At 40.6% G+C, this 144179-nt stretch overlaps 1 protein-coding gene and 1 non-coding gene across 3 annotated transcripts; one reads left to right on the forward strand and one right to left on the reverse strand.

The window, feature by feature from the left end:
* Nucleotides 1-2496: 2496 nt before the first annotated feature.
* On the reverse strand, nucleotides 2497-74205 carry CTTNBP2NL (CTTNBP2 N-terminal like). 2 transcript variants are annotated; one of them, XM_036767778.1, is made up of 5 exons: nucleotides 74089-74205; nucleotides 46795-46902; nucleotides 17056-17286; nucleotides 9260-9367; nucleotides 2497-6537 (listed from the first exon to the last, which is right to left on the reverse strand). In XM_036767778.1, exons 2-5 carry the CDS (start codon nucleotides 46891-46893, stop codon nucleotides 5053-5055), a joined length of 1923 nt encoding a protein of 640 aa, XP_036623673.1. In that variant the 5' UTR covers nucleotides 46894-46902; nucleotides 74089-74205; the 3' UTR covers nucleotides 2497-5052. The 2 variants fall into 2 exon arrangements, with proteins under 2 accessions (XP_036623673.1, XP_036623674.1); XM_036767779.1 differs by having other exon boundaries at nucleotides 74029-74195.
* A 32968-nt stretch (nucleotides 74206-107173) lies between these two features.
* On the forward strand, nucleotides 107174-107278 carry LOC118858913. The gene has a single exon (XR_005011028.1). It is a non-coding gene; the product is annotated as a U6 spliceosomal RNA (small nuclear RNA).
* Nucleotides 107279-144179: the final 36901 nt, after the last annotated feature.

The raw sequence follows: 144179 nt of genomic DNA on the forward strand, positions 1-144179 counted from the left end.
AGGGAAAGGAAAAGGGCTGGGCAGAATGAGCAAGGTGACTTTAACACTCCCCCCCCCCCCACAACAGTACATCATTGGGGAGTGTCCTAGTATTATTTCCAAACTTTTTGGTACCTGTGGATAACTGGGAGTGAGGTGTGTAGGATCACAGGATCCTGGTGAGGAGGGTCTTGTTCTACACAACGGTCTGAGGACGAGTTTCTTAGATGTTTGCCTCTTGGATGCTTTTAGATTGTTCCCGGGTAATTTTTCGGTGTATTAAGAACAGAAGTATGCCTGCTCCAAGAATTTCCAAAGGCCTTACACTGGCTGGTTCATTGTCATTTCTAGAGATCATCAGGCCAAAAAACGGGCTATGTCCTTGCTGGGAATTTTGTAGAGTTACCTTGTGGGTAACGGTTGTTCAGCCTGCCCTCTGAGGGTCCTTCCACTTTGGATTCTGTGATTTAGCTGTGCACCCCTGGGCCACTTCAAAATAGGGTTCTGTTGATGGAACTCTTTAGTTACAGTTGGTCCAGTTCCACAGGAGCACAAAAAAGCATTCTAGACTATAAATCCACAACAGTGAAACGGTGTAGATGCCCTCAGAGAAGAGGGATGAGGGATGGTTTAAAAAGAAAGATCAGAGCCCATCTCCTCAGGGAAATCTTTTCTGCCCACTCTTTCTGCTTCCTCTAAACCTCTATGTTACTGTGTACCACTCACTGGTCATTGATCATGTACTGCCTTGTGACATTTTTAATACTGTGTGGAGCATTTAGACTTTATATCACTTTAGGTCCTTAGCTAATTGAGGAATGGGACTATTTTTACTCTTCCTAATATTTCTCAGTGTCTAGGAAATAGATTTGATTACTAGGAGTAGGGGATTAAAAAAAAATCTAGTGTTATAGACCTACACTAAAACTCTGGTGCCTCATTATGGCATAGAGATGGTCCTGGGTTCCTGAAGCCTACGTCTCCTGACTGTAAGTCCAGGCGGATCCACCTGAGTTGGAGAGGCTTTGGGTATGAGTTTGATGCCTATGGGCTAGCCTATGGGTCAGAGAGGCTGTTCAATATATATAGCTGGCCACTAGGGAATAATTTTTTTTTATGGCCATCACAATTCATGAAATAACCTAAAGCTTGGGATGTGCCCTCGTGGTAAAAGTACCCACACTGATCAAATGATAGATCCTTCAAGCATCGGAGAAGCATATGACAGGTTTTCCCAACAATGCTTTCCAAGGGCAGGTGTGCTAGTGCTACTACACCTTGACTTCAAATGATGGCTGTCTGGATTTGAAGGAGACAGTAAGTTATTGAGCGAGAGAAGGTTAAAATTTTAAGTCCATAACTTAGGAAGAATTCAATGGTCCAGGATCTATGACTTCATGAGAATTCCTTGCATTAATGAAGGTTGTAAACAGTTTGTGACTTGGTAGACAACTCTTGCTTGCCTGAAGCTCTGAGACGTTGGATTATTTGCCCCGGTCACAAAGCAGGTATCAAAGCATGGAGTTGAACGTGGGCCTTCCAGACTGCAAGTCTAATACCCTACCATGCCATATTGCTTTTATACATATGTTCATTTTTTTAAAAAAGCTCTATGCATGAATTGCTGATGAGAACAGGTGGATAATACTCTTACAAGTTCTGCTTGTTAGTTTTATGGCAATTAAATTAAAAATTGCTCCCATGGAACAATGTTCATTATCCACCACTGACTCATCTTTATGAAAACAGGATCATGTTTACAAGCCAGGGTTTCAAAAGACACTTGAAGTTCTGTTTAACTTGAAAGGATTAAGTATTCCAGGCACTCTTTACAAAAGTACATTTGGGGAGGGGGGGAAAGGGGGAAGAGACATGGGAACTAGGAAGGCTGGAGTCATGAGGAACGCAAACCCACTGCTGCTGCCATATGAAACTGTGTCTCCATAGAGTTATCCTCTGGGTGAACTGGCTCAAAGGCTCTGGAAGGCGTGGAGACATAAATGTCTGCTTTCCTGTAGGTCAAAGGCGCTCTTCATCGGATCCTAGACCTGGAAGGAAGCTTTGAGGTCATCTGACTCATGCCCCTCATTTGTCTGAGGAGAAGCCAGAAAGGCCAGACCACAAGATGCAGCAGGACCAAAAAGCCACTGGACTTCTTGGGGAACCTGGCTTCGAGGCCGGGGTTCTGTGGAATACCCAGTGGTGTGGCCTGGACTTTGGGGCTGCTTCCTTATCTGCGAAATGAGGATTTTTAAAGGCCTCTTTCAAGTCTGGCTGTCGATGAAGCATCTCATGGCCATCTTGACTCTTCCTGGCATTAAAGTACTTTGTAGTTCTCTTATAACGTGAGTGTGCCCATGTGTGCACACACCCCGGTTAAAGTTCTTTTTTAAAGCTAGAAATGAGTGCTCTCTCTAAAGTTCTTCGCTTTCCCTCCCTCCCCTCCCCTCTACCCTAAAAAAATACACCTTGTTGCACAACGTTTTTCATTTAGTACAAGATAAGTTTTCTTGGCAATATGATTTAACATGTTTTAATGTTGTCTCTGCTATAAAAAAAATGAAGAATTCCCCATGAAACATTTGGCTTTACATGTGTTAATGGACAATTAATGCTACTGTTAAGTGTCTGGACTTCATAACCAGTGACAAAGCTTTGCAACAACTTGATTATATTTACCAACATGTGAATCATACTTTTTTTTTAAACTTATCAACACACAATCTACAGCAAAACTTAAATACTATACCTATAAAACCTAACTGGATTAGTTGGATCCATTGCAATATTTGTGCTTATTTGTCTCAGAAGATAGGCTACTTGCAAAAATACACATTTTCTTTTGCATTTCCCCACCCCATATTACACTGTAGAAGAAATACATTATTCAGTGCATTTCCTAAGAAATAAACTTCATTATAGTATATATCTCTCTATATATCTATGCCATAAAGAAAGAGCACAATGCAACTTTTAAGATTACCATTTAAAGAGAGGTAATGTATTAAGAGCTGCAGACCCCCTCTCTAGTTGAGAAAGTTTAGCCATTTATCATAGACTTTGTTAATTTGTGCCCAGTATGAGGATGAAATTCAGCGCACAGTAGTAGCTTTGGACAATCTGAGACCCCCTCCCCCCAATTTATCATAGAGTAGCTATCCTGGGGCACTAGTTAGTAGCATTGCTGTTTTTCTCCTGGTGGCACATGGACCACCACTAGATCAAAACATGAGCCCTGTGAATTTATGTACCAATTAAGAAAAAGCTAACTGATTTACAGAGAGATTTCTATTCAGTGGTTTGCTTTCCCCATGAACTGATGCCAGATAAAGAGGGAACAGATTTAAAATTGCTGGGAGGAACTGAAAGTTACACATCTGAAAGATTTTCACAAGTGCTGTTAAATACTAAAATGGTGCCCCCAGGGAGGCATGCTAGGACTCCCATTCTCTGCAGCCATTTATGAAAAACAAAACATTCATCTGTCTGGGCTAAGTTAAGAGCAGTCCTGACCTCAATAAGAAGATTGATCCTACACTTTTTGGAGGATTAGACCGCCATGACAAGTTTATGCAAAGTTAAGAAATCATCTGCCTTCACCCTCCCTTGAAATGTCTATATCATATATCTGTATCTCCAATATGCCATCTGGGAAATGGGAAAGAAATCCTACTGAGAGATGAGTTGCTAAAATGAGAAAAGCCAGATTACCTTATCCTTCTTTCAGGAACATTCCTCAGGATGATAAGGGATTTGGATTCAGTTCTGAAATTCAAAGAGCGAGGGAGCAACTCTACCCACTGCCCTGCAGAGACCATTCCTCCCAGTGCCTAAATGGGGCCCAGCAGCACAATTGAGAGCAAGCTGGCTACTTTGGTAGGTAATCTTAATGTGCATTTCTACTTTTTCTTTATGCAATACTGGAAACTCCGAGAATATAATCACACTAAAATTTATATTCTATATGCATGTGGTAGGTGTGTGTATGTTAACATGTACATGGATGTGTATCTATACTGATATATGATATGTGTCTATCTAGGCAAATGTTAATTTGGTTCCCAAGTAACAGTCACCATATATTGGCAGGCTGGGATAGCACATGTGACCATTAGGTATAACCTGTGTAATTTGGATTTAAAACATTACAAAATGAGTAACTCTTAAGTTATTGCTTTTTGATTACATAGTAAATAAGATCCCATCATTCTGTCACAAGACATTTATGCAGAATGGTTAACAATTTTCCTTTTCAAGTAATAATAAGATTTTGGACTCAGCAGTTCTACACACGACAGTAGATGCTCAAAAAACTTTTGGGGGGGGATGGAGAGGGGAAGGGATTTGACCTTTAGCAATTTCATTTCATCCAAAAATTGATGCGGGGAGTTACTTAAAAGTCACCAAAAACTGAGCATCTCGACCACTTACTGCTCAGGAGGGTGTGGCAGGGGCTTGTTAAAGCTCTCTCAGCTTGTGTTCATCCTTACCTGGAAAAGGTTTCTGTTTTACTAATGCAGCCTTGTTTCAGAACAGTTTGTATTAAGAATACTCTAAAAGGCTTAAAAGCAGTGTTGATCTGGAACATTCTGGAGTCCTGGAAGGTCTCATTTTCTGTCGGGACATGACCCCTTTTCATGTATTTTGCCACAGAGCCACAGTCATATGGCAGGCAATCTTATTTCAGGCACTTTTTATACATGTTCATCTGGAATAAAAATCTGCATGAATCATTTCTGCATAATGGAAAGTGAATGTTTCCCATCCCAGAATAGAGAACAAGTTGCCACCTGGTCTGAAAAAAGCTCTTCTCCATCACGACATGATGGTGATTGTTCAGCCTGGAGACATCTTGGAGGTGCCTTTTCCAGCTTCAGTACAAAGATTTGAGACATAAAACCCAAACTACCCAGTTTCTACTTTAAAAAAATACAAAAAAGTGAAAATACACTAAAATGTATCAAAGAAAATTTCCACCACTATCAAAATAAATAACACAATTTGACCCAATGGTCTGTCTTTAAGCTCTTGGACAAAATGCAATGGAATGTCAAATGTAGAGTCTCCTAGAGACTAGCTGCTGGTAGGCAGGAGTATCTCGATATCTTTGCCATTGGCTACAACAGCATTGGCAGAGCAGCTACTGGAAAGATCATCCGTGGTGCCTAAAGAGGTGGCCTGTGAAGGGGTTCTGGTTAGTGGAGTGGTAGGGGATGGCGCTGGGGTAAGGCCAGGCTTTTTGGGAGGGATGGGTGGAGGGTTCCCTCTTTCAGCTCTGGGGATGGTAGGTGATTTGATGCCAGGAGACAGGGGGCTCAGAGGGCTGGAGCCTTTCCCTGGAGTGGGTGAATGGCTGGTGTCACTTCTTGGGCTGGTGGTATTGGCCAGATTGCGATAGTCTGTGCCAAAGGGAGAGCTGTTGGGAGAAACGGGCTTAATGGGCCCTTGTTGGCTGGTGAACCTGGAGAGCACTTGAGTGACTGTGTTTCGGGCCAGCTGCTTGGCAGCAGAGTTGTCCACAAGGGTGGGTGACAGATCTCTAGAGGGTGGGCTCTGCAGGCCACTGGTCTGTTGGTCCTGATCAGCTTGGGCCTGGAATTTGTGTCGAGCTGCATGAAACCGTTGGTTGATACCCACTTGGTAGGATGACTGGTAGCCGGGGCTGTTGGCTGCTGACCCCACTAAGCGTTTACTTAGGACTGGTGAAGAACAAGGGGAGGAGGTCAAAGAGGAGGCAGCAGTGCTATTTGGAGACAGAGAGCTCCCTGTGGAGGGGAGGTGAGTGGCTAGGGGAGTGGGAGGCTCTGTCCCTACAGGAGACCCACCATTCTCTATCATATTATCTTGGGTGGACCCAGCAGATTTCTCCCTTGGTGGCATCAGACTTTCTGTCCCACTGCTTGGTAACAAATCCCTGTTGGTTTGCATTTCCATGTCACAATGGCCATTGGTTTTTGCATATGATGAGTGTGTGGATGGGGAAGGTCCCGGTGACCCAACAGCTGTTACTTTGCTTGTGCTACTCCCATGGGTTCTTTCTGCTTGAAGGTTCTCAGTTTGGCAAAACACGGACACCAGCCAAGGGGAGTCGGTGGTGGTGCCTCTGGACATGGTCCCAGGCGTCCTTGTGTGCTCACCAGCACTGCTGCTTGGCTGAGCAGCCTCCAGGTCCCTCACGGTCTTCCTCAAACTCTCCATTTCCTCCTTGAGAGTCTTGGTGCGGCTTTCCTCCCGCTTCAGCTTAGCCCTCAGCTGCTCCCTCTCGATGTCAAACTCTGACAGCTGCTTCTCCACCTGGGCCTCCGTCTGCAGGCCCCGCTTCCGCTCTGCAGCCAGCTCTTCCTCCAGCTTGCTCACGCGGCTCTTCTCTTTCTCCAGTCTCAGGCTCAGCTCCCCGGCTTTTTGGCCCTCCTCTGCGGCCTTGCTGGTGGCTTTCTTGCACTCCATCACCAGCATGGAAGAAAGCTGTTTGTGGCGGGACCTCTCTTCCTCCAACTGGCTAGAGAGCTTCTTTTGCTCCTTTTCAAATTTTTTCACTTGAGACTTTTCAAATTCCAGCTGGAAAAAATACCACCACACATCTTAATTAGAACAGGAAATGAAAGCATATTGACAACTCTCTTTGTAATTGGGGGATGAGATGATCAATTCAGTATTCTGATGCAGAGTTACCACAGAGTACGACTTTTCAAAATAACTAAAATACATCTAATAGGAAATAGAAATTGAATGTAATTAAATTTTTTTTCTAATGATTCAGAGGGCACTTCTAGATCTTGCACTGAGGGTCAGCATTATAAGCATTAATTATCACTGTACTATAAATACCTGGTTAATAAAGATTTCTGGTCACCTTGATCAATCCAGGGTGTCCTCAAAGTCTTAGTGCAGTTTTAAGACTTAATACTCTGAAGACTTTAGGGCCACCCTGAAGAATAGTGAAGGCACAGGATCGTATAAGTTAAAACTGGATGGTACCTTGGAGAGCAGTCATCTAGCCTAAGCATATCATTTTAGGGATATGAAGAAATGGCAGGCCAGAAAGGTGAACTAGGTTGGCCAAGGTCATATGGGTCGTCACAGTACATTGCAGAGTGGATTCAATCTAAGTCTTCTGACTCCAATCCCCCCTGAAAGGCCAGATAATCAGTTTATATGATAATAATTACTCAATTTACATTGCTCTTCAAAGCTTAGAAATCATTTCTCTCCCACCACTTAATAGTATTTTATGTAATGATAGTTTTTTCAACATTCATTTTTATAAGATTTTGAGTTACAAACTTTTTCTCCTTCCCTTCTCCATTTCTAAGATGGCAAACAATCTGATATAGGTTATACATGTATGATCATATTAAACATATTTTCACATTAGTCATGCAGTAAAAGAAGAATCAGAACAAAAGGGAAAAACTGCAGGAACAAACAAAAAAAGAGAAAACAGTATGCTTCAATCTGCATTCAGACTCCATAATTCTTTCTCTGGATGTGGATAGCATTTTCCATCATGAATCCCTTGGAATTGTCTTAGATCCTTGTATTGCTGAGAAGAGCCAAGTCTATTATAGCTGATCATTGCAAAGTGTTGCTGTTACTGCGTAAATATTCTCTTGGTTCTGCTCACTTCACTCAGCATCAGTTCATGTAAGTCCTTCCAGGTTTTTCTGAAATCATACTGCTCATTATTTCTTATGGAACAACAGTATTCCATTACATTCACATACTACAACTTGTTTAGCCATTCCTCAACTGATGGGCATCCCCTCAATTTCCAGTTCTTTGCCACCACAAAAAGAACTGCTATAAATATTTTTGAATGTGTGATATGGGTCCTTTCCCCCTTTTTTGTGATCTCTTTGGGATACGGTATTACTGGATCAAAGGGTATGCACAGTTTTATGGCCCTTTGGGCATAGTTCCAAATTGCTCTCCAGAATGGCTGGATCAGTTCACAACTCCACCAACAATGCATTAGTATTCCAATTTTCCCCACATCTTCTACAAATTTGTAATTTTCCTTGTTTGTCATGTTAGCCAATCTAATAGGTGTGAGGTGATACCTCAGAGTTGTTTTATGTTTCTCTAATTAATAATGATTTAGAGCATTTTTTCATGAGTATAGATAGCTTTAATTTCTACATTTGAAAACTGCCTGGTCATATCCTTTGAACATTTATCATTGGGGGAATGACTTGTATTCTTATAAATTTGACTCAGTTCTCTATATATACTTTACAAATGAGGCCTTTAGCAGAAACACTAGCTGTAAAATTAACTTCCCAGCTTTCTGCTTTCCTTCTAATTTTGGTCGCATTGATTTTGTTTGTGCAAAACCTTTTTAATTTAACATAATCAAAATTATCCATCTTGCATTTCACAATGTTCTCTATTTTTTTTTTTGGTCATAAACTCTTCCCTTCTCCATAGATCTGACAGATAAACTATTCCTTGCTTTCCTAATTTGCTTATGGTTTCACCCTTTATGTCTAAATCATGTACCCATTTTGACCTTATCTTAGTATAGGGTGTGAGATGCTGGTCTATGCCTACTTTCTGCCATACTATTTTCCTGTTTTCCCAGCAATTTTTGTCAAATAGTGAGTTCTTATCCCAGAAGCTGGGGTCTTTGGGTTAAAAAGTGGTTTCTTCACATCAACCTGTGAGGTATCTGGTGAAAGTATTATTATCCCTTACAGATGAGGAAACTGAGGGTCAGAGAGGTTAGGTGATTTGCTCAAAGTCAGGCAGTTAGCAAGTGTTAAAGCTTAGACTCAAAATCAGTTCTTGTGACTCTATAACAAGGATACCAATAGAAGGGGAACAAATGATTTAAGAGATAGTAATAGATGTATCAGGTCTTAACCATGAACAAACAGAAAATGCCTTTGACTTTAATTGCATAGTAGCAGAATTGTATAGTGCAAAGATCTCTGGATTTAGATTCAGAGGACATGGGTTCTAATCCTGCTACTTAGTACCTGTGTGACCTCAAGCAAGTCACTTATCCTCTATAAACTTCAATTTCCCCAACAGTTTAAAAAGAAAAAAAAGGTTGGACTAGATGATTTTAAGGTCCCTTCCAAATCTAACATTAACAAAATTATTTTTAATACAATTGTGACTATATCCTAACAAAGTATACTAAAAAGTGTGTGTGTGTGTGTGTGTGTGTGTGTGTGTGTGTGTGTGTGTGAGAGAGAGAGAGAGAGAGAGAGAGAGAAATCAAAGGATGAAGATGAAGCTAAGTACCCAACTTGACATTCCAATAGTCCCGACACACCTGCTGAGTGAGCCGTTCTCGCTCCTTCTCCAACATGTATGTGACATCATCTCCTTCAGCAGTGTCTTGTGCATGTCTCTGTCTTTCTTCCTCAAGGTCTAGGATCACCTTCCAAGTACAAAAAAAATCACAACTAAGTCATCTCTAAATAACAAAATGCATCATAGTTTCTTATAATTCAAACAAGTATTAGTGGTCATATAAGAATAAAGGCTACATGTCACATAATATTAGAGTTAAAAGAAACCAGAGACCATCTAACTCAACCCACATCTGACCAATAAACCCCCTTTACTGCATATCTAACAAATGATCTTCCAACATTTGCTTGAAAACCTCCAGTGAGAAAGAACCTATTGCCTCCTAAGATAGTCCATTCCACTTTCAGGTAGCTGGTTTTCAGGAAGCGTTGTTTAATTTTTTTGAGAGGTGTGTGTGGGTGTGTGTGTGCTCGTGTGTTGTTTTCTACATTAAGCCTAAATCTATTTTGTAACGTTGACTATTTGCTCCTAGTTCTGGCTGCCTCTGGAGTAAAACAGAATATAATCCCTTTTCCATAAGATAACTTTGCAAATATTTGAAGACAGCTATCACGTCCTCCACGATCTTTTCCTTTTTCAAGTGAAACATTAAGTTTGTCCATAATTTTCTTAAAATGTGGTGACTGGGACAAAAGATAATACTTTAGATGTGGGCCGACCAGAGCAGAATTAAGTGGAGCTCTCACTTCCTTGGTATGGGTAAGAAGTCTTAATGTATTATGAGCATCTGTGGCTGCCATATCAGACTGCTGTTCACACTGAGCTTGTAGTCCACTAAAACCCACAGATCTTTTTCAGGTTAATTGCTGTTTAGCCATGTCTTTCTCAACTTATACTTGTGAAGTTAATTTTTTGAGCCCATGTGTAATGCTTTAGATTTATCACTACTAAATTTCATCTTATTAGATCCAGTTCAATTTTCTAGCCAATCAGAAAAATTTTTTTTTCCAGTATTCTATCATCTAGTAGGATAGCAATTCCTGCCAACTTTGTTTCATCTGAAAAGTGGAAAAGCATGCTATTTATGTTCCTTCGTTCCTCTTGGGGCTCTTCTCCTGAATTCCAGACTTCTTTCTCTACCCATCCCCACAACGGAAGATCTCGGCACCCTGGTAGCTTCTTTCTCTGATTGGTCAGTTGTTCCTAGAACCTCCATTTTAAGGAAGCACCAGGCCAACCATGTTTATTCCTTCATTCTGGCTCTCTGGACTTCCTTCTTCAACATGCACTCACACAGCACCTTGTCCTCCACACCTTTTCAGCTTTCTTTTATGTAATGTTTTCACTCATTAGAATATAACCTCCTTGTGGGCAGGGTCTATCTTTCCTGTTGCTTGTATTTATATTCCCAGCACTTAACATAGTTGATGGCACATAATAAGTGCAATATAAATGCTTGTTGATTGACTATGTTTTTATTGAAGTCACAGATAAAAATATTAAACATCACAGGACCAAGCCTAAATTCCTTTCTAGCTCAACAAACATTTATTAAGTACCAATTATATGCAAGGCACTGTACTATGCATTGGGGATACAAGACAAAAATGACAGGGCTTACCCTCAAGTACCTTAAGTTTCACTATAGATTTCCTTCCAAGTTGACACTGAACCATTATGACTACTCTTTGGGTCCAGATTTCAGCCAGCCAGTTCTGAAATCCAACTAACTATATACCATTGTCTAGCATACAAGAACAGGAAGACAGACTTTGTCAAATTCTTTGCTAAAATCCTGGCAAACTCTATCTACAATACTCCTTTGATCTAGGAATGTGGGAACACTGTCAAAAAAGGAAATGATGTTAGTCTGGCTGGTATGAACTACCTTTGACAAAACGGCACTGACCTTTGTGCTCACTTCCTTTTTAGAGCACCCCTTTCAAAAAAAAAAAAACCTAGAATTTTGCCAGATACTGAAGCCATGTCTACTGCCCTTTAGTTTGCAGCCTCTATTCCATTCCTTCTTCTGAAAAGGGAGGCATCTGCCCTTCTCCAGTCCTGTGTACATTCTTGGTTCCATGATTTTTCAAATACCATTGACTGTGGCTCAAGAATAACATCTGGCAGTTCTAAAGACACTTGAGATGAGAGTTAACTTGAGCCTGTGACTTGAACTTAGGTGTTCTTTTACTATCTCCCTACTTACCATGGTTATCAACTCCCCATTAGCTATTTATGTTTTATCCTTTCCAGTCAAAAATTAATCTCCTTGACTGAAAAAAAGGAAGTAAAATATGTGTTCAGCAGTTCTACCTTCTTGCTGTCATGTTTTCCTTGTTTAATCCAGTGGCCCTATCATTCTTGCTTTGATCTTCCTTTTTTTCCCCATTATAACTAAAAACCTCTTTTTATTGTCCTTTGATGTAGATATATTTTAAAATCCAAGTGGGTTGAGGAATTCCCTGTGTATCCACATTGGTCTCCTTAGATAACTTCCCCTTTTCTCCAATGGAAATGTTTACCTTTGCATAAACAGAATTTCACTCTTGAAGCCTTTTTGTCTTTCCTCTGATGACTTTCACTGTAGAATTTTTGTCCACAGTATCCTAACTTTCCTTCATCTGAACCCTTTGATGTTGATCGTTTCTCAATCCACAATGCATGTCAAACTCAACATGCTTAACTTTCCTATTTTATTCCATAAAACATTCTGAAGTGCAGTGGTTACATCCTTTCAAGAGTGCCTACCTCAAAACCCAAGTCAATCTAGTACCAAAAATGGCAGAGTGGACTAGGGTGACTAAAATAGGTGACTTCCTTACCTAAGTACCCTGCTTAATTATAGATTTGAAAGGGAACCTAGATTTCAGTCACTCCAATGCTCTCATTTTACACATAAGAAGAAAGGCTAAACTTGTCTAAGGTCACACAGAAAATAGGTAGCAGAACTGTGATTCAAAACCAGATCCCCCGACTCTTGGTCCAGTGCTCAATTCACACCGCGCATGCCATTTCTCAAAAACAACATAACTGACATAGACATATAAGAAAGGAGAAGGAGGCATAAATGAACATACTGCCTCAAAATCCAGGACCACTCCCAACATATAATATAATCTGAATGCTACAAAATGATGATCAAGCTCGCTCCCAAGAGAGACAAGAAAAGATAGCTGTCTCTGCTTTTTTTTTTTTTGCATAGGTTAGTAGTAGAAGCAATTGGTAAGTGTTCCATATGGCTCTATCCCACATAGACAAGACCAGTTTTCCCCTAAAAGGTAATGAAACCATCTTTGAGATTTGACTGGCCCACAGGATTAAGACTCAAAGCACTAAAAGAGCTTCCTGATAGCTTAAATACAAAAGCTCAGCTTGGAAGAGTCAGGAACTCCTCCCTCTGGCTTGACAACAGAGAGCCAGGGAAGGTATGCTGAACTAAGTCAATGCTGTTCTTGCTCAATAGCTTTTCTATGCTATGGTTAAATAAACCTTCTTTTCTTAAATATTTTATTTGTTTTAATCAGTCAAGATCTACTTTCTCACCCTCCCACCCCAGCCTTCTAGTTGAGAACACAGGAAAAACAAAATTCATTATAAACATGTATTGTCAATCAAAACAGATTTCCACATTGGCCATGTCCAAAAATAGTTGTCTCCTTTTGCATTTTGATTCCTTCATCTCTCTACCAGGTGGTAGGGAGCATGTTTCATCATCAGTCCTCTGGAATTGGTCATTATGCTGATAAGAATCCAGCACAATAATATTCCATCACATTTATGTACCATAACTTGTTCATCTCTTCTCTAATTTATGGACACTCCTTCAGATTCCCATTCTTTGTCACTTCAAAATGAGCCATAAGTATTTTCATATATTGCTGGAATTTGTTGTGCTAGGAATTAATCATTCCCTTAATCTACCCTCTTTCTGATTCTCCCTCCTCTTCTCCTCCTATTTTTCTGTTGAGTAAACTGTATTTGGTGTGTACGTATTCTTCCTTCTTCTGACAAGTTCAGATGAGTGAAGTTCAATTCTACTCTCTTCTCCTTTTTTCTATAGATGTCTTACTCATGCATCCTGATAATGTGAGATAATTTTCTTTAATCTTCCTTTCTCTTTCCACCTAGTGTATTACTCTTCCTCTCTCTTTCCATTCTTTTCTTAAGATCATCAAGACATAATAGAATTACTCCCTGGCCTTGTCTAATTGCATTCCTTCTATGAACCATGATGACGACAGTGTTCAAAGGGGGACACGTTATCATCTTCCCATATTTGAATGTGAACAGCTTATCTTTGTTTAGCCCTTTATCATTCTTCATTCATGTTTACTTTTTTAATGTTTTTCGTCACTCCTGTTTTTGAACTTCAAAATTTCTTCTATTTTTTTTCAGCCTCTTGACTTTGGTTTAGCATTTCCTGTTGCCTCATGAAGTCTTTAACTTCTATTTGGACAATTCTAATTTTGAGGAAATTTGTTCCTTGGGCAACATTTTATACCTTTTGTGCCAACCTGTTAATTCCCTTTCCAATTCTTTCTTCTATAGTTCTCATCTCTCTTTGATTTTGTTCCTCAAGTGCTCTCATTTCATTTGTAAAAATATTTTTTGGCTCTTTTAAAAAACCTTTTGCTTTATCTCTTCTAGGAATTCTAATTGAGCTTGAGCACAAGCTTTCTCAGAAGTTTTCTCTGAGACTTTGTAGATGTTTTGGAGTCATCCTCTTCTGTGTTTGTATCTTGAGAGTCCCTGACAACATAATAGCTCATTATAGTGAGGTTCTTTTTTTGTTTGCCCATTCTTCCAGTCTACTTCCTGACTTTGGACTTGATCTTAGGGCTAGGCTCTGCTATACTTCTGTAAGGAAGGCCTGGGCTAATCCTATTGCTACTTTTTGGGGTAGTGAGTGTTGTGTCATTCCAGGATCTCAGGGAGAGGCTAGAGAACCTGCGAGCTTTCAATGCTCCCAAGAGCAGTCTGATGGCTGCCCCCCTGATCTGAACTTTGCAAGTTCCTGACCTGACTTGGGTTTGAGTCTGTGTAAGAGCAGATTGCTGCTGGACTCTGTCTCTATCAGCCACCTGGAAAGCTCTGTTTGTTCCAAGGGGGTAGGCTCCCATTTGCTCTGGGATTCCTGCCTTGGTTATTCCTCTGAAGGCTGGCTAGTTTCTGGAAGTGAGACCCTGCCCTGAGCTTGGGGTCTGAGCCATGCTGCTGCTTCTGCTGACTTCTGAACTTTCTTCTTTTGTACTTACCCACTTTCTCTTGTACTTATCCCTCTCTGGGGGATGCCATTTCCCTGCACAGGTCCCCTTTTCATTCCTCCCTGGATCTGTGATATGGAACTGGGTAGTAGTAGCTGCCAGTTGGCCCCTAACCCTGTTGCAGTGCCCTAATATGGGTCTGGGACCTCCTTTTGCCCTGATGTACAGCCTCTCCCTGGGTACTGCAGTATTCAACTCACCTAACCTGACTCTTCCTTAGTGCTGGCAGACTTCCTTTCTAGATCAGACAAAGGACTTTTCTGGATTTCCCTATCAGGTTTTCATCTGGTAAATTTTTTTAATCTGTCCAGAGGAGTTAGTTTGTAGAGAGGAACTCACTACACTGCTTTACAACACTCTACCAACTTTATTGGCTTTGCCCCCAACCTCTTTTTCTTAATGGGTAGAAGGTCCCCAGGTATCTAATTTCATTTTAATCCCAAATCTGAAAGAGCAGCATTGAGTCAGGCCTAGGGCCTACTACAGTGGGGTTTGGAAAATTGTATAGAATGTCAGACTTTTAAATATCAGTTTTGCTTAATTTTTTTTCTTCCTCTTAAAAAAAATCTTAATTATAAGGGATGGCTTCTCTGAGAGAGAATGGAGGGGAGGGATATAATCGGGAATTGATATAAAAACAAAAGACGTCAATAAAAATTTAGTTTTAAAAATGAGTATCATAGGCTTCAACATAGTCATAGAGGAGAATGAAAGTTTAAGGAGACATCTTGATTTTACTGTATGATGTTCTGGACAGAGAGGGGTCCTCTACATGGCATGAAATATCCAGTACAGGAACACAGTCAATGTTTCTGATGCCTAAGTCTTGGCATGCCATCTGTTTTCACATTTTGTACTACCCATCCTGTTTTCTTGACACTTTTCTTTACTAACAGTTTTCCTGATTGGAGAATAAAAATTCCTTGAGTGTGGCTCCAAGGAGGGCTTAGAGACTAACACAGCTGCTTTGGAGGCTATACTATGACAAGTACAGTTGACAGAGCTCAAGTTCTTCCACTTAATAGAGCCCAATACATGCCTTGAGATTTCAAGTGTCCTTTAAAAACCAGATTTAACACACTGCATGTCTTACACTGAAATACGATATTATGGAATTTGATGTTGATTCCCCTTCCCCCTCCGTGTGCATGCGCACGTGAGCGTGCACACACCCACACACACACCCACACACACACCCACACACACACACCCACACCCACACACACACACACGCAGCAGCAGCAAATCTTTCTGGGGCTATTTCCTTGATTATAGGTGCCAGTCTCTGGAGCTACTCATTTTCCTTGGTTGCCAAATGAAGATGATACCATTTATGATGCCTTCCTCTCAGGGGGGTGAATAAAAACATTTGGAAAAGTATAAAGCACCACACAAATTCAGCCCCAAACAAGTCACCCCCAGAGCCACCTGCCAAAGTGCAGCCTTTATGTTTTGAGGTGTTTTTTAACTGGACCTTGCACCTGGATTCAAGTGAGAAGGATGAAGACCAGCCTAGGTAAGAAGATGTGTGGCTGCTAAGGGGTTTAATTCAGGGACTGTCATAGTGACCCTGAGATTCCTGGGCTTTGAGTCACTAAAGTGGTTTTTCCAGGTCCAATGGGCTCCCATTGAATGCCCTGATGCCTCCCTCTGTGCTGGCCCAAAGCCAGAATGATACTGAGGAAATGCTGACTCCTGCCAGTACCTCATACGGGCCAACTCTGAGCAGCCAATGACAACAGACGGGGAGTCAACCCACAGGCACCAGGATTCCAATGGGATGAGGTAAGGGAAGCACAGGTCTGCTTTCATGGCTAGCAGTCTATACTACTTGGGAGAAAAAGTAATTTCTAACAGGCTGAATGGAATTGCCTTAAGGTAACCATTACTAGGCACTATTTATGGTCTTGTAAGCAGGAAAAGGCAATGAAATTCAAAATAGGGAATAAATGCAAATAATCTATGAAGGAGTGTGTGTGTGCACGTGTATGTTTATATTTAGGTGACTATACACATGGACTTTATTGGCCACAACTTTCCCCAAATATCTGCTAACCATACATAGTTATCATTTAAGTAAGCAAACAGAGAACACTCCGTCCAGTCCCAGTGTGCTGCCAAAGTTCAGACTGAATCAAGGGCTGGGCAAACAGCATTCTAGAGTGGTGTCACAAGAAGGAATGAATTTCACATTTGGAATAAGAGAATCCTCACCACCACCAACTATGGTTCATGGACAGATTTTAGGAGGTCCATGAATTTGGATGAGAAAAAAATTACACCTTAATTTATACTAATCTCTAACCGAAATTTAAGATTTCCTTCAAATATGAAGGTAAGGCAACAAATGTTATTCTAAGAAGGGCTCTATGGTCTTCACCAAACTGCCAAAGGGTCTATGACACAAAGGAAGTTAAGGATCCTGCTCTAGGTAAACCGAAAGTCTTCTAGCCACTTCTGAATCAAGCTGCCACAAAGCAGCACAGGGCAGCACTGAATGGGTCCCAGCCTGGATTTCGACACCACCAGCTAACCCGAGTGGACCTACCTTGCGGTGCCGACTTTCTGCGGCAGCCAGCTGGGACAGCATGCGTTCTTGCATGTTTCTGCACTGCTTCATCACCGCCTTAAGAACAGACAGGGGGTGGGGGCTGACAGGTTGCTTATCTCCATGATTTTCCTCCTTGAGTGTTTCAAAATCTCTCTGTAGGGCCATTAAAGGATCACTGATGTTATATTTTCCATAGCGCTCTTCAATGAAAGTGTCTCTATGTTGGGCCTGAGAGAAAAACAGAAACACACGCAGACACACAAAATCATCAAATGCTCGCTTAACATCATACAGCAATAATAAACCAGCGTAAGATGGAAGTTAGATAGCTTGGAAGTATATGAAATAGTAGGCCCTATGGACGTGTTTATTAAGAATCACATCAGGACTGGACATGGGACCGAATCCAGCCTTGGCCCCTTCCTCCCCATTAGGCTCTGACCATAACTCCTCTCCTCCCTGAGCCTCAGTCTCCCCATCTGTAAAATGGAGATAGCACACAAGCAGCCTGGAGGCTGTGAGGAAAGTGCTTTGTAAACTGTGGAAAGCTATAAAAATAGGAGCCATTATTCATGAATATAATGGTGCAAAGAACACTAGATTTGGAGTTGGAGATTCTGGATTCAAATCCCAGCTCTCTCCTATTTCCTGCTTGTGGCCTGGGCAAGTCATCGGATGTCTCTGAGCCTTAGTTTCTTCATCTGCAAAATAAGGAGAGAAGATTCCTCTCGATGGCCTCTCTTGTGACGCATGGGTCCTGTTCTGCCTTACAGTGCCTTGTGTCCTTGCACCTAGTGCCTGGCGCATAGTAGGAATGCAGTAAGTGCTTGTTGAATTGAAGTCTCATTTTTATTAGGGACACTGGCTTTACGCTTCTCATTCTATCATCTCTGCTCTGCAGGAGGACTGTCAGAGCACTTTTCTTCATACATATGTATAGATCCACATATTTTTAAAGGAACTGAATTCACACTGATGAAATACACTAAGAGCTAAGAAAAAGAACAGTTGTTTCCAAATTATAATACCGTCACGTGATAAAAAGCAACACTGATTTCTTAGGGTTCTTTATGGAAACACAAAAATCATAGCAATAAGCCTTGCTGTAGAAGGGGGACATCAATGTTGAATTGTAAAAATTCTCATCATTTATCCATTTCTCTTTTTTAGCAGAACTTACCATATCTTGTATGTGAGGGAAATTCACAACTAAATAGCTATGGAGATGAGATTTTTTAATGAAAACCAATCCCTCCCTTCCTTGCTCCTCCCACCCTGAAAATAAAACAAACATGACATTTATTTCTTTCAATGGTCCACAATCACTTTTGTAGCCCTACATACTTGAAGAGCAAGTGCATTTATATATTAGTTCTAAATAGATGGTGACCGGAATGTTGCCTACAATTTTTCTTGCACCTAAAGACAGTCAGGTCTTTTACATGAAGATACTTTTTGACAATTATAAAGCATACTATGACTAAGCTGAACTCATGTACTGGCCCTGCTTTCCCCAAAGAGCAACTTGTATACAGAACCTCTAAGAGCTGGAAGAGGCCTCCCTGAGGGTCTACAGCTAGATCAACCCATGACTGAACAAGAATCCTCTCTGATAACATCCCTAGCAAGTGGTCATCCAGACTCAGCTTTCAGGCCTTCAATGAAATGGAGACATGGAACCCACCCCCTCCTAAGGGATCCTATCCTGTTTTTGGAAGGTGCTAATTATTAGGAAGTTTTTCTTTACATCAAGCTTAAATCTATTTATCTGCCACCTTGAGCCACTGCCACTAGTTCTGCCCTGTGAAACCAAACAGAGCATTCTTCCACAGGAGAGGGCTTTGAATACTGAAGATAACTGTCACATCCACTCTAAAGTCTTCTCCATGCTAAATAGCCTTAGTTCCTTCAACTGATCCTTCTATGACAAGTTTTCCAGTCCTCCCATCATCTTGGAAACCCTGTTCTAGATAAATTTCTGCTGGCCTATATACTTCCTCAAATGTGATGCCTGTAAACTGCACACTGTACTCCAGGATGACTTGACCTGAGCATAAAGAGGAATTATTACCTCCCTCATTGGAAACTACATTTCTCTTAATACACTCTAGGACAGCATTTCTTTTGGCTGCCACACTGTTGACTTGTAATGAGTTTGCTATAGTACAGTAAAAATCAATCAGAAGGTTAAGAGTCACGGTGAAAAGTTTGAGGTGTTGTTTCTAAATGGCCCGACCAAATTTTGGTCTCAGGAATAATTTAGTCCCCTCCCACAATTTGTGATGCCAGTCATCTAATCTTTAGAGTAAATAGAACTTGGGAATTCTGACTTCCATATCTGGCTTTGCTTTGACTCTGTTATTAGAAATCTCTGGATAATATGATTATCTTCCTCATGTACTTTCTTCTACCAGAGATTTGGAGAATGGAATGTTAATGATCATCTTTTAAAATTTTAATTTGACTGGGTATATTCTTAGAGAGAGAGAGAAGGGATCTTGGTGCTGCAAAGTGCAAGAGAGGATACCTCTTTTCCAGCTCCAAATTACATAGCAAGCTCCACCAATGATCTACAGTCAAGAGGCGAGAGGGAGAATTGACAAAGAAACAAACACACATGCATGGCGTGGGGGCAGGAAGAGACAGACAGATACACATACGCACCTGCACCCTCCTGAATTAGCTCCCAAGGGTAATGGTTTTCTCCCTATAGAAAAGCATGGCTCTAAATAACATGAGAACTTGATCAGAGCAGCTCTTAACTCATCTATAGCTTGCTTACTGGTCAACTGGCTTCTTATTTTTCACCAACGTCATCTCAGCTCTTTTGAAAAGGGATACAAAAAAAATACTAGATCAGTGACCCACAAATGGGCAGATGTAAGCTTGCAAGCCCATAAACTGCTCAAGGTGACTGAGTGTCTCCTGAGGCAGAAGCAAGGCCACCTTTTCACTTGTGTCACGTTTTCTGACTCATAGGGAGTTTTCCTTGAAAGCAGTGGTACTGAAAGCAATCTTAATTCTAAGAATCATATTCACTTTGATTCTTTGATGAGTCAAAGATTTAAGGTTGAAAGGCCATTATGATGACCTAGTTTAATGGCTTCATCTTACAGATGAAGAAACTAAGGTCCTGTGCATGGTAGGTAGGATGGGGATTTAAATCCAGTCCTTGACGCTAAAGCAAACCAACACCCTTTCCATTTTGCTGTGCAAGCATGTTTTCCCCAAGTGCAGATCACTTCTTGCCCATGTCTCTTCATCTTGTAGAACTTCTCTCCATGTCTTCTCCATGTCTTCCTGCAAAGCAGGTTATCATTTGCTCTCAGAACCTCAGAGGGGGTTAGTGAGAATTAAAGGTCACCTCCATGGCCATGAGGAGGTACTGTAGATAGGAAAGAAATTATACAAAAAGAAGACCCTAACCAACTCATTTTCCCAACCTGAGAAAAAGTTACTCCTGTTCTCTTTTTTGGGATATCACACTAGGGCGAACTGGCATGGATGTGCCAATTTGCTAGGAAATCCTGGATTTTCTTCAGAACAAAATATATCCCACAGGATATCTGATGCTGGATCCACAGAGAAGCTGTCTCTTAGCTTTGAGTGTATCTACTTTCTAATCTTAAATGATACAACTTCCTTAAAAACCAAGACTGTGATTAGCTTGCATAATTTAATAAGCATCATAGAATTACCAGTAATATATGAAGAGAAGCTTCTCTGGCAAGGTCTCAGTTGTTAGATTGTCTGTTTTCTCTTAAAGTACTTGCACAGTAATTAGATAAATCACTTGCACAGTAATTACAAGTTACATGAAATTGGTGGCTTTGCATATAAATGAAAAAGAACCTATGGGAAAAAATCTAAAAAATACTTGTAGGATTTTTATCTGTGGGGTTTTATCCCATAAAGAACTCAATCATTTTGAGTACACCCTCAAATGTGTTCAAGACAAGAAAGGTGAAGTCAAAACACCAGATTGGACAATAATATGAGAGTTGGGGTTTTTTTTGGACAATTTGTATGTCAGACAGATCATTTATAGAGCAAAAATAAGTCAAGCCAGTTGTAAATGATCAGTTTAACAGCAGCACATCATCATAGTCTTGATAAGGAAGTATACTATAGTAGGAAGAGCTCTGATTATGATTCAGAAGTCCTGGCTCTATCACTTACCGGTTTTTGATTCTGGACAAGTGACGTCATAGCTCTGACCTTCAATATTCTCATTTGTTTAAAAAAATGATTAGACTATCTAATTCTCTAGGGTTCTTTCTTTTTAGCTCTCATCTTCTGTAAAATGGGGATAATAACAACACTTACCTATGGTTGCTGTGAAGATCAAATTAGACAATAAATTTCAGGTATGCTGCCAAGCTAAAAAGTGTTCTAGAAATGTTAGCTAATATTATTCTGTGACATGCTACCCACCACCATCACCACTATCCTCTCAGGTCCAATTTAAGAGAAAGATCAAGAGCTTATAATCAAGACTTCAGACTCCAAGTTTTAATAATTTAATCACACTTTTAGCTTTTTCATCAATAGGAAGTATTTTCAATAGCCTTGGATTTTTCCCCCGCTATTTTTGTAATGAAGTTAAACTAATCTCTTGCTAAGTTATACTTTTCACCTCAATGCTGACTTACAATATAGCTGAACAGGAAATACACAACCTGCCAGAAAAACGTGATAACCCTCAATTTCAAACAACAGAAAAATAAGCGGCTGGTTAGAGAGTTTCAATGAGAATGGGTATTACTATGGCAGACAACACACACTAATCTCCTATTACTCATTTCTGTTACTGTTAGAAGTTGAATGAAACATACTACTGATGAAAGCTTTAACAAGAGTCATTACACAGCCTACCCAATGATATAAGTTCTGTATCTGGAATGCCAATTTTTTTTAGCAGTTTCAAGATTGCATTTACTAACTGTAGAAGGAAGTCTGAAGGACAGTTGTTCCATATAATATCATACAAAGAGTATGTATTCCAATCCTAAAGCAAGAAACCAACCACTTTATCTTTGAAGTAAACAGCAAAAGTTATGTGTGATTTCAAATTCAAAGAGGTCCAGCCAACTTTTTCTACTGGGGAAACATATTCAATTAAAGATGGTAGGTCATGCAAGTTTCATTTTTAGGAAATCAGGCTATGTGCTTAGGGTGGAGCTTTGCCACTTATGAAATGCTTCTAAGGTGAATCACCTATGAAAATATCACACCAACAAAATAAATACTGTGAGCCCTTTTTAAACTTGAGTGCCTTTATTCCAGTGCCCAAAAAACAATTGTACGTTACCCAAGGTTATTTTTGTTTTGTTACCACAGGCTATTAAATCCACAGATAATTCATTCGTTGTTAAGAAATTCACTCTCTGGTGTCTCTGATAAACCATAAATAGCTATTTCAAAGAATGAACAAAGCAATTACTCTGAATAAAGATGGCAATAACATCATGAAAATAGCATTTGTTCTGGAAAGCCTTTTATCTCCAAAACATAGTAAGTATTCATGCTCAACAATGATGATGGCCAACCTTCACTGTGCCTTTCCCCTCACACCCATGAAACTGAACTTTCAGAAAAGGTGCAAGGACAGAATGAAGTTGAAAAGTAGAAAGATTTTTAATAGGACTATTAAAAGTATGTCTAAGAAATCTTAAGTATTTTAGTGGATCTGCGACCATTTTAGTGTGGGTACTCCTTCTATAACCTCTCTATGCTGATCCTGTGGGATTCCTGGCCATGCTTTTCCTGAAACAGCTTTATAGAGTAACCACCAACACAACAGGGGCCCTCCTACATTCTTTTTAATATCTTAGGATCATGGATATGGCATGTGGGTTGCCTGTCTGCTCTCTCTTCGTTGCTACATGACTGGTTCAGCTCCTTTTCTGATCAGATATGTTCTTGACAACTCTGTTTGGAAAACTCTACTTACCGACAGAGGCATGCCACTCACAGAGTTGACTGGGGGCATTGAGAGGTCATGAGTTGTCCAGTGTCAATCAGCCAGTAGGTTTCAGAAGTTGGACTTGAACCTGGCTCTTCCTGACTCTGAGGCCAGTTCTCTGCCAACCAGGCCAGTTTGCCACTTCTTGATGTTTTGTATGCCACTTTTTCTAAATCAATACCCTATGTATAGTAGATGGTCTTTTTGCCTTGAGTATATATGTGTACTTGGTATATATAGCATACAGTGAAGATGTGAGTTAATCTATCATATGACCATATTGTTTTCTAACAATGTTTATTAAACATTACATTCTTTTCCTCCTTTTCTTTTCCATGGATTCTTGGATTTAATAGATTCTCAAAAAAATCTGTGTACTGTTAAATCTATTTCTGAATTCTCTATTCTGTTCCAATTCTATGTATTTTGATATAACTCATCTGAAATACAATATGCAACATACAAAATAGAATATTTACATAAATATACAATATACAAGTATAATGCACACTATATAAAAGCTATATGTTTTCTGTATGGATCTCTACTTTTTTATACAGCACCTGATGGTTCTGATGAAAACAGCTTTGTAATAGTACCAAAGGATCATAGATTTAGAGCTGGAAGGGGCCTTAGGAGACCATCTAGTTCTTCATCATTTTATAGGTGAAGAAACTGGGACCAAGAGAGGTCAAAGTTCTTGTCCAAAGTCATATATTTAAATGTAAAATTAAAATGATAAATGTCCTTTACAATTTTCAGTTCTTTAAAAATCTACTCCAAGATATTCTTGTTCTTATGATTTCCATATAGATTTCATTATGATTTTGTTCAATTTTATAAAGAAAACCATTGGCATTTTGGTTGGCACTACATTTAATCTTTAGATTGGCTGTCAAATATTTAATGTTTCTTCTGTTATTATAAGTAGTTTTTATTCTTTACCAGCTGAGTATAAGATCATAAGTGATTTTTTATGGGTGGCTCTTATAACTCATTTAGCTCAAGTAATTACAGTCTCGAATAATTTTCTATGTTGAATCTTCTGGATTTTCTGTGTAAACAACCATGCTATCTACAAAGAACGGTAATTTGACCTCTTTATTTACAATGTCAATTCCTCTCATTTTTTTCCTTCTCTTATCACAATTGTTAGCATTTCTAACACTGTGGCAAATAGACACAGGACGTGTATCTGTTTCTAAATGAACTTGCTTCTATTAATTTTCTATTCCATATAATATTAGCTCTTAGCTCTAGGTCGATGCCATTTATCAAGTTGAGGAAAAAATTCTAGTAATTTGGATCTCATCAACAGCTTCTGAGTCTACTGAATACAATCAGGTGGTTTTTGATGCTTATATTGATGATATATTGTATTAATTATTTTCCTAATAATGAATCATCCTTATCACTCAGGTTTAAGTTCCACTTGATCATGAGTAATTTTTTTTTAGTGTGCAGCTGTATGCAGCATGTATTTTGTGCAATATTTTTATTTCTACATTCATTATGAAATGCCCCTTTTTGGCATAGAGAAACATATTTCTTTAATGTTAGTAATAACCTGTGTAACTACATGAATCATTTATTCACACGGCTATAGACTCAGAGCTAGAATGGATTGTAGAAGTCATCTAGTCCAATTCTCTAATTTTATAGATGAGGAAACTGAGGCCCAAGGAAGCTGAGTAAGTGGTCCAAAGTCACACAACCAGGAAGTAGTGGAGCTAGAATTTGAACCCAAGGTCCTGACTTAAGATGGAGTCATTTTTTGTTTGGAAAAATTCCCTTGTGAAGTCATCAAGCCTAGAAATGTTTTGTCAATAATTTGCTTTATTTCTTACTCTGAAATTGGCTTATTTCCTGTTGAGTCAGGTTTGGTATTTTGTATTTTTATGACTATTTCACTTGCTATTTAAATTATTAATAAAGAACTGTATACAGTAAACTGTGATGATGTGCTTAATTTTAAAAAATCCTGTGATCTTTTTCTTTGATGATTTTGATAAGGATTTTCTCTCTTTTGATTACTTGTTAATGGTTTGTCCACTTTAGGTTTTTACCCCTCAATTTTCTATTATACTTATTTTTGTTCTAGTCCTTGATGTTTCTTCTTTTCTACTTTCCTTTTGGACTCTGACTTTATTCCTTTTTTGTATCTTTGGCTGTAGATCTGACTGTTAGTTTTCTCTTACATAGGCACTTAACCACCCTAAGTTTGCTTCTGAGAATTTGTTTGACTGCACTTCATAGATTTTGATAGTTATGTTTTATCGTTTCTTCTTTATTTAATGGTTTACTTAGTTTGTTAAGTATATATTCATATTTTATTGCTTATTTCGAATTGTAGTACACTGTTGTCCAAGCAAATGGTATTTTAAATGTGGGGTGCTACGATCCTCTACTATTATTGCATTTATTTCTTCTAGTAATGTGATTTGCTTTTTTTTTTAAAACTTCTTTTTATATATTTTTGTAAATTTAAACGTCATGCTGTTTGGTCCACATGCATTTAAAATTGTTATGTATTTCCCCTATACTAAGGTTCTTTTCATTCTATGCCTCATTGTGACATAAAATGGCTCTGGATTTCTAAAGGCTACCCCAAAGGGGTCAGGGGCTGGTAGATCCTACCAAGTTAGAAAAGCTTAGTCTGTGTGTTGATTATCTAAGGACTGGCTTCATCACCAAAGGTGGCTGGATGCTGGGTTATGATATTTTACATGCACAATAAACTTAGAAAGATTGTGATCAACAAAGACAGAAGGCTATCAGGGGTATCAGTGGAGGGCATACCCCAAACAAGAAGATTACATATTCCTGAAGTAATGAAGATATGTTATTTATTTTTCTTTTCATTATAACAAGAATAATACTTTGTATCTCTTTTAATGTTTTATCTTAAATTCATCTTTATGTGAAATATTTAGTGTTAGTTCTACTTTTCTTGACCTTGAAGTTACACAATCGATTTTAGAATACCTTCACCAAGTGGAAGTAAGAGGTAAGGAGAAGACAGAGGGAGAGAGAGAAGAGGGCCCAGGCTAGAACTCTGAGGGACATCTATGGTTAGAGAGCACGATCTGGAGGAGGATCCAGCAAAGGACACTTAGTAGCAGGTAGGAGGAAAACCTGGGGAGAGTCATATCCTGAAAACTGACAGAGGAGAGAGTATCAAGGAGGAGAGAATGATCAAAAGTCTCAAAGGCTGCAGAGAGGTCAAGGAGAATGAGGACTGAGAAAAGACCACTGAATTTGGCAGCTAAGAGATCACTGGTAACTCTGGAGAGAGCAGATGCAGTGGAAGGAAAAAGCCACATGGTCAGATTGTAAGAGGTTTAAAAAAAAGTAAGAGGAGAGAAAGTAGAGATACCTATTGTCTACAGCTTTTTTTTTTTCAGATTAGGTACAAAGGGCAGGGGAGAAAATGGGAGGGGAGACCTGGGCATATTTGTAGGCAGTAGGAAGTGAGCTAGTAGAGATGGAGAGATTGAAAATAAGTGAAAAAATGGGGACGACAGAGGAGCAATCTGTTGGAGGAAGCAGGTTGGAATGGGATAAATTGAACTAATTGGGGGAGGTTAGCCTCGGTAAGGAGAAAGGCCACTTCATCATGTGAAATGGGTGAAGAAGGAGATAGTGGCAGAAGATACCTGAGTGATAGGAGATGAGGAAGAGGAGAGAGGGAGTTCATGGTGAATGGTCATATTTTTTTCTATCAAATATAATTTGAGGTTCTCAGCTGAGAGGGTAGGAAAAGGGGGAGCCATGGGAGGCATGAAAAGGTTTGGAAGAGCCGCTGTGGACAATGGGATAGTACATTGGTAAGAGAGGTACATTAGGACTGTCTAGCAGCAGTGAGGGCCCAGTTGAGGTTATATAAGAAAAATTTGTAGTGAACCCAGAACGACTGCGTGATTTTTCTTTACCTTTGTTCAACAGCAGGTGAATAGGAGTGATGGTGATGAATGGTGGGAGTGATCCAAGGTTGAGGCTTGGCTGGGCATATTCAGCAATATGATAAGAGGTTGAGAGATTCAAGAGAGGACAGTGTAGAGTTGAATTAGTTTATCAAAGAGACAGGATGGAGAGAGGAGGAGAGAGTGGCTAATAAAGGGGAGATGGCCTGGGAGAGAACTGAGGTGTCAAAGGATGGGAGGTCTCAGTGAGGATGAAGAGTAGGATTACATAAGGGAAGGCAGAGGGAGAGGTGGAGAGCCAATAGACTATGCTTGAATTCTTGAATATGGAGGTGCCACATTTTCAGGTGATAGCATGATCAAAAAGTATGCATCTTTGTGTGTGGCTGAGGTTGGGTAGAGAAGTAGCTCATGGGAGGTAAGTTGAAGAACTGAGTGGTTAGAGTATTTGAGGGAGAATCAATATGTACATTGAAGTCCCCTAGTACGAGGGCAGGAATTAAGGAGGAGAGAAAAATTGTAAGCCAGGTATTGAACTTATTGAGGAAGGAAGGGGAGTGTTCCAGGGATCTGTAGACAATAGCAAATCAGAGTTTTGACTGGGTGGTAGCTATGAATAGCATGAAACTCAAAGGAAGAAAGGTTCCTGAATGATGGAGGAAGGGGAAGGACCTAGAAGTGGCAATGGGGAGCAAGGAGCATTCCAACTCACCCACCTCAACCAGGTGAGCTGAGGAGAATGAGTGAAGGTACAGCCATACTGGAAGGGTAGCCAGGGAGGCTGTGTTATCAGGGGGAAGTCAAGTTTCTACTAGTAAGTTAGCAGATGCTAATGAAGACGAATGAAAGTTTGTTGCCTAGAGAGCTAACATTCCAGGGAGTAGTGAAAGGGCTAATGGAGTCAGGTTGAAACTTTTCGGTGGCATGGTTGAGGGAGAAGGGAATGAGGAATCAGGTGGTAGGGGGTATGGAATAGGGTTTAGATGATGACCTACAAAATACAAGCTTAAAGAATGCTTATGCTGGCTGGAATAGTCTGTACCATTCATTTAGTAATTGGTAATATACTGCCTTGTGATATTTCTTTTACTGCGTTTTATATTACTTAACTTTCTGATCTCAATATAGATCTTGTCTAGATTGCAAATTCCCTGAGGAGGATCCCCTCGTAGTCTACTAAGTATCTATCCTCTCCAATGAGCCGCTTACGATTTTGTATACAGTAGGTACTCTGATCTCATTTCCCTCAGACTCTTCCCAAGCTCTCATACCAAGACAGCACACTCCACATCTGAAGTGGTAATTATCAATAACAGTCTGCTTTAATGCTGGGAATTTACCATTCACTCAGCAAATGTATCTGGGACAGTTCTACTTTACACACTTAATTAAAGAGAGCCTAAAGGTAAAGTATGCTTCAAAGACACCCTTTAGGGTCAGTCTACAACAGCAGATGTTATCTAAGCCATTGTTTACTTAAGGACAAAAGCATAATAGGTTTGAATAACATACTTAAATCCCAATGATAACAGTCTTCTGAACAGGGTTACAGAGTTTATGCTAAATGAGTGCTATATGGTACTTTTGAATGGGTGAATTCAACGCAAATTTCTTCTTGTGACTGCTAGCTAAAGATCTGAAACAACCAATATGGCTGCTGAAGGTACCGCTAGATGGCAGCACTCCAGATCTGAAATCGGAAAGACTTGAGTTCAAAGCCTACTTCTGATACTTTGTAACTTTGTAACCTTGGACAAGTCACTAAACTTCTCTCAGTGGGTATTTGTACAATGGGGATAACAACGGCGCCTCCCTCCCAGGGCTGTGGTGATCGAATGAGATAACAGATATAATAAAAAGCTTCGGAAACCTTAAAGTTCTATCCATATAAGTGCTAGTTATTATTATCGTTATTATTATTAAACATTGATTGGTTCGTGGATCCAGCAAGAACACCTGAGGGAATGAAAAGGTGAACACATGTGTGTGTGCTCTCGATAGGTCAGAATCCTAGGACTCGCAGCTAGGACACATCTTAAAGGTCACTTAGGTGAATTTTCTCATTCCATGAAGTTCTTCTACTCTTCTTTCCAGGGAGGTCTTATCTACCACACCTAAATATAACCAAAGGCAGAATTCGCTTCCTTTCAAGGACAAGTTAGGATTCCTAAGTGTGATTCTTTCTGGCACAATGACACCCCTATTTTTTGTCCTCTCACAAAATATCCTTGAAAGTAACTAGAAGTCAGTGGGGATCTACAATTTTATTATTCAATAAATATTTACTTAGCATACAATTCTTTAGCAACACTCATAAAACAAAGTAAGTTTGATATACAAGCAGACCCTTTGAGAGAAGGTGGGTGATCAGCACTAACACTGTTTCCCCCTACCAAGTATCTATCCTCTCCAATAAGTAGTTTAGTATATTGTATACAGTAGGTATTCTTTGTGAATGACTGTTAATTAAACTCTTTTCCCTCAGGCTCTTCCCAAGCTAACGTAAGTGACTAATGTCTTATAGAGAAACAGAGTTGGTCTAAAGTCAAATACCCCATATATTTAGGAAACTATCACCCACAATGTTTGACAAGCAAAATAAACCATGTAGAGTTCTGTAAAAAGGAGTATCTTAGGTACATATGATTTATAGGTGCACAGTATTTAATATTATTCTTACAGCAAGGAATGAGAAAATAGCCTATGGTTATATAACCATTTTCTAAACCATGCTATCAAAGTTTAGGGCAAAACTAAACACAACTTACTTGACCAGAAATGTCAAAGCCGAGTTCCTTACATATATAAGGAAAAGGAAGGAAAAGGCCAACCCTGGAAGTGGGTGGGTTGTAGTGGATAAATAAGATTATCAGCAGTTTAATGAATCACAGGAAACACCACAAAGTTGATTGTAGGTACAGATACAAGTGGGAAAAACAACCAAATAACTCAAACAAGCAAGTTCTGCATTAAACAATATAATTTGAACAGTTCTAGTATTTGGAATAATTTTTGAAAAGTCTCTTCATTAGAGATACTCAGAAGCCAATCTCTTTGAAGAGGCATCAGAGAATCTCAGAGTTGGGAGGTACCCCAGAATCATGTAGTCCGACCTGTACCAAAACAAGAATCTTCTCTATGTTGTACCCAACAAATAGTCATGCAGACTTTGCTTGGAAACCTATAGTTGGGTAAGACCGGTACTTCCTTAAGCATTCCATTCAACTTTTGGATAGTTAAAGACTAAATCCCTATATTCAATCAACTCAACAAATATAAAATCCTTTACAACATGGCTATGTCTCCTCCCTTTCCAGTCTTCTCTCCCCACATGCTCTGAGATCCAGTGACATTGGCCTCCTTGATGTTTCTTACACAAGACACTCTATCTCTGGACTCTAAGCATTTATACTAACTGTCCCCCATGACTGGAATTCTCTCCCTCCTCATGTCTGCCTCCTGGCTTCTTTCAATTCCTAGTGAAAATCTTACCTTCTACAAGAAGTCTTTCCTGATTCTCCTTAATACTAGTGGCTTCCCTCTGTTGATTATCTCCACTTTATCCTGTATAATATTGTTTGTACATAGTTGTTTGGATGGTGTCATCCCCATTTGACTGTGAACTCCTTGAGAGTGGGGACTGTTGCTTGCCTTTCTTAGAACAATGCCAGTCACATAGTAGGCACTTAATAAATGCTGACTATTGACTAGGTTCTCATAGCCTCTCCAACAACAATCATTTCTATCTTTTGTCATCATTACGAATTTGCGGGATTCGAGGTGAAACATCAGAATTGTTTCAATTTGCATTTTTTCACTAACTCTGTGGAACAATCTTTCACATAGCTGTTAATAGTTTGTAATTCTTGAGAACTTTTTATTCATATCCTCTGGCTGCTTATCCATGGGAAATAGCTCTTGGTCTTATATATCTGTTAATCCTTTAAGAATCTTGGATATCAGATGCTTATCAGAGATATGATACAAATTTTTATTCCCTCCAATGAATTTCCCTTCCTACCCTCAGCTGCATCGATTTTGTTTATGCAAAAACTTTTCAATTTAATGTAATCAAAACTATTTATTTTGTCTTTTGTTATGTCTATAGCATTTGGAGATCTCCCCCTAGCCATAGCTATAAAGGACACCTGATCTCCTAACCTTCCAGGTTGCATATCCACTTTGAGCTTATTGCAGTACAAGCTCTTGCTCAAAACCAAATTCCTGCCAAATTGCTCTCATTTTCCCAGCAGTTCTTGTAAAATAGAGAGTTGTTTCCCAAGATATTCCTCAGGTTTATCAAGCACTGGTTTATTGAGTTGGATTGTTTCTGATTCTTGCTTCTCTGGTCTGTTCCACGGATCTACTTTCCCATTGATTTTTTTTCTGCTTTGATATAATTTGTTTTCACAACTTTCACTTGTATATATATCTTACCAATTTCCCCTATCCAAGGAGCCATCAATCCCTTGTAGCAAAAAATAAAAAAAGAAAGAGAAAATAAAAGCAGTTCTGTGAAGCTAACTAAGCCATCAACTGGGACTGATACAGTATGCAATATTCCACACCCATAGTTCCCACTTGTGTAATGAAGGAAGGGAAGTTCGTTTTCTCTTCCTCGGAGCTAATCTTGGCCATTAGATAATAGCATTATTTTTATTACATTGGTTCAGCCCAAAAATAAGCAAAAAGATGTTATTCCAGCTATCTCAGCACTTTAAACTTGGTCAAGCTGAACTGTAACCATTAACTGTAATCACAATAATAGTGATAATAACACCAACTACTGGCATTTCTATAGTGATTTAAAGTTTACAAGGCACTTAACATTCATTATTTAATTCAATGATTGCATTAGATGGTCTCTGAATTCCTTTCCAGCTGTAGGTCTCTGATGCCATGAGGTAGTTACTATAGGTATTCTCATCTCTTCGACGAGCAAACAGATTCAGAGGTGAAGGACTGATATAATTCAAGAGCTGGAAAGTGTTGGAGGCAAGAACTCTGGTTTTCCTGACTCTGAGCCCAGCACTCTAGCCATTCTGCTAGGTTGACTTTTGGTCTAAATAATCCCTAACTTAGATTTTCCTCAACTTCATAGCAAAAAGAGAACCAATTTGCTTGTGAATATAGGCGGGACTTCAGATGAGGATAAAGAGGAAGGGTTAGGGGTGGAAGAAAAGAGGAAGTGGGAAAGTCTACTACTTTCCTACTTCCAAGAAGGAGTTGCAACACAAATAGGGAAGTGTAGTTTTAGCAGGGACAAGAATGGGAACACGAGGATAAAGAATCTCTAAAAAGATGATTCTTGTCCAGACATTTGTGTCATTATGCAAAAGTCTGAAGGTATGGTATGTAGCTCCCTATTGGACATCTTCAATAATTCATGTAGGAGTTAAAATTACTTATAGCTGGGATAAAAGAGGCTGCCAGAGGGGAAGGGATCAGGAACTGGCAGGGAAATTTCTGCAAGGAAAAGAGCCAGTAGTTATCTTTCTGGGAAGCATCCAAGGGGGAAAAAAGTTAAAGATTGAAGATTCTGTGAAAGCCAAAAATCAGTGTATAGAGAAGGGAAAAACGTTTAAATATAAAAAATTAGAGAGATGATATGTAAAATTGAGACAGGTGCCAAAAGAAGCCCTTAGCTAAAGTCTTGAAAGGAATACTTTAATTTAAACCCACGGTTTGAAATCCAGATAGATCAAGAGAAACAAAATAATAAGGCAATTTTCCCAAGTGATTTGGTAATCAGGGGGATGACCACATCTCAACTTGATAGAAAGAGACACCGAGGTAAGGAAGTAAAAGGTCATCATTTGCAAGGCAAACAAGTATGGTCTTTGATTTTGGGGACAAATGCAGATACAGAGTGAACAAAGCCACATATCTCAGCTCTTTGGAATCAGCACACAGCAAATGTTGAAACGAAGACAAAAGAGCAATTTCCTGCCTGAAGAACAAATTGTTCTTCCTGGGGCTTGGTAAAAAGTATCATCACTGATTCTGAATGATCAACAATAAAAGAAATAAAGCTACCAAATATGTCAGGGGAAACAGTGCTGAATTTGGAAGCAGAGGACCCCAAAGTTTGAAATCTCTGCTCTCCTCTGCATGACTGGTGTGACCCTCTGCAAGTCACTGAACCTATCGGGGTCTCAATTTTCACATTTATAAAAATGAGGGGGCTGGACCAGATGACCTCTAAGGTTCTTTATAGCTGTAAATCTATAGTCTCCATCTATTTGCATATGTCAATGACATTAATAAGCTAAACCACATTAAAGTACTAGACACCAGGAAAACTAAAAAAGGGAGGAAAAGAGCAATTAAACTACGAGGTTGCAAATCTTTATGAAGATTTTCAAGTTATACCATCACCAATCTAGGAAAGACACCGATAGCCAGAGCTATCAATGGAGCAACAGAAGAGGATTACCAGGATGGTGAAAGGACTAGAAACCAAGTAATATATTAAATGCGATAAATTTGTCACAGTTACTATCCACAAAAATTCAGAATTCTGGTGTAAATAAATCAGGAGGGAAATCTGAAGATGCATACTAATTTGTGCTAATAGCTTTTGCCCTTTAATCAGCAACTGCTATTAAGCTACTAAGTGTCTAGGAGAGACAAGCAGATGTAGTGCATAGAAGTCTCCTACTTCTGACTCCTACTACTGACTGTGCAACTACGGGCAAATTACTTAGCTTCTCAGTATCCCAGGCACCTTTCTAAGACTTTAAGTTACAGACGAGTTGCTGGTCTGCATTGTTGGAGGAGTTCCTAAGACTTATGAAATCATGGGTAGAAAGCAAGAAAGGAAAAAAAAAGAAAAGAAAAGCCATGTTTTATTTCAGTAATGAGAAAACTAGGAACAGAATCATTGAATCCTAGCATTGGGAAAAAAAAAAACATCTAGTTTAACTCCTGCCTGGAATTTGTTTCTTTTAAAATATTTTGACAAATGTATTTTAATATAAATTACATTCCTATGTATATAAATTATAATCTATATATTTCATTTCTGCATTTAAAAATATTCTTCTGAAAGAAGGGGTATAGAGACTTCACTAGGCTGCTAAAGTGGTCCAAGACCCCTCAAAAGTTTAAGAACTTCTGGATCGCAATATCTCCAATTGAGGGTCATCCACACCTTCGATGTCAGGATAGTCATTAACTATCTCATGGGTCAGTACAATCCACTGTTGGTGAAGTCTAATTCTTAGGAAGCTCTTTCCCACAATGCACTAAAATATGCTTCCCTATAGCTTTTACACATTGGTCTCAGTTTTCTCCTGTGGAACAATGGAAAACAAGTGAAATTTATCTCCTATAAAATAACTCTTCAAATATTTGAAGACATTTATCATCTCTCACCAGGCCCTCTTTTCTACAGGCTAACCATCCCCCATTCTTTTAACCAACACTTAGATAATAGCTTGTTTCTAGTCCCTTTATCATCCTGGGAGTCTTCTTCTGTTGCTCCATTGATAGCTCTATCAGTTTCTTTAAATGTGTACCCAGAGTGGAATACAAAATTCCAAGTATGGTCTGACAAACACAGAATAGTGTGAGATGATCAACTCCCTTGTTTTAAACACGTTTGTTGTTGTTGTTCAGTCCTCTCTGTCTCTTCATGACCCTATTTGTTGTTTTCTTGGCAGAGATACTAGAATGGTTTGCCATTTCCCTCTCCAGCTCATTTTACAGATGGGGAAACTGAGGCAAACAAGATTAAGTGATTTGCCTATGGTCGAATAGTTGCTAAGTGTCTGAGGCCAGATTTGAACTCAGGTCGATGAATCTGCCTGACACTCTATCCACTGTGTCACCTAGCTGCCCTATACTTCTATTAATGTGTGGTCTAATATCACAATAACCTTTTGGGCAGTGACAGCATACTCTTGACTCATACTGAGTTTTGAGTTAACTATAACTATTCCCTTCACTCCCCTCTCAAGTCTGATTCACATGAAGCACTGTCTAACCACATCTTCCCCATTCTATACTCAATTAAGTTTTAAAAAACAAAAATGCAGGCCTTCCTTAATATTTATACTTTTTAAAGTTCATTACTAGGAGATGAGGCAGAAAGGTACATTTAAGTAAGGTGAAGGAAATTATGGAAAGGGAAACAGTTTAGGCAATGGGAGAAATGTTTAGAAGGGCTGTCTACCTTTGTGTGGTAATAAAAACTTCTTTATTTTCTCTTTAGTAGTTGTTCAAGCATATAGTCTCACTGGCCTGCTTTGTTCAAGTGATGACTGAGAGTCTGTTTTGAAAGAGAATAATTTAGCTTTTCTGTATGGAAATTTCTGTTTGGAAGTTGTGAGACGGTTAGCTATTGGGGTAGGGAAGAATCAAAGATAAGCAGACAAAGTGCCTCTCTGCTGGGGAAAAGCTCGTGTTTTCCCCTGGGATTGCTAAGTAAGGCCTTTTCTATGCCGAACATTTCCCACACATGAAATCTCTGGCTTACTCTTCTAAATGCCCCCTTTCACTAAAGAGTTTAGGCAATAACACAAGGCATTTCCTCCTGTCCTCCACACCATCCTCAACAACTGGCTTTACTGAAATGCTCTGGAAAGTTTTACTGGCTCAGATTTTAGAAGCAACCCCAGACTGACTTTATAGTTCTTTTCGTTATGGGGTGGGGGAGAGAGGGAGTTGGAGGTAATCTCTGATTAAGCCCAAATCACAAGACTAAAACATGTCACAAGAGGAAATGAAAAGTAGAGGGAATAAGCCATTTCCCTTTTTAAACTATTTTAGTTTCCAACTGAATAAATGAAACCAAACTCCCTACCAGCATGATCCACACTTAAGTTTCTCTTCAATTTTTGGAGAACTGTATGTTCCCTAGCTATCATTCTGCAAATTAAACTTCTCTTTTCTTTCCCAACAGACATTGGAAAAACAGAACTGACAGGCAGATATCAGTTAAATGAAGGATTTGCTTACTCTCTTGACACCTTGACTCTTGTATCCCCTCCCCACCCCCTTCCCTACTGTAGCAGTTTGTGATATGAATAAAGGAAGAGTGACAAAAGGTTGGAAGGAAATCAGCTGACAGATACATCATCTAACTGATTATTTTTAGGAAATTGCTGACATACATGGGGTCCACTGCTTTTCTACATTAAAAAAGAAGTTTAATCCCTGAATAAATAAAATCAACAAGCATTTATTAAACATTTACTATGTGCCAGGCACTGTGCTAAGCTCTTGGGGATACGGAGAAAGACAAAAACCAGTCTTTGTTACTAAGGAGCACACAGCACATATGCAAAATTCTTCTGCTATAAAGTATGGGTATTAAACCTGGCCTGTCTGGGGGTACGTTGGCAGCCTGTCTTCATCCAGGAGCAAGTAAATTGCTTAAATGTAAGTAAAAACATATTAGGAAATCCCTTACTTATTAAGCAACTGATTTACAAGTGACTTGTATATCTGAGAGTCGTGGCTTCCTCCTCTGATATCCTCTGCCTCCTTTCCCCCAAAGTCCTTCCATTTTCCAGGGTTGCTGGTGCCTTCAAAGAATCCAGACTGTACAACAGACTTGACTTCTTGGCACTTTGAAGTACCTTCACTCCTCACCAGTTTCCCCCAACCTCAAAGGCCTTAACTCCCCCGGAAGCTGCCCACCGACCTCCCCAAAAGCTCATTCTCATGCACCACAGTGGAAGTTCTTGTTACCAGGGTACCCTTACCCTAAGAAGCCAGGCCCGTCTGAAGGAAAGAAAAAATGTTCTTGCCATTGCTAGTTGGCGCTCAGAATGCATTTTTCCTATAGACAATATTATAAATGGTAGTTAGGTTCTACAGTTATTGGTTAAATAGCCCCATTTGAGTTGCTCTGAGAACTTAACCTTTATATGGCTGTTTGTATGGGAAGATATGAGTTCCAAACAACCAACTTACAACTCTACGGCCTTCTTGCAACTCTACCCAATATTAAAATTGTTTTGTTATAATGTAATTTGGTTATAATGATTACCCTGCTGGAAATCATATCCCTAGCCTGCAGGATCTGGAGAAATCAAGCTGAGACCCTGTGTCTACAGTAACACTTACAACTGGAAAAAAGTGTTGAGTTTGGAGTTAGAGGATGCTGGTTCAAATTCTGAAGCTGTTACTTACTACCTGTGTGGCCTTGGGGAAGCTACTTGTACCACTCAGGGCCTGAGCTTTTCATCTGTAAATGAGGGGGTTGTTCTAGATGAACTCTCAGGTCCCTTCCAGCTCTAATTTTAAGATCTTTTTCTTCCAAACCCCTTGATCATATGATGTGTTATTTTGTCTGCTAGTTCAGGTAAATCTGAGTAAAATTTCCAGGACAGAAGTTAGTTGTCTGAGAAGGAAATGATACTTTCAACTTGATATCAGAACAACTACACCATGAAGAACTCAGCTATATGTCAGATTAGCGTTACTTTCCTTCCCATGATAAAAATACCACATAATTGGGCCTGAAAAACCATTGCTGTACATGGTTATTTCTTTGACAGGATTTTCTATAATGAGATCAATATAACTCTGTTACTGTAGGCCATACTCTGGCAAGTGGAAATAGGTCTGTTATACAGAAAATGTTCATTATAATGGGATTTTGTCAGTATCTTATACAAGCTATTATAGACTACAGCCACTCTCTTTCTCTTCAATAAAAGGTTGCTGAGGGAAGAACAAGTTCAAGGAAAAAAATATACCATAAAGCATTTTCTGGAAATCTTCATGGTACTAAATATGACCCTTTCCAGTCTCCCCCCCACACACAGCCCTACCATCACCAACATACTAGGTAGGGGCAGTCTTAAAAATTTAGCCTTCCTATCTGGTGTTTTCAGAGGCAAATAAATTTCAGTTTTAGATTTTTAAAGAAAATATTAGTTTAACATTTTGGATTCTAACATTTTGGATTCTATGTTCTTGTTTTTGGAAGTGAGAATGGTGAATAGTTTAAGAACAGTGATATGTCAGCCTCTATAGGGTAAAAATAGCTTTAGTTTATTTTGAAGACTTTTAGTCAAATCATCTTTCAAAGTATCACATAAAGACCAAACATTCAATTTAGTTAAATTGTATAAACACTACTAAACATTGCTTGTGCTTGACAGGGAACAAGAGCAGCAAGGTGCACAAGAGGCACAGTCTGAAAAGGTGTCTTGTCTCCCATGGTTTTTGTGATTCTGCAACAATTTTACGTCTAGAGGGGCTCTGAATAGAATTTTGGTGTAAAGTTAGAAAGAAGACAGATGTCTTCTACAAATATATAACAATTCACTGAAATGACACTTTAAGGTTTAGAAAGCATTTTCCTTGCCGCTCTGTGAGGATTGTGGTACACAGAGGACCTTCGTCATTTTCAGGAAAGCAAGCGTCAGAGAGGTGAAGACTTACATGGCTACTAAAGTGTCAGGTCGGGTCTCCTGAATGCCAAGGATTCAGCATCCTTTCCACAACACAACCTTACCATGGCCTCCTTGTATTGAAGATGCTCAGACTAAGATGCTGAAAAATAGTATTTTCTAAGCAGGGAGTCAGTATATTTTGAACAATACCAACTAATTATTAAGGGTCATAAGAGAATCATCATTAAGAGTTCTGGCTTGGATGGAATCTTAGAGGTCATCCTAGCCCATGTTCTACTCAATGTAAAAATTCTTCTTACAGTCTCTCTGATGGGAGGATTCTGCCACAAGCTCACTGTGAGACTCTGGACAATGATGAAAATAACAGCTATTTAGGCTGCTACTTGAAGTTCTACAAAGTGTTTCTGTTACAGTGTACCTGTGAGATATGATCATAAAGTCCTGTTGTCTACACTTATCAGATGAGGAAACAGACTCAGGTGACTTACAGTCACACAATTTCACATTATAGTCTCAGTCAATAGACATGCAATTCTTTGTTTTTGTCTTATATGCACTTATCAAGATGAACCCATGCAGCATCCAATAAAATGTCAGTTCCTCAGGGGAAGGGGACACTCACTGTTGTCTTTGTAGCCTTGACAGAACACCCAGCACGTAGTAGGTATTTAGTAAATGCTTGTCCAGTAAATGAATAAGTGATGGAGCTGGGTCTTGGGCTCAAGCCTTTGGCTCATGTCCTGTATTCTTTTTCCTGTACCCAATTCCTTTCCTACTAATGTCTCTAAGACTCAAGCTTCTCATCTGGAAAAATGGTGGGTTGGAATAGATGAGCAGCGAGGCCTTTCCTTTTATTGTGAACATTCTGTGATTCCAGGTATATTTATTTTTTTAAAAAATCAACTTAAATGGTTTCATTTTTTCAGTATAAAAACCAACCCTTTACATTATTCATCATGGATAGATCACTTTTCTTACTTAGAGATGTAACAGTATTTTAACAAAAGGTACATAAACATATGATGCTTGCCTTTTTTTCTGATGGAAACTATACATCATTAAAATGGAATGGGGACATTAAAGGTGCTGAAATGATCTTAAAGGCAAAACAGGATCTGTATAAGTTTTTTTTTACACTTTCATGTTTATAACAAAATATTTTAGCAAACTTAACAGAAAAATACTTTTAGATGACTACAGTTATTAATATCTACTTGTTTAGTAAGATAAACTCAAATGACTGGAATTAAGGAATATGAGGAATATAAAAAATAATGAATAACAATAAGGAAATTGAAAAAATACATTATTAGTTGAAAGTCTTTCTGACTAAGACCCAAATGCCGGCTTCAGTTGTAGTCATGAATTTTCTGCTTCTCAAATACTTTCCAACTTTGCAACTAAGCAACTTTGTGAATTTTTTCTTCAAGCAAACATAACAACCTTCATAAGGGGTCTGCTTGCCTGCCAACACGAAAGCCAAATAGACCATGTGGCATAGAGAGTCACTCTTCTAGGAACAAGCAGCAAGTTGCAGCTGGAAGACCTACTACATTGTATCAGCTGCTCTTGGAAAAGCCAGTTGGGAAAGGAAAGGGGTTCAAGTTCTCTTCTAGGCAACGCAAGGCCAGGAAAAAAAATTCTAGTGAAAAAGCTTTCTCACTGTCCTCAGAATTTCCTGTTTTTTAAGAAGAGAAATCTATTGTAACATCTGTTTCATGGCCACAGACTGCACCCTTAACCCTAAGCCAGCTGTCACACACACACACACACACACAAAATTAATGTACACACACACACACACACACACACACACACACACACACACACACGAGCATGGTCCTCAGGCATAGATCCTGGTGGTGTCACACACACAACATGTCTCTCTCTCTCTCTCTCTCTCTCTCTCTCTCTCTCTCTATATATATATATATATATATATCCATATTTATGGGCTTTTGGTTACAAAGAGGGCTGGAGAGGGAGTGTGGATGGGTGAACTCAAATCCACCACTACTGTAAGATAATGCCAAGTACAAGTCCTATGAATGAACAACAGTGTATTATGTTGCTTTCTGTAACTGTTTTTAAAAAGTTATTTGTAATCAAAGTTTTATAGATCCCAAAACTTCTGCTGGATGATGTCTAGATCACCTTTCAGGTTTAAAGTTGTATGAGGACATTTCTACCATTGTACATCTACTTGGAAGTTTGATGTGTGAAGGAACTCTACAATGAATCCTTCATTAAGTATATACGTGTGTGTGTGTGTGTGTGTGTGTGTGTGTGTGTGTGTGTGTGTACATAAATTTTTTTTGGTCCACACCTATGATTTCATCCATGAGTGGAACTTTTGGGCATGGAAACTCCTCCTTCTATTGCAGATCAGCAACTCATCTGTACCTTTAGAGTCTGACAGAGTTACCTGGGAGGTTGACTTGCCCAAGATCACACAGCTAGTATGTGTCAGAGGTAGCACCAGAACTCAGGTTTCTTGATTCCAAGGCTGGTTCTTAATCTGCTATACCACAAAGGTTCTTAAAGGAAAATTCTCACCACAAAATTCATTATTTTTGAAATAAATCTAGATTTGAATGTACCAACTTTCCTTAGAGAGGGCAGGAATGACAAATGCACCCTTCAGTAAAAGCTTGGGAGTATAGTGAAATGTTTCTGACCTCACCAGCAGTTGCCTAGCTGTTCAAAAATTCTTTGATAACAAAGCAGGGACCTATATTGCTTCATGGAGTAGGCATTTTGGATAGAGGAGTGACACCGCCAGATCTACCCCTGAGGACCATGCTCATGAATATAAAGGAGTGTCTCTCAGGTTCTGCTATTCCAGTGGCTGTATTTGTAGAGTTCCTGAGTGAATATTTCTGAAATCATTCCTGAATTTTTTTTGAGGTATCTTGGAAAGAACATTAGGTTTAGGGCAGGAGACCTGGGTTCACATCCTGGCCACTTATTTCATGTGTGACCTTGGTTGAGGCATTTACTTTTTTATGTTTTAGTTCCCTTATCTGTAAAATGGGGAAAATATTACTTGTACTACCTTTAAAGTACTTTGCAAGCTGTAAGGTGAAAGGTCAGCCATCATCATTATTTAGAAAAGTATAGAAGAATGACTCAAGAACTACCTCAAAGATAACTTTCTTGCTGTCAGATACAGAAGAGTATGTAGTTAGTCTCTTTTGCACTACCTCAAAAATCTGAACTAAAGTTATTTTAGACTCTATAATTACATAAACACAATGGTATATCATTTTGATACTGATTTCCTGAACTTAATTTTGAAACTCTTAAACATATTCACACTCACTCATTTTAACACGTTTGTCTAAAACCTTAACTTTTTTCTAACTAACATCAACATGTACCTATCCTCTCTTTTAAAAGCTTTGTAATGGCCAGCAAAAACAACTAAGTTTTGAGTTAAAGGACAATGCCTGTATTACAGATATTCACTGTTTATGTTAATTAACATCATTTCAGAGGCTGTAACACTTTTCTGTGTGTTGTTAGAGAAACTATTCAAAACGATTCTTCTTAAACAAATTGGTAACTGGTATAGAGGCCACCTTGTATATTCCAAAAGTGGTTCTTCATCACAATTAAGGAGTGCAGAAAACAACACACAACTAAAGCAGGTAAAAAGAAAATACTCGATGTGATTTTTGTAAACTGTCAAATCCACTTGCTTCTCTTGACTTCAAAATAATGCTGACTTCTTGGAAATTTTTTCATCTATCTGTGAATTATGTATCACAGATTATGGTAGAAAATGACTTATTGAATTTAGCAGGATTTAATGCAGCAGGCTAGGGCATCTTTTTTTTTTGAGTTGTCTCCTGCTCTATTTCTGTAACAGTTCAGATTTCTTGTGGTGGGAGTTCCTGTAGCGGGAGATGTTACACATAAATGAACAGGACCTAAAAAAATGTGAACTCTTGCAAAATGGAATAATACTGCTTTACAAGAAAAATCCCAGACAGTTCAGTTATGGATAGAAAACCCATAGCCAATGGAACAGTTAAGACTTTAACATTGAGAAAACCTGAATACTACAGAATTTTCAAGTTTCATGAAAAGAAAGCTGCCAAAGCAGTGATAACTGAAACAGAAAAGTAAGGACATTTTTGTTATATTTCAAAGAGAAAAAGAACATAGTTGTAGGGGTTAGGGAAGGAGGGTGGATTAGATCTGGCACTGCCCAGGAAGCTGGAGAAATGAATGAAGCCATTTTACAAATGGAACTTTGTAGTGAGGGTTCTGCTTGCACGCTGTGGTAACTTCGTAGACTGCCTCTGGTAAATTCAAGCCTTCCCAGTGTGGCTCATTATTCATCTAGAATCAACAGAACAGTCTGGTCTCTAACACTGGTTTTGTTCAGAGCTGGAAGACAAACTGGGGAACAGATTCCACATTTGGAAAAATCAGGTTGAAAGTAAGGAGGAAAAAATAAATCCCAAGGTCTCCTCCTGAAAGAAAAAGTACTCGTAGATACACAGGAAGAAGAAAGATTTTTAGCAAGCAATCTTCATATATGAATTAAAAAGATTGTCAAGAAAGGAAAAAAAAGAGTAAAGAACCCAAAGATTCTGAGAAATTCAACAAATACATTGGTAGAAATGAACTGAGGAATAAATATGGCAAAAAATTAAGTCAGATCTCATTTCAACTCAAAGAATCTGGCATGGCAGTTGTCTTTCTGCTGAGACTGAAACTTTGAATCCAGTTGTTCTCTGTTTTGTCTAATAATAGTGTTTCAAGATGTGCCCCTTCTGGTATAGCTATTCATTTCGCCCCTAGTGAATGCAGTTTAAGCCTGGGAAGATAAAGCTATCACCTGCAGGCAGCATGCGCAGACTAAAGATACCACTTGTGTGCACTACTGAATGGGGTCTTGGAGCAAAATGTTCCCTTAATTATAGCTAGGGCTTCTCCAGTTCTTTCAGAAGTTGCCTACAATAAATAAAATGGGATTCATGTACTGCACCCCGCTGCGCCCCGCCCCCTGCTCCAAATCTTTTCGAAAAATATTTGTAATAAGCAACTGAGCTTATTGACGTCGGAACCAGAAGATAAGGTATAGCACAACCTGGAAGAACAGGCTGGAAAACCTAACACTTCGTAAAGCCTTGAAGTATTATGGCAGCCATTGAAAGTGGACAAAAAATACACCCTTATTTGCCATGGCTTTTTAGGTTAAGTTATATATTTGTTAAGTGATGCAAAAGGAGAGATTCTATAGGGATAGTTTTAATAGAAGCAAACACATTCTTTATGCTGCCTAAGGGAAGGCAGGCCACAACTTACAGAGATCGCCATGGAAAAGTTCATTTGCAGTTTAGTTGTTTGAAATAAGATTTCAGTTTTGCAACAGAAATAATGTTACAAATAGTGGTTAGGTTGCAGGCTAGGCTGCACAAACCTGCTTCTTAACATGTAATGTACATGAACTTAACCCACTTTCTATAACAATGTGTTTTATGGGAAAACAGGTAAATATGCCCCAGTTTAGAGTTGGGTTGGGGGAAGAGGGGTGGGAGAGAAGGAGCAGGAACCTCTGCTGTAGCGCTCAGAACCCCGCCAAGCTCCAAGCCACCAGTGCTGGCTCATGGGATTGAACAGCAGCACCAGTAGGGGGTGAATTTGAGAGATGGGACTTGGGAGATAAAATCCTAGCCCCCTCCATGTCATTGCTGATCCCACCACTAAACATGTTCCCATGGAAGAAAAACAGGAGAGTTGGAGGGGGTGGGGACGGGATGGGGGACAGGGAGGGCAGCAGAGAAAGGGTGGCAGTAGGATGGAAGTAGTTAGTGATCCTGGGTGAGCAGGCTCAGAGGGAAGCAGAACACTACAGGTGTGTCCCAAGCTGCCTTTCTAAATAAAGCTTTGGCCAGGTAGCAGTGAATCAGAGACACTGAGTGCAGAGTGCTTTGTGAGGCACCTTGTGTGGAGAGAGGGCAGGGAAAGGGAGGAGAGAAGGATAGGACAGAAAGAGAAGAGTAAGCTGAAAGCTTGCCTTTGGGCCATGTGGGCTGGAAGGGTCCTACTCTCTAAAAGAGTTCATTTTACAAAAGAAGAAACTCAGCCCAGAGGCGGGGGAGGGCTCGCCTCAAGTTAAACAGCCCAGGAGTGTGGACCTGGAGCAACAAGTAGGCAGAGCACAGAATTGGAAATCAGTTCTCTGGACTCAGTGCTACAGTCAACAGCGAGCGTCTTGGGAGGGTTAGGGCATGTAACTGGCAGGTCGCTGGGTGATGTAGTGGAGAGAGCTCCAGGCCTGGAGTCAGGAACACCTGAGCTCAAATCAGGTCTTGGACTCTTAACTACTGGCATGACCTTGGGCAAGTCACTTAACCTCTTTGCTTCAGTTTCCTCATCTGTAAAATGAAGGTGATAACAGCACCTCCTTCCCAGGGTTGTTGTGAAGATCCATGAGATAAAACTTGTAAGGCGCTTACCGTGCTAGGTGGTCCATAGTAAGCACTATGTAAATGTCAGCTATTATGTTATTAAAAATAATGGCATGGATCAAATGAAAACTCATCAGTATAATTCACAGTGAAGTTATGGGAAGCCTGATCGAAGGTGGAGGGAGGCAGAGAAAGAAGAGAAACAGGACAGCTTTCTAAAATTGATGCATTACTCTAACAAAAGCGCCACCAAGTAAGACACTGCTGCATGAAGTTATACAGAAATGAAATGAAGATGAATTTCTGTAAAGACACAATTGTCCAAAAAAATGTGAAAATAAAGAGAGAGCAATATTTTGCAATAATTAGGAATACTGAAAAGCATCTAATTGCACTGAAATTACTCAAAGGATCACTATTAAGCTTTTAGACTTGCAATAATAACTGCCCATAGGCATTTCCACCTAGTCTCAAAAGCCATAAATTAACAACTCACTCCAAATATATCAGAATACAGAAGTATAGAAGTGATTTTACTTTTATCAGGCTTGTAATTTTAAAGTAATCCAGGAAAGTATTATATGACCATGGCTAAACTGCGACCCTTAATCCTAAAAAGTAACTAGTATGGGATGGGGCTGAAGAGGAAGGTGAAGGAGAGGAAACACTACTGTTTTGGGAATGGTCTCACATTGAATGGTCAGTGTTTCCTACTCAGGCAAGAGAGAGGGAATGATTCGTATTGCTATAAAGAATCTTTGAAAGGACAGTGAGAAGTGAATGTATGTGAAAGACTAATAGAGATGTACCTTTCACTTAATAAGAATAATTTTGGCTACATTGAAATTAACTGTGGCATTGCGACAAGCTGGTTTTCATATAGCTTTTAATGATAACTTAAAGATCTAAGTCATTACAAATTTCACATAATTTAGAACTGGAAGGGAATGCTAAGATTTTGAGTCAGAGGACCCGAATTCAAATGCCCACTTATATAAATGTGACCCTGGGCAAGTCATGTGACCTCACCTCCAGTTTTCTCTTCTTTCAGCTGAGGGCACTAGCCCAGACGATCCCTTCTGGGCCTAAGTCAGTGACACTCTGCATGAGATGAAAGCCAAGGGAGGGGAATCTGGAATCCAAGCTCTGCAGGACCTTGGACTATAAATCCAGCTCATTCTCCTGTGTTTCTACTATATGACGCTACCAAAGAGCAGCCATGGGGTTCAGACCCAGGTCCTAGGACTCCACAGCCAGTGTTTCTACTACTTAAGACAAACTACCAGGGAGGCAGCTGGTGGTACAATGGATAAAGGGCTGGGCCTAGAACTAGGAAGACCTGGCACCTAGCAGCTGTGTGTCCTTAGACAACTCACTTAACCTCTGTCTGCACCAGATTCCTCAAGTGTAAAATGGGAGTAAAAGCAGTTACCTCCCAGGGTTGTTGTGAGGATCAAATGAGATATTTATAAAGCATTTAGCGCACTGCCCAGCACATAGTAGGTGCTAAATAAAGCTTCTTCCCTCCTCCTCTTCCCCTGTAAAGGCCACTGGGAGGGCTGGGCAGAACACAAAGTGGAGGGTTTCTGTCTTTGGCATCCCCATCTTATCTTCCTTTTTAACTTTTCCTTGGTTGATTGCTTTTCCCTTTACCCACCTGCCCTTGGGTAATCATCTTATTCACTTAGTCCTTCTACTTACTATTATTAAAACATGGGCTCAGAAAATATCTAAAAACTCATTGACAGGACTAATTACAGACTGAAATATTGTCTCCTCCCAGGTACAGAGGGCTTTTTAGTAGGGATCAAAGCTTTAAATAAAGGAATAAAGCTCTAGTGTAGAATTTCAGAAATAAGGCATTGAATAAGCTAAGAAATGGGTGGGGGTTCTTGCAGTCACATCCCAGTGATGGTTATGTGTCCCACTTTCCCTGTCACTAACACCATCAGGGGCTCTAAAGCATACAGATATTTGTGTTAAATAGATTACTACCACTCAACCAGGCAGGAAGAAAGAATCACACCTCCCCTTCAGTGCTCAAATCATACCTTTAAAGCTTCAATGACGAGATCCCTTGCTTCCAGTTCACCTTCTAGAATGCTGAAGAGGGTCAGGAGCTCAGGCTTGCTGAGTTTTTCCAGATTCATCCTGAATGACTAAAATAAAGACAACTATTAGGGCAATCAACAGCATGGTTAAAAAAAACTAAAAGAACAATAATGATGATATAAAATGTTTTAAGGGGGAAATAGTACATTTAGTTTGGAAATAGCAATGAATAGTTTCTGGTTTTAATCAAAAACTATACAGTAATAGAGAAGAAAACGTACTTTCTTTAAGAATCCAAAACTGCTTACAATGACAATTCAAAAAAATTTTCCTCCCTAAAATGTATACACATACATATCTTAGAGGATCTGGGTAGATGCTAAGGGGAAAATCTCTTTCTAGGTTTTTTTAAGCTCTAGATAATGGCCTATTAATTTTAAGCAGTGTCTGGATATGATGAAACTCTAGTGATGGAAACCAGGTGGTAGATGTTAAGTGGAGCCAAATACCCTAACAAAAACACAAAGGACAAATATTTCTTTTCAAACAATCAATCAAAAAGCAGTTTTTAAACTCTTACTATGTGCCAGGCATTGTACTAAGTGTTAGGTAAACAAACAAAACCCCAAAACAAAACAAAAAGATCCCTGCCGTTAAGAAGTCTACATTTTAATGGAGCTAAGCTATACATAAATAGGTACATGAAAGACACATAACAGTAGATAGAAGGCAACCTTAGAGAGCAAGGTAAAGGCCTCCTGCAGAAAGTGGTACTTGTGCTGAACCTTGAAGAAAGTCAGGATTCTAAGAGGAAGAGGTGAGGAAGGAGAGCATTCTAAGCATGGGGTAAAGCACATACAAATACAGATGGGAGATGGAGTGCTATGTGCAAGGAACAGCAGGTAGCTCTGTAAGGTTAGATCATATGGTGCCTAGAGGGCAACAGAATATAAGATGGAAAGGAAGGAAAAGTTCAGATTGTGAAGAATTTTAAATGCCAAACAGAGGCTTTACATTTGGTCCTGGGAGTAAACGGAGCCCCAGAAGTATACTGAGTAGGGAAGTCAGACCTACACTTTGGCGAAAGCATTTTGGCAGCTGTGTGGACTACTGTTTGGAATTGGAAGAGATTTAGGAAAGACAATCAATTGTGAAGCCACTGCAATAAATCCAGATAAGGAGCCATGAGGACCTGAATTGGGGCAGTGTCTGTGAATAAAGAGAAAGGGATGAAGATGTTAAGGAAAAAATGACAAGATGTGGTAGATGACTGGGCTAGAAGGGGTGAGTGAGGAGTTGAGATGATACTGAGGTTGTGAGACCGGGTGACAGGGGTTTGGGCAAAAGACGATGAGCTCAGTTTTGTCTATTCAGAGTTTGAGATGCCTATGAGACATGTCCAATAAGTGATCAATAAGACATCATAAAATAAGTGATTCAGGACTGAAGCTGAGGGGAGAGACTAGAGCTGGATAGGTAGATCTAGGAAACCTCTGCATAGAAACTGAGCCGTTGGGAGCTGATGAGATCGTTAAATGAGAGACTGTAAATAGAAATGAGAAGAGGACCCAGGACAGAGCCTGGGGGACAGCCAAAGGTAGTGGCCGTGATACAGATCAATATCCAGCAAAGGAGACTAAGAAAGAACATTCAGATAGGTTGGATGATAATGAAGAGAGGACATTGCAATAGAAACTCAAAGGAAAGAGTATCCAGGAGAAGGTCAATGGATTCAGAGAGGTCAAGAAGGATAAGGATTGAGAAAGGGCCTTTAGATTTGGCAATTAAGACTATTACTTTGGAGAGAGCAGTTTCAGTTGAATATGGTGGTCAGAACTCAGATTTCAGAGGGTTTAGAACCGAGTGAGAGGAGAGGAAATGAAGGCAATGAGCATAGACAGCTTTTTCAGGGAGGTTAGCTAAGAAGAACAGGAGAGATGGAGGACAATTGCTAGGAGGGATGGTAGGCTCAAGTGAGGGTTTTTAAGAATGGGGTATATTTGTAGGCAGCAGTGAAAGATGCAGGAGATGGGGAGAGACATTTATTAGAGGGTGGTGATGATAAAGGGAGAAAACAGGGATATGATCAAGGATACATGTAGAAGGAGTGGCCTTGGCAAGGAGAAGGGCCACCTACTTTATCCACTTTTTCAAACTGTCTACTTGGGGCAGCTGCCAAGTATTATATTATAAAATTGGACAGAGCAACAAAGACCTAATCATAGGCATAAATAGATACAACAATGCTTATGCTTTCAAGTGACTTTCTATGACCAATCCTATTTACTTGATTTAACCAGTTCACTATACCTTTTGAAATGTGCTGAGTGCATCTTGTATGGTAGACATTTGATACTTTCTACAATACTGATTTCCCACAAACTATATACAGACTACAATACATTCTGTCAAAGGCCTTCTTTAGGTCAGATAGTTTATTTTAGGAGGTAGAAGTGTAAACTCTGTCTTTTTCCTCCTTCACTCTCCTTTTTCAATTCTTAATTGGCTTTCCCAGAATAGTTTGCTTTAAACTGTAACACAATCTTACTTGTTCACATATCCTCTGGTAATCCAAAAACAGCTGCATCTTGATGTGCTTTTAAGGGGTTCACAAAAGATTCATGGGCTCCTTAATATGAGTCTTGACATTAGGTTGAGGAGAATATGAATGAATAAAGCATCAGTTCTATGTAGAATTTGCAAGAAATGCAGAACCTTATGCTATGAGACTATACTAGCAAATACAGTACATCATGAGAAGTTTTACTATAGATGCAGGCTCCAACAAATTGGGAGCAATGGAGCTGGAAATCAAAAGGTCTGGATCAAGTACTCGCTTGGCTGCAATTAGTCATGTGGTCTTAAGACAAGTCACTGAAGCCTCTCTGAGTTTCTTATTTATAAACTGGGAATTTTAAAAATGATTTCCACTTAATAGATGATGACACTGAGATTCAGATGGGTGGTCAAATGACTATCCTCAGTTACACAGCTAGTGTGTGGTAGAGCTGGGGTGGGGGTCCAGGACATAATGGGGACTCTTAAGGAAATCATAACAAAACTGAGGAAGATGAGATCTATGATCCTAGGAATGACCTTCCATTGATTCTTGTGTGGATAAAAACCACATACGGAAAGGACTGGAAGCAATCCACATTGAATACAATAAAACACTGAACCAGATCTGGAGCCACCATTATCTAACTTTTACATCTATGGATAGGTCTTATTTTACCAACAATATCATAAACTCTAAGAGGGAAGAGGCTGGGTCTTATACTGCAGATTGGATTTATGGAACAATCACTACATGCCCACCAATTGGCTATATAAGTACTAAGACAGCAGGAATATATCTGGTAATCAAAGATTTCGACATGGACTGACCATTATCAAATGACAGTGGACTTAGGAGAAAAATCTATGTTTGAACCTGTGATTATGGCAATCAAATCAGCGTCTCCGGGTTTAATTTTTTAATCTGTAAAATGAAGATAATAATACCCACCACAGTACTTAGTTCCAAGGGTTGTTGTGAGGAAAGTGCATTGTAAAATGTTAAAGCAGCATATAATGTAAGTTATTATTCTATCTTCTATAAACACCTTTACCTGGAAGGTGGCAGTCAGTGGACTAGGAGTTGGGGAATCTGGGTACCATGGGCTCTGTTACTAACCTGAGCATGTTGCACAGTCCCTTAGTACCTCATTTTCTTTATCTTTAAAATTAGGGGGGTAGTGATGAACTCCAAGATCTCTTCCAGCTCTAAAATCTATTGTTCAATTACATATGAATGAAATAATAATTTGCCAGAGTCCAGAATTTATAAAAAACTAATTCAGATCATAAAAATATCAAAGCTGTTTAATTTTTATTTTTACAAAAGGAAGAAGTACGTTTCTTACAATCTCCAGGGTCACTTAGTCATAAACCAGTGCTGCCTTAAGCCAGAAAGAATAATAATATTTGTAGAAGAACAAGGACAGCAATAGTCTTACTTGTTATCTATGTAACATGGAGATCCCTTATGCATACAAGTTTCAACATCTGGAACACTCTGCTATAACTTAAAGTGAGATCATTTGGTCTTAGTATGTGTATGAAGAAAATATAATAGAAATATGACATAGGAGGCATCACAAAAATTCTGTATTGGAAAGACCCTCGGAGGCCAATGCATACTTTCATAAGAATTCCCTCTATAACACAGCTGCCAAGTGGTCCCTCAGTCTTTGCTGGAAGCCCTCCAAAGAGGAGGTACACACTACCTACCTCTCTGCCTTCTCTATTCTACCACTGAACGATTTTAACTGGTTAAGAAATAGACTTCTTAAAGGAACACAGTGTAAACTCAAGAATCAGCAGACTTGTATTGCATTTTTTGTAGTTCCTCTCCCTTTATACAAAATGAAACTGTAAGAATTTAATCTCAAAAGAATGGGTTTTATACCTTTACAGAATACCATGCATTTGACTCTAATATGAATATATTGTAGCTCTACATTAAAATTTATGTCCTGCTTAAATATAAATGAAAAATGGTAAAGATATAAAATAGAACTTTCAGGACAGCCATGATATGCTTGGCTTGGTACTGGACCCAATAACTGGCAAAGCCTTACAGCTTAAAATGAAAAAAAAAACCCAAAAACAAAAGCTCCTAAAGGGGAAATGTAAGCTCATGTGGTTTTTGTTCAAATTCAAGGGAAAATAGGTTATTTTTTTTAAAGGCTGCCAGCATGGTTATAAGAATGTTCAACACTTCAAATAATTTTACTGTCCACAAAACTATACCAAACAAAATTTGGCAATCTGATAAATGTCAGATTTCATTATTTCTAATTCATTTGGAAAACCATAGTTTTGATACTGACAAGAAATAAGAAATCAGCCAGACCTCTAAGCAGAAATAGAATAAGGATAAATAGGATGCTTTCATGCCAGCTCTCATCCTATTTCTCCTCTACCCTTTGTGACTAAACTCCATGAAAAATCCATCTACATTAGGTTTTTCTACTTAATTCCAGTGCCTTCTTTCTGTTAATTATTTTCTGTTCATCATATATATATAAATATATATATATATAAAATACATGTACATATATAGGATCCTATGCATATATGTCATCTTATATACATGCATACATACATAAACACACCCACACACACACCCACACACACATTTGTTGTCTCCTCCATTAGATTATTAGCTCCTTAAGGGCAGGGACTGTCTTTTTTTTGTATCCCCAGCACACAGAGTCTAGTGCACAGTAGGTGCTTAATAAATACTTGATGATTGAGTGAAATACCTGAAAGATTATTTTCCTTTTTACAGGTATAGTCAGGTAGCAATTATTTTTAAAACCATTCTGAGTTTAAGATAACCACTGCCATTTAAAAAATATTTTAAAATTTAAATAAAAATGAACCAGGACAGATATTATACCTTGAATTAAGACAAATGTACTTTCGTTTAATGACCATGACTTTGTGTGATGTGCCCAGGAAGCAAAATACCATAGCTACAAAGGAAGTTTGAGACTGCCAAATTAGTGTATGGAAAATTCTTATAAAAAAAAAAACCAAAAAACATCCCCTCAAAAAAACCCACTCTGAACTTCTCAGTTCTGACTGATGATAATGAGTCACTAACTATCCCCCAGTTATTTATTTATAACTGTGAAGTGCTGAATTCTATACTTGTTTTTTCTTCTGTTTACATAACAAAGTATACTAAAATGAAAATGTATCTTAAATTTAAAAAAAAATTCTTTAATCCTAACAGCCTACAAACTGGAATTTTAACTTCACGTATGAACTTAAAAATCAACCTAAAATAATATACATTTGAAGGCATACATCTAATAAGCTAAAAAGAATGCCAAAAGGAAAAAGAAAACATAGCTGCCATCAAAATGTTTGACTTAGCTAAGGATCAGTCACCTCTCTTAGTTGGTTGTAGTTTTATGTGTGAATATGTAACCTCCTAGCAGGAAGGGGCTAGTCTTTTCGTATCCCCAACGTCTGGTATGTGGTTAAGACAGTGAGTGACAGAAAAGGAAGTGAATATCCCAGTCTGCTATTCAGAGTAGTTTTTAAGAGTTCAGAAATTACATTGGTAGGATCCTCCATCCTGAGATGCTCCAACAGAAGGTGACTCAAGGGAGATGGAAGGCTCTCCAAATGAGAATGCAAGGAGAAAAGTTCCAGTTATCTAAAAAGAATGAAATGTTTGAACAACTAGAAGAGGTAGCTACTGACAAATTCAGATTTTAAAAAGCCTAGTAGAAGAGCTATGAGAGGACAGATGAAAACAAGAGTACTAAGATCTGGTAGGAAAGGCTAAAATTTTGTGTGAAGAAATCCCGATGTGAGAAGTACCTCCACTGACAAAGACTGCAAACCATCTATAGCTTAGTAGGGAAGTCCTAAGGAGTTGCCTGAGGTACATAGCATCTAAGTGACTTGCCCAGGGACATGAGGCCTGTAAGCTTCAAAGGTAGGATTTGAACTTGGCCTCAAGGAATAAGAGAACAGAAAAAGGCTTCAGAGAAGGCAGTGATTAATGAAAGAAAATCACATGGCCATTTTGCCATTTTCCAGCCACAGATATATGAATGACTGAGAATCAGAAGTTTTAGGTCATATAATATGGAAGGAAAAGGTGTTCTAGGAAGTGGGGGATGAAGGACACAAGTAGACTGTGAAAGAGAACAAAAAAGATAAGAGCCTCTCTCTCTGACTAAGGATGAGGCTCCTTTGGTAGCTACCGTTGTCTGCCTTTTTAGTGTTCATCAAGGATTAGGAGAGGTATGTTTTCCATATCTTTGTTTTGAATATTTGGTAAAAACTGAGGCATTATCTCCCTTCTTGTGGGGTGGATGAAGTGACAATAACAGATTAAAGAGACAAGTAGGAGACTTCTGGTTAAGATGGCTAACTAAATAGCTCTTATACCCTTGTTCCAGAAACCTAAAAAAAGATATCAGATGTAATGACGAAGAAATTCAATAAGCAACTTCGGTAAGTGACTTATTGCACCCTAGAACTACACAAAAAGTTAGATGGGAGCCCATGAGACAGGACCTTCCAGAATAGCCAGGGACTCTGCTCAGATAAACAAGGTGGAAGCCTCCTAATGTGGAGACCTGTAGCCCGCTCTGTTATCCAGAGGCAAAATGAATGGAAGGCTCCACTCTGGAAGAAAGACAATGAGAGAAATAATTATTTTTTTCTTATATTAATAACCAATTATTGAATTAGGACTAAGGTTTTTCCTCCTTCTATTTTCTCATTCAGAAATCAACCCCCACAGGCTATTCAGACAGCCTTTGCAGTACAGGGCTGATAAAGAGATGAAATCTTGGGTGAAAGTTACCCAACAGGAAAACCTTAGATCTGACCAAAAGGTAAAGAAATTCTAGTCTAGGTGAACTGGTGAATTCCTGTCCATTTTGTTTTAGTCAGACAAGCCTGAGTGGATGTAGATTCCCTGTTTTGTCTAGGGGGTGGCATAAGTATAGATAAAGTCTCTTCATCCTGAGTGATCAAAATCACCTCCCCCAGACCCTCATCAGAGTAAGTCCACCTCTCATTATAATATTCACCCTCTCATTACTTGTTAGCCAGTCAGAGTTGATTTCTACCCTCAAGAACACCCACTATATTCCAACGTCATAGGAGCACTGAGTGGTTCCATGAGGGATTGTTGGTTTAGAAGAGCCAGTCAAATGATCCTTTTATTATCCACTAGCCATAATTAATAAAATGATTGTTAATTACCCAGAAATTACTTCTCTTTAACCTTCAGCAATGCCTGCATTCCTTGCAGGATCCTTGCAGTGATCACACCAGGACACCCCAAGCACATGGTCACTGAGGTCCCTAGCATTCTGATGATACAGTTCTAACATTCTAATGGGGGAGTAGAAACAAGGGTCTTTTCAGAACCTTTATGTCTTCAAAGGGCATGAAGGGAGATAAATAAGAAAAACAGAGGGTCTGGGAGGGGGATTGGTTCTGTTGATATGATGTAATGAGGGGAAATAAAAGGGAGTTTAAAAGGAATATACTTGTGTAGAATGTTAGAAAAAGGGAGTTGCAACTTGCTTACTTTTTCTCCTGAGAAGAAGAGTATACACATATGGAAGGAGGAATGTGGGGGAGGTGAACTTCAGGTTCAACTTCAGGTGAACTTCATTCTTCTATTTGAACCAGACGAAAGAAGGCTGAACACAGATAGTAAGGGTGAGGTGTAGAAATACACCAAATTCAACAGGGAAAAAGACATGAAAGATGTTGGTTAAGAAGGAGTATATTTCTGGAGAGAAAATAGTAATAAGTAAAAGAAACTCCCGGATCCTGAAGAGACATTTAAGGGAGAAAAGAAAAGACATGGAAATTTAGAGTGTTCCATTAACCAGGTAATGGCTGAACAAATTGTGTTATGTGCATGTAATGAAATACTACTGTGCTTTAAGAATATGAAAGAGATTATGTCAGAGAATCTTGATGCAAAGTGAGATGCACAAAACTAGGAAAACAATTAATACAATAATGATATCGTTGTAAAGAAAACCAACTTGGAAAGACTAACCTATGATCAAAACAATCGAGGATCAACCACGCCCCCAGAGGACATAGGGTGAAGCGTGTTACTTATTTACTAACAGAGAGCCGAGAGGGTCAAAGTGTAGAGTGGAGATACACATTCTGGGATACAGCCACAGTGTGAATTTGTTTTGCTTGACTATGATTATTTGTTATAAGGGGCTCCGCTCACCTGCTTGTTTTTAATTGTTTGGGAGGGTGGGGAAGACTGATACTAATGGGGATGTCCATTCCCCAGAAAAAGAAGAAAAGAGAGGAGGGCCACTGAAACATTTCTAAAAGTTCACAAATACATTGAAGAGAAGAGGAGGAAGTTCAGAAGGAAGCACAAAGGATGGTTTTGAAAACAACAAGTTGAATTTATCATATACTTTTAAGAAAATCTGAGAGGTATATAAAAAGAGATTCATGGTTTCATAGACAATCCCTCTTTTTGTATTCTACTTTGTATATAGAAATGCTCATTTTTTTGAAGTTCAGAATAAAAAAAATTAAATTAAAAAACAAAAAAGAGATAGTATGAGGTGCTTAAGTCATATTTTTCTTTTTCGCATCAAGAAGAAAGGTTTTCAAACTTGGAAGCATATAAAAAATGAACAGAGGCTTAAAACCCAAGATAGAGAACACCTAACTGAAACATGTTCATTCAACAGCTCTGGATGAACTACATTCCTAGGAAACTGACAGAACTGACACATATGATTGCTGAGCCACAGTCAGTGACCTTAGAAAGACTCTGGACAAGTCATTTGATCCCTCAGTCTTAGTTTTCCTATCTGTATAATAGGGATAGAAACATTTACCTTACAGAGTTGTGAGGATTAAATGAGTGAACAGATGTGAAGTTCTATGCAAATTTTTAAGCACTATATAAATGCAACAGGAGAGAGGTAAATCTTGTCTGCATTTTCAAGAAGGAAAATAAAGTATATTTTTAGCACATACACTAGTGTTCTGGATTTCATTTTCTAATCAAATTATTTAAAAGGATAGCTTTAGAGCACTTAGAAAAGATGAGGATGATAACTGTCAGCCACTGTGAGTTCATTAATAACAAGTCATGCCTCTCAATTTCTCTCTCTTTTTTAAACTTTCTTTCTTTCTTTTCCTTTTTCCTTTCCTTTTCTTTTTTTTTTTTGGAGGGGGGAGCACAAGGCTATTACATCAGGGGAATGCTGCAGAGTCAGCAGTTCTGGATTTCAGCATGATATATGACAAAGTCTGACACAAGGTGGGCTCTTTATGGGATAGTATAGTTAGATGTGTTTGGAAAGAGTTGAAAAGCTAGCCTCAGAGAATGGTGGTAAATCAATTGATGTCAATTGCAAAGACCTCTGTCCTTGGTCCTGCTCTAATCAACATTTTTATCAATGACTTGGATGGAAGCACAGAGCAAATTTGCAGATGTCACAGAACTGGGAGTAGAAGCTAATATTTTGAATGGCAGAATTGTGGTCCAAAAAGATAATAAACCACAACAATAGACTGAACCTAAGAAGGCAAAATTTAATGGGAATAAATGTAAAGTCACAGGACTAAAAAAAAAATGGTGGTCACATGGCTAGTCCATGTGAAAAGGATCTTGGGGATTTGGAAGACAGAATCTCAAGAGTATGGCAGCCTAGAAAGCTAATGTGATCTTGGATGGCTTTTAGAGAAGAACAGCATCCAGGAAGAGAGAGGACAGTGCTCTTATGTTCTTCCCTGGATATATCACATATGGAATATTGCATTCCATTTGACTAACATTTATTAAGTATTTACTATGTGCAAGGTGCTAGGGACAAAAAGAAAACAATATTTACCCACAAAGAACTTATAGACTATGGGGGTGGGATGGGGTAGAGTGGAGATAAAATGTGAAAAACAGTAAAGAAAATTGAGAAACTTGAGGGAGGGGAAAGAATCAGGAAAGGTTTCAAAGAGGAGGTGGCATCTAAGTTGATACTTGAAAGAAGACAAGGAAAAATGGTCTAAACCACTAATTAATTTCTCTAATTAGGAGAAATGCAAATTAAAATAACTCTGAGGTTTCATTTTATACCTTGGCAAAATTGAAAAGAAAAAAAAAAGAAACCAACAAATGCTGGAGGAGCTTTGGGAAAACAGATACTTTAATGAACTTGTCCTGCCATTCTGGAAACCAATCTGGAACAATTCTCAAAAAGCTATTAAACTGTGCAAACTTGATCCAGCAATATCCCTATTATGTCTATACCCCAAAGAGACCAAAGCAAGAGGAAAAGGATGTGTGTGTGTGTGTATGTAGCAGCTCTTTTTGTGGTGATAAAGAACTAGAAATCAAAGTGGAGACAGGGTGCACTCAACTGGAGAATGGCTGAGTAAGTTATGGTAAATGAATGTGATAGAATACTATTATGCTGTAAGAAAAGATGAAGGGTATGATTTCAGAGAAATCTGGGAAAGCACATCAACAGAAACAGAAGAACAATTTATATAATCTCAATCACATGATAAAGACAAACAACTTTGAATTACTTAGGAATGCTCATCAACATAAGGACCAACCATTGGGTTTCATGGTGACACATGCCACCCCCACCTCCTGATAGAGAGGTGATGGACTCTATGTAGATTAAAACTTTTTTTTGGACACAGACAAGGTGGGAATTTGTTTTGCTTGGGTACATATGTTTGTAACAGAGTTTTTGTTTTTCTTGTTTTCTCAATGGAGGGAAGCAAGGGAGAAGAGAGTTTAGGAGACAAGGCTTTTCATTTGCAAATAAATAAGTATAATTTAATGGTAATAATAAAAAAGAAACCAAGGATCTGGAAAAGCAAGATAAGGAGAAAATATACTTTAAACATGAGGAATATCTTCTGTGAATATATAAGGGCAAGGGGGTAGAATATCAAATTCAAGAACAGTTATCAGTCTAGTTTGGCTGTAATATAGTTTTGAAGGAGAATAGTAAGAAGTAAGAATAAATTATTGGGGGTCTTAGATTCTAGGCTAAGCAGTTTAAATTTTATTCTCTCTAAGCCAGAGGGAGTTCCTGAGAGTTGTTGAGCAGGGGCGTGATATGGTCAGGCCTGCGCTGTAGGAAGATTATTTTGGCTACTGGTCAGTCACAATTTCAAATGAAATAGTATTTGTAGAGTACTTAGTACAGTGCCTGGTGCATCTTAAGCACTTAATAAATGCTTGTCCCCTTCTCCTCCCTCCCTCCCCTTTGTGCAGAAGAGAGACCAGAGAAAGGAGAGACTGATTAGAAGACTGTCAGAGTAGTCTAGGTGAAAGATGCTGATGGTCTGAATGGAGCCAGAGGCCATGTGAGTGCAGGCAAGGGGATGGATATGAGAGGTGTTAGGAAGAAATGATCAACATTGATAAATGTTAGCTATAGTGTTAGCAGTGATATGTAACGGAAAAGCTAAAATGATGTTAAGCTTATTTAGTAGTAGCAAATTCTCCAAAGTGAAGGAGGCATAATAAGCTTGTATTCCTCTCTAGCTAGACAACATTTGAAATATCACGTCCAGCCAGTTCACTGAAAAACTGGAAGATGTCCAAAGGACAGCAACCAGGATAGTGAAGGGCCTCAAAACCGCATGAGGACTGGTTGAAAGAACTGGGTATTTTTAGCCTGCAGAAAAGAAGACTGGGGGAAGGAGGTACATGATCACTGTATTCAAATATCTGGGAGGATGTGATAGGAGTGAAAGATTGAGACTTGTTCTGGTTGCGTCTAAAGAACAAAATTAAAATCTGAGAGTAGGAGAAAATAATATAGACTTTGGCTCAACATAAGGAGATATGTACTAACCATTAGAACTATCTAAAAATGGTATGGTTTAACTTAGGGCAGTGACTTTACCTGTCACTAATGTCTTTAAGTAGAAACCGGATGACCACCTGTTTAGGGTGCTACAGAAGGGGTTCATGATTTGCCCTATATGTCTACCTATACCCTTTGTAGCTGTAAGGCTCTATGATCCTCCGAAGAGCCCAGTCTATAATTCTAACCATCTCACGAACTTGTTGCCTGAAAACACTGCCCTAGTCTATGGTATGCATGTAACAGAGCTGTAGCTATATTCAGCTTCTTATATTCCCATGAAAATAAAGCTACCTACATAATCTTTTTAAAAAGTAACTATATTTCAATACCTTGGGATGTTATATCCATTTAAGGGCTAAGTATGAACTTCAGTTTGAGTTCTCCACAAGCAGTTTCTAAAAATGAGCTTTAATAGCATGCCATTCTTTCTACTTACAGGCGTACCTCCCACCAAGTCAGGGCCAACAGCTAGAGACAGACTGTAGAAGTATCTTCTAAAGTATGTCTCAAGCTGGGGGTTGTGAGTCTTTCATACTAGGAGGAATAACACCATGGTTCTCCTAGAACTACCATAGCTGCTTTGGTTGTGAACAATTCTGCTGTGGTCATTTATCTCTTCCATCCTGTTTTCTTTCTTATTCATCCATTCAACAAACATTGATTAAAACACCTCCAGGGTTGTCAAGCCAAGTGTTGGGGGGCGGGGGCAGGAAGGAGCTATAAATTTTAACAAAGATTAAGTCCAATTCAAGAAATACTTTTCAAGCGGCTTACTCATGCAAGGTAGTATGAGCAAGGCACTATGTTAGGCCCTAGGGATACAAGTACAAAAAGGAAACAGTCCTGGCCCTCAGAGATCTTTCAGAAGGGAGGGGGAGGAGACAGTATATGTACATAAGTAAATAGAAAGTGCACCCAGGTCAATACCAATACAAAGCCATTTAGAGAGGAACAAAGTGCTAATAACTGGAGGGGACAGGGAGTAAGGGGTTGTGTGGAGTGTCAGGTCAGGAAAGGCCTCCTGAAGGAGATAGCACCTGAGCTGTGTCTATGAAGTAGAGGGAGGAAAGGAATGCATTTCAGACATGGACCACTTACATAAAGGTACAGAGATCAGAGGTGGAATGTCATGTATGGGGGCATTTAACCAGAACAGAGTGTGTGAAGATTTGTAATGAGAAGACAGCAAAGGTGGATGGAGGCAGAGTATTTTGTATTTTATCCTAGAGGCAACAGAGAGTCAATGTAGACTGTATAAATCCTGTGTGTTTGGGGGTGGGGGGAAGGTGGGGAGGTAGAGGGAGAGGGAGAGAGGATCAGATGTCTTGGATAGTTTTCTTATCTACAAAATGAAGGGGTTGGATTAGATGACCTCTGAGATCCTTTTCAGCTCTAAATCTATAATCCTGTGATCTGTCTCAGGAATATCAATCTGGCAGCTATGTGGAAGTTGGATTGGCCAGGGAAGAAACTGGAGGAAGGGAAACCAATTTGGAGGCTATTTCAATAGTCCTGGGAAGACATGATAAGGTTAAGAATATAAAGAAAGGGCTGGATATGAGAGATGTACTAGACAGGACTGAAAAGCATTTATTAAGCATCTCCTATGCCGCAGGCACTGGGCAAAATGCTGAGAATACAAAGACAAAAATGAAATAGTTTCTGTCCTCAAGGAGTTTTTACTATAGAGGGGACACAACATGTACATGTCTAGGTATGGTCATTTTGGTGGGGAAGGCTCTCAGGATTTCAGGGGGAGGGAGAAGGGGTCTAAGGGTGGTAGGTGGGTCACGAAAGGCATCTGAAATTAGTCTTGAAAGAAAACAGGGAATCTAAGAGGTGGAAGTGAAGAGGGAGTACATTCCAGGCATAGGGGAGAGTCTGCAAAGGCACAGAAATGAGAGATCGAATGTTATATGTTAGGAACAGCAAGGAGTCCCACGTGACTGGAGTGTAGAATGTATGAAGGGGAGTAATGTGTAATAAGAAATCCTGGAAAGACAGGCTGGAGCCAGAATGCAAAGCAAATACATACATAGGAGTGTATATTTGCTCCTAGGATAAATGGTATTGACTGGGTAGAGGAATAACATGCTCAGGTCTAAGCTTTAGGGAAATCACTTTGGTAACCATGTAAAAGATTAGATATGGGGATAGGAAAATGGAAGAGTCAACAATGATGATGCCCTTGGAAGAAATGGGAAATTTTACAAAGAGATGGATCTGGTGAGAAATATGATGAGTTTTGTTTTAAACATCTTGGTTTGAGGTGCCTGTGGCATAGGCAGGAAGAGATGTCCAGCAGGAATTTGGGAACATGAGGCTGAAGTTCAAGAAACACTTTAGGGCTGGATATAGAGCTCTGAGGTCATTTGCACAGAGCAAGAGGTGAGTCCCTGGGAGATGAGGAAATTACCAAGGCAGAGAATGTGAAGAGGGAAGACTGATAACAAGTTTAGAGGGATGACAAACTCTCCGTGTTCCTCTGACATGTTGTCACAAACAGTTTGGTTCTTCTCCCTCCCTGGATGGCACTTTGGCTGCATCTCTTTTGCCTCTGGTGTGTTTCTTTTATGTTTCACAGGGGACAACATGGAGGCCCACCTCTGAGTGAGGTGATGACTCCCCCTCGGACAGGTTTACTGGTCTGCTCTGTTTCAGATGGAGTTTGGGCAGCAAAAAAGGAAACACCCCAAACAACAGCAATGGCTAGGTACAGGAGGGTGTGGTGGGGTGGAGTACAGGTAAGATTATATGTTTGTGTGAGTAGTATCTAGGTGTGTACGTCTAGAGAAACATAGGCTTTCCCTCCCTACCCTCTTCTCCTCATGGCCTGCCTCGCCTCCCCGCCCCGCCTCCCCCCCCCCCAAACCAGTGGACAGTGAGAGAAAAAGCCTAGACAGAATTATTGATTCTGCAAAGCTTAAGAGTAATTCAAAAGAACCTACCAAGATCTAGAAAAAAATTTCTCTTTCATTTAGATCTTTCAAAAGCAGTATTACTTCTAGCTATTACAGAGAATAAATCAGATAATTAACAGATCTCTTTTTCCAGAATTGTTAAATTTCCCCCATAGCACATATTCAGATAAACTTGGAAAAGTCATACTTGGGTTATAGTTGCCTAAGGTGAGACTAAGAATATATAGCAAGTATTTATTTATTACTAGTGATTGAAAAGAGTTGCAAAATTGAGGAAAAGCCAGTTCACTCAAAAACTAACCATTTCCCCAGGACATAGGAAAAACTGCCACAGTCCCTTTAATGAACAAAATCCAAACACTGAATATTAGCTAATTCTGAAAACCTGAAGCAGTCATTATCTGCCTATATGTGATAAAATCTGAATTTTTAGTGGAGTTAATTTGTTTCTATTAGAAAACCAGAATAACAGAAAAGAAAAAAACATAACTTTATTAAATTATGATTTGTATGAAACCTAGACATCATGAATGTTCACTCAAGCAGTATATTGTTCTGCTTAATAATTCATTGGGGCTGGTTGTTTTAAGAACTAAGAACAACCTCAGATTGGAAGGGAACAATCCCTGTGCATAAGGGACCTACCACCTCCCCAATACCTCTGTCAACTGATGACTAACTGCCACTAACTGGCAAGTAAGTCCAGGACCTCCAGCCCAGTACCCACAGCCATCTTAGGGGAAGCTGCTCTTGGTGGAAAAAGGATCATGCACCATCTATGCCCCAGGCAGACTGGCTAGCTGAAGATACAAGGCACCGGGCATGGAGGTGGTGGGAGACAAGAGGCAGCATATGACAGTAAAGTCAAACTACTATCACCATCTTTCCTTGGAACCCCAGAGAGACAGCCCAGAACCCAAGAGCCTCCAGAATAGTCATGTCCCCAAGACCACTAGCCCTGAGGCCATCATTTGAGTGCAGCAATCATTGCTGACCAACTGCCACAGTTGGGCCCATAAAGGCAGGAGCACTGGGCAGTGGCATGATTCTTCCAGCCCAGGTCCTACAGCTATCATCCTGGGAGGCACCCCATGGAGATGCCATGTGGTATCTGCTTATGTAGGTGATGTAGCTACACCCACCGAAGACCAAGAAAAGAAAGTTCTCCCCGCCAAAGTCCTTGGCATTATTGAGTGGTTCAATATCAGAAACTTATGATTTAACACTAAAGAAGAGGCATTACCGTCTGCTTTGCTGCTGTCCCCAAGGACACCTGAACCTTTCCATCTGACTGGCAGCAGCTGTGTCCCCCCTCCCCCCATAACGGGCACTCTTTTAAAGCAGAGGCTGTCTACTTTTCCATTTGTATCCCCAGCACATAGCCCAGTACTTGCCTTGCCCAGAGTAAGTGATTAAGAAATAATCTTTTCATTCACTCATTCATTCATGCTGTGGACACAACCTAGATAACGTGCCATATGAACTGAGTTATTTATTATCAAAATCATCACTTCCATACCCAAAAGGTTCCAGATGTTTTGCCCTTTAACATTTCGTGGATCCCAGTAAGGCTCATTTGGACATTATGGGCAAGACATTAAGTTGCTCTTCAAATGGCAGCCCTCATCTTCATCTCCCTCTTAGACTCAACCCTAGTTAGCCCTTAAGTTGTCCTCTGAAGATGGTAAAGAGAGAAATAGTTTAAAATGTTAACAAAAGCTCTATTTTGTGACAAGGTCTAGATAGTGAGCAGATCTTTTCATAATTTCCAAAAGAAAAGCATTTCTACTCATCTTATTTTTCCAAGTAGTAAAATCAAGGCACAAGATTAACTTTGTAGTTACAGATTCCCCCACAATACTTAGTAATGCAGCTTAGCACCACGACTTTCAAACGAGCCTTTTCTGAAATAGAATTAAAAGGTGTAATGGGGATACTCCTGTCATATGCTAATTAACAGCTAATTTTAAAGACCTACTAAACTTCAATCTAATCCTGTATTTTACTGTCAGAGTAATGTAACAACCTTTTATAGAATGCCTTGCTTTTTATTACTCAATTAAATCTACATTTACATCTAGGCTATAGCATATAATATGAAATAGAACAATTTTGAATAATTATTTTGAAAGTCATAAATTTCATGACACTTTAAGGGGGATACTTTGAGCAGATTATAGGATCTAGTAGCAACAGCGCTATTACAAGCAAAGTATATAGAAAAGGGTATCTGTTTACCCAATATTGTCAGTGTAGATTTTTGAAATAGTTTTCAAAAGATAAACACTGTGATGAAGTAAATATTCTTAAAGATCATTATTTTAGTGCTGTACTACCCTATTCAATACCTATGGAACACGAGCAGTATCCTGGTCTCTAGATCTATACTCAGTCAAGGGAGGAGGCAAAGATAATAGAAATAATGATAAGTCCAACAAATTTCTTTGTAGCATTTTTTTTGGAGGGGGGAAGGCTGGGCAATTGGGGTTAAGTGACTTGCCCAAGGTCACACAGCTAGAACGTGTGTCGAGTGTCCGAGGTCGCATTTGAACTCAGGTCCTCCTGGTTCCAGGGCCTGTGCTCTACTCACTGAGCCACCTAGCAACCCCTTTGTAGCATATTTTCCAAGAAAACCTCAAGCTACTTGCACCCCTCTCATTTCCTTTTTTAGTAGTTCTAGGGATCCTGGGGGTGGAAATCTTAGCTAATTTGACTCAATTCATTTTATTGTACAATTTGACCAAATGGATTAGATTCTCACATGCCAAATGAAACAAGAGGACAAGGAGGAACACTACACAGAAAGCTCACTAACTCCCCATCAAGGCTCCCAGGGGTCAGACAACGCTAGAGCTGGAGCGGCCTTGCTCACAAATAAGTCTGCCCAGCTCCTCAATTTGATGGATGAGAGGAAAGGTTGACCTGGAGGTGGAAGGACTTGAATAAGATCTCCTCCTTCCAGGCCAGTTCGCTGAATCTTCAGTGTGCTTTAAAACGCATGTCTCTCTTGTATTGATACCAGAAGGGAGTGTTTGTATACTGAAGAAGGAGGAGGAGAATTGGCTTCAAATGCAGAACTATAAACATTCCCCTCCCAATCAGGGAAATAAGCTAAGCCATCAAAACCAAGTTTATCTACTTACATATTTGTTTATAGCCCTTACAATATTCTTACTTGAAAGAGATCACACTAGAGGAATAATGCTAGTTAAATTACTGGAATGGTTGTTAATGAGTCATGGTATTTAGGCTGATTAGCAACAAACCTCATTATATACATACACACATACATAAATATATGTGTGTGTGTATATATATGTATATATGTGTGTGTATATATATATATATATATATATATATATATATATATATATATATAAAATTACACTTTGATTCTTACCATAGCCCATGAAGAAAAAAGGTTTGATGATTTTCCCTAGGTTACAAAACTTACAATAGTGGCAGGGACAGAACTGAAACCCAGGCCTCTTGACTTCCAGTCCAATGTTCTTTCCACCACTCCACATTGTTTGACCTGCTGTGATTATTTTTATAAAGTTTCATTTGTCTTCATCCAGTTTAAATGAAATCAGCCTTACACAACTACACCAATTTATTACAACAATTTCAACTGGACTTCTATTTCCTGAATTCAGGACTTTGTGAAATAAGGGCGCTATGATTTGTGACACATTATTGTAAGCACATTGAGTTAAATAGAACATGTAAATTGATTTTAGATGCCTTTTATTTCCAGTAAAATGATTCATGGTCCATGATTCTAGAGGCAGTCTGGAATACAAAAGACTTTCCAGTCCTAACACAGGATGAAGTCACTGCTTCCACCAAAGTTTTCATGACAGGGTCCAAGATCCTTTTAAGGGTCAATGTTCCAAACAGTGAAAAGACTCACCTCATAACTATTCAGGAAGTTAAAAACGTAGTCAAGTATGGAATGGGGGGGCAACAAAGGGAAACTGTGGGTACTACTCCCTTGTAATCTAGCTACAGGGCACTGAAGTTCATGCTCTGGCTCTATGTAAATCACCAAAATTAAAACTACCAATTTAAGTCCAATTAGTTGCTTTGGGGTAGGGAGCATTTTGTCTAAAACTCTCCCCTGCCCACCCTCAATGAAATAATAATGAACTTATTAACTGTTACTCTTAGCAATGGGTTGCTGTTATGGTGGCTAATTCAGAGCCTCCAAACACGGCAGCCAGTTCTAAAGATTACTGCTTCTAAACTGGCAAATTAGCCAGACAACCAGAGATTCTATGTCACCTCAACTATCACTTAAGTCCAGTACTTCCCAAACCAAACCATGTTGCAGATTAGTGAAATAACTAAATCTGCTTCTGACCTTTTAGTTTTAGCTTGGCTGCTTTGGGCAGGTTCAGAACTTGGAAGACAGAGGGGGAAAGAAACAGGGCAAAGGGAAGATGGAGAGGAGAAATCAGTTTATAGATTTTAAGAAAGATGGTTGGTAATAAAAGCTTTAATAAATGGCAATTTTCTAACATTTAGTGAACACACTTATCTGGTCCAAACCCTATCCAAAACACAAGTTCCTTTGACAATATCCCCCAAAGGGGTGATCTACTTTTTCCTTGAAGAACTCTGGTGGTAGGAACTGAAGGCCTCCCAAGGCAACCCATTCTTTGTTTTTGGCCTACTCTAATTAGAGTCAAGTAGAGTTAGGAAGTTCTTCCTTATAGTAAGAAGAACGTTTCCTCCCTGTAACTTGCACCCATGTGGCTCAAAGGGAGAAAATCTAGTAAATTCCTGAAAAAAACTAGGGATGTCACCAAATACAGTGACTGCACTTTCAAATCCTGGACACAAGAATTTCAAAAGGAGTTTATTTTATTTGTAAGACCACCTCCATCCCACCTCCAAAAAAAATGAGGCAATTATTCAGGCTTATATGAGTGTAGAGAAGTGTAGCCTTCCCAAGCTCTTGGCAACTTAATGTTACCAATGATCACACAACTGGACTTTGTATACGTGACTACAGCCATTCAATATGGTGGTTTTTTATGCAAATAATTCTGTAATTGTAATCATCATGTTTCTTCAGCCTGTGAGTCTCCATATTTTAGTTTAATCTTTTGTGACCTGTTTATTTTTACATTGTAATGACTTGATTCATTTAGTTACCATTTGCCAAAATACTGGGGCTTTGGGGGGTATTTCCATAGTTCACTAAAGGATATCTGAAATCAGCACTATCTCAGGTAAGTCCAGGCAGTATGTTTGCACAAGCATACACATGGATGACCTATGGATCAAATGCTTTATATGATACTATAGAAGAGAAATGGCTACTTTCTGTCAGCCTTCTGTTTCTTTTACACAGCATTGACAAATCTGTCTTTCAGCTGAATTTCTACAATTTCTAATCAAGTCACATGTTAAACCTGTAATACCTGAGAAATAGCTGTGATATTTTTGGAAAATCTATTTCACATTATACCAAATGCATAATGGATGTGAGAAGAAAAATGTTCTATATACTAAATGTCTACCTTTTCTTAAATTTACAGTCAACACTCCAAAATTCAACTAGATAAAATTCAATTTAATAAACATTTATTAAGTACCTACAATATACCAGACACTGTGCTAAGTGCTGGGTATACAAAAAGGAGCAAAAGACAGTTTTCCTTAAGGAGCTTAAAATCTAATGGGGGAGACAACATCCAAACAAATATATACAAATCATGATAAATAGGAAATAATTAACAGAAGGATGGTACTGGAATTAAGAGGAGTTGGAGAAGGCTTCCTGTAGAAGGTGAGATTTTTGTTATGAGACATTTTTTTTAGCATCTGAGTCAAGGATAGCCAGATTCACTGATACTCTACGCTCTAAACAGGAAATAATGATCGTCCGACTTGATTAGAAATGAACGAATATTTTTTGAGTATCTACTATGTTGAAGACATTGTTTAGGAACTTCGGGAAATATAAATAGGTATAAGGCGCTCCTTGCCTCTCAAAATAATTATGATCTAGTTGAGAAGACAAGACATATTCACATCAATTCAATAAATATTTCATTGTGTGTTCACCAAATGCAAGGCACTATGCTAAGTGTTGGGGATACAAAAATTAAAACCCACACAACCCAGCCTCTGCCCTCAACAATTGTGGTTCTGTGTAGCATTCCCCATTCCTCCAGCTGAAAATGTTCTCTCCTTTGCCTCAATTCAAGTAAGAAGCCATTTACTAGGTCAATACTATGTAGAAGCCCCAGTACTTGCTCTCTGTCTCGAAGTACATTGACTCATGTACATATATCATACCCCTCCCCCATAACTCCTCAAGGGCAGGGCCAACTGCCATTTTCATCCTTGTATTTCTGGAACCTAGCATGTTCCTTGCACATCAATGATATGTAATAAACTTTGTGTGTGTGTGTGTGTGTGTGTGTGTGTGTGTGTAAAAGGGAAGATATGTACACAAGCAATTATAATACAAGTTTAAAATGGGATGCATGGGATTATTCAGATAGATTGGCATGAAAGACTGAAGAAGAGTAGGATGGGGAAATGGGGTTGTTGGTTAGGCAAGTCATTGGGTGGAAGTGGGGGAAAGACCTTTGTTCTAGGATCTGTTGGGCAGGCAGAGCAAAAGTACACTGGCAGAGGCAAGGAAGAGACAAAGGGATTAAATTCAATAAACATATATTAATCATCTACACGGTGAGAGGCACAGCAATAGCCTATGGCAAGGAATACCAAAGGGAAACAAAAAACCAAAACCAAAACCAGTCATTGCCCTAGAGGTACTTATTTCTATAGGGGAAAAAGAGAAGGGGGGGGTAGAGTTGGGGGCAGAAAAGATACAACTAGGATAAAAATTTAATATAAGGTAACCAAAGCGGGAGGGCACATTCTTCAGGTTGGCTGAATCATCCCATAAGAACTGATAACATTATGAGCCAATATGTGCTAAGTGTCAGGGAACAAGTGAAGATGAAAAATATCTGGGATTGAGAGAACACTGGAAACAGGTTGTGGCCAGATTGTGGGGGCTCTGAATGCCAGAGCAGAGTTTAGACTTCATCCTGTGGGCAATGAGACGCCACTGTAGGTGTCTGAACAAAGGAATGAAATGATGAAAGCAGTGTTTCAGGCAGATTAGTTTGGCAGCTTCCCCATGCGTGGGGGGTGGGAGGGCAGACTTGATAGAGCAGGAGAGGCCACTGAAAATAGTTCCTGAGTGATGTGATAAGGTCCTGGACTAGTTCACCTCCCTCCCCGAATTCATTAGCTCCCTCTCTACTACATCCACAAGAAGAATCTAAGGACCACAGCATGCCTCTGTGGCTCCAGCAATCGACCTAGGTTTGCCCAAGGCAATGGGCACTTTTGAATGAAAACCCAAGATGGCCACCCATTGAGCGGAGATCATGCAGTTATCATCTGTTCCTTACTCGGTCCCTTGGTCTGTTTCTCTCGTCTCATATACTCCAACCAACGCAGTTATTTTTCTCTTTAAGTATTGGCAGCTCCCAAGCCCAAAGCTCAGGATAAAGGTGCTGGGGCTCAGGACAGAAGTTTGGAGCTGGAGGAACTGTCCTGAAGAAACCCTTTTCTCAAGCAAAAAAATTCACTGTCAATCAGATTGTGTTTGCTTTAGATCCAGTAGAAAAGGGGACTGAGAAAGGACTTGAATTTACTAAAGTTACAAATGGCTCACCAAATGCAGTTTAGTCAAGCCTGACTGTTCTGGGTTTCTAACCAAAGAATTAGATAATTAGGACCTAGTTCTAAAACTAAGATGTGGGAGTTTGGGAGATGCAGGTGGGAGAGAAGGGATATGAACAGCAGGATGCTTCTTTCTCCCATAATAGAAAAGAATTCACTACAAGAAAAACCCTCAAAGACAAAATTAATTACAAAAACAAGAACAAACCTATTAAAACTTCTCAGGATCAACTGTCTTACAGTTGATCCTTTTTCAGGTTCTTATATTCTGTAAAAGAATACACACACGTGAAAGATGTTGCTTTTAGTTTATCTCCTAGTTTTTAACTCTCATCTTTTCTAAATGTCTAAAGACAAAAGGCTGGAATATTTATAGTTAACCCCTCCATTACCTAGCCTTAATTCATATGCAAGCTGACAAATAAGCCATTTTTAAACTGGGGATGCTTTGAACTGGAACCTATCCAGTTAGCATCAAATCTTCAGGAAACAGGAACCAATGTGCTTTAAAAACAGGCTGACAAGTAATTTCTGGGGTCAACTTCCACAGATAGCTCTACTTTCCTTTAGAAATAAATCTGAGTTCCTTGTCCCATGCCATGATCACCAACCAGTTCACTGGCAACACCTAGAATGTCTGCTTCACACAGAAAAGCCAAGATTTTCACAGAATGAATTCCAATTCTGGTCTGCAAATTAACTGGCAGCACTGCAAACTTGATTCAGCCAACACACAAGCTCATTGTAAGCTGAGCATGTCAGAACTTCTGTGATCAGCTTGTGTGAACTAGTGTCTATTCTAGTCAGAAATCCAACCACTGGTCTACGAACACCCTTTAAGCACCAGGGTCATTTATGAACGTTTGAGAACCAGTGAGGAGACCCATTTTAAAAAAAGAAACTATAAAACCTGTTAAAAGTAAAATATCCAGGAACCATTTTTAAGTAATGACATAAGCAAAGACACTCAATGTCTGAAATACTTTTCTAAACTCACATTCACATCAGATTCCTAGAAAAGTGAAAGGAAACCCCGAAATGACTGGCACTGATTGTATTTTTAAGTCTTGCCCAGGTTCTGAGGTGTAATTACATTCAGTTTAAAAAAAAAGGTGGGGAGAGAGAGAAAAGCAAAAAATGTTTTTGTGGATATTTCAATCACTGATGGTGATTAGGCTGAACAAGTTCCTTCAGGCAGACCAGATAAGGAAAGTAAAAGCAAATGTTGGGTAAAAAAAAGGAGTGGATTGTTTATAGTATCATGATAGGCCTCATCTTATCAAAGAGTTATCTTTGTAGGTCTATACCAAGGTGACAGCTTCCCAGTCTTGCTCTGAGATTAACAAGACCAAACAGGTGCTATAATGACCAAGACACACAAAATGCCAGTTTTTATTACTCTGCCAAATAATACAATAGCATGATAGGTCCTGGCAATTAGTTTCTTTGGTTTTATGTCTGTCAACTTTATTTTCCATTCTGCACCTGGATGAGCCTCATCACTCCCTTTGAGTTTTTGTAGCTCTGGTTGAGGGGCCCATGTGTTAATATCTCCATATACTTCTCTGTGTACATAGCAAACAACTCTCCAAGAGCTTCCAACCAGCCTCAGTTCTTTTTTGGTCTCTCTGATGATTTCTGGGAACAATCTTTAAAAAGATCTCTGTAGAAGGATTGAAGGCTCCAGATCTACAATCCACAAATCATTACCCTGGGGAAGCTGGAGATACACTTTGTAATTGGAATTGCCTTTCTCAGTATCTCCAAAACTTTGCACAGTTGGCTGTGTAACCCGGGACACGTCACTTAACTTCTCAGTGCCTCAGTTTCCTCATCTGTAAAATGGGAGCCTACTTCACTAGGTTGCAGTGAGGGTCAAATGAGATAACATCTGTAAAGTGCATTGCCAACCTCAAGGTCCCATAGAATTGCTAGCTATTATTATTATTATAGCACATGTTGTGGTTCAGTTGTGTCCTACTCTTCATGACCCCCTTTGGGGTTTTCTTGGCAAAGATACTGGAGTGGTTTGCCATTTCCTTTCCCAGCTCATTTTACAGAAGAATAAAATGAGGCAGACAAAGGTTAAGTGACTTGCCCAGGGTCACACAGCTGGGAAGTATATGAGGTCATATTTGAACTCAGGTCTTCATGACTCCATGCCTGGCATGCTATCTACTTTACCACTTAGCTGCCCTATTATTAGCACATAGTAGGCATTTAATAATGCTTACTGACTTGACTTGGAAAAGCAATAATGAATATATGCTGCACATGTACACCCTCGGTGACTGGGATCCTAAGCACTTTGTCACAATTAACACTACTCCAACACTACACCAGCAATTAAGGGTGACTTATAAGTGAGAATTAAAGAAGCAATGTTAAAATGTATGATGAATTTTTATATATGCAAAGTGTTACCTTATTGGATGTCCACTGACAATTCAACAGCATTCATGCTAATGCAAATTCCAAAATACCACATACCATATATTACAGTGATGGCAAAGCACTGGACTAGTAGTCAGAAGGTCTGAGATTGAGTCTTGTCTCTGACACTCGCTCACAGGCTGTGTTACTTTATCAGGAGGACACTGCCCCACTGTAAAATGAAGAGATTGTACCACAAGATCTCTAAGGATCCCTCCCATAGCTAATATGCAAGGAAATTAGGGCTGGGCAAGTGGCACAGTGCTGAATTTGAAGTCTGGAAGACCTAAAGTTCAGAAAATCCTCTGGCAGACACTAGCTCTGAGATCCTAAGCAAACTGCTGTCTGCCTCAGTTTCCTCAACAGTAACAATAGCACCTCTCTCTCAGATCGTTGCGAGGATCAAACGAAATATTTGTAAATTGCTTAGCACAGTACCAGCTAGCATAGAGTAGGCGCTTAATAAATCAATGCTTCGTTGGGTGTATACTCAGAATATCCTTGATCTTAGTTACAGCTGCGGCATATGCAGTTTACCTTGGTCAACGTACTTCGATTCTGCAGGTGATGCTATTCCTGTAAAAACCAAACTACATCGTGTACCCACTATTATTTTCAACTACAGAAAAGACCTATAGCATCTAATAGTGGGTGTGGATCGAGAAGAAAGGAACCAAAGGCCATTAAACCAGATTAATCATAAACCCTCCTACAACTGGACCAGGATTTTCTTGAAACACTTCCTGTCTTTTGTTTCAAGATTTACACCTTTCAAGGTTATTCAAGTCTCCCAGAGCAACCGGCAAACCTTGGGTTGCTAGAGTAAAGGTCCTTATGTACATTCCTATAGAACGATCTCACGAAGGACCCCAAGTTATTCATCGCTTGTTTATATTCTGCACACTAGGTCAAGTTCAGAAATTAGCCAACTTCTGCAGCAACAAGGCTGAAAGAAACAAGGAGGTGGAAATCTTAAGTTCCCTAGGGAAGTCGTGGAGGGAGTCGGGAGGTGGTGATCAAAGACGGAAGCAAACCGTACAAAACCGTACCCTAAGGACCAACCCGGGTTCCCCCTCAAGGGGAGAATGGAGAAGGGAGAAGAGATTTAAAGCTCGGGAGACTCCATCTGGCCAGTCCAGTTAGATGGGCTTCCCCCACTGTCCAGCCTCATTCCTCCGGCTGAAAGGGGAGGAAAACCAGGGCTTTCCGACTCGTGGGAGAAGACGGGTTCAGCGGGCTGTCTGGGGGAGTGGGGAAGGGCAGGATGATGGGCTGGAATCGGGATGGGGAGGCCTTTTTCATTTAAGGATGCAGGAAGGTGTGAGGGTACCGACCTAAATGGGGAGGGGGGCAGGGAGAGCAGCACTCACTATAAAGAGACAGGAGGGTGGGACTCCAGCTCCCCTCCGAGTCCCAGCGAGCTGGGGCAGGTGGTGGGGAGGGGGCAAGGAACTGTCCGGGCCGAGGGGGGCGAGTGGCTGGGATGGGGGGATCCCCCTTCCAAAAGGAGGCGCAGAGAGGGGAGGGGTCCCCGTGGAGGGTGGGTGGGGCGCGGGGGAAGGGGTCTGCGGCTGGACAGGAGCTGGGGTGGGCCTGGGATCCCCTCAAGAATTGGGGCGCCGCCTCCTCCGGGAATGGGGGGCGCGGGCAGAGAGGAAGAGGGAGGAGGAGGAGGAGGAGGAGGGGCCCCGCCCCCTCGGGGGATGGGGTGCTGGGGGCCGGAGGGGGAGGCCGGCAATCCCACCCTCACCTTTCTCTCGAGACCCCGGTCTCCCTGCAATCCCGGAGTGCCCGTCCCAGCGGCTCCTACCTCTCCCCGGTGCTCCGGGCTCCGCTCCCCGCCGCCTCCGCCTCCCGCCTCCCATCCACAGTCCCTCGCCTTCCCTCAGCCTCCCCTCCTCCTCCCCCGCCGGGTCCGTGCCTTGACAGCTTCCCGGGCCAATTGTCACCTCAGCCTCGCGGCTCGCTGACCAATCCTGGCCGGGGGAAGGCGGGGCTTTTCCAATGTCATTCAGGCTCCTCCCGGGGCCCCAAGATCCCTTTTGTTTGGGGAGAGCCGGGCTGGGATTGAGCTCGCGTCACTTCCGGCGGGAAGAGCCCTCCTCCCAGTCTGGCGCGCGGCTCGCCTCTCGAGCCGGATCCTGCCGGGCTCTACCTTCGCTCGCCCTCTCGACCGGCCGTGGCAAGGGGGCGTGTATGCTTTCGCCTGGTCCTCGACTTGGCGTTCGTTCCCGGGATGATGATCCCGGGTTGCAATTTTGTCCCGTATTGTTTGGGCTTTAGAATTTGTATTCCCCCGCCCAATTCACTCTCTATTCAATTTATAATCTCTTTCTAGTATTCACTTTAAAAACGAGAAACCCCTCTTTGTCCTTGGCTGCCCCAATGGAGAGAGTGCCTTGTGAATAGCAGATAGCCCTTCTGGTCTTGATCTTGGCTTTGGCTGTGGCCAGACTCCACACGTTAGCAGTGGGATGGTGGAGGAAACTGAGTGCACTATGGGATCATCTTGCAGTCCTGGCTTCCATAATCTAGCAGATTGTAAATCCCTTGAAGGCAAAGACTGATTGCTGCTTTTTTTTTTGGTACCTCTCAGGGTTTAGTCAATAGTCATTGATCAGACGCCTACTATGTGCCAGGCACTATGCTAAGCCCTGCGGCTACAAAAAGAAACAAAAAAAAAAATCCCTCTAGCTCACGAGGGCGACAACGTTCAAACTATGTAAAACCAAAACGTAGACGTGTAAACATGGATATATGTCTACACATATATGTATGTAGATAGAGAACTATACAAAATTACATAATGTATATATTATATATTGAGAGAAATGATTATTAATAACTAATATCTTGGGGAGATTCAGAGCTCTCCCCTTCTTCCACAGTCCTGATTTTAAGTTCAGTTTCTTAAAGAACATTACTGATAACGAAGTTGAATTAACTCACCTCAATTTTGGTCAGACCCTACCCAACTTTACCAGGAATTTAAACTAAGGTGTGGAAGCTCCTTGTGTTCTACTCAAACTTGGGTAGAAATAGATTCTTTCAAGGCTGGAGGTGGTCTGCCCTATAGAGATAGTTTCTTTCTCCAAGGGTGAAATTATGTCACTCTCAGCCCCTCATTGAACCCTTATTCTTTGAAGGGTATATAAACTGTGAGCCCACTGCCATGATTGTCTTTGCTCCAAGCAGGTCATCTCCAGTTTTCCTGATCTATATCTTGCCAGTGGACCCAGATGGCTCAGGAGGAGAGAGTGAGGCTGATGACTTTGCGCAGCCCTCTCTCACTTAAATCCAATTCACTTGCAAGTCATGGCATCAACTTACTGATGTCACGGCCCTCTTTGAGAACAAAGGACAAACAACAACAACTTTGGTCTAAGAGAGACAGCCAAATCACCAACCTTTTATTAATAACTTGATGGCGTTATTAATAAAATGATAAAATTACCCAGAAACTATGTCTCTCAAACTTTTTTAATCACCACAATATGGAATTCAACCTAATGGGTGACAACATGCAAACAACTATGCAAAAGCAAGATGTATGCACATGTCATATATATGTATACACTTGTCTATATATACACATACATATCCATTGTCTTTTGTATGTAACTGGCTTCCCTTCCTTATAATATGTAGGTATATAATTGGTGCTCAATAAATACTTGTACGTTGATTAATTGGGTGATCAGAGCTGAAGAGGGGAAAGGTGTATTCCTGGAGTAGGTGTGAAATTTGAATTAGATTTAGAAGAAAAGGAAGAGGCTAACTGAAGGTCTAGAAATTGAAGAGGATCTGGCTGAAAGGCTATGAGGCTGACAGTTGGGGAAAGGGAATTAGGTGGCTAATTCAGCCCAGTATTCTCCATGAACTTTCAGGGGGAAGCTAGGTTTTGTGTGTGTGTGTGTGTGTGTGTGTGTGTGTGTGTGTGTGTGTTGAATAACATCCAAGTCTTATAACTTAATCTGAAGTGAGTGTTACATATGTCTTTTCCCACTTGGCTAATGATGTCACCTTTGTATACGAAGGACAGAAAATTCATTCACCCATTATCTAATCCTCACATGCTTATGGATGCAGTACAATCGGTAAGGGAAGAATGACAGGATCAGAGACTACTCTTCTCTACCCTTTAGTCTGCTATTTGCATTCTGGTTCAGTGGTTCAGGGAGGGGGCTAGAACCTCAGGTACCATGCTAGGGGCTGCTAGGAATATAAAAATGAATGTTATGGGTCCTGATTTCATTCAGGGTGCTTAGAGTTTAGTAGGAAAGAGGGGGGAAGCAAATGACTGAAATGTTCAACTACAGGTTGTTGCCAAAGTTTTCATGCAGTTTTAAGTTTTTAAAACTTAAAAGACTTTGGGGACTCGTATAGGCTAGGTACTGGTATAGATATAGGGCCACAAATAGTTTCATTTCCGACTCCTCCCAACTGTTCTGCAATGCAATGAGGAAGTGCCCCATCCCTTGACAATAGGGAGAAGCCCTGGCTATTTTCTGCCTATTCCTGAATCACCAGGAGAGCAAGCTTGGTGAATCAATCTTTCCTCTCCACACTCATTGCCATTGACCTCTCCACCCAACCTTTGCTCCACTGCAGGGGTGAGTGGGAGTTCTGTTCTGTGACTTGTTTCCTTTTTAGCAACAAGCAAAATCTTCCCAGACTTCCAGTGAGTTCCCTTCCTGTCTCCTCCTGGACTTGTGTGGGAGAACCCAACATGAATGATATCAGCTCTGCTTGGTGTTTTCTGGTTATTCCTTTTAATTTATTACTCCAGGGGATAGTGAATGGGTAGGGATAGTACACCCTATCTTCTTACAAGGCTTACAATTGGCAGAGCCCAGGTTTTAAATGCTTTAGAGGGGAATAAAAAAGAAGCAGAAAGCACTTGGGCCCTTAGGGAGTACCCAGTCTTATGGGAGTAATGTGACCCTACAAAAGAACTTTATAAGGAAATTTAGAAACAAATGCAAATGAGCACATGTAATATAAACAGATAGCATAATAACACCTTAAGGATGGGAGACTTACCTTTTCAAATTATTTTCCTATCTCTTCTTCCAGATTCACAAATTACAAATCTTAAAAAAAAACCCTGCCTTATAAATTAACTCCTTTAATCTTCATCTTGGAAGAGGGGAACAAATATCCTTTTGAAGGTTCAAGTACTGGCTCTTCTACTTACTTACCTTGGACAAGACACATGCCTTTTCTAGGCTCAGTGTCCCCTGTAGTTTTTTTTAGGAGAATCTCTAAGGTCTGTTGCAGCTCTACATCTATTATCAACCAACAAACATTTATTAAGTGCTTATTACATACCAGACACTGTACTGGTGCCTTCCTTCTCTTGATTATCTCCAATTTATCCTGTACATATCTCGTTAATGATGGGGATAGGACCTACACCCCTGAAAAGCCCTTGAAGTTTCCCACAAATTTCAGCAACGAAGTCCCTGGCATTTCCCTGAGGCATCTGCCTATCCCAGCCATCAGCCCTTTCTCTGTGGCTCTCATTGCTCCCACCTGGCCCACCCCAGGCTACTTACCAATTCTGGAGCCCATCCAGATATTCTCACTCTTTCTATATAAAAATACCAATCTTACCCCCATTAAATTGTGAAGATTCTTAGAATCTGGCCAGCTTATATTGGTATCACAAATACCACAAACTCACTAGGAATCTCCTCCAGCCAACCAATGTCTTAATAAACTCAATACTTGGATTGAAAGAAGGTTCAGATGGTTGAATTCTTTTGAGGCAGACCCCTGCCCTGTACCCATGCATTTTGGGGTTCCTAGCACCCCTAGATGCAACATTTCTACATAGCTGTTTTCATGTTGTCTCCCCAATTGGCCTTTCTTTGTATCCCCAGTGTTTTTAGCGGAGTACCTGGCATGTAATAGACAATTAATGAATATTTATCAACTGATTGACTTGTGAACAATCCTGAGAGGTAGGCTGTGATGGCATTATTATTGTGATTTCATGGATAAGAAACAACAGACCAGAGAGGTTAATTCACTTGTCCAAGGTCAGAAAGGTAATAGGAATCAGGACTTGAACTCAGTTCTTTTGGCTACATGGTCTAGAGGTCTCTGTGGTCTACCACAGTACTAAGAGAATCACTACAGTCCCAATCTATCAATCAATAAGTATTTATAAAGTGCCTACTATGTGCCAGGCACTGTGTTAGGAGCTAGCAACATAAAGTGTAAATAAGCAATTCCACATAGAAGGAACATACATTTTGTAGGAAGAGATTCTATGTATATATAAGTATATACAAGAAATAAACACACAGTATCAGGGGGAAGGACACTAGGTGCATGTGGAGGGGGTGGGGTTCAGAAGGAGGGGCAGGGTGCAGTGGGAGTAGAATAAGAAAGTCCTCCTAATCTGGGAGCTAGCTTTTGAGCTGAGCTTCTAAGGACACTGGAGGTAAGGAAGGTACACATTCCAGACATGACAAGCAAACTGTATAAAGGTCCAGAGATGGTGAGGTAATGGTTTGTGTGAAGAACAGCAAAACGGCCCCTTTAGCTCTATCATAGAGAGGTTGAAGGGGACTAATGCATGATAAGCCTTGGAAGTTTTATTAAAATCAGGATGTGAAGGGCTCTAAATGACAGAGGAGCCCAGAGATAATAGGAAACCACCTGAGTTAACTGGGCAGGAGATTGACACAGATAGACCCATGCTTTTGAAATGTCATTGGCAGCTGTAGGGGGGATGAAGAATTGAGGACAGGAGAGACTCGAAGCAAGAGGCCAATTAGGAATCTAACCTAAACAATTGGACCATATGACCTCTAAGGTCTTTTCCACTGTCTTTTGTATGTAACTGGCTTCCCTTCCTTACAATATGTAGGTATATAATTGGTGCTCAATAAATACTTGTACATTGATTAATTGGGTGATCAGAGCTGAAAAGGGGAAAGGCGGATTCTGGGAGTAGGCGTGAAATTTGAACTAGATTTAGAAGAAAAGGAAGAGGCTAACTGAAGGTCTAGAAACTGAAGAGGATCTGGCTGAAAGGCTGTGAAGTTGAGAGCGGGGGGAAAGGGAATTAGGTGGCTAATTCAGCCCAGTATTCTCCATGAACTTCCAGGGAGAAACTAGGTTGTATGTGTGTGTGTGTGCGCGTGTGTGTTGAATAACATCCAAGTCTCATAACTTAATCTGAAGTGAATGTTACATATGTCTTTTCCCACTCGGTCCCACATTTTTCTTAAGTCACTCTCACCTATGGAAGTACCATTTTTCTGCAATGAGACCCTGCAGAGAGTTAGGCAGCTAGGTGGCATAGTGGAGAGTGCAGGACCTGGAGTTAGGACCTTAGACACAAGCTGGGTGACTCTAGGCAGGTCACTTAACCCTCTTTGTCTCAGTTTCCTCATCTGTAAAATGAGCTGGAGAAGGAAGTGGCAGACTACTCCAGCATCTTTGCCAAGAAAACCCCAAATGGGGTTGAGAGGAGTTGGACACTACTAAAACGACTGAACGACGTAGAGCTAGAGGCCAAGCTATCCAGGCTCCTGTTGTCCAGGGAACTGTAGGGTCACTCTCAGGGCACAGAGCACAGAGGGAGTATCTTTGGTTGCTGAGCAAGGTAACTGTAACTGTGTACATTCTCTTGGAATGATACTGTCTCGCAGTGGTTTCTCTGTTTGTTTGCATGTACCTCCTACTCCCCCTTGTGCTAAATAGCGAACACTGCAGCTTTTCGGCATCTAGAGCTGCCTCAGCCCTCTCCAGTCTCTAGCATTGACTTGTTTCATTCCCCTTGTCTGCAGTTTCTGCTGGGAGGAGGACTATTCTGCAGGCGTTTGTCATATGCTCATAACCTAACCAAGCTGGCCCAAAGCATTACTCCCTTGATCCCTTCCTGCCAGTCTGGGATGGTTATTACGTAATTAAATCATATGGTCAGGGAGGGTAACAGTCTGGGGAGCTCTTGTGTGGGAGGAAGATGTCTTGGCTGGTCCAAGAGATTGTGAAATCAAAGGACAATTTCTTCTGTCTCATTAAGCCTATATAGGATTTAGTAAATTTTTTGAGGGGGGAGGGGAAGGGGAGAAAGGAAATGTCTTGGGAAGGAGGTGAGGGCTTGAGACTGGGGAAATAAACAGAAACTGGTTCCAGAAATGAGAGCAACAGAGAGCCCTGACCGACACTTACTAGCTATGTGAGCATTTAGCCTCTCTTGGTGTTCACTTTTTCATCTATAAAATGGGGATAAACATGCTTGCATTACCTAATTCACAATGTTGTTATGAAATAACAAAACAACAACCCAACAAAACCCAACAACAAAAAAAGGACAGCAAATAGTCTGCTTCTATCTGCATTCAGACTCCAAAGTTCTTTCTCTGGATGTGGATAGTGTTTTCCGTCACAAGTCTTTTGGAGTTGTCTTAGATGAGCCCACTACTTCTTAAGGCAGCCCACCTCAGTTTTTCGATAAGTGTTAAGCAGTTTTTCCTACAATAAAACTTAAATTTGTCTCTTCCCAGCATTCGCGCATTATTGCAAGTTCTGCCTTTTGGGGCCAAGAAAAACAAATCGACTCCCATTTCACATGACAGCCCTTCAAATACTCGAAGACAGGTATCAGGTTTCCCACCACAAACATTCTCTTCCCCAAGCTAAACAGCCCCAGTTCCTTCAGTTGATCATTATATGGCATGAACTCAAGGGCCCCCATCAATCTGGTCACCATCCCTTGTACATTTTCTAGCTTGTCAAAGTCCTTCCTAAGTGTGATGAACAGGTCTGAACATAGTACATAGCTGGGGTCTGATCGGGGATGATCACTGGGGTCATCACCTACTTATTCCTGGAAGCTATGTCTTTTTTAAAAAAAATGTAGCTCTAAACCGAAGGAACATTTTGGCAGTCATATCACACTCTTCACTCATATTGAGTCCAAAGCTTTGAGCCCTACAGCTCCCTTCCCACTATTGAAAAAGTACTCATTAAAATACCCCGGAACCTTGTAGAAATATGTCATAGTTCACAGCCAGTTGTAGGGAAGAATCGATAACCTTTTTCCTTTTCAGTGCAGCCTTGGGAATAACCAAGGTAAACAACCTCTGTTGTAAAATCTAGGTGAGGTGGTTAGTCAGTGAAATTACGGATGTCATCTATCTTAATCTCAAGTGTGACCAATCTCTATGGAACTTGAGAGGCTAGGAGAAGGTGTACGGGAACAGCTAATGATTTTGTACTTATTTGCAAGGGGTCATAAAAGGTCAGCATCCAGCTCCTCTTTTCTCCATTTACTAGTTTTCTTGAGTTGCCTTTCTTCTCAGGTGGCCTTCTTCCCTGAGCAGGTGAAGAGATTATGGGCAAGTGACTTAACCTCATGTAACCTTATCCTGTTTCTTCATCTCTAAAATGGGCATAACGATACCTGTAATACCTACCTGAAGGGTTGTTATTAAGCTCAAATGAGATAATATTTGAAAAAGGTCCAGCAAAGCTTACGTTAACATCAGTGAGTGTTACTAATATAACTATTGCCAAGAAGGCAGCCCCTGAAGGTGGATCCATTTCTTTCCCTGACTCTCACCTTAATCTGACCCTGCAGAGCAAACAATGGGCAGGTGATGGTGCCAGAGACTGAATTCTTGCTTTGCCAGCCTACACCACAGTCTCGAGTTGATGAAAGCCAATTCTAGGTTTCTCCTGCTCTGTTATTACAGCTGAAGTAGCCACACAGTTTGCTGAATGGATCATTGTTGTTCACAAAAGGAGTGAAATGTTTGTAGGGAGAGATAATGGCCCGATTATATCTACACTGTCATTTCTAGGCAGTTTCCCTATAAATGGCCCTTTGAAGGAGACTGGCATTAGCAGCTTTCCTCCTCTCAATATAAAACACTGTGGCTTTCTGAGCTGACTAGAGTGACCTAGTATGATCAAAGGAGGAAGACACTGATGCTCTCAGACTTGGGGCTTCCTGTAAGGGACTTCCTGTAAAGTTGACTTCAACTTTACAACTGTGAACTTTTGCCCCTAGCCTTAAGTTCTAGTGGTAATATTTAATATTACTTATTGCTGTGGGGAGAAGTCTGTGTCTCAGTTTACCTAATTGTGAAGCAGGAAAAGTACAGACCTCTACAGTGCCTTGGAGTGGCCTAATGCCCAGAGAAGCACAAGATATAGCTACTTACCTCAACCTCTTCCCCAGTCCCCAGCACCTGGGTGGTGGACCCACTGAGAAATCTCTTTCAATCTATCCTTTGTCACGTGACTTTACCTGGCAAACACTGCCTGATTTGGAGAGTCACTTCAAGATGCATGAATTAAAAGTGCCTGATGGTCTATAGGATCATGGGACCAGATTTAGATATGGTCATCTAGTCCAACACTATCGTTTTCCTTGTACCTGTGGCTTAGGATTTCAAACTCTAGACTAACATAGAGAGTGTCTAATCATGGGGCATCCCCTTCAAATCATAACTCTGGCTCTTTCTGTACCTACCCTAAGTTCCCTTCGGGATATCTCAGCAGATGATAAAAATAAAACTCATGTTTATCTCTCCACAGTTATAAAAGGATCCTAAACTACATAAACATACAAGGTCATAGTGCAAAACATATGTTAAGTACAGGAAAGCCTTTAATTTGCCCCAAGGAAAATGCATAATGATCTTACAGTAGTCTATTCAATTGACATGATTCTTCTTCCTCTCTGTTGAATACTACTTTCCCCTGGAGTCCTATACAGTCCTCCAGACTCATAGCATCCTCCCTGGATTTTGGATTCCCTGTGGAAGGTAAATGAACTTGGTATTGCCAGAGGGGAAAGCCCCAACATTCCAATGAGTCCTGTTTTTTGCCTCAGACACCCACTGTACAGATATCTACTTTATGGTACTTCCTTGAGGTCTTGGAATCCCTCAGAAAGAAAATTCATTTTGTGTTTCTAGAAAGCCTTTCCCCTTGCCACTTGGACCTACACTGTCTAAACAACTCATGCTAATAGCAGAGTGAAAAATCTAGGTCTTTGGCTTCCCCATCCTGTGCCTTAGTCCTGGTTCATTTTTCAATTGAATTCAATTTTTCAATTAACTTCTCTCCAAGAGATGGCTGCTGCCAAAAAAGAGCTTCCTTTTTTCTCTGTAGAAGGATGGATTACAGAACTCAAGAACTGGGATGGGTTGGGCAGGGTGGGTGTGTGGGGGGATGCTGCTATAGAGGCAACGCCTAGTAATTCCCCCTTATCTTTCTGCAAACCGGTATTCTAGAATTTGGCATCTAGGAACTATCCTTTTAGATCATGTGGTTGAAGACCCATGCAATTCCCATGTGCCTTTGTCCCAAGGCCATCATAAGCATCTCTTGGGTGGGCTGCTCTTCATGTATAGGCTTCCAGCTACCCCTTTGGGATACAGATTGCTTCTAAAATCTGTTGCTCTTTGGGTTCTTCTTCAAAATTGGGGGGGGGGAGATTGAAGGGTGGACTCTATACAACTTTATTATAGGTCACCTTCAATGATCTGAACCAAACAATTAATCTCTAATAGATCCACAGCAGCCCAAGCCAGCCAAATTATTTCTAAATGCTAAAATACAACCAAAAATCTAAACAAGGATTCTGAGAGAAATCATTATTAATAACCAGTGATTTGGGGAGATCCAGAGTTCTCCCCTTTTTTCTAAAGTTCTCATTTCAAGGCTTAGCCTCTAAAGGAAGACTAATAATGGCAGATTAATATTCTCCTCAATCTAGGTATTTGCTATTCCACCCAACTTTACAAGAAATTTAAGGTGAAACTCCTGGCCCATTGTGTTCTACTTAGGCATGAGTGGGGGATATATATCCTTTGTCTAGATTTCCAGAGGCTGGGGATGACTTGGAAGCAAATCCTCATCCTCTAGCTCCTCATTAGAACAGGTCCTCTATTTATAATATTCACTCTATTTTATAATATTCATTGTCTCATTAATTGTTAACCAATCAGAGTTGATTGCCCCCCCCCCAGAGTTGATGCCATTCTTCTAAGGGCATATAAATTGTAAGCCCACCATCATGAGAGGTCTTTGGCTTTTGAAAGTGTCACTGACCCATTTTATTGGTAATATGCTAGTGTTATTAATAAAGTGTTTAATTACCCAGAAATTATGTCTCTTGAACTTTTTAAATGTCACATTCGTTGACAAGTTGTTCAGGAATTGCTCTAATTACCCTACAGGGAAACTGAGCTAGAAGGTGGTTAAGTGATTTGTCCAAGGTCACAAAGGCTGTAAGCAGCAGAGCTGGGATTTAAAACCCATCTCCTCTGTCTCCAAATCCTGGGTTTATGTGTGTGTTTTCTTGTTATAAATATTTATATGTATTGGTCTATGTACCTATGTCTGTATGTGCTAGTTCCTTTGCTCTGAGATCACATTTCATTTACACTTTGTATGTCTTGTATGCTTATAATTCATTTCCCAGCAGGCTGCACTCCTCTGGACTTCTCTATTATGATGCAGTGCCAGAAACCTCCTCCCCCTCCTCCCTTTTAATGTGTGTGTGTTGTTTTCTTCATTTGAATGTAAGCACCTTGAAGCCAGGGACTGTCTTTTTGTTTATTTTGTATTTCCAACACTTACCAAGGTAAGTGCTTAATAAGTGCTTGTTGATCGAGTGACAGTTGTGTGCATGTTTTCTTCTCCATTAGAATGTGAGCTCCTTGAGAGCACAGACCGTGTTTTTGCCTTTCTTTGTGTTCCTAGGCCTTAGCACTGTGCCTGGTCCATTGCTGTTTAGCCATTTCAGTCCTATCTGACTTTTTGTGACCCCATTTGGGGTTTTCTTGGCAAAGACATTGGGGTGGTTTGCTCCTTCCTTTTCCAGCTCACTTTACAGATGAGGAAATTAAGGCAAACAGGATTAAGTGATTTGCCCAGGGTCACACAGTTAGTAAGTGTTTAAGGCCAGATTTGAACTCATGAAGATGAGTTTTCCTGACTTCAGGCCTGGCACTCTATATCCACTGCACTGCCTGGCTGCCCCACCTGGCCCATAGAAAGCACTTAATAAATGCTTGCTGGCTGACTCTAGTTTTGCATGTTCTGCCCTTCTTGGGTCACTCTTTGTTTTTTGCCACTTTCTCTCAAATGGACCCAGAAACAAGTGGTTTCCATTTGCTTCCCCAATAGGGAGTGTTTCTTCATTACTTCAAATAGAATTTTCATGAGCTAGGATAAACACCTGGTGGGCAGGAGCTCTATCTCAGGGCTATTCCAATCTGAATTCCATTATTTCTTTCTGCTAACCTGGGGAGGGAAAAAATAAGTCTCAAGAAAATGCAGCTTTCCTCTTGCTGCTTCCTTCCCCAGATTCTACCATCAGATAACAGCAGTTCTACAGCTGGCTGCATCTGCTCTGAATACCAATTTCAAGCAGCTTAGAGTGGTGGCCAGGGGCCTGAGGGAGGGGAGGAGGAAGAAGGCTGGTTTTAATTATAGTAGCTGACATTTATAGAGCATAGTTTGCAATGTACTTTACATGTGTTATCTCATCCAGCCTTACAATAGTCTCCTGAGGTTAGGTAATGCAAGCATTATGCCTAGTTTAGAGACAGGACACTTTGGTTCCCAAAGGTTAAGGAACTTGCTCAAGGTCACACAGCTATTAGAGCTGGGACTTAAATCCAGGCTTTTGGATCCAAGTCCTGTGTACATTCCATTATCCCCTTCTGTCTTGTTGCATTGCAATGTCTTTAAAATTATTTTCTTGGGTTATTGAAAGCTTTAGCATCTAGAATTCAAGTCAATGGAGATTTACTAAGAGCCTAATTACTATATGCAAGTCATCATTTTAGGATTATAAAGCTAGAGCTGAAAGGGATCACAAAGGTCAACTAGTCCAATCCCCTCGTTGTGTTGATGAAGAAACAGAGACTAAGGAAGATTAAGTAAATTGTCCAAAGTCACATATGGGTAGTAAACACTAGAAGAGGAATGTGAAGGCCATTGGTCTTTCCATTGTACTACTGGCCCCAGGGGATATAAGCATGAAAACCATAGTCCCAGTTGTTGTTCATGACCCCATTTAAGGTTTTCTTGGCAAAGATGCTGGAGTGGTGTAATGGCAAGCAAAGTGGGACTTTTTGTCTTGGTTTTTTTTTTTTTTGGAGTTCTAGTTCTTCTCAGCACTAAGGTAGTCAAGTGCTTTTGACTGAGACTTGCCTTTGTTTGAATCAAGAGTCTTTGATGACCTGCTTAAGTCACAAGAAAGCCTAAGTCACATGAGTTCCAGTCACATGGTTGTGACATCCTCTGTGGGCTGACCCTGAAGAAGTGTATATATACTTGGAGGTTGGCATTTTGCTTTGCGGGGCTCACTCATTGGAAAAGTGTTCCTGTGACTTGGCCAGATGAGACTCTAGGTAGCCATTAAGGGACCTCCCCCCCACCCGGGCTTTAAAAACCCAGATGTTGGTGCTTCTTTCTATGGCAACTATGTATGTATTGCTATGGACAGACGGAAGTCCTGTCTGCTGATTTGTGTTATTAGCTCTGTTTATATAATTTTTGCTTGTAATTTCTGTTTGTGTTTTCTCTGAAGTTCAGGGTGCTGACTTTTTCCCCTGAACTAGGTGAACGATATATGTAGGTTTAATTAAAGTGAGATTGTAAACCCCTTAAAGTTGCTTTCCTTAGAAAAGCAGATCAAAGAATCTGGGCTAGCAGCCCTCCTGTGTGCTGGTGTTATTGGTTTTACAGCAGCTGCAAGTAACATTGTTGATATGAATGGTTTGCCATTTCTTTCTCCAGCTCATTTTACAGACAAAGAAATTGAGGCAAATAGAGTTTAGTGACTTGACCAGGGTCACACAGCTACTAAATGTCTGAGGTTGGACTTAAACCTCAGGTCTTCCCGACTCCAGGCTCATGCTTACATGTATTGGTGATCAAGATGGGCTCTTAGCACTTATTCAACCAAGTGCCCTTGAAGAGTTTGTCCTTTGTTTCCTTGATTAAATTAGGAGTCTTTGATGACCTCCTTGCCTCAAGGGAAAGCCTAGTTTACATGGGTTTGAGTGACATGTTTGTGACATCAGAGGCTTTTAGACCATGTGGGTTTAAGTCACATTTTTGTGATGATTTCAAGTCCCGTGGGTGAGTCGCATGTGTGACTCACCTTTGACCCTGAACGAGATATATAAAGCCAGAGGTTGGCTTTCTTTTTTCAGAGCTCTGAGCCACAGCAGCAGGAGTGGTGTATGACTCTGAGCCAGCCTTGTTGAGCTCCTGGATGTTGATGGCTCCTTGGTAACTATGAATTGTATTTGGTCTGTTCATAAATGATGTTTGTAATTTGTTCGTGTTTGCTCTGAAGTTCAGGGTGCTGGCTCTTTCCCCTGAACTAAGCAAATGATATTTGTATGCTGGATTAAAGTAAGATTGTTAACCCCTTAATGTTGCTTTCCTTAGTAAAGCAGATCAAAAGAACCTAGGCTTGCAGCATTCTGTGTGCTGGTTGTTGTTGGTTTTATACCCCAACAGCAGCTGCTAGCCGGATTGTTGAAACATTGCACTACCTAGCTGCCTCAAGATGCCACATGAAAGAAAATCCTCCCATCATTCGGTAATCAATCAATAAGCATTTATGAAGCCCTGAAGTGTTAGGAACCAGAAACAAAAGGAAAATTGAAACAGTTCTCATCCTAGAGTTGGTTATATTTTATAGGAATACACTAGTAGATGAAGGGGAAGCAAGAAATGATTTATATGGAATGTGGCACTCTGGCTGTTTTGAAGGAGACTAGGCTGTCCCCCATGCCTGGAATTTACTCTCTCCTCACTTCCAAGCTCCTAGAATCCCTTAATTTCCTTCCCAACTTCCTTTCTGTTAAGTGCTACCTTCTACACAAAGCCTTTCTTGATTCCTCCAAATGGCAGCACCTTCCCCAATTCCTACCCTAAAGGATTTCGTATCTTTTGTATTCATAGATGGGAAGAGTTAGCCATAGCCCCTCTGATCAGTTGGTTAACTCTAACCCAGTAGGTGAACACAGAGAAGGGACAGATAGAGACAATAAGTGTTAATAGCCCCTTTGTGAAGTCTCAACTTTTTCCTAATGGAACTAGAGGACAGCTTGCTATTGGCTGGATCAAGATTGACCACACCCCTGGTGTCACTAGGAGAACAGAGAAAGTCAGTGGGGAGATGTACAGGCAGAGATTCGAGAGATAATTAGTCCTGGCAGCAGGAAATCAAACAAGGATTTCCAGCTACTGGCTTTGCCTGTCAGAGATGCTGCTCTCAGGGACGAGCAAGATGAGGACAACCTGAGAAGAGAAAAGATATTTGGATTATGTAGGACTGGGGGTGCAGTGGGGTGTGAATTGCTTTGTCCATATGTACTACCTACATATATGCCTCACGAAGAGGGTACTCTGTACCAGCGTGTCTGCTCTTCCCATTCATACTCTGTGTGTTTGTGGGAGAGTGCAGCCCAGGTTTAAGGGATGGAGGGGAATGTTGTCTAGCTGCCATACTGTGACAGCTCAATTTTTACTATGAAAGTTCAAGCTATTGCTTGAAGGCTGATAGTGAAGGAAGATAAAAGGAAGGTAATGAACATTTATATCATGCCTACTATGCGTCAGGAACTGTGCCTAGTATTTTACACATATTGTCTCACTTGATCCTCATAGAAACTCTGGGAGGTAGGTATTGTTATTATCCCTTATCTTATAATTGGGGAAACCAAGGCAAACAGAGGCTAAGTGACTTGCCCAAGGTCACACAGCTGTTGCTTATCCTTAGTTCTTGAAGACCATTGTTGGGGCAGTGGGACCTGGACCCCTAAAAGGAAAAGACCACCAACCCCTAAACTTTCCCACACATTTCAACAGCTCAGGTCACTGGCATTTCTCCTCAGGCATCTGGCCCATCCCAGTCTATCTAGATATTCAGTAATCCTTTTAACTGTCCTTTCAGTTTGGCCCTCTCTGACCCAGCCTGGACCAGGACCACTTAACTCCTTTCATTGTCCATACCAGGCCCATGCCGGGCCATTTACTACTCCTTAATCCCATCCAGATCTTCTCACTGTCTTTTCTTGTATGTAAGTAGCAATCTTACCACCATTAAATTGAGCAGATTCTTAAAATCTCACCAGCTTCCACTGGTGATACAATATAGCAGATTTACTAGGAATCTTGACTGCCCAACCAGTGTTATAATAAAACCTTGCTACTCTGACTGAAAGAAGGCTTGATTGGTCAAATTCTTTCAAGGCAGACCCTTGCATTTTGGGATTCCTAGCACCTCAAACCGCAACACCATAATATTAGGAAAATGATGCCATGACTTGTAAGTGAATTGTATTTAAGTGAGGGAGGGATATGCAAAGTCACCAGCCTCACTTTCTCCTCTGGAGCCTTCTGGGTCCAGTGGTGAGATATAGATTAGGACAACTGGATATGGCACTGATACAGTAGGGCACTGTGGCCTTTTTAAGCTAAGGTCTCTTTCCCATTTCTCACTTTGACTGAGGCCATGGCCATTCAATTATTAAGGCTAATTAAGAAATGAGCCAAAGGATGGCCCCTTTTACCTAATAAAAAAAATCAATCTGGGAGGGGAAGACCCTCATGGTTTTCTGGCCAAAACAGAAACAATTACTATTTACATTCACTCAGAGCCATCAGTGCCCAATGACAACTAAGTTGTGCTTGGTCTGGTTCCTAGTGTTGGCCAATCAATGAGAAAAGAATGAATTGGGTTTAAAGCACGGTCTTTAAGAAAGAAATCTAGCCCGTAAACTCCAAGATATCTCACTAAGTTTTAGCCATCAAAATTTGCATTTTTTTGGGCAAAGCACCCACAGGTAAGGACATGATACCTCATGTGGACAGAGGGAGAGGAAGGAGGGAAGGGAAGGGTAGAGGAGAGAAGGAAGGAAAGAAGGAAGGAAGAAGGAAACAAGGAAGGAATAAAGGAAGGAAGGAAGGAAGAAAGAAAGGAAGGAAGGAAGGAAGGAGCTATGTTACCCAACAGGAACTGACTAGTTGGGTCCCAGGTGGGGCAGGGAATGACTTCAGGAAGATGATGCCATGACTTGCAAATGAATTGGATTTAAGTATAAAGGAAGGTTGTGCAAGGACACCAGCTTCACTTTCTCTTCTGGAGCCACCTGGGTCCAGTGGCAAATTATAGATCAGGATGACTAAAGATGGCCCCTAGGTCACACAGCTATTAAGTGTCTGAGGCTAGATTTGAAGTCACATCTTCCTGACTCTAGGTCTAGTTCTCTAGACCTAGAGACCACCTAACTGCTTATGAGAGAGCCAACCACCTCCCAAGATATCCCATTCCACTTTTGGATAATTGTTAACTATAGGCATACTCCAGAGATATTGTGGGTTTGGCTTCAGGACTTCACAATAAAGTAAGTCACAGGAATTTTTTGATTTCCCAGTGCATATAAAAAGTTATGTTTCCACTATACTATAGTCTATTAAGTGTTTAATAGTATTATGTCTAAAAAAACCACCAAACAATGTACATACCTTAATTTAAAAACATTGCTAAGAAAAGCTAACCATCATCTGAACCTTCAGAGAATCATAATCTTTTTGCTAGTGGCCATGGTCTTGCCTCAATGTTGATGGTTGTTGACTGATCGGGGTGGTGGTTGCCAAAGGTCAAGGTGGCTGTGACAACTTCTTAAAATAAGACAACGATGAAGTTTGCCTCATTGATTGACTTTTCCTTTTTCTTGAACATTTAGAGGCCATTGTAGGGCCATTGTAGGGTTATTTCAATACTGTTGTGTCTCAGGGAATAGGGAAGTCCAAGAAGAAGGAGAAAGTTGGGAACTGCTGGTTGGTGGAACAGTCAGAATACATATAACATTTATTGAGTAAATGGCTCCCCAAAACAATTACAACAGTAACATCAAAAATCACTGATTACAGATCACCATAACAGATACAAAAATAATGAAAAAAAGTCTGAAATATTGTGAGAATTACCAAAAATGTGACAGAGACATGATGTCAGTAGATGTGCTGATAGACTCACACAAACCTTCAGTTGGTAAGAAACCGGCTATCTGTGAAGTGCAATAAAGTGAAGTGTAATAAAATGAGGCATGTCTATGTTAGGAAATACTTCCTTTCATCAGGTCTAAATCTGACTCTCTAGAGCTTCCATGAATTTCTCCTAGTTCTGCCCATCTGGGGCTAAGCAGAGCAATTTTAATCCCTTTTCTCCACAACAGCCCTTCAAATAGTTGGAGATCATCATCATGTTTGCTTTTCCCCTTACCCCTCCCCTCAAGCCTTTTCTTCCTGAGGCTAAATATATTCATTCCTTCGACTGATCCCATCCTCATAGGTCTGGAATTTAAGACCCCTCCACATCACTCTTCTCTGGATATTTACCATTTATCAATATCCATCCTAAAATGTAATGCCTAGAATTAAACACAACACTCCAGATATTGGCTGACCAGGGTAGACTTTCTAGTCAAGGATCCTGCGCCCTTCTTAATGCAGCTTAAAATCACTTTTTTGTGTGGGATGGGTTGGAAAGTTAATTGTATTGGGCACATATAAAATAAGGATGGTAAGTTGGATTCTAGTTTTTACTATTCCATTGACTTCATGTTACTGGCCTGGGGAGATCAGGGCCCTTGACTTTTTGAACATAGAGCCTACCTTTTTTGAGTCTGATGTGCTCCAGTCCCCAAGGGCTAGCCTAGGATGAACCAGATAGTTGAAAACTCAGAAGAGAATGACAAGGTCAAACAACAGTGGATACCCTGTAAACTGAGACCCCAGTTGGACAACTTTCAATAACTTGTGAAGGGCTCTGGAATTGTAATGCTTTTTGTCTGGAATACAGGGTGGGGTTTACCCAGACTCCTTTGATCTTTCTTCCTCCCCACCTCCCCCACCCCAAGTTGAGTGGCTGCACAGCCTGAGAACCTCCTGTGGTATTTTAATTAAAATAGCTAAATAAAAATGGAGCCCATCACCCATCCCCCCACCCCCAGCTTTTTCCATTCCAACCTTTGTTGTTGTTTTTTCCCTCTTTTCTTAATCTTGTTTTTCATTTTTTTGTTGGATTAGTTTCTCGGACTAACTACCTTGACAGCTGGACTAATAATGTAGGGATGCCTTACTTTTCTCCCTAATCACATCCAATAAGAAGAAAATGATGATATTCTCCTCTGCTTTTTTCTTTTTAGGATAGAATTTAAGAGCTGGAAGGGATCCCAGAGACCATCTAGTCCATGGTTGTTTTTTTTTAACATTTAACATTTTTAACATTTAACATTTAACAGAGGCCTGTTGATCTCTTCTGTGAATAATGTTTTAAAATGCATATAATAAAATACATAGGATCACAAAGGAAACCAGTTACATTGACATATAACTGCCAAAATATTAAAAAAGAAACAAATGAATGGTTTTCAGGTTAAGAATCCCTGATATAGTTATTTAACAGATAAAGAAACAGGGGCCCAGGTAAGGGAACTTAGGGTTTTGTCTAAAGTCATGCAGCTAATAATTGGTAGAGCTGAGATTTGAAAGCAGGTCTTGTAATTCCAATGCCAATTTTATATCTACTACACCATGTTCCTCTGACCTTTGTGTCAGGGACTTTCTTACACATAAAGCCCAAGTAAAACTTCAGGGGATTGTTCTCATTCTCTTGAATCATAACCTTCACACCAGGAAGACTTTCATGGCACCCTTAGTATATATGAGACTGACTGCCCCCTTGTAAAGCATACATTTTACAAAACCACTAGGAAAGGTTATAGTCAAAGGAGAGAAACAAAATAGAAATCACAGGCTGGGGGAGCAGATCCAAGATGACAGCTGGAAAGCAGGGACTTACTTAAGCTCTCCCCCAAATCCCTCCAAACACCTGTAAAAATGGCTCTGAATAAATTCTAGAACTGCAGAACTCACAAAATAGCAGAGGGAAGCAGGTGTCCAGCCCAGGACAGCCTGGATGGTCACTGGGAAATATCTATTGCATGGTGCTGGGAGTGGAGCACAGTGTGGTGGGCCATGCCGGGACCAATAAGACCAGGAGTTAGGCGGAGCAGGCCTGAGGGTCATGAATCATTGAGCTGTGGCAGTTACCAAACTTCTCAACCAACAAATGCCAAAGACCACAGAGCAGGTTAATGAGAAAACTGCTGCATAGGGGTGAGAGCTGTCTGGCCCCAGCCCTGTGAGTGGTGGAGGTGGTGCAGTGGTGGAGGCTGTGGCTGCTTCCTGAGCTCCAGCGTCAACTGCTTCCAGAGTCCCTGGCTCACACTGTGGGAAGAATCATGCAGGAGTGCAAGGAACGCTTTGCTGGGGCAGAGGCAGGTTCTTTTGCTTTGTTCTGCTTGGATCTGGGTTGCAGTCCTGGTTGGCAGTGCTTGGGGAAGGAGGGGTGCTGCTGTGACAGAGCCTGGGCTGATGGTGGAACAGAAGTAGCTCTGAAAACAGCAGTGCTTGGACCCTAAAGCTTAGGACAAAGTACTCTCTTCTCTACAAGCAGTCATACACTGACAGAAAGCTCAAGGGTCAAGTAGTTGGCTGGGAACACGAACATTCAGCAAAAAAGGACACAGATTACTGAATCTTTTTTTGGTGACAAAGAAGATAAAAATATATGCTCAGAAGAAGTCAACAAAGTCAAAGAGCCTACATCAAAAGCCTCCACAAAAAATATGAATTTGGCTCAGGCCATGGAAGAGCTCAAAAAGGATTTGGAAAAGCAAGTAAGAGAAGTAGAGGAAAAATTGGGAAGTGAAATGAGAGTGATGCAAGAAAACCATGAAAAACAAGTCAATGACTTGTTGAAGGAAACCCCCCAAAATACTGAAGAAAATAACACCTTAAAAAATAGACTAACCCAAATGACAAAAGAGCTCCAAAAAGCCAATGAGGAGAAGAATGCCTTGAAAGGCAGAAATAGCCAAATTGAGAAGGAGGTCCAAAAGACCACTGAAGAAAATACCACCTTAAAAATTACACTGGAGCAAGTGGAAGCTAGTGACTATGAGAAGTCAAGATATTATAAAACAGAACCAAAGAGATGACAAAAATCCATTGGAAAAACCACTGACCTGGAGAATAGATCCAGGAGAGATAATTTAGAAATTATTGGACTACCTGAAAGCTGTGATCAAAAAAAGAGCCTAGACATCATCTTTCAAGAAATTATCAAGGAAAACTGCCATGATATTCTAGAATCAGAGGGTAAAATAGAAATTGAAAGAATCCTCCAATCACCTCCTGAATGAGAGCCCAAAAAGAAAACTCCTAGGAATGTTGTCACCAAATTCCAGAGTTCCCAGGTCAAGGAGAAAATACTGCAAGCTGCAGAAAAAAACAATTTGAGTATTGTAGAAACACAGTCAGGATAACACAAGATCTAGCAGCTTCTACATTAAGAGATTGAAGGGCTTAGAATATGATATTCCAGAGGTCAAAGGAACTGGGATTAAAACCAAGAAGCAACTACCCAGCAAAACTGCTCCAAGATGAAATATGGATTTTCAATAAAATAGAGGACTTTCAAGCTTTCTCAATGAAAAGACCAGAGCTAAATAGAAAATTTGACTTTCAAATACAAGAATCAAGAGAAGCATGAAAAGATAAACAAGAAAGAGAAATCATAAGGGACTTACTGAAGTGGAACTGTTTTGTTTACATTCCTACATGGAAAGATGATGTGTGTAATTCATGAGACCTTTGTCAGTATGAGGGTAGTTGAAGGGAATATACACACATATATACATACATACATATATATGTACATAGACAGAGGGCACAGGGTGAATTGAATATGAAGGGATGATATCTAAAAAAATGAAATAAATTTAAGGGGTGAGAGAGGAATATATTGAGAGAGGGAGAAAGGGAGAGATAGAATGGGGTAAATTATCTCACATGAAAGTGGCAAGAAAAAGCAGTTCTGTTGGAAGGAAAGAGGAGGCAGGTGAGGGGGAATGAGTGAATCTTGCTCTCATTGGATTTGATTTGAGGAGGGAATAACATATACACTCAACTGGGTATCTTACCCCACAGGAAATTAGGGGGAAGGGGATAAAAAAGGGGGGATGATAGAAGAGAGGGCAGATAGGGGGAGGAGGTAATCAAAAGCAAACACTTTTGAAAAGGGAGAGGGTCAAGGGAGAAAATTGAATATAGGGGGACAGGATAGGATGGAGGGAAATGTAGTTAGTCTTTCATAATATGATTATTATGGAAGTGTTTTGCATAATGATACATGTGTGGCCTATGTTGAATTGCTTGCCTTCTTAGGGAGGGTGGGTGGGAAGGGAAGAGGGGAGGGAATTTGGAATTCAAAGTTTTAAAAGCAGATGCTCAAAAAAAAGTTGTTTTTGCATGCAACTGGGAAATAAGATATACAGGGAATGGGGCATAGAAATCTATCCTGACCTACAAGAAAATAAAGGGAAAAGGGAGGGGGGGGATTGTGGGGTGGCAGAAGGGAGGACTGACTGGGAAATGGGGCAATGAGAATATATGCCATCTTGGAGTGGGGTGGTGAGGGTAGAAATGGGGAGAAAATTTGTAACTCAAAATCTTGCAGAAATCAATATTGAAAACTAAAATATTAAGTAATAAAATATGAAAAAAAGAAATCACAGGCTGAGTGATAAGTCCCAAAGAAATATGTAAATTCCCAATCAGTTACAATCATTAGGATGAGGGTTCTTCTGGCAGAGGCCCTTTGCCCACAGGTTCTGACTTGGCTGACTACTCCTTCAGGTTGGGACAAGAACAGCTTTTCTCTTTCTCCCACTCTCTTCCTTTCTCTGGGGCTTATCAAGTGGGATGGGGGTAGGAGGAGTGGGAGGGATTGAAGTGGGGGTGGAAGGATAGAGAGGAGATGTAGCAAGGGTCTAGGGATTCTCTGTATTCAGTCTTTTGGTTTCTGCTGCAGGGTGAGGGCAAAATAGCTTTGGGGTTCTTCGGACCTCTCCTGAGAGACAACATTCTCTTCTAGAAGATTCTTCTTCCTTGCCTACCTTCCTCAGTCAATTCCTGTGGGCAAGCTCTACCAATCCTCATGGGATCCCTTCAGGGCAATGGTTTATTTCTCTCGTTTATTCAAGTAAGAAAAGGAGAGGAAGGCCAAAGGTCCCTTTATTGGGTACACTACAAATTCAAAATAATCAGTAGTGGTTGGTTTCCTGACTAGGGGCAAGTCTACATATCTCATTTGGCTACTTCTAAAACCTATCACCTGTACCTGAACCTAGATCCTGGAGACAAAGAAGAAGAACTTCTGGGGAGAAAACAAAAACATGCTCTTTGATGAAAGTTGCCGCCTCCTCTTTTCTCTAGGGTCTCCGTTTCCCCTCTCTGCTGAGTGGGGAGCCTACAGCTGCTGTTCCTCTAGGCCTACCATAAATACCTATTGCCAAAGCCATGATTCTTTTTACCCTAAGGATCCTTCCTATCTCCAGAAACACAGCATACTTGGTGTGTTTTTAATTTAACTCTTTACCTGGTAAGGTGGGGCTAATTCTCTTGATCACAGTGTGGCAGAAATGGCAGCTAACTGGGAGTCAGAAGAATGACCTTGGGCGAATCACTCTGCTTCTCTGGGAATTCAGCGTCTTCATCTGGAACATGGTATTCAGCATGCTATATCAGAAATAATATTAATAATAGCTATGATTTCTATAGAAAGATCCCTGGATTTAGAGTCAGAAGACCCATACTTGAACCTTACTTACATGACTTTGGACAAATTATTTCCCTTCCCTAGACTCCCTCTTGTCATTTGTAAAATACTGGGGCTAGGCTAGGTGATTTCTAAAGTTCTTGTTTCGAATATAACAAGATTGAGTTCATGTTTCAAGAAGAGAGAAACTGAGGCCCAGGAAGGTGCAGGGAGGTTACGTAGGTCATGACCACACAGCAAGCATTTGGACAATGCTCTAACTGACCCTCTGTCCTGTTGTCTTCTACCCAGAAGCAGCAACATTAGGGTGGTCTATGTAGGGAAGGATTAACAACAGACGGCCAGGGTCCAGGACTGGTCAGGCTCAGTGGCAGAGCAGCGTCCAGCAGGTGGCAGTGTGGAGCTATAGAACACTGGCAGCCTTTGTCACTGAGCTTTTTTTCTCTGGCTTTAGCTCCTAGGATATCTGGCCAGGTCCCAGGTGAAGGGTGGTGTCTTCTCTCACGGAGGCTGGGTTCTCCAAATGGAGGTAAGCCATGGGCCAGAATACCCAGGGAATCAAATGTCATTTGCTTCCCCTTTACTTGGGAGAAGGGCACAAAGTATAAGGCACTCAAATAGCCCCTATTACATTTTGAGAGAGGTTCACCCTGGCCATGGAAAAAGGAAGCAACAGGAGGCTTGACACTCTCTAATTCTTTTCCTTCTTAATTAAAAATTTTAAATTAATAAGCATTTATTTTTTCTGGCTCTCAGCACCTCCCCCCCACTTAAAAGAAAAAAAAAACTCTTGCAATGAATATGCATAGTCAAGCAAAACAAATTCCCATTTTGGTCATTTCTCCTTTCAGGCCCAGTTCCCTGGATCCTAGAGGCTTAAGTTCAGCCAAAAGCAAGCAGATAGTTGTTGCTGGGGACTGGGGTGGGGGACGGGGCAGCAAAGCCTCCTGAAATGCATTTTGTATGAGAACTTGTATGAGAATTCTATGAGAATTGGAGAGATCATATCTCTCAGGTTAAACTCTAGAGACTCCCTGAGGGTAGAGACCATGTCTTACCTCAATATGTCTCTCTGCCAGTGTACAATACAGTGCTCTGCAAATAGGAAGTGCATACTAAATGTTTACATTGAATTGGTGGGGTGGTAGAACATTTATCTCAGACTTTGCCCTTGTCCTCATAGGGGAGGAGCATATAACACATGCAGATAGGAAACACACAATAATATATGGTACATCCTGCAATCAACAGGTGTCTCTTTTGTGCCAGTCACTGAGCTAAGCCCTGGAGACACAATTGAAACAGAGGCTTGTCTTGAAGGATCATTCCTTTAAAAAATAAAACTACTCTGAACTTGACAACAAATGAAATGAGTATTTCCATATACAAAATAGAACAGAAAAAGCAGAAAAAGGAAACTCTGGATATCTGTTATATAAGCTTTCTTTTCCTTATAGGTATATAATGAATTCAACATGTAACTTTCAAAGCTTAAGAAGCTTACATTCTGATGGAGAAGACAATATCTTTGCGTCTCTGGCATCTAGCCTGGCACATATAGATATTTAATAGGTGCTTGTTGATTTATATTCATATATAGACATTCTGAGAAAACTGAATAGTGAGACTGTGTTTCCAGAATTGAGAAGTCAGCAAATTATATACAAAGCAGGTAGGAGGTAACTTGAGAGGGGAAGACACTGGCATTTGGGGGGACCTGTAAAGGCCTTATGGAGAAGCTGGTTCTTGAGCTGAGTTTTGAAGGGAATCAAGGATTCTAAAAAGTGGAGGTGAGGAGGGAGAGCCTTCTAGGCATGGAGGACAATGACGAGGGGGGTGGGGATGGAGTGCCATATGAGTAGAATGGAAAGTAAGGATAGCCTGGCTAGACTGTAGGGTGAATGAAGAGTAATCTGTAAGAGGCCTGGAAAAGTAGGAAAGGGCCAGGTTGAGAAGAGCTTTGTATCCCAAACAGGAAAGTTTCTATTCACTTCTGGAGGTAATAGAGAATAACTGGAGTTGATTGAGTTGGGGGGTGTGTGTGTGACGTGGTCAGAATTATAGTTTAGGAAAATCACTTTGGTGGTTATATGGAGGATGGATTACAATGCAGAAAGACTCGAGGAAGGGAGACCATCCAGGAGGCTTCTGCGATAATCCAGGAGAAGGGTGTGGGGCCATCTCCAGTTGTCCAGATCTATCGATGTCTGGCCACTGGACTCAGATGGCTCTGGAGGAGAAAGTGAGGTTGGTGAATTTGCACAGCCCTCCCTCACTTCAATCCAATTTACCTGCAATTCATGGCATCACCTTCCTGCTGTCATGGTCCTCTTTAAGAATGAAGGACAAACAACAGCAAGGTGAGAGGTAATGAGATCCTATGCAAAGGAGATCGCTGGGTGAATGGAGAGAAGGAGATGTAATATGAGAGATGGAGTGGTGACAGAAATGGCAAGATTTGGCAACTGATTTAGTATATGGGGTGAGTGAGAATGAGGAACTGGGGATGACACTGAGGTTTCAAATGTAGGTAACTGGAAAGATTTTCATGTTCTCAACAGTAATAGGGAAGTCAAGAAGCAATTATTAAGCACTTACTATGTGCCAGGCTCTGTGGTAAGTTCTGGGAATAAAAAAAGTAAAAACATGTCCCTGCCTTCAAGGGGCTCACATTCCAATGGTGGAGACAACATGGAAACAACTATGTACATACAAGGTATATGCAGAGCAAATTAGGAAAAAAGGGAAAGCACTAGCATTAAGGGTGACCGAGAAAGGTCTTTTGCAGAAGGGATTTGAGCAGAGGCTTGAAGCCAGGAGGCAGAGATGAGGAGGGAAACCATTTCAGGCACAAGGGAGGGACAGTCAGCAAAAATGCTTGGGAGGTGTAGAGGCATGTTGAAGGGACAGCAAAGAGGCCAGTGTCATTGGATCATAGAATGTGTAGAGGGGGATAAGGGGTGAAAAGACACTTAGAGAGAGGGATGAAGGGCTTTAAAAGCCAAACAGAGGATTTTGTATTTGGTCCTGAACATAATAGGGAATCACTGGATTTTATTGGATAGGAGTGACATGGTCAAACCTGCATGTTAGGAAGATTGTCTCGGTTACTAAGAGGAGGATGTACTGGAGTGGGGGTGGGAGATTTAAGCAAGAAGACCAACTGGAATGCAGTAGTCTAAGCATGAGGTGATGAGGACTTAAACCAAGATGGCGGGTAGGAGGAGAATTAAGAGAGAGTGTATATAAAATATGCATGCGTGCGCGTGTGTACACACACACACACACACACACACACACACACACACCACCCAGAGGAGGCAGTATCCAGGAGGAGAGAACATTAGATGCTACAGAGATATCAAGAAGGATGAGGAGGGCCATTGGGTTTGGCAACTTAGGAAAGTTTCTTGGTAACTTTGGAGAGATCAATTTCCATTGGATAATGAGTTCAGAAGCCATATTACAGAGGCTTTAGGAGAGAGTGAGAGGAGGGAAAGTGTAGATAGCTTTTAGGAGGAGATTATCTAAGAAAGGTAGGAGAGATAAGAAAACCATTGGCAGGGGTGGTAGGATCTGGAGTTTTTTGTTAAGAATGGAGGAGACTTGAATGTGTCTGTAGGTAGCAAGGAAAGAACCAGTAGATAGGGAGAGACTTAAGATTAGAGAGAAGAGGAATGTTAGTGGGGGCAATCTGCTGGAGAAGACAAGAGGGATCAAGAGTACATGTAGGAGGTTTGGCTACTATTTGATCAAAGACTGAAGTAAAAGAGGAGATAGCTGAGATGATATAAGGGGGATGTAAGATGAAGAAGAGCAAATGGTTCCCAAGGGAGAGAAGAGTGGCTTTTGAGGACCAAGGAGAAAAGAGGATGGAACAGTTATTATAGAGAATGGGATAGAAAATCAATTATGGAGGAGTGGAAGGATTGCTTTGATGTTAAGAGGATCCAGTTGAGATTAGATAACAAATCTGTAGAGGACCCACTAATCACAGCTGTATGATTTCTTCCAGCTTTATTCATCAGCATGTGAGTTAAGGAGGTAGAAGGAGGGAATAATCTAAGGTTGGGAATTGGCAAGTGGTAATATGGTCAATGAAGCAAGAGACTTGAGAGCAGAACATACTGTACAGTTGAAATGTTTCACCAAGGGGTAAAGATTGACAAGGGAGAGGAGTGTGGCCAAGGGAAATGGCCTAGAAAAGTATTGAGAGGTGGAGGGATCGGAGGTCACACTTAAGATGAAGAATGAGTTTAAAAGTAGAAAGTCATAGGGAAAGACAAAGTGATATAAGATTATTATTGGGTAAAGGAATTGGGTAGTTCTTGAACATGGAAGTAAAACATTTGTGGGGTAATGAGAAGATTAAGGGGATGACCACACCTATGTATAGCTTTGCTGAGGTAGAAGAATAGGTGATAGGGACTAAATAGACTGAGGAGCTTGGAACTGAGGGTATTTCAGGAAACAGAAGCATGTATGTTAATATCTGCTAGTATGAAGGCAGGAGAGAGATGGAGAATGACCCCTGTAAGTCAGTCACTGAACTTGTTGAGAAAGGAAGGAGAATGTACTGGGGCTTTGGTAGAAAAATAACCTCTAGGATCTTGATTAGGCTCTAAATTGGGATAGAGTGAACCTTAAAAGAGGAGGGGATGCAAGTGATGTCTGGAAATGGCAGTGGGGAGCAAAGAGTAGTGGAACAGTGAGTATTATGGGGCACCATGGATGAGGCGGCATTTAATCTGGACTTTAGAGAATGAAAAGGTGAAGAGGAAGAGGGAGGCCACTCTAGACAGGGGGAACACTGTGAGCAAGATATGGAGGCTCAAAGAATAATCCAGTTTGACTGGAGTGTAGACCCCTAGGCAAGAAGTGATAAGAAATAAGCCTGGAAAGATTGGCTGGTGCCTATTCATGGAGGGAAATGCTGGCTGCAGATCCTCCTTAAGAGTTCTCTTTCTCCTCTCCCCCTCTCCATCCTTTTGCTCCTTCCATTACTCTTCTCCCTTCCTGTTGCTTCCCAGGGCACAGTAAGCACTACTTCTATCTCTTGAACACTTAATTACACCTTTCCCTGAAAACACTGGCAAATGCAAATTAGTTTTGTCAAACCAGAGGGCCCTGAGCTCCCCAAACAGGCAGAGCATTACACATTCAGCTGTTCCTGCTTGTCCCACATGCCTCTTGTGGTTCTGTCTGCCTTTTCCCACAGAGAACTGGGGGCCTGGGCAGGGCCTCTTCTTGGGGATCAACTGTCAGGTAGTTATCTTTGCAGGAGGGCATCCATTCTACTGTGCTAGGGATGAAACCCTCTCTTCTATTCCCCATCCTGCCTGTGGAAAAGAAGAGGAATCTCTCTCCACCCTCTCAGCTTCAGCCTGCATCCCTTGCTCTCTGGCCTCAGGCAAATGCTGCTGGAATTTGCAGTTTGGCTAATATAACAAGCACAAATTTATCAGGATAAGCTGGAGAGAGATTTGCATAATTTCTAATTTACACAGTGTTCCTGTTAGATCAATCCAGACCAAAAGAGACAAGTACTTTTGGATTTAAAAATAGAGATGTATAGATGGGGCCCAGCATCCCATCCCCTACATTCCCAGCCAATCCCCCACATCAAACCCTTGGGTGTAGATTGATAGGGGTTGTGGTGGTGGTGTGGAGGGGAGAGTTGAGAAGACTTGGGCTGAGCTCTCCTGTTGGAGATTTTTAGCTTGCGCAGGGGAGCAGGAAAGTAGCAGAGCTCTTTCCCCTGATTTAAAATCCAAGATGCTAGAGTTCCTCTTCTCCTTACTTTTCCCACTGTACATATGAACAGAGAAACTTATTTGACCAGGAAGGTTACTTGAGGAACCCCTTTCCCCGCCCCCACCCACTCCAAATATCCTTAAGGATTGACTAAGGTGAGTGGCAGCAACTGGTAAGTGTCATTTGTTAGGCATCCCCCCCCCCATTTTTTGGAGGGGGAAATGTAGACACATTTGTACCCCACTGACTTACAAGAAATATAACTAAGAATCAAGGCACAATGTAACAAGGGCGTACTCAGTATATCTGTTTTTATCAAATTTAGGTCTTCCTTAGGGGCAGTTTCTCAGTCTACATTAACTCCTTGTGAATCCAGATCCCTGGGCAGAGCTTCCAATAGGGTCTAGAAGCATGTTACTAGCTCTGGGCAGGGCAGATCATGGTGGCCAACATGAGGCACTGAAATCTTGGAGGCTGCCCTGGCGCTATGGCTACTTACCAGCTGTTTCTACTTTACTCATAGGACATTGTAATAATCACTCTGAACTGGGCAGCTCATCATTCACAAACTCTAAAAGGAGACATGATTGTCTCATAAAACTAATGAGCCATATTGATTATCTTGGATAAGGACATGACCCCAAACAGCCCTGGATCCTTTATTGCTTTTGTGGTCAAATCTATATTCACTGCGTGGACTGGACACTGATTTAGGAGCAGGGCAGAGTGAACCCAGAGACCTCTGGGTCTTTTGCCTAGTAGCCAAGGCCCCTTCCCCAAGGGGTGTTTCCATTCTCTCTTTCCTGCTGGTACAAGCTCCCCAGAGGCAATGGACACCCTCTCTGACTTGCTGGGCTAGGATTTGGTAAACCTTCATTCATCTGAGACACTGGGAGACAAGAAAAGCTTTACTAAGAAATTAAGGCAAAAGGCAAAATAAAGTGATGCAGAGGACTGCCCAGCTATGAGGGCTTAGAGATCTTTTTCAGTTTTACTCTGTCTGACCACACCTAGAATTGGGTCTTGGCTGAGAACCTAGTGTATTCCCTTGCTATTTCCTTAGGTGTAATAATAATGATAGCTGGTATTTGTATAAAGGCAGCTAGGTGGCAAAGACCTGGAGTCAGGAAGACTCATCTTCTTGAGTTCAAATCTGGCCTCAGATACTTACTAGCTGTGTGACCCTGGGCAAGTCCCTTATCCTTGTTTGCCTCAGTTTCTCATCTGTAAAATGATCTGGAGAAGGAAATGGCAAACCACTCCAGTATCTTTGGCAAGAAAACCCCAAATGGGGTCATGCAGAGTTGGACGCAACTGAAACGTAACTGAACAACAGCATTTGTACAGTACTCTGGGGTTTGCAAAAGCACTTTGCTTATCTTATTTCACTTGATCCTCACAACAACCCTGTGAAGTAGGTGCTGTTTTAACCTCATTTTACAGGTGAGGAAACTGAGGCTAAGAGAAGTTACCCAAAGTTACGTCGTAGCTAGTAAGATCTAAGGCAGGATTGGAACTCAGATCTTCCTGACCTCAGGTCTAGCATTCTACCCATAGCACTACCTAGATATAGTTCAAGTCTCCCTCATGTAGGCCCAGTCTACGTTGTTTAAATGATGATGCTCAGCATTCTATAGAGGCCAGAGCCGGAACCTTATGTCATTCTCTCTGCAAGACTCAGAAGTGACTGTCTTCTTTTCAGGAGCCCCCTCTCTGGTACTTCCCATGGGTCTGAGCTTTCTGTCCATTTGGAAGGGCAGGAAAGATGGACACAGGATTGTTCCTGCTATGGGCTTACAATCCTAGACAGACATCTAAATTTTAGAGATTGGAACAAGGGTTTGCCTAGAGGCTAATCTCTCACTGACTGGGGTCTTTGAAGCAAAAGTGTCAAGGGTGATTCAAAGGCAAACTATCAGCAAACAATCAGAGTAGATAACCAAGAGAAAAGCAACTAACAGGACAGGGACTCTCTCCCACGGACTATGAGCAAGCCATCTAACCTCTTCAGGCCTTGGTTTTCTCCTTTTGAAAATGGGTTTAAAATGATCCTTGGCTTTCCTGCCTCAGGGCTATTGTTGCAGTTCTAACGAACATTTCCTACCAATTTTGGCTCAGCTGTCCACTCTTGCATCTTCTCTGCCTTCCGTACATCATGAGGCTCTAGAGTCTCGGGAAATGGCACTTGGGATAGTTGATGGAGCAAAGAGTTGGTGTGTAGGAAAACATGGGTTAGAATCTAGCTTTTTATATTTATTAACTGAGTGATGCTGGGTAAATCCCTTACCTTGCCTGATTCATTATGCCTTAATTTTTTTTAAATCTGTATAAGATGAAGATAGTAATAAAATCTACTCCACAAAGTTGTCGATAAATTAATCATTCAGCCCACAAGCATTTATTTTCCCCCAATATATTTTATTTTATGTAACTTTTTAAACATTCATTTTTAAAAATTTTGAGTTTCAAATTCTCTCCCTCCTTCCTACCCCTTTCTTCTCTTTAAGAAGACAAGCAATTTGATATTGATTATATACCACAAGCATTTATTAAGTGGCCAGGGAGGTCGGGATGCAAAGACAACAGGTGAAATACTTCGTATTTCAAGGAGTTTACAATTTTGCTAGAGGAGTCAATATGTGCATATATGTATACATCTACATGTATCTATGTACACACACATGAGCTGAGACTTAAAAAGAAATCAGAGGTCATAAGAGCCAGGAGTCAGGAGGGAATGCATTCCAGGGATGGGGGTCAGTCAGTGCAATGATATAGAGGAAGGAGACAGAGGGCCGTGTTTGAAGGCCATTAGGTAGTCCAGTTTGTCTGCAGTGGCTAGTGTGTGAATAGGAGAAATATATAGTAGGGCTTGAAAAAGTGGGTTGGGGTTAGGTTGGGAGAATCTAATAAATGAAATATGGCATGTAAAATCCCTAGTAAGACTTAAAACACTATATAAATGCCAGTATTATTACTCTTATTAGAATACCATCTTACCAGTCTATAATATTCCAGTATTTCACATATCTAGCAATAACACAGTCTGTGTTGGCAGCAAGGCACTCCTTTCTCCAAAGGAGTCTGAGTGGTCTGAGCTCCTGAAAGTCCTCCTTGATGCTCTGGCAGTCTTGGGGCTGCTTTGGGAATTTTGTGTCAACTTCTCCCTCTCTTCTCCTCCTCACTACTTTTCTCTGCTCAGCTCTTAACTTACCAATTCCAGTTCTAAATCCAATGATCCTGGGTTCCCTTTTGTTATTCTTCTTCCAGCAACTTCTACTCTCAACTCGGGGATGCTGGGAATTAAGTAGACTTAAGACTGTTCAGTGTGGTAGATAAAGCATGGGACTTGTAGCAAAAGGTTCAAATCCCACCTTTGACTGTTACTGCTATGGGACCTTGAGCAAACCTTTTACCTTCTTTGGGCTTCAGTTTCCTTTTCTACAAAATGAAGGGGTTTGAGTTGATATCTTGTAATATCCTGTCTGGCTTTATAGGTATGATTGTAGGATCCTTATAGGATCGGCTTCCTGGAATATACTTGAAGGAAATAAAAGATACTGTCTTTTGGCATCCTGGAAATGCCCTCCACACCAGATTCCTGCAAGCTGACTCCTCTGTGTTTTTTTTTTTTCTCTCAATGCCTTCTTAAAAGCCCTAGAACACATTTCCCTCCTTCCTTGCTACTGTCTATCCTGAGACTGGATAGTGAGAAAGCAAACCTGAATTAGAAAGAATTCTTTGTTATTCTTCTTTTGTTGATGCTTCTCAAACACACAGATATGTCTCCAAGGCTCAGATTCTTCCTGCATGCCTGAGAGGAAAATGAGTAGATACGTTAGGATCACACAAAAACCTTAGGCCGTCATTCCAGATCATATGGCCCTCTCCCTCTCCTTGAAAATCCTATTCAAAGCACACCCTTTCAGAAAGCCTTTCTTGATCAAGTCTACCTGACCCGAACCATAACTTTTCCCAGTGTCCTCAGCACTTACCTACTCAGTCTGTACTGTTAGTTTTTACTCATGTATGTTTTTGGGTTATGTGGTCTGAGTAATTTTCACTCATATGTCCTGTGTCTCCCATTAGAAAGTGAACTCTTCCATGGTGGTGGACATCTAGGGGCACTTTGAAACTAGAAAGTTATCTGGGCTATTTCAGCAGAACTTGATACACAAAGTGCTTATGCAAGATCAGAGCAAGTCTAGGGAAACCATTGGAGTTCTTTGAATGACCAGCCATGATTTTATGGACAAGTTATTCTGAAAATTAGCATGATCCCAGCTGAGTCAACAGGACCAACCCTTTTGATTATAAACCTACAGTTTGGTTTCAAGTACCTTTTCTAAATTTTCTAGATTACCTGTATACAGGAAGGCCTAAATCCTGTTCATATCTTGTTGGTCCCAATGTCTAGTTCCTGAGGCTATAATTAAAAGAGAAGCCAATGCTTTGACAGCAGATATCCTAAAAATGGAATGATACAAAGAGGATTAGCATGGTCTTTGCACAAGGATGATATACACAGTCAATAAACATTTATTAAGTGTTTACTTTGTGCCAGGCATTGGAAGTGGATCGTTAAGGACTAACCATAGAACTACAAAATCTTAAAGGTGGAATGACTATAGAGGTGAATTGGACCCTAGAAGTCCTTGAATCCAACCCTTTAATTTTACATGTGAGTCTGATGGCCCTGTAACTGCCCTTCCGTGCACTTGTTGGTCAGAGTAGAAGGACTTGGATTAAAGAACAAGACAGAAAGGAACCTTTTGAGAGAAGGTCAAGGTCAGCGAGGGTCAGAGCAACTAGGTGGTACAGAGGATAGGGCATTGGGTCTGGAGTGTATTGGTAATTAAGGTGGGACTTTTTTTTTTTTACTGTTTTAGAACACTAAATTAATTAAGTGTCTTTGATTGGGTGTCACTAGGTGCAAAGCTCCAGGCACACACCCTTTTGCTAACTAAGTGTAAAGCCCCAGGCTCATGCCCTTTTGCTGATTAGATGTGAATCCTTTGAGCCCTGAACAGAGTATAAAAGCACAAAGGTTGGCATTCTGTCTGGGGCTCTCAGTCACTGGAAGAGTGGTGGGTGACTCTGGGCCAGCTGTTGTCAAGAGCCTCCTGGCTTGTGAACCCAGATATTGATGTTTTCCTGGTAACTATGAATTGTGATTTGGTCTGTTTATATTGTGTATGTTTGTAATTTGTTTGTATTTGCTCTGAAGTTCAGGGTGCTGGTTTTTCCTCCTGAACTAAGTGAATGATATTTGTATGTTGGATTAAAGTAAGATTGTTAACCCCTTAATGTTGCTTTCCTTAGTAAAGCAGATCAAAGAACCTGTGATAAGCAGTCTTCTGTGTTCTGGTTGTTATTGGTTTTACACAGCCACAGTAGCTGCTAGTAAGATTGTTGCTACATGGAGTCAGGATGACTCATCTTCCTGAGTTCAAATCTGTTCTCAGATACTTGCTAGCTTTGTGACCCTAGACAGGTCACTTAATCCTGTTTGCCTCAGTTTCCTAATCTGTAAAAATGAACTGGAGAAGGAAGTGACAAATTACTCTAGTATCTTTGCCAAGAAAAACCCAAGATGGAGTCATGAAGGGTCAGACAGGACTGAAATGACTGAACAACAAAAAACAAGGTCAGAGGAAGATTCTAGGGAAGCACAATTGTGGACTTCTTTGCTGCGGCTGACTATTAGGTCTATTCACTCTGCTCTATATGAATGCTCTAGCCTGGACAAGAAGTAGATGGAGGTCCTGACCAACAAGAAGGCCTCTAAGACCAAGATAAACACCGCCCTTAGGACCATCTATCTACCTCTTTCCCTTATGTGAGTGGGTCCTGGGTTAGGAGTTTCTGTGTTACTATCTACAGACAAGCCCTACTGGAACTGTGATTCAAATATCTAAAAGGCACCACTTTGTTTGTTTACAGATGAGTGGCCATGAGGAACTAAACAAACAAATTATTCATTTCCTGGAACTCTTGAGTTTGGTTGATCCTCTGTATCTGAGGTCTAGGAGAGTGCTGGACAAATAGAGGCAGCTAGAAGGCACATTCCTAAAGAAGAATCTGCTGTACAAAATTCCCAACAAGGAATTAGCTAGCTTCTATTTGAAAACTTCAGATATGGGGAACCTACTACCTCCCAAGGCAGCCTTGGGACAGTTCCAAATAATATGAAGTTTTTCTTTATATCAAGTTTAAATTTGTCTCTCTTGAATTTATTTACTTATCTATTTATTTAGGAGGGGGGAAGCCAAGGCAGTTGGGGTTAAGTGACTTGCCCAAGGTCACACAGCTAGTAAGTATCAAGTGTCCGAGGCCAGATTTGAACTCAGATCCTCCTGGTTCCAGGGCTGGTGCTCTACTCATTGCACCACCTGGCTGCCCCTATCTCTCTTCAATTTAAACCCACTACTCCTATGTCTTCCCTCTGGGACAAAGGAGAACAAGTAAAATTTCTTTTTCTGCATGACAGACTTTCAGAGGATTGATAGTTACGATGTCCTCTCCCTGTCTTCTCTCTCTGCAGCTACATATCCCCGTCTGTCCATTGATCTTTGAATGGCTCAGTCTTGAGGGTCCTCCCAGTGTTAGTCATCCTTCTCTAGATTGTGATCAGCTCTCTTCAGCTCCTCAACGTGCTTCCCAACACATAACTCTTGGAGCTCAACACAACACTCCAGATCTGAGTTTATTAGGTTAGATACATACATGCAGCAGTACTAGAATAGATAGAACAGTGGAGAAAGCACAGGCCTGAAGTAAGGAAGACCTAGATTTAAATCTGACCTCAGATACTTACTAGCTGGGGGATCCTAGAGGTCATTTTGTCTCCAACTGGCTCAGATTCCTCAGCTATGAAATTGGAATAGTAACAGCAACTACCTCCCAGGCTTGTTGTGAAGATCCAGTGGACTTAGCATGGCGTCTGACAAAGAGTAAAAGCTTAATAAATGCTCATTTCCTCCCTTCCAGGGCCAAGCACAGAAGTGCGATCGCCTCTCTCTTTCTCATTTCTGTGCTGCTATTAATGCAGTCTAAGATTGTGCTAGATTTTTAGGCTACAGTATCATACAATTGACTCAAAGTGAGTTTGTAGTCCATTAACACCCCCCAGATCCTTTTACTGAATAGTGATACTTAGGCCATTCACTTAGGCAAACAGAGTTCATTTTTGAGCCCATGTGCAACTTCACATTTATCTCAATTAAATTTTGAGTCATTAGATCCTTCCCGGTGTTCAACCTGTACAATTATTTGTGTCTATAAATAGTACAAGATAACTAGACAATCCATATAGAAAGGCACTCTCATCATATCTATCTATGTCCATTTCTTATACTGTCTGCTTCCAACAGATGCATCTGGTTCCGTTGTCGGACAGTTCCCAGAGGAGGCCACCCTGGACAGTTCCCTTCTCCTCGCTCCTCACCATTTCCCTCCCGGCCCTGCCCTTGCTCTCTTCCCTTGAACTCCTTCATAGCTTAATCACAAGTCTCCTTCCAAATCTCTCCACCTATTAAGAGGTCTGGGGAGAGAACAAGAGGGACAAATATCTAAGCCTTTTAGTCAGATTTCTGAGAGTCAACCTCCAAGGTGGTTGGTGAGAATATTTTCTGCCTTCATCAGCCTAGTCATGACCAGTGTTATTTATTGCTAGATGAATGTATATCCGAATAAAACAGAAAATGAACAAGTAAACATGGTGACAGAGCTGTAAAAATCCTGCCGGCTCATTCACTTGAAGAAAAGCTTGTGCGACTAATTAACCCGGGCAGGCCTCCGTAGTGTTTAGAAACAAGCTTGGAGTTAATATCGCCCTTCTCAGCCAGTGGTGCTGGCCTCTAAATCTTCATCAGGCAGGAGCAAGGCAGAGACAGACAGGGAAAGAGACAGTTAGAGAGACAGAGAGAGGTAGAGATAGAGAAAGACAGAGAGACATAAATGTAAATATGTCTACATCTATATCTATCTAGAGAGATGACAATGTTTCTTTCTGAGAGCAAGAGGCAAAGGGCAAAATGTAGACTTAATCTTCTTGCTCAGGCCCATTCTATATCTGTAGCATTGAAATCAGAATGTCACACACTGAATTGTAAGGTGCTTTTGAGAGGTCATCTAGTTTTTTTTTTTCCTGGGCAAAGCTCAGTGACCCAAGGCTCTCGCCAGTCCTTAATAAAATTCAATTTGGCTTATCTTTGGGTAACATGACCTGGGAGAGGTGATCTGAAGGGAGTGGCTTCTCTTTCTCTTTTCGCTCTATGTAGCCTCTAGCCCATTATCCTTCCCTCCTTTTCTACAGCCTCTCAACCTCACAACGCTGTTCCAGCTGCTTTTGGTGACTTTTCTGGTAACAGGGAAGCTATTTGTCAGGAATTGAGGGAGAATAATTCAGTGAACATTGTCCTTGGATTATCAGGACCAGTTTCACAGAAACACTGAGCTTTGCCTCAAAGCTCCTGACTCTGCATGACTCCAGATTTGTTTCAGGAACAAAAAAAGATGCATGGATCAGGGACAGAGGAAGGACATCTTTCCCCTATCCCTACCAAGACAGATGAGGTGGAAAGCAAGAGCTGATAGCACTATGGGACTCCCTTAGAAACCTTCCAGGCTTTGTCTTTCAAGGTATCTAATTGTCTATGGTGTGACTAACGTGTTTTGCACTTACCTGACAGGGAGTGTTTGGGTCCCTGGAAAGCCTGCCTAGTGGCCTGGTATCATTGAGATCTGTTAGCATTTATTTTGGGAAGACTGTGCTGTATGTTCTATATGAAGATGTGGAGAGATCTTGGGTTCCTATCTCAGCCTTAGGAGCAGAAAATTCCCCAATGAAGTTGGGTTAGGGGTGAGGTATGGACCAGAAACTAGGCAGAGTGTCTGCCATCTTCATTCCTCCAATTAACCCCAAGAGCTCTTGGATTAGGCCCAGACAATAAAGGGGGGCACAGCAAGGAGGAGAAAACACAAATCAAGAAGTAATGTTTTTTTGAAGGAGAAATTATAAATTGCAATTTAATCACATAATCACTTTAACACTCTCAAGCAAGCTAATTTCTTCCCTTGCCTCATTTCATCCACTTGGTGAGATGAATCTTAATGAATAATGTCCCATGAATATTTAATTTTTGATCAATTTGAATTTTCTCTTGTGTACCTGCTGGAGACATAAATCAACTCCCTTTTCACTAGCAGAGCAGACATGGACTGGATGCTTCAGGTGGATCGCTACCTCTGGCCTAAAAGCTGGTCTAACTGAAAAATTGGGTAGTGCTGGCTTGCTATCATTAATAAGCCTCGTGATAGGCTGTGGGCAGATGGATACTGCTGCATTTCAATCCAATTGAAAAAGTTTTTATTGATTGCCTATTGTGTTCAAAATACTGTGCTTAGCTGATTGTGGAAGTGGGGAACAGTGTTCAGAACGGAACATAGAAACAGGCTCTCGACTGTGCTCCTTGTCCTTCCAACTCTGGACTTTTCTTTCAATAAAGAACCCTATCCTGGAAGAATCCTCTCTCCTGTTTGGACATAGACCTATATGACTCTTTTTCAGGATTGGTATTATCACAATCTGCAGAGGGAGCATGGAGGCTAGCATTGACATGTGCTTCAAAGATGACCTCACCAGAGGCAGAAATGGGGAAGAATCACTCTTTGCTGCTCCATAATCTGGCTTCCCCCTATTGGAGTTTTGTGATGGGCAATTTCTGTTTCTACGCATGGAGATCTATCCCTCCTCTTTCTGGGAAAACCAATTAGGGAAAGGAGGAAGATCTTTAAATTTTCATGTCCCCAAGCCCAGCAATGACTCTCTTCCCTCAATCCTGTTACAGAAATTTCTGTTATGGACACTACAGAAAATGGAAGGGAAAAGGATGGACAGACCGTCACAGATATAATTTTACTAATATTTTTGTTTTATGACAGAAAGAGGAGAAGTATTCATTACTGGCTGGGTGGGATTCATGTAAGGAATGGTTACACCCATAGGCAGGGGAATGGACTAAAGGAACTCTTGAGACCCCTTTCTGCCAAAGATTTGATGATTTGCCAGCACCAGCTGCTGCAGTGAGTGACTTTTTTTTCCTCTGGAAATATCTTCAGCTTTGTTTTCTTTAATTGATGAACTGTCATATTGGCAGCAATAGTGACTGCACTGAAAGTTTGATGTTCTAGAAACCAAGGCTTTTGCTTTTTCTACTGTTTTTCCTCTGTGAATCTGGGTAAGAGCTTGTAACCTTGGACGAGACTGTAACCAGGAGGGCTCTGGCACCAGAGTCTAGAGTTTATGGTCACTGCTCCCAGGCATGTCTGCATCTGCGAAAAGCTATGGCACTTTGGGCTTGGGGAAGGATCTTGACATTTGAGCCTCCTTGTGTTCTGCTCCTCCCACTGAACTCTCTTTTAGAAAATGAGCACAAACATTAATCTCCAGGGATAGAATCCTGTGGTACTCCTCTAAACAGAGGGGTAGAATTAGACAAGGCTTTTTTCTTTCTTCCCTTAGATAAAAGAGTGATGGAACAATAGTTCCATTGCTGTTGCTGAGTGCACCCCCTGCACCTTCTGGAGTCTTTCTATGGGCATGATGAGCGTGAAATCACAAACTCTTCAAGTTAGAATCCATCTCCTATCTTTGGGCCTTTGCCAAGGCTGTCTGTTCCTCATGCCTGGAATGCACTCTCTTCCCACTTCTTCTACCTCAGAAGTCCTGGTCTCCTTCAAAGCTCAGCTCAACTGCCAACTTTGACCTGAAGACTTTCCTGACCCTTCCCCACTAGCTATTAGTGTCTCTTTTCCCCCCATTACCTTTATTGTCTATATATTTATCATATTTATTGTCTGTATCTTTTGCACATACATATACAATATGTTGTATATATGGATATATAGAACATATTACACAATATGTAGATATCCATACAAATATCTCTCTCACATCTTATCTATCATCCATCCACCCATCTATATCTATCTATCTATCTATCTATCTATCTATCTATCTATCTATCCATCTCTATCTATCTATCTATCTATCTATCTATCTATCTATCTATAGGTCATTTCTCCAACAGAACATAAGCTCTTTGAGGGCAAGGGATTGTTTCATTTTTGTCTTTGTTATCCTTAGCATTTAACTCAGTTTTGGCCTCATGGTAGGTATTGAAAAAATGCCTGTTGGTTCAGTGATTTATCTTAGATGGCATATAGGCCAACACTTGCCTGAAGAATGAACCTCTTTTTCATTATCTATCATAAGTGGTCATCCAGGCTTTGCTTGAACATTTTCAATGACCTGAGCCTCTGAGGATTTATCTGGTTTTCTGTGTGGAGATTGTCCCATCTCGAATGGGAGTATTTCTCTGTGAGTATAAAGGAAGCAAGGACCCAAGTGGTTCTTGCCTTTAGTCTGAGTGTTTTCTGCAACAATTCTTCACAGAATTATAGAGCCCCAAAGTTGGAGAGGGGCCTAGGAATCACCTAGCCCAACCTCCCTCCATGTTGGAATTCCTTCTTTGACATACTTGACAGATAGTCTTCCAACTTCTACTTAAAGCTCTCAAGGAATGGGAAGCTATTTTCCTATTGAGGCAGTCTATTCCCTTGATGCCCGAATAGAATTTATTAGAATATTTTTTCTTGGAGTGGAATTTTCCTTTTATGTAACTTCTATCTATTGCTTCTGTGTCTTTCCCATGGAATGGCCAAAGACATCTACTCCTGCTTTCACATAGCAACCCTTTCATTTGCCACCAAGATGGTTATTATGTTGTCTTCTCTTTTCTAATACAACTCAATAATTAAGTATTTGCCATAAGCCAGGCGCTTTGCTAGGTGCCTGGATACAAAGACAGAAATGAAATAGTCCCTGTTCTCAAATTCTTTGGGGGAGAAATAACATGTATGTAGAAAATTAAATACAGAATATAATCAAATAATTTTTTGGGTAGAGGTGGAGGGTACAGCTTTAATTTGAAGGAAAGTTTGTTACCCATATAATGGGAGCTCCAGAAGGCACAATAGAAGGGGTAAGGACATGGGAAAGATGAAGTTGACATGGATGGGTGTAACAGAGTGGGGTATGGTGGCCAAGCTGGGAAACTTCATCCTAGGCAGCTTTCATCTCATTACAGGTATTCTGAGTAGAATGATAGGGCAGCAGATTGCCATGCCCTTCAGAGGAACAATAGTATAGGTGATTTATACTCCGAAGTGAGCTGGCATTTGATTGGAGGATGGGTATACATGCGGTGGCAGGAAAGATGATAAGTATTTCCTGATCCTTCCTGATGGTCAAAGCAAGGATCTGGAGAGTCCTTGGGCCTGTCTGGTTGTAGAGAATTGTCTTGTGTTTGAGGGATTCACTCCAATATAAAGTAGATTTTGTGCTCCACTGCCCCACCCCAGGGATGTGGCTAAATATTTTCAACTTTGTTTCTCATGACATGGTTTCCAGAGATCCTACCAGAGAACCTGGCTGCCCTTCTTATAACATTTTCTAGTTAATCTGTTGAATTGAATTTTTATCCCCAACTGGACAGAATACTATAGATATTTCATCAGCACAGAACACAATAGGATTAGCAGTTTTCTTGATCTATGCCATATATTTCTATTTATTCAGTCTAATATTTCATCAGGTTTCTCTCTCTCTCTCTCTCTCTCTCTCTCTCTCTCTCTCTCTCTCTCTCTCTCTCTCTCTCTCCCCCTCTCTCTCCCCAACCTCCCAACCTCCCTCTCTCCCTTCCTTCCTTCATTCCTTCCTCCCTCCCTTCCTTCCTCCCTTTTTTCTTACACTGCATGTTGCTAGCAAGCTCCTTATAGGTTCACATTCAATCATTATTCAATATTTGGTTAAAGTTACTCATTGAGCTGCCATCTGATTCCAGACACTGCCACTGAGAACCAAGTCTTAGAGTGAACTCTTAGCAGAATATAGAGAAACTTTCTTCTAGCACTAGGGCCTTGGGTATCCTAGTTCTTCCTTAGTGCAATGTCAGGTCACCCTGGTAGGCTCAATGTTCCCAGAACCACATGCTCCAAAGCAATACCAGAAAATGTTTTATTTCAAGCTTCTGGGTGGCGAGTCTGAGTCTGAGAAGCTTTCCCCACTGCACATCCCCAGAACAGTCGGCATCTGCCTGTATTTACTGTTGCTGTTGATTAAAGCTGACAGCTGGAGCGCCAGGAGCCCTGACTGTGGGCCCAGAACTGCTGACAAGAGGAAAAGGAATCAATAGATCTGGCTAGACCTGAAGGTTTCTGCTCCCTACTTTCCCACTGCCAGAATCCCAACTGTGAGAGAGGGACAGTCAGTTTGAGACTTGGAGATGGTGAAAGAATTGACAACAGACACATTCATCCCCATCTAGGCAGAGAGTAGTCCCTGGGTCTTCATTCTGTGTGGAAGGGAGAGGTGGAACCAGGGCTAACACGTTACAGGGTGCAATGGAAGGAACACCGATTACATAGGGCAATCATGCCTAGTGGCCTCTGGCTGCATCCTTTGTATGTTTTGGGGGAGTGGAAGCAACTACAGTTGAGATTACAGAATTCTTTCTTATGCATTCAATCCAGCAAGTCCTTATTGGCTTCTGGCATCAGGAGGCTATGCTGGACTATTTATTTAATCAATGTTGGTTTAATTGATTAGAATTGTTCAATTGCTATGGCAAAGTTATTCCAACCTCATGAAGGTAGTAGTGGATTCTGGAGATCCAATTTCTTCTAATAATAATCAATCCTAATAATAATAATCCTTAAAGATCCTTTAAGGAGATCAGTCCCAAGTTACAGAAAGAGAGAAATATTTTTCTGATTTTAACATTTTTCCTAGGCAGATTATGGTTGATGCTTTTTGAGTAGGACTGATTGGTGAGTAAAGGAATAGAAGGAAGATAGGGAGTAAGGAGAAGGATTGTCACTCCTACATGTGATAACTCACAAGTATAGGTTTATATGTCTAAACCTTTCCAGATGTCAACCCACTGACTATCCAGGTACAGAGCGAAGGACCAAATCTTAGGAGAGGGTGCGGTTCACACCTCTTCTGTTTGTCCTTTTTGAGAGGGAAGATATGGTAGCATCTAAAGCGGTAGCTTTAGGAGAGAGGAGAGAGGAGGGACCTGATATTATAAAGAGATGGGGAGTCTGCTGGGACTGACTTTCTGTGATGCAGCTGTGCCAGGAGCCCTGAATGAGCTCCCTGTTGTCCCATATGGTGGAGCTGGGGTTGAGGGGCTGCTTCACAGGCTGCCAGTCTGTCGTCTCGGCAGGATTAATTAGCACAGGAGTTGATTGCTATTGAACAAATCTGGGAAGGGTTTTCTAGCTCGCTGCCCCATGCTGAGGAGGATCTAGCTCTTGATACATGTTAAGTGGGGGCTCTATTACAAGAAGAGGGGGAGCTGCCCACATTCTCTTTATTCTCACAAACATCACAAACTACCCCACATAGCACTTCCCGCAGAGGAGTCGCTCAATGAATGTTCGATGATGATAATGATATGTCTGAAGAAGGAAAGAGATTTCAATCAAAATCTGTCCAGAGAGGAGATCCTTCCTACAGGGGTATGCCAAAGATGGGTCTAAGAAACACAGGAGACTTGAGCTCAAAAGAATGATATCATTATATTAGATGCAGGGAATTTAGAGGAGGAAGGGACATTTTCTTGGTGGATCTAATCCTAGGTGTTAAGGGAAGAGCAAAGAGGGGGATGAAGGGAAAAGGAAGAAAAAAGATTTAGAGGTGACTCCTCCTCCCCAGCCACCCAGGTTAATTCATCTCTGGCGGTTTCCTGGGAAAGTTACAAATTGAGTCTGCAATCTTAATATATAAGCTACGTAAAGGGTTTTCTTTCTTTTTTTCTTTCATTCTTTTTTTTGCTTGTGCAGACAACCTTTCTCCTCCTATATCTCTGTTTTGACTCACTATTTCTATCTCTTTTTCTATGTCTGCTTGTCTCTGTGGTTCCCAGTGTTATTTCTCTCGTAAAATTTTTTTGAGGGAGGGTATCCTTGTTGCATAATGGGCATGTCTAAGATTAGAGAGTCATCCATTCATTCGTGGATAGGAGTCTTGAACTGAATTATATTCCTGAAGAGCCACATTTCAAGGTCAGATCTCATCCTTGCAAAAGAGAAAAGGACAGGGAACCAGCTATAAATAACTCACTATTTTGCAGGAATATCTTCTGGGAATATTGAGGAGGACATCTTACCCCTACTGACATTCCAACCTGACCCCAACCAGGGAAAGGACACATATTGGGGATGTTGAGGAGGCAGATATAGAAATATGAGAGTTGTCCAGGTTTCACATTTTCATCTCCCCCCACAACAGAATATGATGTAGGAATTTTCCCCAGTCCTATATAATTGCTTCTAGTTTGTGATTAGTCTCCTGCTTAGATATATCCCCTAGTCCAAATGGGGAACGGGATCCTAGAGTTTGAGTAAACCTTGTTTTCTGGGGAGTTTGGTGAAGATATCCTCATGGAAGAGGAGAGAGAAGATAATTAGAGCCCATAAAGACCAAGGTCTTCAGAGGCCTCTGTCTTCCAGAAATGAGTGGGAAGAGGAGGTATGGGATGTATGTGTTCTGTCTCTCCCTTCCAAATGGTAAGAGGTCCTAACAGGTGACTGGCTCTTTTCACGGGAAGGGCACATTGTATGATGAGATTCACAGATGTCTCCACATCTTCTTTACCTCTAGTATCCTTATGGAGTGTTTCACATAGCTCTGGGTAAGACTGTTTATTGTTAAATTGAATTGTGTCCGAAGATGGGTTACTAGGATGATGAAATGACTAGAGACCACAGCATACAAATGAAAGAAACTAGTGATATTTAGCTTGGGGAAGGAAAGATTTGGGGTAGACTAGGGTATCTGATAACTGTCTTAAAAATTTTGAAGAAATTTTAAACAGAGGAGGGGTGAAATTTTTCTACCTGGCAAAACTGGGATAGATAGGTATAACATGTGGGGAGGCAAAGTGTGGATCAACATAAAAAAAACCTTCCTAACAATTAGAGCTATTCAGAAATGAAATGGGCTGCTTTGCAAGGCAAGGAAGGGGTTGTGACAGGATAGGCATCAAATTTCTCATTACTGGAGGGTTAGAAGGGGAGACTAGGTAACCACTTTCAGGGAATATTACAGAGGGTGTACCTGTACAGGTATGGTTGGACTGAATGACCTCTGAAGGCCCTTCCAGCTGTGAGTGTTAGAACCACAACCAGAATTAACAGAGGTCTAGCAGCAGAGGAATTTAATTGCACTGTCATCATTGGCATAATGCTTTATCAGATTTTCATATATGTCTGTGTTGTGCACATGAGAAGATGTAGTTGGAATATTTGAGGAAGAAGGACAGGGACTCTTGCTATAAATTATAAGAATTAGGACTAAGGTTGGATGGAGGGCAGACTCTGGGATATCATGAGCATCTGGGTATGCCCTTAGAATTGGTTAATTTATACCTTTTGGCATCCGATGAATGGTGGTCCATTAAGGTTTTTTTTTTTTTCAGCATGAACAGGCACACATCACATATTCAGCTCCTTTGCTTTGCTCCTCTACTTTATCTTAAAACTTCAACAAATCCGTATTTTAACAGAGCCAGGTAACCTTCTTGGGGTTTGGGCAGGGTCCAGAAGGTTTATAAATGGACCCAACAAAAATACAAATCATAGAATACCATGTTCTGCTGGCAGGAGTTAAGAACCTGTATTGTTTCGAAGAAATGATGAATTCTTATGGGTAGTGCATTCTGGGTTAGTCAGGATTGATAAATCCATTTTCATGAGAGTTAAGGAAAGGAGTGTTGTTCAAGTAGGGTGTTGCTCAGAAGATCTCACAACAAGCCTTCATGGCTGCACTGTTGCTTAGATATTGGAATCTTTTTGGCCTCTGGGGTGGTTATGGTGACAGTATTCACTCAAAACTCACCAATGAAAGAAAATGTTTGAGACCCCAAGGCTATGCAGCTGCCATGTTTGTATTATTCTTGCAAGTTGACTTGATGAAAAGAAATCATGTCAAAATGGACTGTGAACTACTACATATTAAGGCAGCCTTGAATACATGGTGGCATCAGTTTGAATAAGCACCTAGTTATAGTCTTACTGGATAACAAAAAGCTTATCTCGGGGAGTGTGGATCTTATCTGGATATCACACCTGGTGGGTTTTATTATTTTACTGTCTTTTCTCTGGGTGATTAATGTTTCTGGAGTGAGAAACACATTAACCAACATGTTGGTGGCCCAAGTGTAAAACCTGGGGAGGAGGAGATTTGGGTACAGCAATCATTTGCCCCCTTGTTATTTATTATCCATACTAAGGAAGCAGAGAAAGCTCCTATTTGTAGTTCTCCAGGTGTGGGTCATAATGCCATTGTTCCACCCTTATATGATTATCATTGCATCCTGTTGGCTGGATATTTTGGGTAAGTGAGGACCAGAAATAAAATCTCTTGGTACTACCTGAGGCCACCCTGGGTGGTCCAGCAGAAATAGTACTGGCTCTGAAGCCAGAGGATCTGGGTCTGAATCCCACCTCTAATACTATCTGGTGTGATATCCAGATAAGATCCACCCTTCCTGAGACAAACTGTTTTTTGTTATCTAGTAAGACTAAAACTAGGTACTTCCTCAGACTGATGTCACCATGTCTTCAAGGCTGCCTTAATATGTAGTAGCTCATAGGCCATCTTGATGTAATTTTTTTCCCCATCAAAGTCAACTTGTAAGAATAATACAAACCTTGAGTTTCACAGCCTTGGGCTCTGAAACATTTTCTTTCATTGGTGAGTTTTGAGTGAATGCTGTCCCCATAACCACCCTAGAGGTCAAAAAGCATTCCAATATTTAAGCAACAGTGTAGCCATGAAGGCAATCCACTCAGCTTTCTGAGCCTCAGTTTCCTCATCTATGAAATCAGGGGATTAGAAAAGATGACCTTCACAATCTCTTCCAGCTATAACAATAGCTAGCATTTATATAACACTTTAAGATTTTACATATACTGTCTTATTGGATCCTCACAACAATTCTGTGAGACAGGTGCTATTATGACTCCCATTTTACAGATGAGAAAGTTGAGGATGAGAGAAGTTAAGTCACTTGCCAAAGTAATGCAACCAGTAAATGTCTGAGGTGAGATTTGAACTCAGGTCTTCCTAAACTCCAAGCCAAGCATTCTTTGTCACCAGGCTGCATTTCTCTGGATTTTCCTACCATACTTCAGCAACCTTTTCATCTTAGAAGATCACTTCAGGCCTGGAACTCATACCGTGAAAGTACCCCACCCCTTAAGCGCCTTCCCTCTTACTGGATGGCTCCTCTTAGAGCCTTCATTTAAGAAGGGTGGCCAGATCAGACATCTCTTCATTTCCCATTAGGCTGCACTCCTCTGGACTTGTTCATCATGCCCCTTCTTGAAGTATCTTCTTCCTCTCCCTTACCCTGTTCTCCCCCCACCCCCATTATCATCTCTCTTTTATGTGTTATCATCCCCATTAGAAAGTAATCTCCCTGAAGGTAGGGACTGTCTTTGTATTTGTATCCTCAACATTTAGCAGAGGGCCTAGCACAAAGCAAGCACTTGCTCATTGACTGGCAGTGCTATCTAGTTCAAGATTTCTCAACTTATGAACATCATTACATTAGAGACTTAACTGGAACCAATGCACAAAGAAGGTCTTGTCAAAACTCTGGTAACTCCACAGAATTTTACCAGTAACTTCTGGACATTAGTACTGGATGAGGCTTGATTTTGTAACCGAGTTTCTACCTTCGCCAAGAAACCGCACCATCTTTGAAGCAATAGAACTCCTGTAGAGAATGTACCATTTGATCCAATACTCCAAACTAGCATTTCCCTCAAAGATAGCATGGTTGTTTTTGAAAGAGATTTTTCACCTGAAGGGCTCCCTGACCAGATTGTCTTCGATGTGGTCCTACAATTTATAGCCAAGTTTGGGATTAGACTTCAAAACAGGTTAGAGACTGAGCGTTTTCTTCTCATGTTCTACCACCCATACTAGTTAATAAGAGTTAATATTTCTGTAGCTCTCAGAGTCAAGGAAGAGGGATGGGAAGACCTGTGAATCCCATCATACAACGGGCATGAGAATCTAGATGTCCGTCGGTGTCTGTGCTATTACATCCCACTCCTTTGGCAGGCAGCCACGGGTTTAGAACTGCAAAAGACTTTAAGCACCATCTAGTCTAACTCCCTCACCTTGCAAATAAGGAAACTGAGTTCTAGAGACATCAAGTGACTTGTCCAAGGTCAAAAAATAGCAAGTCATAATAATAATAGCTGATATTTTATGTAACTCTTTTAAGTGTGTAAAGCTGTTTACAACCATTGTTTCATTTGAGTCCCACAACAACCTTGTGAGATAAGTGTCATTATTATCCCCATTTCAGGGGAGGAAAATGAGTCCCAGAGATATTCAGCAATGTGTCCAGGGATGAGTGAATGTCCGAGGCTGAATTTGAACCCAATTTTTTCCTGATTCCAAGTCTACTACGTCTTTTGACTCCAGGCGTTGGGTCTGTTTCCTTCCAGTGGAAAATCTATCAAAAATACTGTAACATGCTCAGACCCTGGAAGCTCATCTTTTCAAGTAGCATGTGAATTCTCCCCACATATGTACCTGCTAGACATGTCAGAGACTCAGTAAATACCGAATGAATTGAGAACAACACTTACGGAAGGAAATCTAGGCTAATTACTAAGCAGTAAAGGGAGTAAAAGGAATAGGAGAGGAAACAGGGGGCATAACAAAGAATACAAAGATGCTGTGATTGGAACCCAGAGCCCAATTTGAGCCAGATCAGATACGTGTCTCAATATCCAGTCACTCCTGGGTATTAGAGTTCTCTCACCATCTCTTCAGGACTGAATCTATGAACTATTAGGTAGGAAAGTCATAAACCTAGAAGATTCAGTCAATTTCCCATGTAGCATGTACTTCTCCACCATACCTACTCTTCAATCCAGTGTGACACAGGCTTCCTGGCCGTTCCACGAACAAGATACTTCATCTCAGCCCAGGAATTTTCTCCGGCTATTCCCAATTCCTGGAATGCTCTCCCTCATCTTCTCCACCTCCTGGTTTCCCTGGCCTCTTTAAGTCCCAACTAAAATCCCATCTCCTATAGGAAACCTTTCCCAACCCCTTTTAATTCGAATGCCTTCTCCCTATTAATTATTTCCTATTGGTTCTGCATATAGTTTGTATATATTTGTTTGCATGTTGTTTCCTTCATTACATTGTGAGCTCCTTAAGAATGGGGGCCATCTTTTGCCTTTTGTATCCCCACAGCTTAGTAGGGTACCTGACACATAGTAGGTGCTTAGTAACTGTTTATTGATTCATTAATTGAGTCATAACAAATCTCAAATCAATAATCAAAAACATTTGTTAATCACCTACCATCTGCCAGGTGCCATGCTGGGTGCTGAAACCAGTATGCTCCCCCAAATTTCCATGGCAACATTGGAACAGCATACTCTTGAGTAGGATTTAATAATGAGCTGTAGAAACTTCTGAATTGATGACAGAAAAAAAGAATTTTAGTTCTGTATTATTGGTCGTAATGACTACCGTGCAGAGGAGTTCATGTGGGAACTAGGAGAAAATGCCCATGGATTATCCCTGGTAAGAGATTTCAACAAAGGTTCATAGGGGTGCCCTGTCTACTTTTCTTTTTAAGTGGTGGTGGGAAAAGTGAAGTGGGATGCTTGTAAGCATCATGGCTAAGGGGAATAGTACAACCAGGAGTAGGTCGACTGCACTGTGCCACCATTATTAGTCATGTGTGGAGTTGATGTACAGCTAATATTTCTATGAAGAAGGAAAGATGGATCATTAGGATGACTACACCTTTGTTTCTGTTGGTGGGGATTCAGTTGTTCAGGGAGTGATAATCAGAGCTAGGTAAACCCTTCAGGATTTGAGAAGATTGGAGAGGCATCATCTGGCTTTTTCAGGATGTTTTCTTGATATAGTCAAGTCTCTTCCTAAAATCCAGAACTATCCCATAGTAGAAGGATCTGCCTTGTGGAGAAGTGGATTCTCCTTTGAGGTCTTTCAGTGAAGGCTGGATGACCACTTGTTGAGAATGTTGCAGCAGGATTCTTGTTCAAATGTAGGTTGGATAAGTATGGCACTGAGTTGCCTTTGAACTCTGAGATTGTGTGATTCTGTATATTTCTCCCAGGATGTTGATCCAAAGGAAGACACACAGAGAAGCAATATATTTTCCTCTTGTGTATCTTTGTTGTGTTGTGTGTTGATTTTTGTGTATGCCGTGGCTATGCTAGGGACCTTTCCTGGTGGTGGCAAGTGATGACAAGGCTATTCAGCTGCAGCACCAGATGTATTCAGGATTCAGAGATCATTCTAAGACTTAGTCTCATCACCCTATGGGTGTATATAAAAGGCCCAGACATAACTTGGAAATGTATGATTTTATGATCTAGTAAATTCAGTTATGTGAAAGAGTGCTTTTCTGAAGAGTGCCTGGAAAATGAGGCATTGATGCATTATAGTTTAATCAATCAATGGGTATTTGAGATAAACATACATACATGTATGCATGCACACACACACATACACACATATATGTATTTCAGCCTCTGTTTGCTCATCTGTAAAATGGTGCTAATAATAACAGCTACTTCACAAGGCTATTGTGAGGATCAGGAGAGATAAAATTTGTAAAGTACTTTGCAAACCATAAAGCACCACACAAATGCTAGCTAACAATAATAATAATAACAATAATTATGATTATATTATCACTTAATACTAGCTGCATTTATATGGCACTATCAATTTTAGAGAGTGCTTTAAATACATTATCTCTATTATTATCTATTATTATCTCCATTTTGTGGATGAGAAAACTGAGGCTGAGACAAGTCAAGTGACTTGCCTCACACAGCTAGTAAGTATGTGAGGCAAGATTTGAACTCCGGTCTTCTCATCTCGGAGTCCAGCACTATCTTCACTTTACCACTAGCTGTCCACCATTTATTAGGCAGCTATTATGTGTCGAACAGTGTGCTAGGCATTAGGGATAGAAAGACAGAAATGAAACAGATCCTGCCCTCAAGGAGCTTACATTCTATCAGAGGAAACAACACATGCACGTATAAGTAAACATAAAGGATGTACAAAGTAATTGGGGTGGTGGTGCTAGCAGATGGAGGTATCGAGAACAGCCTCATGTGAGAGGTGGTGCTTGGGTTGAATTTTTAAGAGAGCTCAGGATTCTGGAAAGTGGAAGTGAGAAGTGTTTGCATTCTAGGAATGGGGGATGGAATGGAGGTTCATGGAGTATCAAGTAGACTACAACTTCCACCTTTGGCATGCTTCCCTTCCCTTTGATGATCTGCTAGAATCTGCTCTTCTGTTCCAGTGTTTACAGGCTCTGCCTCCTTGAGACTCTTCCATTTACTCCAGTCTGTTTTCCCCAACAGTCTGCTGTATCCAATATGGCTTGCCCAGCCTAGAAAAAACTACTGATTGCATTTTGCCTCACTAGCTTTGTCCCCTCCTCATTAGCAGTTCTCTTAGCATCCAAGGGTTAAGTCTACTTTTCTGGTACTTAAACATGCCTTTGGGCAGGGTTAAAGAAATCCCTGCCTTTCACCACTCCTTACAATTCTCCATCTTCCTCCTAACTGCCATTATATCATCATTATAATCAATAAAATTTCACTATCATCAATAACAATTTCATTAATAAATAATGATTCTACTTGTTTAGTATTTTGTAGTTTACAAAGTCCTTTCATGGACATCATATCATAGCATCTCAGAGATGGGAAAGACCTCAGAGGCCCTCTAAACCAACCTGTACTTGACCTGGAACCCTCCCTTGAGCATCCCCAAGTGTTCATCCAGCCTAAGTTTGAGTATTTCCAGTGAAAAGGAAGCCACTAAAGTCTAAGACCAAGCATTCCATTTCAGGAAGGCTGCATTTGTCAGGAAGTTTTTCATTATATTCATCCAAAATGTGCTCTGCTAAAACTTTGACCCATTGTTCATAGTTCTTCTCAGAGGGATCAAACAGAAAAAGTCTAACTTCTTTCATATGCCGATTCTTTAAATGCCCGAAGGCAGTTATGGCATCCTGCCCCTGCTCCCAACTTTTGTGTGCAGACTATTTTATTTTTGTCATTGAATCCCTAGAGCCCAGCACAGTGCCTAAAACATAGTCAGTTCTTCATAAATACTTATAGATTGATAAACACCACCAGTTCCTTCAATGAATCTGGGTTCTACCAGTATCCTGGTTGACTTCCTCTGGATGCTCTAACTTGTTCATGCAAAAAATAAGAGAATCTTAGGGTTAGAAAGGAGATCAGAGACTCTTTGATCCAGCCTGTATCTAAACGTTCCGCTTACCTTTCGCTGAAGGAGGAATGTCTTTCATCAAATGTGAAATGCAATATTCCATATTTGATCTAACAGGAGCCGAGTATCACTCCTCTCATCCTGCTTACTACACCCCTTCTAATGTAACTGGGATTGGATTAGCTTTCTTGGCTTCCATATCAATAAATATTAAGTGCCAGTCACTGTGCTAGGCACTGAGGATACAGAGATAAAAATGAAACAGTCCTTGCCCTCAGAGAGCTTACATTTTATCAGGGAAGAAGCAACTTGGGGTAGTGGATAGTTATCACATTGGACCTGGAGTTCCAAAGACTTAAGTGCAAATCTTGTCTCAGGTGCTTACTAACTGTGTGACTGTAGGTAAATTAATTAACCTCCCTGGGCCTCTGTTTCTTCATCTAAAAATGAGGAAAATAATAGTACCTGTCTCTGAAATGTTGTGAGGACCAAATGAAATAATGTATGTAAAGTACTTTACAGATCTTAAAGCACTGAATAAAAGTTAGCTGTTATTAATAATTATTATATGTACCACATTGGTATGTTTCCAGATCCCCAGATTTTTCAGATGAATTTCTGTCTAGATATGATTCCTCATATTATCCTTGTGAAACTGATTTTTTGAACCTGGATCTAAGAGTAAATTTATCTCCAGGTGTGGTGGCACATACCTGTATCCCTACTACTGGGGACTCTAAGGCTGGTGGTTGCTTGTGGTTAGGAGTTCTGAGCTCCAGAAGGGTTAAGGCTGATTAAGTGTCTGCTCTACATTTGGAACCAATATGGAAAGCCTCTTGGAGCAGGGTGCCTCTGTGCTGCTTAAGGAGGAACAAATTGGCCCATCCCCTAAAAATCAAGGAGGCCAAAGCTTCTGAGTCAATTCAGACCCATAAGAGGCTGCTACACTTTCTGGTTTGGGTGAGTAATGGAGACCCACCTTCAAAGGAAGAGTAAGAGAGACAGAGAAACAGAGATGCAGATATAGAGAAAGAGACTGAGACAGAGATTAGATTTATCCATGCCCCCTTCCATCATATTAGATTTGTGCCAACATTTTAGCTTGTTGGGATTTTTTTCTTTTTAGATCCTGATATTGCTACCCCATGTGTTTGCTATACATAACTTTTTGTCATCTGCAAATTTGAAAATCATGCTTGCTATGTTTGTTCTTATCCAAGGCAATGATAAAAGTGTTAAATAGCACAGGGTGAAGAGCAGATCTTTGGGTACCCCTCCAGAGACCTCCATCCAACAACTTTCACTGGACTCTTAAACACCGTTTTTGGGTCTGGGTATCCAACTAGTTCTGACTTCTCTTAATAGCACTATCACCCAGCTTGTGTGTCTCTACTTTGTGCTGAAGAATAGCATGAGAGGCTTTGTCAAATATTTTGCTCAAATCAGGATGAACACTGGCATTCTCCCCATCAACCTGTTTATTTAGCTTGTCAAAAAAGCAAATGGGGCCAGCTGGCCTGACTTCATTTTGTTGAAAACCTACTGGCTTTTGCAATCACAACATTCTACTCTAATTGTTTCCTAACTCTTTAATAATGCTTTATATAATTTTTACAGGACGTGAAATCAAGCTAACAGGCCTATATATTTGTATTGACATTCTCTTTGTTTTCTTTTCTTTTTTAAAACTGGGACATTTGCCCTTCTCCAATACTTTGTACCTCTCCTCTTCTCCAAGACCTTTTAAACATTCCCAGCAGTGTATTAGCATTCCCATCTGTCAGTTCTGAAGACACTTTGGGGATGGAGTTTATCTGGACCAGGTGGCTTGAACCCATCAAAGGCATTCAGGGTATTCTTGCTGTCCCTCTACTTATCTTAAGAGCTCACATTTCTATAGTGCTTTAAGATTGCCAAAGTGCTTTACACACATTATCTCATTTGATTTTCCTTATCATTTCCCTGTTAGTCTTTGTATTTTCCCCAGCCCTTTCCAGTTGAAAGATTATTCTCCTTGGTAGAGAAAACGGAAGTGAAATAAGACTTTAGTAGCTCTGTTTTTCTCTGCCCTCGTTATTACAGTTCCACTGAGCCTTTGCGTTGGTTGGATTTTTCTTCAATCCTCCTCTTTTCCCCAATATAGCTAAAAACCCCCAAACCTACCTTTTTTTGTTGTCCTCAGCTTGCCTTTCTACCTCTGGTTTGTTCCAAATTTTTGTGCTTCTCATACTATTCGTATAGGACAAGTCCACTCTTAAAATCTAACATTAGAATTCCATGTGCATCCACATTGGTCTCCTCCTTTTCTTCCTCTTTGAACCTTCTTTTGTGTCTTCAGAATTTCATTCATGAGAATTTTCTATGCCTCCTACTCTAACTTTCCAAATAGAATTTTAGCCCATGGGGTTCTATTTGTACTTTCTCTGACATTCTAAAATCTAGGTACTTGGAACCCTGTTCCCAGATTTCCTTTCCTTTTCTATTACAATTTTTAAGCTGGAGTGAGAATGTTCTCTGGAGGTTCTTATTGTTTCTACTTCAGCAAACATTTCCTTCTTGTCTGGGATAGCCTTTCCCTTTGTTGGTTTCTCCACTTGTTGAAGGGAGCAAACATCATTGGGGCAGGTCAACTAATTATTAGCAGCTTTGCTTTTGTCAGGGAGAGAAAGCACCAGCAGAGGTCTACCATAATTGAAGGTCACCATTACTACTATTACTAATATGTCATGCTTTCCAGCTAGATTTGCAATGTCTCCCAAACTTCTTGTCTATTTCCTCTTTCTATCAAGGAGGTCTGTAATATACTTTTGTTTCTTCCTCTGTTGATCTCTATCCTTTCTTCCTTCTGATATTTGAATTTTCTCACATCAATATATCTGATGAAGGACTAGCCAATAACCCTTGTCTTTTTGAGCACGTGATCAATTGATGCAATCCCCACATGGGCTTAGTGTGTATATAGACATTTTCAAATTGGTTCCAGGCTGCTGGGGTGATGAGAATTCTTTTTGATTGGGTAAGGACCTGGACCTGGGGTTCATTCAAAAGGCATTGGTCAACCAGAGCTTGTAGTCCGCTAAAACCCTTATCTTTGCCAGAATAACTGCTAACTATGCCTCCTCATGTAATACTTGTAAAGTTGATTTTTTTTTGTCTCCCAGTGCAAGATTTTACATTTATTCCTATTGAATTTTATCTTATCATATTCAGTCCAATGCTCTAGTTAACTAAGATTTCTTAGGATCCTGACTGGTGACTGGTGTATTAGCTATCCCTCCCAGTTTTATGCATCATTTGAAAATCTCAGGAGCATGCCTTCGTTCAAATCATGGATAATGTTCAGTGGTACAATGACCAAACACTGATCCCTGGGGTACTCACCTGGAGACCTTCTGCTATGTTGACATCGAATTATTAATTACTCTTTGAGTCTGGCCATACAACCAATTTTGAATCTATTCATATCTCTCCATCTTCTCCACAAGAATAATAGGAAATACTTTATTGAAAGCTTTGCTAAGTTCTAGATATCTATATTAGCATCGTTCTTCTCATCTGCTCTTTAAGTAATCCTAGCAAAAAAGGAAAGGAGATTAATCTGGCATGACTTTGATGAAGTCATGCTAGCCCTTTGTAATTATTTTCCTATGTAGCTGTTCTCCAATCACCTCTTTAATGATCCAGTACATAATTTTCCTAGGAATTATAGATAAGTTTGCTGGCCTATAGTTTGCAGATTCTCTTTTCTTCTTTTTCTCTTAAAAATGGGACCTTTGACCTCTCATCTTGCAGTAACCCCCCCCCCCCGATTTTCCATGATCTTTCATATCATACACAGTGACTCAGCAGTTACATCCACCAGTTCTTTCAGGGCCTACGTATACAATTATCTGGGCCAGGTGACTTGAAATCATTCATAGACACTAGGTGCTTACTTACTATCCTTTTTTCTTCTTCACCACCAATTCCCTGTTAGTCATTCCCAATGTAAACATTATTTTCCTTTGCAGAGAAAATGAACAATATAAGAATTCAGCAAATATGCCTTCTCTCTGTTGTCAATTATGGCCATCTTATCCACTCCAAGCAAAGATCCTATGCCTTCTTTGATTCACCTTTTTGTCTCAATAGAGGTTTAAAAATCTCCTTTTTGTTGTCCTTACTTTCCTTTCTCCAGCCTTAGCTCATCCTGACTTTTAGCATTCCTGAACTACTCTTACAGGCCATACCACACTCATAACCTATGTTAATTTGCTTTGCTTCCATTTTTTGGTATATTCCTTTTAAAAATTTCTCATTGGTATAGTACTTTATACAGTCATGAAATTTGTTAATGGGACGTTGCACTCTAACCCCAAACCTCAGCTTAATGTCAACTGAAAACAAGGTAAATATCCCATCTTGCCTTTATTTAAAGCATTGATAAAGCCTAAGATAACAGGGCCAAGTAAATCCTCCAGGAGTGACTTCTCTCTAGGTAGACACCAAATATGTTAATTAATGATCTGGGTCTACTCAGTTAACAAGCTCTGAATCCATTTGACCATGCTATCAGCCAGTTCATGTCTTTCCATCTCTCACACAATGAGAGCCTCGTCAAATGAAATTTACATATATTATATCTGTGACTTCACCTTGATTTAATGTCCTGTAACCCTGTCAAAAAACGAAATGGATTTAGTCCAGCAAAACCTGCTATTTTTTAAAGCAGGGTTTTTAATGTTCTTTTTCGATAAGGTTTTATTGAGCATTCAAAAATCTTATTTGTATTGATAATTTTTGAATTTTTATAACACTCATTTCCAAATGTATTGCTCCCCCTATCTTACCCAAGGAGTTATCCCTCATAATAAAGAATAAAAAAGAAGGCAACACAAAGCAAAACCAGCCAACACATGAAGTGTGTTTGACAGCATATATAACATTCCACAATTATAGTCCTCTGTAAAAGTGCAAGGAGAGAGTGCATTTTCTCCACTCTTCCCTGGGACCAAAATTAGTCATACAATTACATTGCATTCAGTTTTATTTTATTGTTCTTTTCATTTATACGATTGTAGTCGTCGTACATCTTGTTTCTTTAATTTTATTTTTAATTTATGGAGTAAAACAAATATTCTCATAACACAGTACAATAAAAAGATGATTGTACATGAAACTGCAAATCTACTATGCACAACTCGCTATTCCTTTAAAATATACAACAAAATTATCATGTAGATTTTTTTCTTTTTTTTCTCCCTTATCTTAGAGATGGCTACCATTAGACACAAGTATACACACACATATACACATACATATATGTAAAATTATTCTATGCAGTTCTTTCTGTGGATGCAAATAATGTTTTTCTTCATATGTCCTTCATAGTTGAGACAAGGGATGGATATTTCATCCTGTATTTTCTAGAGCAAAAAATAATCAATCTTTGTAATTAATCTTTGTGTAGCTGCTTTTTAGGGTTGTTTTCATTCACACTGTTGTTATGGTATAGATGATTGTTAAGGGTTTGCTTCTGTGTGTTAGTCATCCTGTTTCTTTATGTAATGAGGGTTCGGCATATGACTAGAACAACCAAGATGACATCACCCATGTGGAAGATGCTAAGGGACCTGCTTTTGGAGCACTCGAGGACTAGAATATGTGTAGACATTCTGCATTGGCTTATCACATGGTTAGGAGGAGTCTTTTCTCATGGCTACATGGCTGGAACTGGAAGCATCTTTAAAATGACCTGGCATAGACCCTGTGTGGCTTTTTGCAGCATTTACTTCTAAGGGTAAAAGCATATCCTTCACTTATGTTGGTGAGATCACACCGTTCGGGTCTCCTTTCCCCCATCCCACACACTTAGGCCATGAACCTAGATCTTCAGTCTTTTCCATTCATTCTCTTATGTTTTGGGTACAGGGGGTGGAATCCCAGTTCCAGCTTAGGAGCTCAAATTAAGGAATAATTGGAATATAGACCAAGTGTTGCACCCAGCCCAGCAGTGAAACCCAGAAAAGCAAGTGTCTTGGAACATCTGCCTACATGGACTTTGGACTTGCAGCATGGTGAGACGAATGCTACATAGGAACTGAACTACATTATGAGCCAAATCCCCACTACTCCTTCCTAGTGCACCCTCCCCCCAATTCTCCCCCAGAATGTTGGGGAAAATGTATGTTTGCTCTTAATCCCCTTGGGGTACTGGAGAATCCTGTGGAGCAAAATATAGCTATCCTGGCCCTAAGATAGTGAGGCCAGATTCAACCATGTTACATTTGAATTCCTTATCATCATCGTGGTAGGGCACAATAACATTTTATTATATTAATATATAGTCCATGACCTAAGAGTCCAATCTCTGGGATTTCAATCTTGTGAGCATGTGTCCCAACTCTAAACTATATGACTTGTTTTACCCACACCCAGAAATCCTTCTCAGAACATGGTGGAAATATAGCTTGTGTCTATTCTGCCACAGATGAAGGTGAAAAGGTAAGTCAAAGTAATAATGCCTACTAGGGACAGGGCAACTTGTATTTCACTCCTTAGAAAATTCAGGAAATATATAAAGGATTCACAATAGCCTCTAAATAATAGATATAATCCTCTTCTCTTACTTGGGTAATCTTCTAAGGAATGATCTGGTCCCCCAAACTTACAGTACCACGTTTTGGTTTGGACCATCCTTGGAAGGGAAGTAAACTTAGATCGGTAGAGGGACAGTGTAGTAAAACTCCAGTGAGTAAATACTACGAATACCTCAGGAACCACTCTAACTTCATTCACCTTTAGGAAGAAATCTCTTCCAAGGGGAGTCATGTGAGTTGGGGGCCTCATATGGGATCACTTGATATTTTTTGTACATTTGATTTATTTGTCCTGGCATGGGATAAGTTAGAAGATATTCGCTCAAAATTATACAACCTGAGACTACCTTTGAGTCTCACCTGGGATCCCTTTGGATTATCGTTGTATAGAAAGGGATTCCCAAGTTTTCTACATTTAGAGGGAAGGAAAGCTTGTTTTTTCTATTCTCTTCTATCATTTCTGCTATTGTTTATTTTTTTAAGCTTTCCCATTTCCTCTTCCCACAATTTTATTCCGATTCTTCTTTGTGGTATGGACATAATTCTAGGTTCTTGAAAGTTATGCCAGAGAAGCAGACACTCTGGCATTTTCTCTCCTGGAGGAACAACTTCAGTTATGTGTCTAATATCAGATAGAGTTCCTTTTCCAAAGATGAGTCAGGCTAAGTTGGAGAGACTCATCTCTAGTAGGTTATTTTGTGATCTGTTCTTTGGTCTTGGTAAACCCACGAATCAAAGAAAAATATGAAATTGTCCTCCATACTTTTGTGGCCCCATTCTGCTTCTTCAGTGATGGTGGCAGGATAGTAGAAAAGAGGGCATAGTGCCAAGAGGGCAGAAGGAAGCTGTGAGTAAATGAAAGAATGGCTCACAGGTTCTTCTTGGAGAAGCAGAAAATGGAACTGGAGGAGGTGATTTTATAATATACCTGAAGGCAAAAAGAAGCATCATTTATTTCATGGAACATTTATTCACTTCTTACTGCAGTGCTTATGATAAGTATTTGCAGAAAGAATTTCATGAAAATAATTTTCATTTATGCAACAGTATCTGTTTCAGAGCATAAAGAGGCAGAGAAATTTGATGAAGAACTCAATATGACCCTTCAAATTAAATCAACATATATTTTGATACTCAGTGATTTCAATGCAAAGGGAGGAATGTGAGGAGGACAAGAAATATGTTGGAAAACATAGGTCAGGAAAAAGGAATGAGAATGTTCAAAGATCTATAGACTACACAGAAGATTCCACCTATGTATCATGAATATTTTCTTTGAGAAAAGAATTCTTAAGTGTTAGACATGGGAACACCAGATGCTATTACAAAAATGACAGTGATTATATCTTAACAGACAAGTAATGACTTGTTATTGGTGTGAGTTGTCTCTCTGTATGAGTGAGATCACAGACTTGTTAGAGCAAGGATCAAAATTAGCATAGATTTCAAAAAACAAAACAGACCTATTCAAACAAATCCTTCATAATGAGCAATGGGCGATGAATGGGAGAAAGAATGTATGGGAGACACACTATCAATTTCATACATAAGTTTAACTGCTATAAACTAATTTCCACATCATGTAGACCTAAAGAGCCTAATAAGTGCCTTAGTCAGCAAACACTAGAATTTCTTGCCAAATGGATAGGGTTGGAGTCCACAGGTAACACTGATTTATAATATAAACTTGCTCATAAAATCTTATAGAGAAGAGTGATAGAAAATTATGAGTCATATCATCCCATAAAACAGAAAGAGGTGGCAAAAGCAAAATCAATTTAAAGACAATTTGGTGAGAGATTCATCTAAGGCACTTAAGGATGAAAATGTAAGCAGGGTAACAAACAGAAGAAAAATGAAGACGATCCGCCAAGATTTTTGTAACAGACACTTTTTTATCTTTAAGGAAAGTACAACTACCGCATTTAGATTTGAACATCACATTCTGAGATGTGCTTATAGGGGAAATGAAAAACTAATTGGATTAGAGCTAGTATACATAGGAGAAGTCTGTGCTGGAGATGACAAAGTTGTGAGAGCAGTGAGGGAATAATTTATAAGGTATCTGAAGGAAAGGAAGATATCAAAGGTATGGAAAAAATCTTGGACCTCATTAATATTGAAAACCATAACCAAGAAAACATTAACAGACACTGATTTATAGCCATATTTTCTTATCTATATATGTTTTATGAGGATCATTTGTGATCATCATGAAGATAGCCTTGATGAAGACTAGGGAATAAGCCTCAAATCCATCGATGAGTTGGGGGTGGATATCTACCCCAGGCATATGAAGACTTCCCCTGGTGGAATGGGCAGATGAGAACGATCTCTTGCAATGGCCATGAATGTGGCTGAAACAGGCACTGTGGAGTGCTTAGAGCTTGGTCAGATGTCAAAGATGCCAAGGTTATCTACTGCATCCTGGGCCACTGCCAGTCATCTTGCTTTTGTCTTGCCATTGGATTTTGATGATTCTGAAGAAAGAGTGAGGCTGACAACTTTGTGCAACTCTGCCTCACTTAAATCCAGTTCATGCACAAGCCAAGACATCACCCCATGATGTTATTGGTCCTCTTTGAAAATACAGGATGAACAACAATAATAAAAAGGAGTCTTCATGGCAGACTTGACCCTATTGGTGCTTATTCACCCTTTCTGACCTTGTTTTTAGACAGACCACCAACACTAGTGCTGAGAGAGGATGTGGGGCTCAGGGTTGGGGGAAGCTTCCCTATATTTTGTTTATTCATGGCTACTTTGGGTTAGAAGCACTTGAAAGTTGCAGCTTTTTTTACCCACATGACTTGAGAGGAAAATTCCTGGGGGACACCCCAAGTTTAGGCACCTAACTTTCTGAAAGGAAGTGGGGATTACAGGGAAGTACTTGGAGAGAAGAGGATACTGGAGTTTAGTGCTCTAGACTGAAGAGGAAGTATCTACCTACTTCAAGGTTGAGAGTTCTGGGACCCTTCCTTCTGGAAATAGAAGAAGGGATTTTCTGGCCAACACGGAGTTCTTAGAGAGTTTCAAGACCCAGCCTCATAGATGGGGTATAATTTTGGGGGCAATGCCAGCCTTGAGGTGGCCTCTTTAGGGCTCCTACTCTCTCTTTTCTCTCTAGAACAGAGGTTCCCAAACTTATTTGGCCTACTGCCCCCCCCAAAATTATTCAGCACTCTCCTGAAAATCTACTTTCTTTAACCCTTTAACATTTTTTGAAATTTGTGTCATTTCATAAAAATATAAAATATTAAGGAAAGACACATCTTAAATTAACAATTTATTGTAAATTTGTGGTTTTTTCCCGCATTGAAATTTTGATGATGTAATACTGTGTCATGTAACCATACATTATCATACTGTAAACAAGTCATTACACACACATATTCCTGCCAATGCATGCTGGACTTCCCTACAATGCATGACATGCTTATCTGCCGACACTTGCTTGTTAAGACCCATTGGTAGACTTGACCACGAATGGGTTATAACTTGCATTTTGTATGTTTATCTGGAAAATAACGCAATCACTGCAACTTTAACTCTGTTACACAACAGATGAAACATGTACAAATGATTTTTCAAAATTTTCTTCTCTTCTTTCCTTATGCTTCTACTACCTCCTTATTTTTATTCAATGCACCCCAGTTGCACTCAAGGCTACTACTGCTCCCCTGAATTGGTCCAGCTCCCCCCACCAGGGGCAGTATTGCCCACTTTAGGAATCCCTGCAGAGTGAAGAAGGCTGAATCCCAGATCTCTCAAGGCTGGCACTGCCCAGGAACTCTCTCTCCTCATTCTGGAAGTCTGAACTCAAGAATCTTCTTCTTTCAAAGAGGATGTCACTCCCTGGGAACTACCATTTTCCCTCTACAAAGCTTGGTCTCTGAATTTGGGGTCGATAAACTCTCCTCTAAGGCCACGTGGGTTAGAGTACATGCAATTCCCACATTCCTCCCTGCCAGGGCAGCCATTTGAAGCTCCTAGGAACTGTTGGGGGGAGAAAGGTTGTATGCACACACAAAGGCTGCTGTCTGCCACCCATTCCCTCCAACACCTTGGCACCCAGTACCACTACTTTCTGAAAAATCACAAAAAGGGATGCCTTCAATGAAGACTCTCTTTCAGTTCCCAGTACGAAAGGGTTGCCCTGACCCCTAATGGTCAGAAACAACCAATTTTTCCTCAATCAAACCACAACAATTCAAACCAATCAAGTTATTTCTAATGAATGAGATTCAGTAACTCATCCTCAGTGAGATATAAATAGATACATAAGTGCCACTGGCCATGTTGACATTCTCCATAAGGAGATGCAATCACTCCTAAACAGAGCCTTGCTGCCCCTAAGCTCATATAATTGTTGGGATACTCCTACATCAACCTCCTAAACATATATCACAATTTGTTCAGCCACTCCCAGATCAATGAACACTTAGTTGGTTTCCTTTTTTCCCCCCTGCAATATCCAATTCTGTGAGCATTTTGGTAATAAAGGGGACCTTTCTCTGTGGCATGACTTATTCTTAATGAGATCATATTGGCTTTTAGTGATCACCACTTCGTTTTTAAGTGCTCACAAATTGGCTGCTTTTTCATCTAATCTAGAATTTTTGCCAGCTATCAATCTCAAGCTCATGGGACTATAACTTTAAGTGTCTGCTTTCTTTTCTCTTTGCATATTGGTACATTTGTTCACCTCCAGTGCTGAGACACTTTCTTGTTAGCAGAGGTTCCTCAAAAATCACCGAGAGCAGTCAGCAATTACACCCACAAATTCTTTCAGTATCCTGGCACATGATTCATTAGGGCCTTATGACTTGCATTCATTGAGGACAGCCAAGGGCTCTCATCCACTCCTTAGGTCATCTTGGGCTTAAATTCCTTGTTAACCATTTTTGTTCTATATTCTTCCCACTCTGAAGAGCATTCTCTTTGGTAAAGAAAACAAGAAAAATAGAAAGTGATTAATTATTCCCCCTCCCTCCTTTCTTTTTTTGTTTCTTTCTTTGTTCCTTCCTTCCTTCCCTTTCTCTCTTTATTTCTTTTTCTTTCTTCCTTTCTCTCTTCCTTCCTTCCTTCCTTTCTTCCTTCCTTCCTTCCTTCCTTCCTTTCTTTCTTTCTTTCTTTCTTTCTTTCTTTCTTTCTTTCTTTCTGATTGCCCCATTCCCCAGTCAGCCCTCCCTTCTGTCACCCCACTCCCCCCATCCCCTTTTCCCTTACTTTCCTATAGAGCAAGATAGATTTCTATGCCCCATTGCCTGTATATTTTATTTCCCAGTTGCATGCAAAACCCCCCTCTTTTTTTGAACATCTACTTTTAAAACTTTGAATTCCAAATTCTCTCCCCTCTTCCCTCCCCACCCACCTTCCCTAAGAAAGCAAGCAATTCAACATAGGTCACATGTGTATGAGTATGTAAAACCCTTCCACAATAGTCATGTTGTGAAAGACTAACTATATTTTGCTCCCTCCTATCCAGTCCCCCTTTATTCAATTTTCTCCCTTGACTCTGTCCCTTTTCGAAAGTGTTTGCTTTTGATTACCTCCTCCCCATATCTGCCCTCCCTTCTAGTAAGATACCCAATTGAGTGTATATGTTATTCCCTCCTCAAGTCAAATTCGATGAGAGCAAGATTCACTCATTCCCCCTCACCTGCTCCCTCTTCCCTTCCAACAGAACTGTTTTTTCTTGCCACTTTTTATGTGAGATAATTTACCCCATTCTATCTCTCCCTTTCTCCTTCTCTCAATATATTCCTCTCTCATCCCTTAATTTGATTTTATTTTGTTTAGATATCATCCCTTCATATTCAACTCACCCCATGCCCTCTCTCTCTCTCTCTCTCTCTCTCTCTCTCTCTCTCTCTCTCTCTCTCTCTCTCTATATATATATATATATATATATATATATATATATATATATATATATATATGTATGTATATTCCTTCAGCTACCCTAACACTGAGGTCTCATGAATTACATACATCATCTTTCCATGTAGGAATGTAAACAAAACAGTTCAACTTTAGTCAGTCCCTTGTGATTTCTCTTTCTTGTTTACCTTTTCATGCTTCTCTTGATTCTTGCATTTGAAAGTCAAATTTTCTATTCAGCCCTGGTCTTTTTACTGAGAAAGCTTGAAAGTCCTCTATTTTATTGCAAGTCCATATTTTGCCTTGGAGCATGATACTCAGTTTTGCTGGGTAGGTGATTCTTGGTTTTAATCCTAGCTCCATTGACCTCCAGAATATTGTATTCCAAGTCCTTTGATCCCTTAACGTAGATGCTGCTAGATTTTGTGTTAACCTGATTGTGTTTCCACAATACTCAAATTGTTTTTTTCTGACTGCTTGTAGTATTTTCTCCTTGATCTGTGAGCTCTGGAATTTGGCCACAATATTCCTAGGAGTTTTCTTTTTGGGATCTTTTTGAGGAGGTGATCGGTAGATTATTTCAATTTTTATTTTACCCTCTGGTTCTACAATATCAGGGCAGTTCTCCTTGATAATTTCTTGAAAGATGATGTCTAGGCTCTTTTTTTGATCATGGCTTTCAGGTAGTCCAATAATTTTTATATTATCTCTCCTGGATCAATTTTCCAGGTCAGTGGTTTTCCCAATGAGATATTTCACATTGTCTTCCACTTTTTTTTCATTCCTTTGGTTCTGTTTTATAATATCTTGATTTCTCATAAAGTCACTAGCTTCCACTTGCTCCAGTGTAATTTTTAAGGTAGTATTTTCTTCAGTGGTCTTTTGGACCTCCTTTTCCATTTGGCTAATTCTGCCTTTCAGGCATTCTTCTCCTCATTGGCTTTTTGGAGCTCTTTTGTCATTTGAGTTAGTCTATTTTTTAAGGTGTTATTTTCCTCAGTATTTTTTTGGGTCTTCTTCAGCAAGTCATTGACTTGTTTTTCATGGTTTTCTTGCATCACTCTTATTTCTCTTCCCAATTTTTCCTCTACTTCTCTAACTTGCTTTTCCAAATCCTTTTTGAGCTCTTCCATGGCCTGAGCCCAATTCATATTTTTCATGGAGGCTTTTGATGTAGGCTCTTTGACTATGTTGACTTCTTCTGGCTGTATGTTTTGGTCTTCTTTGTCACCAAAGAAAGATTCCAAAGTCTGAGTCTGAATCTGTGTCCTTTTTTGCTGAATGTTCATGTTCCCAGCCAACTACTTGACCCTTGAGCTTTTTGTTGGGGTATGACTGCTTGTAGAGTAGAGAGTACTTTGTCCCAAGCTTTAGGGTCCAAGTGCTGCTATTTTCAGAGCAACTTCTGCACAGCAAGCTCTGCCACACCATTGCTCCTTCTCCCCAAAGAGCCGCCAACCAGGATTGTGGCCCAGATCCAGGCAGGGCAAAGCAGGCTTTGCACTCCTTCTCTAAGCCACCAGTTAATTCCTCCCACCAGGTGGGCCCGGGACCAGAAGCAACTGCAACTGTAGCTCTGGAAGCAGCCTCAGAGCTGCACCACCCCTGGCCGAACCATGAAGTCCTATCACTCTGTCCCAGCAGCTTTTCCCAGTAACCTTCTCTGTTGTTTTTCTTGTTTGTGGGTTGAGAAATCTGGTAACTGCCACAGCTCACTGATTCAGGGTGCTAGGGCCTGTTCTGCCCGGCTCCCAGTCTGGTTGGTCCACACCGCCCATGCTAGGCTCTGCTCTGCTCCACTCCCAGCTCCGTGTGATAGACTCTTCCCAGCGACCATCCAGGCTTTCCTGGGCTGGAGCCGTGCTTCCCTTTGCTATTTCATGGGTTCTGCAGTTCTACAATTTGTTCAGAGCCATTTTTATAGGTGTTTGAGGGACCTAGGGGGGAACTTAAGCAAGTCCCTGCTTTCCGGCCGCCATCTTGGCTCTGCCCCATCCATTCTACTTCTAAGGTAGCTAGGTGGATAGAGCTCTGGACTTGTAGTCAGGAAGTCCTGACTTCATATACAGCTTCAATTACAGTTTGACCCTGGGCAAGTCACTTAACTTCTGTTTGCCTCAGTTTCCTCATATGTAAAATGGAGATAATAAGAACTCCAGAGTTGTTGTGAGGATAAGATGAGATAGTATTTGTAAAGTGTTTTTCAAGCCTTAAAGCACTGTATAAATGCTAGCTATTATTATCATTATTATTTGAAGGTTCCTTCCAACTCTAAATCTAGATCCTTTTCCTTTTTGTGCCTAACAGAGGTTCAATCCCTTGTTCTTCATCTTTATCCCTCCCCAAAACTTTTAAAAGCTCTTTTTATTATCTATGTTGCAACCCTAAACTCAGAGTAGCTTTAGATTTTTTGACATGTTTCTTAAAGGAGCTTTCTTACAGACCTCTTTCTATTAGTTTGCAGCTACCTGAGTTTCTTTCTCTGTATTTACAGTATTTAGCACAGTGCCTGTCATGTGGTAGGCACCCAATAAATGCTTGTTAACTGACTTATTTTCTATTTTTTGTACATGTCTTTAAAGAACACAGTTATTTTCGTTTAGGGAAAAGCCATTTTTTTCACCAATATTCTTCTGGTTTAATCACCTTTGGTTTCCTCACTCTCCCTTGCCCCACATAGTTCCCTGTCCTCCCTTCCATACAATCTGTTCCTCTTGGATAGGGTAAATCCTTATATTTCCACAGTCCTGTCATGAATCACATTTACCAAGTCAATGATGCTTATAAAGTCACACTGACCTCACTATTCCATCTAGTTGACTTTGCTTATTATCTATACTCTGTGAATTGGTTTATGGACAGGTGAGCTTATGAGGATTGTTTCTGTTCTTCTTCCCTGTATTGATTCCTGTGGAATAACACATGCTTCTTCTTTTCTATTTGTGTTACTTGCTGCCCTCTGTAATATTAGGTTTCCCGGTTGAGTCACTTGCCCAGAATCCCACAGCTAATAAGTGGCAGAACTGAGGTGAATCCACTGCTTTCCTGAGGTTCAGTATCTTTCTGCTATACTGCAGCAAAATAAGAATACAAAAATGGGCAAAAGTCTCTAGCTATCCTCTTTTCCCAACTGTCTGCTTGGGGCAAGGAGACAAGGTGAGTTCTGGATAGTTTATCTTGTGGTTGGGATTTCAGAGGAAAAGGAAAGTGAATTTGGAGATGTTAGTGATCAAAGATACTCTAGAGGCTGAGCATCCAAGTGTCATAAAACAATAGGAAATCCTGAGCTGATTTTCAATAGGTCCTAGAATATGTTGTTTCCTATATATAGCCACCAGGGAACCTATTCCCTGCACATATGGCTGCTCCAGGGATCTGTGTCCCTTATACCTTTAACTTTGGTGTTATGACCTGATTCATCAGACAAGGGAAATAAGACCCAAGACATTCTGTATAATGTTGGCAGCTCCTATGATCTGGCTTTGAGGTAGGAATGTGGTTGTCTGCATAGACACAAGTATTCTGAGGTTGCTTAATCCAGTGAAGCCAGGAAAAAGCTATGTGCAGAGGTAAGAGGAAGCTGCTTAATGGAGGCAGGATAGGAGACAGCTAACCCTTCCCCCTCTCCCCAAATTCTGGAGCTAGAATAAGTGCCTCCCTTTACATGCTCACTGGGTACCATGGATTGCCATTCCTTTCCCTACAGGACATGGCAGAAGGGGCAGAAAAATTTCATTTGAATCTGAAAGAAACAAGTCTACTCAACTGCTGTTACCCCCAAGTTCCTCCTTCCTCAGCAATTAAAGCTCTCAGGTCAAGACAGGGTAGTCCAAAATGTGGCCCACAGTTCAATTTATGCAGCCTGCCTACGAGCATAGAAATTTACATAAACACTTTAGTAAATGAAGCCGAGCTACCGCAGAGCTCTAGCTAAAATGGCAAATCAAAATATATTGTCTACTGTTTCAGTAAAAACCTGAGGTTGGACAGCCCTGATCTAGACCAGGAGCAAAGACAAAGGAAGGGGAAAGGCAGGGAAAAGAAGTGAGAGAGATAAGTATCATAATGATAATAGTAACCCCAACAATAATAGCTTACATTTCCATAGTACTTTATGATTTGCAAAATGTTTTACGTGCATCATCTCACTTGGTCTTCACGAGAAGTCTGTGAGGTCGATGCTATTTTTACTCCCACTTTGCAAAGGAAAAAACATGCTTAGAGATGCTAAATAAAATGTGCCCAGAGTCACATAGCTATCGAGTATCTGAGATAGGATCCAAATGCAAATCTTCATGACTGAAAGCTCAGTGCTTCAAGCAGGAGAAAGAAGGAGAAACGAGAAGGAGGGGGAGGAAAAAGAGAATAGATGAAGAGTCTGGAAGATGAGTTGGGGAGGAAGAAGAGGTATGGGTGGAGCGGCTGGAAGAAAAAGGAAGAATTAGTTAAGAGGCATCTGTTCATAAAGAATAACACTCTTGAGCACTAGCTGTGGTTCTGCTTGCTTCTCAGCCCTGCACTTGGTCTGGGTGATCTCTTTTCTCAGGGGGTGATTCCTGGGGGATCAGAACTGTGTCAAGCCAGTATATCTTGGCTTCCTGGGCTTGGCTATCACAATTCCCCCAATAATGGTCTTGTACCATGGGGATCAGCACTAGGATCCAAGTCTGGATGACCTCTCTATCCAGTTATACAGGTAGAGGATACCTGTCTTTGTCTTATCCCAGAATCCACTCCCTCCATGCCAAAGACTCACACACATCACAGAATTGACTCCAGAGGTCCGCACCTGGAATTTTGAAATGTAATCCTCAGATTGCATCTGAAATGCACCCCTAAGTCATTCATCCTCTCCATAACCCACAAAGTGGAGGGAGTGTTAGTGCATGATTTTCTGTTTGCAGATGATTGTGCCTTCAACGCAACCTCTGAAGCTGAGACGCAACAAAGTATGGATCAATTCTCTGCTGCTTGTGCTAATTTCAGCCTAACAATTAACACTGAGAAAACACAGGTGCTCCATCAGCCACCACCAAACCATCCATATGTGGAACCATCAGTTACAGCAAATGGAGAAGTTTTGAATGCTGTGGATAAGTTCACTTACCTTGGTAGTGCACTTTCTAGGGATGTACGGGGTTGATGCATGCATTGCCAGAGCTTGCTCAGTGTTTGGGAGGCTCTGAAGAATGGTATGGGAGAGAAGAGGTATTAGACTGACTTCCAAACTGAGGGTCTACAGAGTTGTGCTGCTGACCTCATTGTTGTATGCCTGTGAAACCTGGACACTATACCAGCACCATGCCAGGAAACTGAATCACTTCCATTTGAATTGTCTTAGGAGGATTCTGAAGGTACCAGATAAGGTACCAGACACTGAGGTCCTTACCCCAACGAAACTATGAAGCATTCTAACTCTGCTTCAGAGAGCACAACTCTGATGGGCTGACCACATTGTTCAAAGGCAAAACATACATTTGCCAAAAAGACTACTTTATGGAGAACCCACACAGGGCAAGCGCTCACATGGTGGTCAGACGAAGTGATACAAGGAAACTCTCAAGGTCTCTCTTAAGAACTTTGGAATTGTATGA

This window comes from Trichosurus vulpecula, chromosome 7 (assembly GCF_011100635.1).
Source record: "Trichosurus vulpecula isolate mTriVul1 chromosome 7, mTriVul1.pri, whole genome shotgun sequence".
In the NCBI taxonomy this organism is placed as follows: domain Eukaryota; kingdom Metazoa; phylum Chordata; class Mammalia; order Diprotodontia; family Phalangeridae; genus Trichosurus; species Trichosurus vulpecula.

Bases quoted from the DNA above. Each gene is read 5' to 3' on its own strand.
- CTTNBP2NL (XM_036767778.1), bottom strand. From the start codon at position 46,893: ATGAATCTGGAAAAACTCAGCAAGCCTGAGCTCCTGACCCTCTTCAGC. The intron at 9,368-17,055 runs GTAGGTCCACTC...TGTACTTGGAAG, and splicing joins CAGAAAGTCGGCACCGCAAG to GTGATCCTAGACCTTGAGGA. The intron at 6,538-9,259 runs GTGTGTCGGGAC...TATTTTTTCCAG, and splicing joins GAGAACGGCTCACTCAGCAG to CTGGAATTTGAAAAGTCTCA.